A 143,776-nucleotide genomic window follows, 5' to 3' on the forward strand; every position below is an offset into this window, starting at 1 on the left:
ATTTATCTACTTGTAAGCATTGATGGTCTGTGACGCTATACTGCCTAGAATACGTTTTCATTGCTCTTAGTGAAATTCCACATATCAGAGATATCTGCACTAGGTGCAGAGCTTATGATATTTTTCCTGCTAATCACTAATTTTTAGAGGGCAGCGCCGCTTACTGTCTCATTTCTATTCATCCACTATATAATTGTACCCTTAGGGGTACCTATTAGAGATAGGCAGCAGCCCTTACTTTTATCCTAAGCGCGGACACACTCTCTTATACACCTATATCCGCGCTTGCTGCAGACACGATATCTTTTTTGGGGGGGTTCGTTGGGTAGGGGTACTCGGGAGGACATAAAAATGCCTCTCATGCAGCCGACTGCATTTGGTTGGGGATGTGAATGGGGGAAGTACGGGTGCTGCAGAAGCGGTGGGTTCCCAATTAGGATTGGCGAATGCAGCAGGAAGGGCATTATGGGCACGACGGGCCTGTGTTTGTCTTTTTGGTGGCAGCGGGACACTACTTGTGCTTGCCACCTCACCAGCTTGAACTGCACTTATGGGACTCGCCACGTCACCAAGTGTTACTGCAGTGCTGGTTTGACTACGACCGGGGTGTACTAGGCCGCTGGTGCTTGCCAGTTCACCAAAACGCTACCAAAAAAACTTTTAGCGATCGCAGGGATCAGGCCTGACTCTGCGAACGCTGCAGTTATGCGTTTAGTGTTTTGTAAGTGACAGTGATCGATCGATACTGCACTTGGGTGGGCTGGGCCGGGCGGAGGGGCAAAACGCAGGTGCTAGCAGGTATCTGGGCCTGATCCCGCTAACACTGCGTTTTTGGGAACCCTAAACTGCTGGTGACGCTAGTATAGATCTGATCGGATCAGATATTGATCAGTTCAGATACTATACCACTAAGGGAGGTGTACGGTGCGTGCGTGGGGGTTAGCGGTACTGGCGCTAACCTGACGCTGCCTGGGGCTGGTGCTTGCCAGTTCACCAAAACGCTACCAAAAAAACTGTTAGCGATCGCAGGGATCAGGCCTGACTCTGCGAACGCTGCAGTTATGCGTTTAGTGTTTTGTAAGTGTCAGTGATCGATCGATACTGCACTTGGGTGGGCTGGGCTAGGCTGGGCGGAGGGGCAAAACGCAGGTGCTAGCAGGTATCTGGGCTGATCCCGCTAACACTGCGTTTTTGGGAACTCTAAACTGCTGGGGACGCTAGTATAGATCTGATCGGATCAGATATTGATGCGATCAGATACTATACCACTAAGGGAGGCGTATGCTGCGTGCGTGGGTGTTAGCGGTACTGGCGCTAATCTGACGCTGCCTGGGGCGACGCATATCACCGCCGGGCGATCAGGGGGCTAAACCTTTATTCGGTAATAAACGGCGGGTGCCCTGACACTATAAAAAATAAACGAACTAACCAGCGTCACCCGTAACGGTTATACGGTGATCAGTGGTGAAAGGGTTAACTAGGGGGCAATCAAGGGGTTAAAACATTTATTAGGTAGTATATGGGGGTCCCCGACGCTATAAAACGCTGACGGCGAACCTAAATATTTACCTCCCTAACTAGCGTCACCAGCGACACTAATACAGCGATCAGAAAAATGATCGCTTAGCGACACTGGTGAGGGGGGGTGATCAAGGGGTTAAAACTTTATTAGGGGGGGTTAGGGGGGTACCCTAGACCTACAGGGGGGTAATACTAACTGTCCTACCACTGCTAACTGTCACAAACTGACACTATGCAGTAATCAGGAAAAAAAAAAAAAAACCTGCTTGGTGTCAGTTTGTGACAGGGGGGGTGATTGGGGGGGGATCGGGGGGCGATCGGGGGGGGGATCGGGGGTGTTTAGTGTGCCTGGCATGTTCTACTGTGTGTGTTTGTGTTGTGCACTTACTTACATGTCATCTCCCCTCGGCGCTGGAACGGAAACTGCCGAGCCGAGGAGAGATGACATCACATCCTCTGCCTCTGTGTACTATACAGAGGCAGGGGATGTTTCTCATTGGCTGGGAGCGATCGCGAGGGGGGGGCCACGATCGGATGGCCTCCCCCTCGTCTCTCAATGCTCCCAGCCAAATGCCGACCGCAGCTGGCACCGGGGGGGGGGTCCGATCGGACCCCCCACCCGCGGGAAGGCAATCACGTACTAGGTACGTGATTTTGCCTGCCCGTGCCGCTCTGCTCACGTATATAGGCGTGAGGCGGTCGGCAAGTGGTTAACGTTTACTGTGTTTTATTGTTAACCATTTTTATGTCTTCAGGTACGCCATTCACGACTTGAATGAGTGGTTATACCAGAATGATGCCTGCAGGTTTAGGTATCATCTTGGTATCATTCTTTTCAGCCAGTGGTCGGCTTTCATGTAAAAGCAATCCTATCGGCTAATTAGCCTCTAGACTGCTTTTACAAGCAGTGGGAGGGAATGCCCCCCCACCGTCTTCCGTGTTTTTCTCTGGCTCTCCTGTCTCAACAAGGAACCTGATAATGCAGCCAGTGATTCAGCCAGCTGACCATAGAGCTGATCAGAGACCAGAGTGGCTCCAAACATCTCTATGGCCTAAGAAACCGGAAGCTACGAGCATTTCATGACTTAGATTTCACGGGATGTAAACAGCACCATTGGGAAATTGGGAAAGCATTTTATCACACCGATCTTGGTGTGGTCAGATGCTTTGAGGGCAGAGGAGAGATCTAAGGTCTAATAGACCCCAATTTTTTTCAAAAAAGAGTACCTGTCACTACCTATTGCTATCATAGGGGATATTTACATTCCCTGAGATAACAATAAAAATGATAAAAAAAAAAAATGAAAGGAACAGTTTAAAAATAAGATAAAAAAGCAAAAAAATAATAAAGAAAAAAAAAAGCACCCCTGTCCCCCCTTGCTCTCGCGCTAAGGCGAACGCAAGCGTTGGTTTGGCATCAAATGTAAACAGCAATTGCACCATGCATGTGAGGTATCACCACGAAGGTCAGATCGAGGGCAGTATTTTAGCAGTAGACCTCCTCTGTAAATCTAAAGTGGTAACCTGTAAAGGCTTTTAAAAACGTATTTAATTTGTTGCCACTGCACGTTTGTGCGCAATTTTAAAGCATGTCATGTTTGGTATCCATGTACTCGGCCTAAGATCATCTTTTTTATTTCATCAAACATTTGGGCAATATAGTGTGTTGTAGTGCATTAAAATTTAAAAAAGTGTGTTTTTTCCCCAAAAAATGTGTTTGAAAAATCACTGCGCAAATACTGTGTGAAAAAAAAAAAATTAAACACCCACCATTTTAATCTGTAGGGCATTTGCTTTAAAAAAATATATAATGTTTAGGGGTTCAAAGTAATTTTCTTGCAAAAAAAAATAATTTTTTCATGTAAACAAAAACTGTCAGAAAGGGCTTTGTCTTCAAGTAGTTAGAAGAGTGGGTGATGTGTGACATAAGCTTCTAAATGTTGTGCATAAAATGCCAGGACAGTTCAAAACCCCCCCAAATGACCCCATTTTGGAAAGTAGACACCCCAAGCTATTTGCTGAGAGGCATGTCGAGTCCATGGAATATTTTATATTGTGACACAAGTTGCGGGAAAGAGACAATTTTTTTTTTTTTGCACAAAGTTGTCACTAAATGATATATTGCTCAAACATGCCATGGGAATATGTGAAATTACACCCCAAAATACATTCTGTTGCTTCTCCTGAGTACGGGATACCACATGTGTGAGACTTTTTGGGAGCCTAGCCACCTAAGGGACCCCGAAAACCAAGCACCGCCTTCAGGCTTTCTAAGGGCGTAAATTTTTGATTTCACTCTTTACTGCCTATCACAGTTTCGGAGGCAATGGAATGCCCAGGTGGCACACCCCCCCCCCCAAATGACCCTATTTTGGAAAGTAGACACCCCAAGCTATTTGCTGAGAGGTATAGTGAGTATTTTGCAAACCTCACTTTTTTCACAAAGTTTTGAAAATTGAAAAAAGAAAAAAAAAATGTTTTTTCTTGTCTTTCTTCATTTTAAAAAACAAATGAGAGCTGCAAAATACTCACCATGCCTCTCAGCAAATAGCTTGGGGTGTCTACTTTCCGAAATGGGGTCATTTGGGGGGGGTTTGTGCCACCTGGGCATTCCATGGCCTCCGAAACTGTGATAAGCAGTGAAGAGTGAAATAAAAAATGTACACCCTTAGAAATCCTGAAGGCAGAGATTGGTTTTCGGGGTCCCATACACGGCTAGGCTCCCAAAAAGTCTCACACATGTGGTATCTCCATACTCAGGAGAAGCAGCTAAATGTATTTTGGGGTGCAATTCCACATATGCCCATGCCCTGTGTGAGCAATATATCATTTAGTGACAACTTTGTGCAAACAAAAAAAAAATTTGTCACTTTCCCGCAACTTGTGTCAAAATATAAAATATTCCATGGACTCAACATGCCTCTCAGCAAATAGCTTGGGGTGTCTACTTTCCAAAATGGGGTCATTTGGGGGGGGGAGTTGTGCCATCTGGGCATTTTATGGCCTTCAAAACAGGAGAAGCAGCTGAATGTATTTTGGGGTGCAATTCCACATATTCCCATGGCCTGTGTGAGCAATATATCATTTAGTGACAACTTTTTGTATTTTTTTTTTTTGTCATTATTCAATCACTTGGGACAAAAAAAATTAATATTCAATGAGCTCAACATGCCTCTCAGCAATTTCCTTGGGGTGTCTACTTTCCAAAATGGGGTCATTTGGGGGGGTTTGTACTGCCCTGCCATTTTAGCACCTCAAGAAATGACATAGGCAGTCATAAACTAAAAGCTGTGTAAATTCCAGAAAATGTACCCTAGCTTGTAGACGCTGTAACTTTTGCGCAAATCAATAAATATACACTTATTGAAATTTTTTTACCAAAGACATGTGGCCGAATACATTTTGGCCTAAATGTATGACTAAAATTGAGTTTATTGGATTTTTTTTATAACAAAAAGTAGAAAATATCTATTTTTTTCAAAACTTTCGGTCTTTTTCCGTTTATAGCGCAAAAAATAAAAACGGCAGAGGTGATCAAATACTATCAAAAGAAAGCTCTATTTGTGGGAAGAAAAGGACGAAAATTTTGTTTGGGTACAGCATTGCATGACCGCACAATTAGCAGTTAAAGCAACGCAGTGCCAAATTGTAAAAAGTGCTCTGGACAGGAAGGGGGTAAATCCTTCCGGGGCTGAAGTGGTTAAGGGATGGTTTTCATTCCCCAGAAACCCAAGGAGTTGTACGTGGCTGGGAGGAGTTGTTACGGATCATGTGATCCTTAGTGACCAGAGGACTTAGAATCGAATGCCTCTGCAAACTTACGCTGCATGGCCTCCCTGATTCTGCAAAATCCTGCAAAAGGACCCTAGGATTCGTGGTATCAAGGAGAGGGATCATTACTGGTTGGCAACTCTTCTTGATCCACGTTACAAGGCTAAGGTTGCAGAACTCATCCTGTCTTCGCAGAGGGAGCAGAGGATAGGCCATGAAGAAAGGTTTGTGCAATGCATTTCCAGACCCTGGGAGGTTACCATTTCCTGGTGCTGAACAACGTGTTGCTGAGGCTTCATTCACTCAGAGGAAGAGCGGTGGAGAAGGTGGCCAGCTGACTGATGCCTTTAGACAATTTTTCAGTCCTCAGCGCCAAGGTCTGATCAGTTCAAGCAACCATCGCCAGCATCTGCATTACATGTTGCAGGAATATCTAGGGGCAAGAGCAAACTTGGAGACCTTTCCAACAGACCATCCACTGGGTTACTGGGTCTTGAGGATGGACCACTGGCCAGAACTTGCTCAATATGCAATTGAGCTACTGGCCTGTCCTTCATCCAGCATTCTTTCTGAACGCACATTCAGTGCTGCTGGAGGGTTTGGAACAGATCATAGAGTGCGCCTGTCCCACAGACTCCGTTGATAGGCTCACATTCATAAAAATGAATCAGTCTTGGATCAGCAGCAGCTATCAAGCACCTGATGCTGATGTAACTGATTGATTTTTATATGGATGTGGGATCCCTTGAAGACTGCCTATGCTGAGTGAATATCTTTTTTTTTTAACATTATAGTTTTTATTTAGAGAAAATAAAAAGGTTCAGTACCAATCAGGTTTGCATCATTCACAACAAATTGTCCAATTATAAGAAGGCTTAGTATGGCTTAAGACATGTATAGACATCTAATAAAGGAAAATAACAACTCAAAGATAAGTCTACCCATTCTATATACTGTATCTCTGTCAAGCCAGTACCGCTTTAAATCTTCTGGGTCTGTAGCTAGGATATCTCCAGATGTTTATTCTATGTTACAGGAAATGTTGGTTAGCAAGTAAATCTCCTGACTTATGTGCTGTCTTAACATAGGGGAGTTACGAAAGGAGGATAAGAAAAAAGACTTAACCACATAAACAGCCCTTTCTTAATCAATCATGTTCCAGAGTTTGTTTGATGAGTTATTCATACAGTACCGGTCCTGGTAATGTGTCCAGCTGTGTAGTCTTCATAGGCTGACGAATATTTAAAAATCGTCCATGGTTGTCATGTCTTGTGGAATCTTTCTGTCTGTGCATTGGACTGTGATAATGTGTCTTCCATTTCATAAATTTCTGCAACTTTGTGGATCCAATCTGTTATCGATGGGACCCTAGTGGAATTCCAGTGAATCAGAATAAGTGATTTTGCTGCATTCAATAAATGTTTTGTAAGAGAGTGCTTGTATTTCTTTAGGGGCCATGTTGTAATGTGCAACAAGCAACACGCCGCGTCAAGTGTCAGGGTGGTGTCTGTAATCAATGATATTAGCTCTTTTACTTTGTCCCAATAAGGAGCAATTAAGGAGCATTGGCACCAGATATGGAATAGGGAGACGATTTCTGACGAGCATCGCCAACATAAATTTGATATCTGAGGATTCCACTTATTCAGTTTCGCTGGAGTTAAATACCAATGAGTCATTTATTTGTATGCATTTTAGTGCTGATGGAACACTTATGTGATAAGATATATGCATTTTTCCATTGTTTGGATGAGATGTTTACCTGCATCGTCTCGGACCACCTCCTCCTGAGTCTGTCATCTGTTGGTCTTTTAGCCTCTTGTAGCCAAGCGTAAATGAAGAAGGTTGCTCAGTTTCAGATGTTTGATGGCGCCTCTGATTTCTGTTGAGTCAATCGGACATTCTAGAGCGTTAGCCTCCAGGTCGTCGAGGGAAGGGAGTCCACTTTTATTCAGAAAGTCTCTTATGAACTGAGTCCTGTCTCCTATCATGTCTGGTTGTCTGTGCTGTTGGGGGAGGTTATAAAGATCGGTATAAAATGAGTGAAAGTGTTTTGCAATTGCCACTGTTGTGACATCTAACGAGCCGTGTGTTCGTCTGATACCCATAATGGTGTTGCTATTCTTATGATCTCGAAGTGTTCTGGCTAAAGCTCTACCTGTCTTGTTACCTGACTCATAGTATAGCTTTTTTTTGAAAAATAGGAATCGTTTGGTCCTATTATCAAGAATTTGCTGCAACTCTTTCCTAGTAGCTAACAACTCTGTGGCAGATTTTACCGACAGGGAGTGTTTGTGCAAGGATTCAAGATTGTAAATGCGGTCAGACAGTGTTTTAATTTCTTTCTTTCTTTGCTTTTTACGTTGAGAACCCATTCTAATCAATTCACCCCTCACTGTGCATTTATGGGCCTCCCAAATTATTAAAGGGTCTGTCTCTGGGGTGTTATTGTGGGTGAAATAATCTTTGAGGGTGTCTGTCAACTTGGGCAAGAGAGATGGGTCAGATAGAATGGAGGAGTTCAGTCTCCAAGTCTGGGGTTTTGGCGGTGAGTTAGTCAAGTCCAAAGTCAAAGCTATGGGGGCATGATCCAAAATGGACTGTACCCCTATATGGGCTTCTGTGAGGGCAGGAAGATCAGCTTGTGTGATAAAGAGATAGACCAGACGGGTGTATTTCTTGTGTGGGTTCAAGTAAAAGGTGAAATCTCGACCATCGCGGTTGAGAAATCTCCAGGAGTCCACCAACTGAAGGGAATGCAGTAGTGTCTTAATGTGTTTAAGTATCTTGTATCTGATGCTATTGGTGCCATTTGAGGTGTCTATCAAAGGATTCAGAGGGTTATTGAAGTCTCCTCCCAATATTAAGCAACCAGTAGCGAAGCCTGGTAATTGGTGCACTACAGTTTGACAAAAAGTTAAGTGGCCCTTATTTGGGAAATAGACAGTGGCTATAGTGATGGGTGTGCCTGCGTATGTCCCTTTTATGAAAAAAAATCTGCCTTCCGGGTCTACCATTTGTTCCAACAATTCAAAGGGAGCGTCTTTACTCACCAAGATAGAGACCCCCTTTGACTTGGTGCAATCATTCGTAGCTTGAAACGCTCTGGTGAAAGTCGAGTCGGTAAGTCTAGGCACCTGATGAGTCTTAAAGTGTGTCTCTCGCAGCAACACGAAATGTGGCTTACCTCGTTTGATTTCCCTCAGTAGGGTGGTGCGCTTCGCTGGAATGTTTAACCCGTTAACATTGTGAGAAATCACTGTCGGTCTGCAACCCAGCGAAGTGTATGCCATGATGAAGACTCAGGAGTGGTTTAGTCCGAGGATGTCTGAAATGCAAACTGAAATGCTGATTAGACTTCTTGCAATAAGTGATCAATGTGGTTAAGTATAACTTATAAGAGAAAGAAAAGAGGTTAAATAAAATTAAAGAGAATTATGTTCTATCTCTAGATAGAGCCCTATCTAGAATTCGGTAGTGGAGTCGAGATTCGGAATATATCCCGAGATCTCGTCCACTTTGCGGGGAAGAAGGAGGCGGCCACCCAGAGAGTGAATATAAAGAGAACCAGTAAACAATTGTACCTCCAAAAATAACACACACAGCCTTAATGGCAACTTATACTAAATTCTTGAGGTAATCAACCCGTTTGATCGACATCTCCGCCATCCCTGTAATCTGTGAGAGACCGAGACGTCCACCTCCACTACAAAGCAAATCTCTGTCCCCCTGTATAACCGCCCCCGCCCTTGCCCCATCTAGTCTACACAAGATTTCCTGTGTATAAATGGTCCTCCCCTCTGTCACAAGGAGAGGAAGGAGGAGCATCAACACCGCAGAAGGTCCCTGTGGTTGGGGGGTAATCTCCCATCCAACTTCTCAAATACAACTAGTAGTGACAAAATATTGGGCCCAGAGTCTGATCATATTAAAAGAGTGCAGCGACCATGGATGTTCTCTCGCTCAGTTTTGCAACGTGAACACTCTACTTCACCAGCAGATACCGAAGTATTCAGCTTTATAACCAGACCAGGGCATATAATTATGATCAAAGTCATCAACCTCTGCATGACATATCTGCCAATGTTTTTTGGTCTAAGTCTAACCTATGACATGTCTTAGGTTTGGGAGGGAGTCCAAGCGGAAAAAAAAATATAGAAAAACAGAAAAAATGTGTAACTGAGCAACCAAAAGGTAAGAATAAAGAGCCTGGATCGAATATCAAAGTACCCACAGTTCTCTTGATCTCAAACATAAAGTAAAGTTCCAAGCTATACGGGTAAGTGGTAAGTTTCACTGAGCTTTATCCTTCTGCTTGATCCCGCTCCTGAACAGACCGCAGATTTGGTGTGCCTGCTTTGGATCCTCCTGCCTTGCCATGTTTCATCTTTTTGGGGAGTCTCTTTTCCAGTGTGGAAAATGGGGAGCGGGTTGGGCTCCTATCATGTGGCGGCAGGACAAAGTCCGCGTACCAGTCAGGAAGTTCCACAGTGTCCAAACCTAATCCAGCGCAACAGTCCGGCAAATCCGATGGAGTACACAGAATATGTTAAGTGCCATATAAGTGCCACGTGTATTTGAGATCTCTGTCTCTGAGCTTCTCAAGTAGAGGCCACAGGGCCCTGCGATTTTTTAGGGTAATCTGTGACAAATCTTGAAATGGGCATTATGTTTTCACCATTAAAGATAATCCTGTTTTTTCTTCTAGCTTTACGTATTATGTCCTCTTTTAGTTGAAAGCTCTGCAGGCAGCAGATTATATCTCTCGGTGGTGCCGTCTCTGGACCCCTAGGCCTGAGAGCTCTGTGTATTCGTACAAATTCAATCTCTGCATCTTCCTGTCGGTCTAATAAACTGTTGAACATTCTCTGGAGGGCAGGGTCACTCTCAACAGATTCCGGGACCCCTCTCACCCTCCTTCCTCAGTTGTCGAGGTCCTCAAAGTGTCTGTTCATATCAATGAAATGTTGTGCATGGGAGACTGTAACCTTGTCCAGCCTATGGAGTTCTTTATCCCTCTGCCTCCCTGCGTGTTCTGTTGCTGCTAGTTTCTCTGTGAGAACTACAAGGTTCGTTTTTAAATCCGTAATTGCAGCAGAGAATGTGGATTTTATATCTGCTGTGAAGCAGGACATGTCAGCATAAGTCAGGGGCTTGTTTGATCGAGCTTTCCCCCTACCTGAGTCCTCCTGTGCTGATTCTGAGTCACCGCTGAATTCCTCCTCATGGTGCTCACTACGCTGAGTCAGCGCCATCTTGAGACCGGACTTGCTGCGGCCCGCTGCGGATTGTAATCTAAACAGTTCTGAGATGTTCCAAGCAGCGGATGGCGGCTGTCCACAGCGAGGACGTGTCTGGGGAGTGCTGTACAGCTTTCTACCCGGCATTGACGGCTCTGTGGACGGGTGTCAGGCTTAAAGGCTGTGTGCTTTATCGGAGCTCCTCTAGAATGCTGCCGTCTAAGCCGTGCACCAAGCCACGCCCCGAGTGACTATCTTATTCCTCCTCAATCTTGATGATGCTAGCTTCCAACAATATTTTTGGTTTAGGGCACCACCACCACTGCCTAAAGCCCAATTTTTAAGCCCCTGTTTAACAGGGGCATGTAATTACAATTTTTGATCAAATATTTTACAGCAGGGCCCGTTCCTGCGCTCAACCAGGGTATCTGTGAGGGGGTTACAGTGTTGTGGCACCACCACCACCAAAGGCCCAATTTTTTTGCCCCTGTTTAACAGGGGCATGTGTAACGACACCCTGAGTACGAAAGGGGTTAAAGTCGTTTAGGACATTCCATACCCAAACACAAAGGCAGCTACAAATAATTCTCCCCCAAGTACGAGACAAGGCTCTGTCTTGAGGTTCAAGCAGGAAAATCAGACTCTTTATTTTAGCACATGTTATACAGATCCCACTTCAAAACATTTCCCCCCACCCTTGGAAGGCAGGGTGGGTTAAACTGTCCAATGACAATGGACACACAGGTCAGGTGTGTTTAACTTCTCATCAGTAAAACAGTCTTAGCAGGGGGGCTGCTGGAGGAATCCCCCCTCTCTCTTTCCTTACGGCAAGACACTTAGACATCCTATAATAGTTTAGGCAGACAGCCACAATAGACAATATAACACAACATAATGAGACAGCACACATTATATATACATATATACAGCATTGAGTCTGACAAGCACAGATCATAGTGGGGTTCTCATTCACCCTGTGCCCCTATTAGTGACTCCCGTCACAATGGCATATCCAGGGTCCCCAGAGTCTGTGTGTTTTGGGGGACATGGACCTGAATCTAAAGTAATGCCACCTCAAGGGTCCCCAGGCATACAGCTCACAACGAGCACTGTTCCCCCAAATGCCAGGGCCCATAATCGGTAGCCAAGAGGCTAGCATTCAGTCCCCTCCAAAAGCCTCTGTCCCAGCTAGGTCTGTCACAGCATGTAATTACAATTTTTGATCAAATATTTCACAGCAGGACCCATTCCTGCACCCAACAAGAGTATCTGTGAGGGGTTACAGTGTTGTGGCACAACCACCACCACCAAAGGCCCAATTTTTCTGCCCCTGTTTAACAGGGGCATGTAATTACAATTTTTGATATAATATTTAACCGCAGTGCCGGTTCCTGCGCCCACCAAGAGTAACTGTGAGGGCTTACAGTGTTGTGGCACCACCACCACCAAAGGCCCAAATTTTTCTGCCTCTGTTTAACAGGGGCATGTAATTACATTTTTTGAAATAATATTTAACAGCAATATCAGGGCCAAACTTCAGTGTTCTCTGCCCAGCACCAACAGCAGTATCTGTGGAGTTGCAAAGAACTTCCCAAGCTGAGGCGCTGGTCACCGGACAGAGGGTCCAAGACCTCTGCCCCACACCTGTGGCAGTTCCAAAGGTTCATGGTGAGAAGGTGGCAATCACTTCCCAGTGGATTTCAGGGATGCAGGGAGGAGAAGCAGCCATTTTCCCTCCCCAACAAGGGTTTGTGCACCTGGGAGGCAATACCAGGGAGTTCTAACAGCAGACGGCGCCCCAGAATGAAGACACCAACCCAGCTGAAGCGCTGGCAACTGGGCAGAGTGCTACCAACCTCTGCCCAGCATCGGCAACAACTACAGAGTTCCAGGGAGCTGGGGCAGTTACCCCCACAACAGTTAGCCAGAGCAGATGGTGTGGGGTTTCCAGCAGAAGGGCTGGCAACAGGGCAGAGTGCTGCTGGCCTCTGCCCTCAACTAACAGAGGAGGAATTTCCTGTAAGGGTGGATGGGGCTTCAGTCCTCACCTGTATACCCCAGGGATGCTGGGCAGTCAGCCCAGATCCCCAACAGCATGATGGAGTGAGCTCAGTCACCCTGTCTTCTCTCCAGCGGCTGAAAGGACTCCAGGGAGAAGGGCCAGTCCAGGCCTCTCCCCAGCGGCTGGCATGTTCTCTGAGAGAGGCAGAGGTTGGCTGGGTGAGTAATACTCTGTTTGGAACAATTTGTTTGGGGTAATGTGTGGATACCAGCATTAGAGGACTGGAACTACTGACTAACTTTGGAGTCAAGCCGTCTGGGGGTCTCCTCCTTTGTTAGTCTCCTGCCGAAAGGGGAGAAATGTGACAGACCTAGCCGGGACAGAGGCTTTTCGAGGGGACTGAATGCCAGCCTTTTGCCTACCGATTATGGGCCCTGGCATTTGGGGGAACAGTGCTCGTTGTGAGCTGTATGCCTGGGGACCCTTAAGGTGGCGTTACTTTAGATTCAGGTCCATGTCCCCCAAGACACAGACTCTGGGGACCCTGGATATGCCATTGTGACAGGAGTCACTAATAGGGGCACAAGGTGAATGGGAACCCCACTATATAATGTGTGCTGTCTCATTATGTTGTGTACTACTTGCTGTGATGGTTGGGGTGTGACTGTATTCTATTGTCTATTGTGGCTGTCTACTTCAACTATTATGGGATGTGTATGTGTCTTGCTGTGAGGAAAGAGGGAGGGGGGATTCCTCCAGCAGCCCCCCTGTTAAGACTGTTTACTGAGGAGAAGTTAAACACACCTGACCTGTCTGTCCATTGTCATTGGACAGTTTAACCCGACCTTTTTTCCAAGGGTGGGGGGAAGTGTTTTGAAGTGGAATCTGTATAACATGTGTTTGAATAAAGATTCTTTCCTGCTTGAACCTCAAGACAGAGCCTTGTTTTGTACTTGGGGGAGAATTATTTGTATGGGTTCCTTGTTCGGCTGATGGAAGTGTTTGGTAGCTGCTTTTGTGTTTGGGTATGGAATGTCCTAAACGACTTTAACCCCTTTCATACTCGGGGTGTCGTTACAGTCATTAAAGACAAACCCACTTTCATAGAATTGTTTATGGACATATGTTTGCCACCCTTAATAACACCCACTAGTAATACACATCTCTTAAAAGTATATATATCTGAAGATTATTGTAAAATCTGTCTGTGAACATATTCTGGACGTATTGCCAGACTGTCTATGATTATCTTTCTAGTTCTCATGTTCAGTATCATCTTTTCTATGATAACAGGGACCAATCCTATTTAATTTGTTTATAAAGGACCTGGAGGATGGGATAAACAGTTCAATCTCTGTATTTGCAGGTGATACTAAGCTAAGCAGGGCAATTGCTTCTCAGCAGGATGTGGAAACCTTGCAAAAAGATCTGAACATATTAAAGGGGTGGGCAGCTATATGGCAAATGAGGTTCAATGTAGAAAAATGTAAAAATGCATTTGGGTGGCAAAAATATGAATGCAATATACACTGGGGGGAGAACCTCTGGGGGAATCTAGGATGGTAAAGGTCCTGGGGGTCCTAGTAGATCAGGGGTGTCCAAACTTTTTTCCAAGAGGGCCAGAATTGATGAATAGAACATGCTTGAGGGCCGACCATTTTGCCTGACATTCTTAAACCATTAAAATTTGGTCTAAGTGTGTCCGTCCGAGCACTAATACACGGCCCAACAAGAATTCTCTTGCCTTTGTGCTGTGTGTGGTGAATAGATGAGCTCGGGCGTGTTATTTGGATATACCGGATTTAATCGGCTTATAACACGCACCTTCACTTTAAAAATGAAGTTTCAGGAAAAAAAATCTTAAATTTTAAATAAAGAACTGTGAAGCAAAATAAGGGTCAGTGCCCATCAATGCAGCCTAATCAGTGCCCATCTGCGGCCCCCACTCCATTGCCATGAATGCGGCCCCCACCGTATGGACATGAATGCAGCCCCCACCGTATTGACATGAATGCAGCCCCCACCGTATTGACATGAATGCAGCCCCCACCGTATTGACATGAATGCAGCCCCCACCGTATTGACATGAATGCAGCCCCCACCATATTGACATGAATGCAGCCCCCACCATATTGACATGAATGCAACCCCCACCGTATTGACATGAATGCAACCCCCACCGTATTGACATGAATGCAACCCCCACCGTATTGACATGAATGCAACCCCCACCGTATTGACATAAATGCAGCCCCCACCACATTCACATGAATGCAGCCCCCACCGTATTGACATGAATGCAGCCCCCACCGTATTGACATGAATGCAGCCCCCACCGTATTGACATGAATGCAGCCCCCACCACATTGACATGAATGCAGCCCCCACCACATTGACATGAATGCAGCCCCCACCGTATTGACATGAATGCAGCCCCCACCGTATTGACATGAATGCAGCCCCCACCACATTCACACGAATGCAGCCCCCACCACATTCACACGAATGCAGCCCCCACCACATTCACACGAATGCAGCCCCCACCACATTCACACGAATGCAGCCCCCACCACATTGACATGAATGCAGCCCCCACATTGACATGAATGCAGCCCCCACCACATTCACATGAATGCAGCCCCCACCACATTCACATGAATGCAGCCCCCACCACATTCACATGAATGCAGCCCCCACCACATTCACATGAATGCAGCCCCCACATTCACATGAATGCAGCCCCCACCACATTGACATAAATACGGCAGCCCCCACCACAGTGACATGAATGCAGACTCACCATTGCCGTCAGTGCAGCCTGATTCATGTCCATCTGCAGCCTTGGAGGAGACAGGGAGGGGGCGGGACGAGCGCCAACAGATATACAGGAGAAATTCCTGTTTACATGGCGGCCTCTTTAATTGAAAGTCCCGCCTCCTATGATGGACAAAACAATTGTCCAATGGCAGCGCAGGAGACGGGACTTCCTTTTACACAGGACGCCGTGTAAACAGGAAATTCTCCTGTATCCTGTACGGCGCTTGTCCCGCCCCCTCCAAGGCAGCCAGCATATCTATCTTTTATGGCCCCCAGCGCTCGGGGATTCGTTGGGGGCCACAAAAGATATATATGTCAAAATTACCAGGCGGGCCGTCCGAAACCGGACCGCGGGCCGCGATTGGCCCGCGGGCCGGACTTTGGACATGCCTGTAGTAGATGATAGGCTCAGCAATAGCATGCAATGCCAAGCTGCTGCTAACAAAGCAAACAGAATATTGGCATGCATTAAAAGGGGAATCAACTCCAGAGATAAAACAATAATTCTCCCACTCTACAAGATCTGGCCCGGCCGCACCTAGAGTATGCTATCCAGTTCTGGGCACTAGTCCTCAGGAAGGATGTACTGGGAATGGAGCGAGTAAAATCAAGGGCAACAAAGCTAATAAAGGGTCTGGAGGTTCTTAGTTACTGTATTTATTGGCGCATAACACTCACTTTTTCACCATGAAAATCGGGTGCAAATAGCGTGTGCGTGTTATACGCCAATACTTCAATTTCAGCTGCCTCTGAGGCAACGGGGGGGGGGGGGACGAGCGCCATCAGATTACATACAGTGAGAATTTCCTGTTTACTTGGTGGCCTCTGTAATAGGAAGTCAATAGATGGCAATGGCGAGGCTGCTGCATTTATGGCAATGGCGAGGCTGTATTGATGTGGACTAATAAGGCTGCATTGATGGCACTTGTGAGGCTGCAGGTGGGCATTAATCAGGCTGCATTGGTGGCAATGGTGAGGCTGCAGATGGGCATTGACCCTTATTTTGCTTCAAAGTTCCTTATTTAAAATTTAAGTTTTTTCCTGAAACTTCCCTCTTAAAATAAATGTGCGTGTTATACGCCTGTGCGTGTTATATGCCGATAAATACGGTATGAGGAAAGGTTGCGAGCACTGAACTTATTCTCTCTGAAGAAGAGACGCTTGAGAGGGGATATGATCTCAATATACAAATACCGTACTGGTGACCCCACAATAGGAATAAAACTTTTTCGCAGAAGAGAGTTTAACAAGACTCGTGGCCACTCATTAAAATTAGAAGAAAAGAGATTTAAACTTAAACTACGTAGAGGGTTCTTTACTGTAAGAGCGGCAAGGATGTGGAATTCCCTTCCACAATCGGTGGTCTCAGCGGGGAGCATTAATAACTTCAAGAAACTATTAGATAATCACCTGAATGACCGCAACATACAGGGATATACAATGTAATACTGGCATATAATCACACACATAGGTTGGACTTGATGGACTTGTGTCTTTTTTCAACCTCACCTACTATGTAACTATGTAACAGTGTTGCCACACATGAAACTGTCAGCACAAAGCAAATTTTAAAGTGTAAGTTCCCCTTTACAGAAATATCTGTAAGCTGAACTTACACAGGACCCCCCCCCCATCCCGCTAACCTGTTGCACGGCGATCTCCCGTTCTGAACCCTGGTATAGCCACCTCAGGGGTCCGGGGCTTAGAAATCCCCTCAGCATTCATGCTGACAGGACGGGATATGCAGGTTCTGATTGGTCTGCGCAGACCAATTAGAATGCTCTGAAACGTCCCTCCTGATAGGGGTACGTTATGGAGATTCAGCTGCAGGGATTTCTAAGCCATGGACCCCTGAAGCGACTATACCGGGACTCAGAATGGGAGATCACCACAATCCAGGTCAGCGGGATTGGGGGGGGGGGTGAGGAGGGGGTCCTGTGTAAGTTCACCTTACAGATTTTTCTGTAAAGGTGAACTTAACTTAGAGTAAGTCTTTAAAGGGTAAGCCACAGTAAAGCAGAAAGTAAGTATATAATTAGGGACAGTCTTTACTGACCCTTACAGTTACAATGCAATTTAAGGCAAGAAGGGCCCTGCTCATGAAAGCTTACAATCTAATGGGATGGGGACGTGATACAAAATGTACTAACTGTATGGGGATGAGTTTTTTCAAGAAAATAATGCAGCGTACATGCGGTCGGACTTTTTGACCAGACTGGTCCGATGGACCGAGTCCAGCGGACAATCCGATCGTGTGTGGGCTTCATCGGACCTTCAGCGGACTTTTCCAGTTGAAAATCTGACGGACTTTAGATTTGGAACACGCTTCAAATCTTTACGTTGTAACTCCGCCGGACCCAGAAATCCGCTTGTCTGTATGCTAGTCCAATGGACAAAAACCAACGATAGGGCAGCTATTGGCTACTGGCTATCAACTTCCTTATTTTAGTCCGATGTACGTCATCATGTACGAATCCGTCGGACTTTGGTGTGATCGTGTGTAGGCAAGTCCGTTCATTAAAAAGTCAGTCGGAAGTCCGTCAAAAGTCTGTTGAAAGTCCATCGGAAAGTCCGTCGGACCAGTCCGGTCGAAAAGTCCACCCATGTGTACGCGGCTTAAGATCCAGTTGCTACAGTATCTGAGCAGAGCCACTGTTAAAAATCATGGGGCCCCGTACAGCCTACCTGACAGCCCCCCTCCCCCCCATGAAAATATTAAAATGATATCTTTACTAATAATACATGAAAATCATTATTAGTGGACACAAACATTCCGTCATACATAAAAAACATAAATTCTGTCTGGAATCCAAAATTCTCCCAAACAATATTGCACATATTCCCCCAACTCTCAGTTCAAATCCCCCCTCCCAGCACTAATCTTTGCCCCCAACCCCAGCTCAAATCCCATCCCAATTCCCTTCCTAGCACAAATTCCTCACCCAAAAAAACAAAAAAAACAAAAAATCGACCCACTAGCACATATCCTCTTTCTTCCCAAACTTTCTATCCTAGCACAAATCTTCTCATCCAAATCCCCCATGTCAGCACAAATCCCTCCTATTAGCCCATATTCCTTCACCCCCTCCTGGCACAAAATCCCCCCCATCTCCTCTCCAATTTTATTTCTCCAATCCCCTTCCTAGGACAAATTCCCACAAATCCTCCCTCCTAGCATATGCCCCTCTTCCTTCCTCCCTACCCAAATCCCCCACCCCCCTCCTAGCACAAACGTTCCCCCCTTCTGGCTTAAACCCCCCCAACCCTCCTCCTAGCACAAACACCCCCCCTCATTCTTCCTTCTATCACATATCCCCCTTCCCCAAATCTCCATTACACTTCCCAGCACAGATATTCACCCATCTCCCTCTCCCAACTTACAGGGGGAGCCAGTGCAAAGCCAGGAGGAGATGCGCTGTGTTGTGCTTTTGCCTCATGTCAGTAGAGTGCTCATCTATACATTACATGAGACAGGATCGCTCTTAGATAGCATTGGACTATACACACACACCGCCCCTATTTCCTCCAAGAGCTGCTCATCTCCCGGCAGCAGAAAATAAGGATAGGGGGAGGTGTGTGTCTGTGTATAGCATACCTTTCAACCGTCCCGGATTCGCAGAGACTGTCCCGGAATTTGATGTAAGTCCCGGCATCCCAGCGAATCAAAGCAACGTCCCAGAGTGGAGCCCAATGCCGGGAAAAGTCACGGTTCTTGGCTCCATTGACTTCTCTGACAGGAGTGCACTGGCGCAGGCACCAGCAGGGATTTTTTTCAGCTGGCGCTGCTCACTTCTTCCTGCCGGAGGCGGCACCTTCATAAGCCTGTGATCAATCAGGGATGTCGGTGCCTTCCTGTGACGGGACTCTGCGACCCAGGAGTGTACTGACCACATCAGGCACTGGGCCAATAGGGAGAGTGTAGTGGCAGCTGGTATGGGGAGCGGGACAGTGAATGCCAACAGGTGTGGGCAGGACGACCACATCCGGCTCAAGGATGGCGCAGGCAAGGTGAGCAGCGAGGGCGGCAGGGAATGAATGGCCCTGGAGGGAGAAGAGCTCTGAGGAGTGAGGACCTCCAAGGAACGGAGAACAGGCTGACCGAAGCCAGATTAGGAGTGGGAGGTGTAGGCAGCCAGGGACAGCTGTATCTCACAGCAAACAGATCCTCTGGAAGGAGCAGAGCACCTCCGTAACCTCCTGTCCTCACCCAGCTACAAGAAAGGGCCCTGCCCACTGCTAGCATGGAAGGTACTGTACCAGGCATCACACACATCTTCCCACAGACAGGTTTTGTTTAACCATTCCACTTAAGCCCCTCACACTGGCAAGAGTTTGGCCACACACATTTTGCCGATACGCGTGCCGCAAGTCATCCCTTACCTCAAGTGTCTCTTATGCCGCGTACACACGAGCGGACTTTACGGCAGACTTTGCACGGCGGACTTTTCGACGTACTTTACGACGGACTTTCTAAATGAACGGACTTGCCTACACACAATCCACCAAGGTCCGTCGAATTCGTACGTGATGATGTACGACCGGACTAAAACAAGGAAGTTCATAGACAGTAGCCAATAGCTGCCCTAGCATGGCTTTATGTCCGTCGAACTAGCATACAGACGGCGGACTTTTCGACCGGACTCAATTTCGACGGATTAATTTAAAACATGTTTCAAATCTAAGGCCGTCCAACTTTTGAGAAACAAAGTCCGCTGGAGCCCACACACGATCGAATTGTCCGTCCGCCGGGCAAAGTTTGCCGTAAAGTCCACTCGTGTGTACGCGGCATTATTCAAAAGTTCAAAAGTTGGGAGGTATAATACAGTCCAATGCAATCTAAGAGTGATCCTGTCTCATGTACTGTATAGATGAGCGCTCTTCTGATACGAGGCGAGAACACAACACAGCGCATCTCCTCCTGGCTGTTTATTCTCTGCCTCTTCTTCTCTCAGTGCTCCAGCCTCCCTTCTCCTTGTCCCGGTCCTAAGTGCAGGCTGGGGTGGTCGGGGGAAGGCGCTCAGCGGGCGTCGGTCAGACACAACATCCAAGGGAGGCCTGGGGGGCAGAACTAAAATCTGGCACAGCCCAACCCAGCACCCCCCTAAATTCGGCCATGTGTGTCTCTCACCCATTAGCTGAAAGCCGGCGGGAGGGAGAGGCGGAGAAACCATCTTTCAGATGCTGCAGAGAGCCACACAGGGCATTGTTCTGTCATCGTTCGATTCTCTGCTCCACTGATCCTCCTGCTGTCCGCCCCCCCCCCGTGTACCCGGGCCCCCTACAGGAGGTACTCCCCTATCAGCGGCCCTATATATGAGGACTACAAAACATTTCCCTCTATGTCATGGAGAAGAGGAGATGTAGAGGTGTTCTGTAGTCCCAATCTGGAATGACAACAGTGCTCCTCCATTAATTCATTGTGGTGAGTAAACCTGTAGTACACCTTAGGTTTATTAACCACTTGCTGCCCGCCCACCGTCATATGACGGCGGGACGGTGCAGCTGTTATCCTGTGCCGCCGTCACATGACGTGACGGCCTTCCAGGCCCCCCAGGGGGCGCGCACGTGCCCGCTGCGTCTCTCGGGTCCCGGTGCGCGTGCCTGGCGGCCGCGATGTCCTCCGCGCACCCGCGATTGCCCGGTAACTGAGCAGGACCGTGGACCTGGGTGGGAGGAGACCGATGGTGTGTTCCTTGTACAGAGGAACACCGATCGGTCTATTCCCCTTGTGAGTCCCCTCCCCCCACAGTTAGAATCACTCCTTAGGAACATAATTAACCCCTACAGTGCCCCTCCTGGTTAACCCCTTCATTGCCAGTCACATTTATACAGTAATCAATGCATTTTTATAGCACGGATGGCTGTATAAATGTGAATGGTCCCAAAAATGTGTCAAAAGTGTCCGATGTGTTTGCCGCAATATCGCAGTCAAGATAAAAATCGCAGATCGCCGCTATTACTAGTAAAAAAAAAATAAAAATAAAAATGCTATAAATCTATCCCCTTATTTTGTAGACGCTATAACTTTTGCGCAAACCAATAAATATACGCTTATTGCGATATTTTTTACCAAAAATATGTAGAAGAATACGTATCGGCCTAAACTGAGGAAAAAATGTGTTATTTATTATAGCAAAAAGTAAAAAATATTGTGTTTTTTTCAAACTTGTCACTCTTGTTTTGTTTATAGCGCAAGAAATAAAAACCGCAGGGGTGATCAAATACCACCAAAAGAAAGCTCTATTAGTGGGGAAAAAAATGATAAACATTTCTTTTGGGTACAGTGTTGCATGACCGCCCAATTGTTATTCAAAGTGCGACAGCGCTGAAAATTGGCTTGGGCAGGAAGAGGGTGAAAATGCCCTGTATGGAAATGGTTAATCTGTGTATGTTTGTATGTTTCAACAGCAACATCTACGAGCCAAGTATTGAATGGTGTGCAATACAAAACATGTGACATTTCAAGCTCCAGCTCCTGTGAGACCTACACCAACATGAACTGCTTCGGACAAGAGGCCCAGTGTGTGAGCTATGTACGGACAACCACATATGGTAATTTCATACACGTTTGATAACACCTTACATATTGCAGTTTCATGATGCAAATGTGTCTTGTCCTAGTATATTGACCTCAGACATCACTCAGCCCCTACTTTCCCATGTGACAGTGTTGGTGCTTGGTGATTGGCCCAGTGCTGTCACATAGAGGTGGGCAGAGATTCCTGAACCTTGTGTAAGCTCCAACTAGAATTAATTTCAAGCTTACACAGGACCAGAGGAGGACTTGGTCGTTGAGCGTTTTCTAGGCAGAACAAATGATATACACTATGGGGTTGATTTACTAAAGGCAAATAGACTGTGCACTTTGTAAAGTGCAGTTGCCCTCAGCAAGTGCAGTTGCTCCAGAACTTAGTAAATGAGGTAAAGATTCCCTTTGAAAAGAATACCCAATCACATGCAAGGAAAATAAAAAAAATTAAAGTTACGCTTACCGGTAACGTCTTTTCCAGTAGTCTTTCAGGACAGCCACCTTGAGAGACCTTGGCTCCTCCTCTTCCTGGGAAACACTGCGCCAGCCCCCATAAATTTACACCTCCCTTTGCCAGCCTCAGTTTTTTCTAGAGCACCTCCGGTTAGCTGGGGAGACACAAGAACACGTTAATAACATACTATCATATATTACTAATGTGCCCTCTTTTAGGTCTTCCTCAAGACCTCCCAAAAATTCGGGTGGGTACTAGGGCTGTCCTGAAAGACTACTGGAAAAGACGTTACTGGTAAGTGTAACTTTAATTTTCCCTCCCCGTCTTTCAGGACAGCCACCTTGAGAGGATAGACGAGCACTTACCACTTAGGGTGGAACAACAGCTTGAAATACCTTTCGCCCAAAGGATTGCTCACTTGCTGATACCAGATCCACTCTGTAGTGTTTCACAAATTTGGTGAAACTGGACCATACGGCTGCCTTGCAAATCTGCTCTGGCGTTGCTCCTGCTCTTTCCACCTCTGAAGCTGCCATAGCTCTGGTAGTGTGTGCTTTAATTCCCACAGGGGCTTCTCTACCCGCTAGCTTGTAGGCCTGACTAATAGCTATTCTGAGCCATCTGGCAATGATGCATCTAGACGCCTTCTGTCCCTTTCTTGCTCCGCAAAAACAAATAAAGAGAGTGTCTGACTTTCTAAAACACTTCATCAGCTCTAAATAACGTAGGATACATTTCCTGACGTCTAAAGTATGAAACCTAAACTCCCTTTCACTTTCACAGGGATTAGGACAAAAAGTTGGCAAAATTACCTCCTGGCTTCTATGGTATTTCGAAGCCACCTTCAGTAAAAAAGCCGGATCAGTCTTAAAAACGACTATCCGAAAACACAGCACAAAAGGGGGGTCTATTTGAAAGAGCCTCTATTTCACTGACCCTCCTGGCTGTGGTTACAGCCACCAAAAAAACAGCCTTATACGTTAGGTCCTTTAGAGTACACTCCTCTAAAGGCTCGAACGGGGGTTCTGTCAAAACCTGTAAGACCTAAGTGGAACCACTTCAAAACCTAAGTGGAAAGGTCCCACTTAGGGAAGGAAGGACCCTGCACTGGTCTCTGTCTTGAAAGGGCTCTGAAAAACCTGACCACCCAGGAGTTGGTGACCAGGGATTTCTCTAGGTAGGCACTAAGCGCTGACACTTGGCTTTTAAGGGTACTGATGGCTAACCCCTTATCAGCCCCGCATTGCAGAAACTCCAGGACAGCTATAGGACTCTGCACTTTAAAAGAGTTTTCTTGGCACCAAACTCTAAAGCGCCCCCAAACCTTTTGGTAGATTCTTGCTTCTTAGAATCTCTTCTTCAGAAGCCAGGCGGCTAAGTTCCAGCGGCCTACCTGGGGACAGAGAACTGGGCCCTGCGATAGGAGATCCTTTCTGGTCAGAAGGAGCCAGGGAGGTTCTGCTGCAAACCGACTGAGGATTGAGAACCAAGCTCTCTTGGGCCAGTAGGGAGCCACTTTACCCCCAGCGCGTTCTCCCACCTGCTAAGAGAGAAGAAATATGGGGTCTTTGTATTGCTTCTTGAGGCAAATAGGTCTACTTCTGGGGGCCCCATCTCTTGACTATGAGGTCGAAAATCTGCTGATTGAGTACCCAGTCGGCCTCTCTCAGCTGTGTCCGGCTGAAAAAATCGGCCACTATATTTTCCTCTCCCTTCAGGAACACTGCTCAAAGGGACAGCGCATTGGCTTCCACCCAGGATCTCTGTGGCTAGGCTTAACAGAACCCTGCTTCTCATGCCACCTTGCTTGTTTATATAAGCAATGACCGAAGAGTTGTCGGACCATACCTGGATATGTTGTCCCAGTAGGTCTTCTCTGAAAGCTCTGAGTGCCAATCCCACTGCTTTTAGTTCTTTCCAATTGGAGGACCTTTTGAGCTCCTCCTTTTTCCATGTTCCCTGCGCCAACCGAGGTCCCAGATGTGCCCCCAGCCTCTGCCACTTGCGTCTGTAGTAATTACTCTGGATACTGGAATGATCCACAGGCGCCCTTGTGACAGATTTATCTGCTTCCTCCACCACCAGAGGGACCTTTTGGTCCGAAGAGGGATTGAAAGCAGGGTGTCTAAAGGCTCCTGGCTGTGGTCCCACACCTTTAGAATCAGTGCCTGCAGGGGATGGAAGTGAAGGCCTGCCCACTGGACTGCCAGAATAGCAGAAGTTAGTAGGCCTAGGGTTGACATGGCCACCCGTATTGATACCTGCTGATTGCTCTGAAGGCACGCTACTGCTTGGTCTAGCTTCAGAATTTTCTCTGGTGGGAGAAAAACTTTCAGCTGAGTAGAATCCAGCAGGTATCCTAGATAGGAAATCTGTTGAGCGGGAATAAGGCTGGATTTTTCCAGATTTAGAAGCCATCCTAGCCCTCTCAGGGTTGTCTTTGTTAGTTCCAGATCCCTGATTAGTTGCTCTGAGGATGGTGCGAAAAGAAGTAGATCGTCTAGGTTTGCAATAATTGATACCCCCCTGATTCGCAAAAAAGCTATGGCCTCTGCCATGACCTTCGTAAATACTCGGGGTGACGAGGATAGGCCAAATGGCAGCACCTGAAACTGCAGATAAATAGTTTCGTCTTCTACCTTTACTGCCAGGCGCAGGAACTTTTGAAAGGCCTCCGCAATGGGGATGTGGAGGTAAGCATCTTTCAAATCCAGTGACACCATGTAACAGTTCTGGGGTAGTAACGCCCTGACTGTGAATATGGATTCCATCCGGAATCTTTTGTAAATAATCACTTTGTTCAGAGGTTTCAGGTTTAGAATTAACCTGTAACTCCCCGAGGGCTTTCTCACCACGAACACGTGTGAATAAAAGCCTGTCCCTTCTTCTTCTTTTGGAACGCTGCACACTACATTCTATTGTTCTAGTTCCTTTAATGCCCCTAGGAGGGCTTCTGCTTTTGCCGTACACCTGAGGAGAAGCGTTATTAAGCTCTGTAAATTCTAGACAGTACCCCCTTCGTATGATCCCCAGGATGAATTGGTTGGGGGAGATTACTTCCCATTGTGGAAGGAAGGCTCCCAATCTTCCCCCGACTGTGATCCCTGAGTCACTGGGTCTTACTCTGCTGCTCAGGAGGGCGAAAAGTCGCTCCTCCTTTGCCCTTACCCCTTTGGCTCCAAGTTTTTTTCTCCTGTGTCTTGGGAGGCCTTTTTTTTGTGGACGAAACCCCCTCTTGAGTTGATTCAGGGGTTTTGGTTTCACTGGGAACGCCTTCTTTTTATCGGCGGTACGGTCTAACACAGTCTCTAGACCTGGGCCAAAGAGCAGATCACCGGTCAGCGGAATGCCACAAAGTTTAATTTTTGAGGCATTGTCGCCTGGCCATGTTTTGAGCCAGAGGGCTCTTCTGGCTGAGTTGGAAAGTGCAGCAGTCCAGGCTGACATGCGCACTGACTCAGCCGAAGCATCTGCTATATATGCTATGTCTCTTAGAATTGTTGGAAAGGACGACAAAATAGTCTCCTTTGCCGTACCTGCCTCTATATGAGCCTGGATTTGTGTAAGCCAGTGCTCGAGGTTTCGGGCCACCACCGTGACTGCCATCTCTGGTTTCAGGTCTTTTTTAACATGGAATCAATTCTCTTGTCCATGGTATCTGTCAGAGCTCCAAGATCCTCGAAGGCCAGATCTGTGTGTCTGGACACTTGCGAGAATGCTGCGTCCAATCTGGGGTTCTTGTTCCAGATTGAGGCAGGATCGTCTGAAAAAGGGAATCTTCTTTTTATGGACCCAGAAAAGAAGGGTTTCCGTTCGGGATCCTGCCATTCTTTTTTGACCATATCTATTAGGACCTCATGAACAGGAAATACTTTTCTTTTCTGTTCCTTTAAGCCCCTATACATCTGGTCATGGAGAGATAGGGTTTTTTTGTCCTCCTGGATACCCAGGGTGGTGTAGATAGCCCCTAGGATATCCTCTACCTCATCAAGGGACAACTTGTACCTTGAGGGCCTTCTGCACTCCCCGTCCCTACTCTCCCCCTCCGATTCATCCTGAGAACCGGATGTAGCACTGTCTGGTTCCTCCCTAGCTACCTCTCTGGAAGTGCCCGCCACTCCTTCTGCTAAAGTAGTGGCCCCAGGATGGGAAGATGCAGAGTCCTGTGCCAAAAGCGGGGTTGTATTCTGCAATGCAGGTGAGGGTTTAAGGGGAACCTGTAACCCTTCAAACAGGGTTTTAAAAGATTGGAAAGTTGAGGATAATTCCTTGACTAATGCTGCTAACCCTGACTCCTGTTCAGATGCTCTTTCATTAACTAATGCATCAATACAGTCCCTACATAGGACCTTTTTCCAAGCCTCCCCTAGGGTATCCCTACAGGAGGCACATTTTCTCTTAGAGCTATGTGGGGTTTTTTTCTCAGAAGATTTCTGAAAAACATGTAAAAAACAAAGACCAGTCAATATCCCCACCAAACCTCACACAGAAATACAACCATGGGGAGAGTCAAGTTCCTCCTCAAAAATGAGTGACCTGGTCTCCCCCTTCCTCTGCCCACCTAGAGGGGTACCTTCCCCTCCCCCCCTACAGGAACCCTAAGGGGGGAGGGAGAGCCTAGGTAGAGGGGGAACCCTTCCACAGGGTACCCTTACCTTAGGCTGGCTGGAGCTGGCATCGCTGAGCGCCGTCTGAGCATCCGCTTCTGACATGCTGGTGGGCGGCCTGTGGAGTCTTCACACTGCCTGTGCAGTGAAAAAACTCCTATCCAGCCTGTGCCCGGCCCTCTTTCAGCGCCACGCGATCCGGAACCGGAAGCCGCAGGTCAAAGGACGCACATACGCCCCCCCCCCACCGGAAATGACGTCACCTGCTGTCCGGCCCGCTCGGCTCCACTGCGGCCTGTACGCTGTACAGGGGGGACAGAGATGCCTCCTGCAAACAGCCCTGTAGCTGTGATAGAGGGCCCCCCAGACTTCCACCAGCGCTCGGCGAAGTGGGGGAGGCGGACGATATGCGGCTGGTAAGTAGCTGCACTGATATGCGGCACCGATGGGCACTGATAGGCTACACTGGGGAAATGATTGTTGAGTAGCTGTGATTGGACACAACTGATCATGTGGTAAAGAGCCACTGTGATTGGCTGTTTTTCTCTGACATGTGATCAGCTGTGTCCAAAGCAGCGGGCGTGCACGGTTCTGTGAGGGCATCAATGGATGCCAGTGGGGCCGCCCCCCTAATCCATGCGCCCGAGCCCTAATCTCCATGCAGGGTGCTGGATGCATGGATTTCAATGGTTTTTTTTAAGCACATGATTAGAGCCTGAGGCTCTAATTGGCTTTAAAAAGGGTGGGCTCGGGCCACAGAGCACTGCATCCTGAGCCCACCCACTTGTGTGACATTGGCAAATTAATATTCACTAATGTCTTACTGCTTCTTCTCCCGTCCGGGAGTCCTAAAGACCTGATTGGCCGGGAGGGGGAGCGATTGCCGGGACTCGGAAGGAGAAGCAGGGGGGAAGCCGCCTAAGCCGCCACCTGGTATGTGTGGGGCTGGTGGGTGACGGTGAGTGAAGCGGCGATCGACCGATCAAAAGAAGGAGGGTGGGGGGGATTGACTGGGTAAGGTTTGTTTGCCACACCCCCTCCCCCAAAGAAAATGAGCACCAGCTGCCACTGTTGGATGCCCTCCAGAACTGGACAATTGCGCTGTAGCCGTCATTTGGCTATAGCTTGGTCACCTGCGGGGGCGGCGCCGCCCCCCCTAAAAAATGCCGCCCGAGGCAAGTGCTGTGTTTGTCCCACAGCAGATACGCCCCTGGCTGGGTGTATAGACATACATTAGGCATGGCCCACTGCTGTCACCACCAACAAACCCACCCTGAGAAATGCCACGCAGCCATCGTTGGAGTGTATATAGATGGGAAGCGGTTGCAGCGAGACTGCAGGAGATCAGCAAGACAGATATAACAAATGTTCAAATAATGAAGTAAAAAACATTTTATTATAATTAAAGTCAATTGTATAGGATACACTTCAACAAAACTGATGTCATTCATCTTAGGGTTACATCTATTTTAATGAAAGTCAGGAGTTAAATGTCACTTGTGTTAAAATTCTCTTTCTGCAGGAAGCATCTCTTCTACTGAAAAGTTTAGAGGATGCGGTACTAAATCCCTGTGTGATGCTCAAACCGTTTCCTCTACTATGAATTATATGACTGTTGTAAATGACTTTACTTGTGAATACACCATCAATCCCAGCACTACTACTCCAAGCACTACTACTCCAAGCACTACTACTCCGAGAAATGGGGGAAACGGCATTACTGCTCTGAGGAACAGGGGAGTCATTTTCCTGCTCTTTTCCACACTTGCCGCCATCCTTATCCTCCACCAGTTTAATTTGAATCCCTAAACATCTTGGGATGCCTGCTTGTGAAAACAGGAACAGTCATTGGAGGATGAATTCAGGGGAACAATAAATGTATATTGTTAGGACTGAAAGTTCAAAGTCAAACTGGCATTAAATATCTTGTTCATGTATGACATGTTCTGTATGGGTGTAACACTTCCATGTATCACAGTACTCCTCCCTCCTGACAATGCATTTATTTGCCTTTTCTCTCCGGAAGGGTGCGCCATAGTTGTTCGGGAATGCTTAACTTTAAGCAGAAATCTTGACCTTTAAAATACTTACATATTCACATGCTTGTGCTTTCCTATAGTTGTTATTACAATAAATAAATAAAGATTTTCAGACTAGTCACTAGAGGGAACTCTATATTCAATCTGGCCTAGACCGGGCCTTTTCTGGAACTTTTTGTTCACAAGTTTGAATTTGTATTTTTTGCTATTAAATTACTTAGAACCTACAAACATTATGTATATAGATTTTTTTTTATCAGAGACCCTAGAGAATAAAATGGCTATCATTGCAATGTTTTATGTCACCCCCACGCAGCAGTCTTTCAAACGCAATGTTTTGGGAAAAAAATACGCTTTTTTTAAATTTAAAATAATGTTAGCCCGATTTTTTTATATAATGTGAAAGATGATGTTATGCCGAATAAATAGATACCTAACATGTCATGCTTTAAAATTGTGCACGCTCGTGGAATGGCGACAAACTACGGTACTTGTTATGTAGAAAAGAACTTCTGCTATTCAAATATACCTTATACTGTGAAATATTATTAAGGTGAACAAAGAACAGCTGCTACCATTTAATAAGTGAACTCACATTCATAAATAATAAATACACAAAATATTGGTGAGCTTATTCAATGTAAAACTGTAAAGCATTAATACTTGGTACTTGAAAATCTCTATAGGCGACACTTTCACATTTTTTACAAGTTACCAGTTTAGAGTTACAGAGAAGGTCGAGTGCTAGAATTATTGTTCTTGCTCTAATGATCGTGGTGACACCTCACATGTGTGGTTTGAACACCGTTTACATATGTGGGCGTGATTTACTCTTTATTTTTACACAGTCCCTTTAATTAATTTTTTTATCACATTTATTTCAGGTGTTAAGGACTGTAAACATCTATTGTAATAGAAATAGGTATGACAGTTCCTCTTTATTGGGAGATCTATGGTCCTTTTCTGGAACTTTTTGTTCAAATTAGTATTTTTTGCTAGAAAATTGCTTAGAGCCCACAAACATTATACCCTGTTTCCCCGAAAATAAGACCTAGCGTGATTGTCAGTGATGGCTGCAATATAAGCCCTACCCCCCAAATAAGCCCTACCCTGTTTTCCTGGAAATAAGCCCTATCCTGAAAATAAGACCTACAAGGACTTTAACTAGGGCTTATTTGGGGGGTAGGGCTTATATTGCAGCCATCATCGACAATCACGCTAGGTCTTATTTTCGGGAAACAGGGTATATCTATCTATCTATCTATCTATCTATCTATCTATCTATCTATCTATCTATCTGAGGTCAGGTTTTAAATGTCCAGAAAAAAATAAAAAATAAATATATATATATATATATATATAATATATAAAATATAATAATCAAAAATATTGCATTCAAATCATGACCCATATACAATAAAAGTAATTTTCAATGATCTATAAAAATAAATGCAGGTCAAAGTGCGAGTTTAAACCTTTAGGTTGTAAAGAATTAATTAAAAAAATGTGGAAGTACAATGGAAAAATAGATTGGATACTTTTCAACCTAGAGGTTTAAACTCAGACTTTGAACTGCCTTTATTTTTATAGATCATTAAAATGAGGTTTATTGTATATGGATCATGATTTGAATGCATTATTTTTGATTATTATAATTTTTATATATATAATTTTTTAGATATATATTTTTTATTTTATTTTTTCTGGACATTTGTTAATGGATTTGTATGTTTTAATACTAGGATAAATGGAACTTTTTCTGTGTGATTGGAGCGTGATTTAATCACGTTGAGCCATCTCTCTGGAGTTCAGGATGAAAATAATTATGATAATTTGTATTGATTAATTGATCAATTGATTCCTAATGGATTGCTGGTGTGAAATGTAACAATATAAAATGAAGTGAGAATAATGTCAGTATACATCTTGTTCCCATCTGAAGAAGGGCGTAAGCTTTGTAGCCCGAAACTGTTATTTGGAACAACATGAAAAGTATGTCATTTATTACATGTGAAATTAATAAATTTTAAGTGCAGCAGTCCCTGGACTTTTTCTTTTACAGTACCTGACCGCGAGATTGTGTTTCCAGCGCGATCCCATCGCGCTGGTTCTCGGCGACAGGGTACTGTTGCATGTCACGCTGGCTCGCTGATCAGGAAAGGAAAACTTTTTTTCCTTTTGCGATGAGCGATAGGCAGTGCTGACAGCTGTCTGGTATAAATAATGAGGGGGAAAGCCATGCCAAATTTTAAATGAAAGAAATCCATACCAGACCCTTATCCGAGCACGCAGCCCGGCCGGTCAGGAAAGGGGGTGGGGATGAGCGAGCGCCCCTCCTCCTGAACCGTACCAGGCGGCATGCCCTCAAAATGGGGGGGTGGGTGCTTTGGGGGAGGGGGGCGCCCTGCGGCCCCCCCACCCCAAAGCACCTTGTCCCCATGTTGATGAGGACAAGGGCCTCTTCACGACAATCCTTGGCCGTTGGTTGTCGGGGTCTGCGGGCAGAGGGCTTATCGGAATCCGGGAGCCCCCTTTAATAAGGGGGCCCCCAGATCCTGGCCCCCCACCCAACGTGAATGAGTATGGGGTATATGGTACCTAGGGAAAAAAATTGTCAATAAAAAAAGCACACTACACAGGTTTTAAAAGTAATTTATTAGGCAGCTCCGGGGGTCTTCTTCCGACTTTGGGGTCTTCTTCCGACTTCTCCGCTCTCTACGGCCTCTTCTCCCGGTGTTCGGCCTCTTCTCCCGGGCCCCTCCGCTATCTTCTTCCAGCTCTTTTGCTAGTGGGGGCCCGGTCTTCTGCGCTGTCTTGTCCCCTGGTCTCTTCTTCCGACGTTGACATGACGTTCTCTCCTGCTGGAATGCTGTGTGCGAGCTGCGCAGCCATTTATATAGGCGGTGACCCCGCCCCTTGTGACGTCACAGTCACAAGAAAGAAAAGAAAACAATTTTTTTTTCTTTTTTTCAAATTTCAAAACTTTGTGACAAAAAGCGAGGTCTGCAAAATACTCACCATACCTCTCAGCAAATAGCTTGGGGTGTCTACTTTCCAAAATGGGGTCATTTAAGGGGGGGGGGGGGGGGGGGGGGGGGGGGGGTTTGCCATCTGGGCATTCCATGGCCTCAGAAATTGTGATAGGTAGTGAGGAGTGAAAACAAAAATTTACACCCTTAGAAAGCCTGAAGGCGGTGCTTGGTTTTCGGGGTCCCGTGCGCGGCTAGGCTCCCAAAAAGTCCCACACATGTGGTATCCCCATACTCAGGAGAAGCAACAGAATTTATTTTGGGGTGTAATTTCACATATTTCCATGGCATGTTTGAGCAATATATCATTTAGTGACAACTTTGTGCAAAAAAAAAAAAAAAAAAATTTGTCTTTTTCCCGCAACTTGTGTCACAATATAAAATATTCCATGGACTCGACATGCCTCTCAGCAAATAGCTTGGGGTGTCTACTTTCCAAAATGGGGTCATTTGGGGGGGTTTTGAACTGTCATTTTATGCACAACATTTAGAAGCTTATGTCACACATCACCCACTCTTCTAACCACTTGAAGACAAAGCCCTTTGACACTTTTTGTTTACATGAAAAAATAATATTTTTTTGCAAGAAAATTACTTTGAACCCCCAAACATTATATATTTTTTTTTAAAGCAAAGGCCCTACAGATTAAAATAGTGGGTGTTTCATTTTTTTTTTTTCACACAATATTTGCACAGCGATTTTTCAAACGCATTTTTTGGGGAAAAAACACACTTTTTTTAATTTTAATGCACTAAAACACACTATATTGCCCAAATGTTTGATGAAATAAAAAAGATAATCTTAGGCCGAGTACATGGATACCAAACATGACATGCTTTAAAATTGCGCCCAAACGTGCAGTGGTGACAAACTACATACATTTTTAAAAGCCTTTAAAAGCCTTTACAGGTTACCACTTTAGATTTACAGAGGAGGTCTACTGCTAGAATTACTGCCCTCGTTCGATCTGACCTTTGCAGTAATACCTCACATCCATGGTGCAATTGCTGTTTACATTTGACGCCAGACCAACGCTTGCGTTCGCCTTTGCGCGAGAGCAGGGGGGGATAGTGGTGCTTTTTTTTTTTTTCTTTATTATTTTTTTTGCTTTTTATCTTATTTTTAAACTGTTCCTTTCATTTTTTTTTTATATAATTTTTATTGTTATGTCAGGGAATGTAAATATCCCCTATGATAGCAATAGGTAGTGACAGGTACTCTTTTTTGAAAAAAATGGGGTCTATTAGACCCAGGATCTCTCCTCTGCCCTCAAAGCATCTGAAAACACCAAGATCAGTGTGATAAAATGTTTTCCCAATGGTGTTGTTTACATCCGGCGAAATCTAAGTCTTGAAATGCTCGTAGCTTCCGGTTTCTTAGGCTATAGAGATGTTTGGAGCCATTCTGGTCTCTGATCAGCTCTATGGTCAGCTGGCCGAATCACCGGCTGCATTCTCAGGTTCCCTGTTGAGACAGGAGAGCCAGAGAAAAACATGGAAGACGGTGGGGGGGATTCCCTCCCACTGCTTGTAAAAGCAGTCTAGAGGCTAATTAGCTGCTAGGATTGCTTTTACATAAAAGCCGACCGCTGGCTGAAAAGAATGATACCAAGATGATACCTAAACCTGCAGGCATCATTCTGGTATAACCACTCAAAGTCCAGCAACATACCAGTACGTTGCTGGTCCTTGTTGGGCATATATTGTAATTTTTTTTCATGAAGCCTGTGGGGGGAATGAAAAAAAAGATTGATTGGTGGGTATGCCCACCATTAGAATACCTCCCTTCATCCACCCACTTCTAATGATGGGCATACATTCACCATTTATATATGCTGAACATGGGGGCATCCGCCCCAAAAGTTAGGAGCAAATCGCTCCTCCGCCCCTGCTGCCCCCATGCTTTGGCATATATCACCTCCGACAGCGCTGGAGTCACGGCTTTATGTATCGTGTGAGCAAACGCTGTTGCTATCAAGATAAATAAATCTGCGCTGCAGCTGAATGGCGTACCTGAAAACAAAAAAATGGTTAACAATAAAACACAGTAAACAGTAAAGTATAAAAAATTGCATACCTGAAAAGCAAACATGATAAAACATAATAACAATAAAACATTGCAGAATAGAATACAGTAAAAAAAAGAGCAGAACAATATAGAGAGAATAGAGAGAGAGAACAATAAAACAACAACTATTTTTGTTTTTTTTATTATATATATTTTTTTGTGTTTATTTTTTTTTTTTTTTACACTTTTTTTTGTAACTGTAACTTTTATAACTGTAACCAGTTCCAGGTTCAGGTCTCTCAAAATGCGATGGCATCTTGGGAGACCCTGTGAAAGTGTGCCTAGTCTGTGGAATGCTGTACCCTACGCTAATACTCAACTAGTGAATGGTAGCATTCAAAACATTCACCAATGCAAAGACCAGGATTGTCAGGACAGGAGGGACAATAATAGCGCTTATATCTACGCTTGCTGCAGACACGACATCTTTTTTGGGGGGGGTTCGCTGGGTAGGGGTACTCGGGAGGACATAAAGAAAATGCCTCTCATGCAGCCGACTGCATTTGGTTGGGGATGTGAATGGGGGAAGTACGGGTGCTGCAGAAGTGGTGGGTTCCCAATTAGGATTGGCGAATGCAGCAGGAAGGGCATTATGGGCACGATGGGCCTGTGTTTGTCTTCTTCTTGGTGGCAGCGGGACACTACTTGTGCTTGCCACCTCACCAGCTTGAACTGCACTTATGGGACTCGCCACGTCACCAAGTGTTACTGCAGTGCTGGTTTGACTACGACCGGGGTGTACTAGGCTGCAGGTGCTTGCCAGTTCATCAAAACGCTACCAAAAAAAACTGTTAGCGATCGCAGGGATCAGGCCTGACTCTGCGAACGCTGCAGTTATGCGTTTAGTGTTTTGTAAGTGACAGTGATCGATCGATACTGCACTTGGATGGGCTGGGCTGGGCGGAGGGGCAAAATGCAGGTGCTAGCAGGTATCTGGGCTGATCCCGCTAACACTGCATTTTTGGGAACCCTAAACTGCTGGGGATGCTAGTATAGATCTGATCGGATCAGATATTGATCCGTTCAGATACTATACCACTAAGGGAGGTGTACGGTGCGTGCGTGGGTGTTAGCGGTACTGGCACTTACCTGATGCTGCCTGGGGCAACGCAGACCCTATCTGACCCTAAAACCTAACTTGTATCACCCGCCGGGTGATCAGGGGGCTAAACCTTTATTCGGTAATAAACGGCGGGTGCCCTGACACTATAAAAAATAAACTAACTAACCAGCGTCACCCGTAACAGTTATACGGTGATCAGTGGTGAAAGGGTTAACTAGGGGGCAATCAAGGGGTTAAAACCTTTATTAGGTAGTATATGGGGGTCCCTGATGCTATAAAACGCTGACAGCAAACCTATATATTTACCTCCCTAACTAGCGTCACCTGTGACACTAATACAGCGATCAGAAAATTGATCGCTTAGTGGCACTGGCGATGGGGGGGTGATCAAGGGGTTAAAACTTTATTGGGGGGGGGGGTTAGGGGGGTATCCTAGACCTAAAAGGGGCTAACACTAACTGCCCTACCACACTAACTGTCACAAACTGACACCAATGCAGTAATCAGAAAAAAAACATGCTATTGGTGTCACTGTGACGGGGGGGGGGGTTGATCAGGGGGTGATGGGGGGCGAATAGTGTGCCTAGTGTGTTTTACTGTAAGTGTAGTGTTGGTGCACTTACTCAGATATCTTCTATCCTCGGCGCTGGAACGGAAAATACCGACCCGAGGAGAGATGACATCACTTCCTCTGCCGCTGTTTACATTACAGCAGCAGAGGAAGATTCTCATTCGTTGGGAGCGATCGCGAGGGGGTGACCACGAATGAGTGGTCTCCCCTTCAGCCTGGATTGCTCCCCTAACGAAGCCGACCGCCTCGGGCACCGGGGGAAGCAGATCACGTACCAGGTACGTGATTTTGCCTGCCCGTGCCATTCTGCCGCAGTATCTGCGTTAGGCAGTCGGCAAGTGGTTAAATTGCGCACACTCGTGGAATGGCGACAAACAACGGTACTTAAAAATCTCTATAGGCAACGCTTACATCTTTTTTTTATAGGTTACCTGTTTAGAGTTATGCCGTGTACACACGGGCGGACTTTTCGGCATCAAAGGTCTGAGATCTTTCCGATTAAATTTCGACGGACTTTCTAACGAACGGACTTGCCTACACACGATCACATCAAAGTCCGACGGATTCGAACGTAATGACGTATGACCGGACTAAAATAAGGAAGTTCATGGCCAGTAGCCAATAGCTGCCCTAGCGTCGGTTTTAGTCCGTCGGACTATCATACAGACGAACTGATTTTTCGACTGGACTCGAATCCGTCGGAAAGATTTGAAACACGTTTCAAATCTAAAGTCTGTCTGATTTTCGACCGAAAAAGTCAGCTGAAGGTCCGATGAAGCCCAAACACGGTCGGATTGTCCAGCGGATTCGTTCCGTCGGACCAGTCCAGTCGAAAAGTCCACCCGTGTGCACACGGCATTACAGAGGAAGTCTAGTGCTAGAATTATTGCATCTCTCAAAGGTCGCATGAAAGTCGCATCTTAATGTTATCATTGTGACAGTTGTGCAGCAGTCAAAGCCAAAGTTGCTTTTAAGTCACACCCATCCAAAGTTGCATCAAAGTCGCAATGGAAATCGCACAACTGGGTTCACACTGGAGAATGCAGCGGCTCACAACAGGAGTCTAGTGCGCCTCCATTCATCGTTTCAGGTCCAATTTCAGCCTGAATTTTTGGACCCGGTTGCCCTCCTCTGCATTTCTCCAGTTCCCCGATATCCTTTTTAAAAACTGGTGCTCAAAACTGAACTACATATTCCAGATGAGGTCTTACTAATTATCTGTACAGGGGCAAAATAATATCTCACTCTGGAGTCCATATCTCTCTTAATACAAGAAAGGACTTTGCACGCTTTGGAAACCGCAGCTTGGCATTGCATGCTATTACTAAGCTTATGATCTACCAAAACCCCCAGATCTTTCTCCACCATGGATTCCCCCAGTTGTACTCCCCCTAGTATGTATGATGCATGCATATTCTTATCCCCCAAGTGCATAACTTTACATTTATCAACATTAAAAAATGGGAAAAGGTCCCCCGAGCGGGGTTTTTAGGCAGCTAACTATAGATGTGAGCAAGGCAGTAAATAAAATATTAAAATGCTTTATTGAAGGGTAATGAATGAATGTAACAACATATAAATATAAGTTAGGAGCTCCAGTGGGAAAATACCCATACCAAATACATACAATAGCAAACATAGGTTATACACAGCATATGATAAGGCTATTGCATAACAATCCTGACGCGTTTTGACCCATGAATTTTGGGGTCTCTTCAGAGGATGAGTTTGCTACAGAAAAAAGAAAAATTTATAACAATATGTCCAGCTTATTTAAAAGAATTACAGCATAGGCAAGTTTGTTTAGCAACATGTTTAGTAACACTTTGCACATAATTACCACTGAGTTTGGATGTACCCCTCGATCAGAGCCTCCCCACATAGCAGCCCAACCATCCAGTGTGCCCGCACGCAGCAGCACCCCGGAAGAAGGGGGAACAGGAATCCACTTGATATGGCTTGCAAGGAGTCACACGTATACTTGCCCCCCCACCAACACGCCACTGGGGGGTGGGGCCGGAACCTACGAAAATTGTCAGAGCGTTAGCTCATGAATATACCCATATAGGTTAATGGTTAGATTTAACTGTTGGGCGGTCAGAAAGTGTTGTAATAATCTATTACAGCTTGAATTGATCATATGAAGGATAATAAAATGAGTAAAGTGACTATATTGGTATAACTAATATAAAATATGTCAGGGATGACCTTGTCTTTTAATGCTGACAATGGCAGTGATAGGAAGAGAAGTGATAGATGTGCACAGTGAATAATGACATGTAAAATATATGTGAAAAAAGGAATGTGCATGAAAATGATGCGAGTGAGTGTTTTAAACAGCAAAAAAAACAAACAAAAAAAACAAAAAAAAACAAAAAAAAAAAACAAATGAGTGTATGTGTGATGTGTGAATTTGAGGAAAAAGTGCATGATATTGCCAAGTATCTAAGTCTATGTGAAAAAAGGAATGTGCATAAAAATGATGCGAGTGAGTGTTTAAACAGCAGAGAAACAAAAAAAAAAAAAATGAATAAATAAAAACCAACACAAAACAAATGAGTGTATGTGTGATGTGTGAATTTAAGGAAAAAGTGCATGATATTGCCAAGTATCTAAGTCTACGGCATCCAGAGCTGGTGTGCACATAAAAAAAAATTAAATATAAGTAAAATATTATTCTATGGGGTCTGACAAAGCATTGATAATCAGATGTATCATAAGTTCTTACTCACTCCTACTGTTGAGGAAAAAGAGTCTGGCCATCTAAGGAGGAAGTGGAGGGATCACACCCAAATCCACCCTCATTAAATAGTGTCCTTAATTAGTACTGAAATTGACAACAGGTATCGTTTCTTCCGCCCCTTAACCCCGGAGTGTAGAGGGAGGCTGTGGCCGCCATTGGCAGGCCTCGTGTGGCTCCCTCGGCGTCCATCAAGGCGAAGCCCCGACATCTGTCGTCACCTTCGCCGTAAAATACGTGACATCATGAGGCCGCACGCACACGCGATGCGGGCACACTGGATGGCTGGGCTGCTATGTGGGGAGGCTCTGATCGAGGGGTACATCTCTGCTGTTTAAACACTCACTCGCATCATTTTTATGCACATTCCTTTTTTCACATAGACTTAGATACTTGGCAATATCATGCACTTTTTCCTCAAATTCACACATCACACATACACTCATTTGTTTTTTTTTTTTTGTTTTTTTTTTTTGTTTTTGTTTTTTTTGCTGTTTAAAACACTCACTCGCATCATTTTCATGCACATTCCTTTTTTCACATATATTTTACATGTCATTATTCACTGTGCACATCTCTCACTTCTCTTCCTATCACTGCCATTGTCAGCATTTAAAGACAAGGTCATCCCTGACATATTTTATATTAGTTATACCAATATAGTCACTTTACTCATTTTATTATCCTTCTATGTGGGGAGGCTCTGATCGAGGGGTACATCCAAACTCAGTGGTAATTATGTGTAAAGTGTTACTAAACATGTTGCTAAACAAACTTGCCTATGCTGTAATTCTTTTAAATAAGCTGGACATATTGTTATAAATTTTTTTTTTTTCTGTAGCAAACTCATCCTCTGAAGAGACCCCAAAATTCATGGGTCGAAACGCGTCAGCATTGTTATGCAATAGCCTTATCATATGCTGTGTATAACCTATGTTTGCTATTGTATGTATTTGGTATGGGTATTTTCCCACTGGAGCTCCTAACTTATATTTATATGTTGTTACATTCATTCATTACCCTTCAATAAAGCATTTTAATATTTTATTTACTGCCTTGCTCACATCTATAGTTAGCTGCCTAAAAACCCCGCTCGGGGGACCTTTTCCCATTTTTCTTGTCCTTATTGGGGTGAGCAGCATTGACTCCTTAATGTGTCTTCCCTCTTTGCTACATTTATCAACATTAAACCTAATTTTCCACATAGTTGCCCAATGAAACAGTGCATTGAGGTCGGCTTGTAAGTTGGAGACATCCTGTAAGGACATTATTCCACTATGCACTGAAATTGTGCTTTTAATCCCAGACCCAATATCATTTATAAAGATCTTAAAAAGTAAGGGTCCCAACACTGAACCTTGCAGTACACCACTGATAACCTTAGACCATTCAGAGTAAGAATCATTAACCACTATGCTCTGAATTCTGTCTTTTAGACAGTTTTCTATCCATTTACAAACTGATCTTTCCAAGCCTGTAGACTTTGGGGAACTGTGTCAAATGCTTTGGCAAAATCCAAGTATACCACGTCCACAGCCACCTCTCTGTCCAAGGCTTTACTTACCTCCTCATAAAAAGAAATCAGGTTTGTCTGACAACTTCTGTCTTACATAAACCCACGCTATCTGTTGCTTAAAATATATTTTTTCTTCCATCAAGAACTCATCTATTTGGTCTTTTATCAAAGTGGAAGTCCACCCTGACACCTAAATTCTCCCCTGCAATCATTAATATGAGCTAAGATAAGTTCAGTCTTTTACGCCTCAAAACAGAGGCGGCTCTCTAATTAGGCAAATTAGGCGATCGCCTAAGGTCCCGCAGTCAGAGCCTGTGATCAATCACTGATGCCGTCAAGGTCTCATCCTGGTCCGGTGGTAGCAAGTGCGGGGAGCGGGACAGTAGAGGCCTCTAGGTGGCGGCAGCGGCTGGATGATAGTACCCGGCTCCAAGGCATGAGGGGGGCATGTCCATGTGGGACCTGCAGCTGAGCTGCTCCTTCTGCCTGTGCCGCTCACCCGACCTCTCCGCACCTGCCTCCTATTTGGTTCTGCAGTCGGGGCCGGGGGGGGGGGTCGCTGAAGCTATCCAGCTGAGCTGCAGTGCCCCATGATTGTGAGGAGGAAGGAGCTCTTATGCTGCCTGGCCAACCAGAGAGAAGGTGAGTGTCCGTGCAGCCTCCCTGTGTGTCTGAATAGGAGGAGCGGTGGGGAGACTGCACATAGTCGAATTGATTTTTCCATATTACTCCATGCAGCCGCTGAAAGTCTGCAGGAAGGAGAGGGGGAGAAGTGATCATTCAGCGGCTGCATGGAAGAATATGGAAAAATCAATTCCACTATGTGCAGTCTCCCCACCGCTCCTCCTATCTAACTTTTTCTGCATCCCCGTGCTCTCCGGCCCCTCCGTGTACTCCCTGGCTCCGCCCCTCCTGCTCTCCAGCCCATCCTTGTCCTCCCTAGCTCCACCCCTCCTACTCTCCAGCCCATCCTTGTCCTCCCTAGCTCCGCCCCATTTCGTCAGCACCCCTCTGCTCTCCACTCCAATTCTTTCTCCCCCCTCTCAAGCCCCCCCAGCGCTCTCCAGCGACCACCCCTCCAGTGCTCTCCACCTTACCCAGCACTCTCCGGCCCCCAGCACTCTCCGGCCCCCACCCCCCCAGCACTCTCCGGCTCCCACCCCCCCCCAGCACTCTCCGGCCCCCAGCACTCTCCGGCCCCCACCCCCCCAGCACTCTCCGGCCCCCACCCCCCCCCAGCACTCTCCGGCCCCCCCCAGCACTCTCCGGCCCCCCCCCCAGCACTCTCCGGCCCCCACCCCCCCAGCACTCTCCGGCCCCCACCCCCCCCAGCACTCTCCGGTCCCCACCCCGCCAGCACTCTCCGGCCCCCACCCCCCCCAGCACTCTCCGGCCCCCACCCCGCCAGCACTCTCCGGCCCCCACACCGCCAGCACTCTCCGGCCCCCACCCCGCCAGCACTCTCCGGCCCCCACCCCCCCAGCACTTTCCGCCTCTACCCCCAGCACTCTCCGGCCCCCACCCCCCAGCACTCTCCTGCCCCCACCCCCCCAGCACTTTCCGCCTCTACCCCCAGCACTCTCCGGCCCCCACCCCCCAGCACTCTCCGCCCCCAGCACTCTCCAGCTCCTCCCTGCTCTTTGCCCCCCCCAGTGCCCTCACCCCCCCTCTCTCTCTTACCCCCTGTGTCTCTCTCTCTCTCCCCCCTCTTTGTCTTACCCCCTCTCTTTTTCTCTTACCCCCTCTCACCACACTCCTCTCCGGCTCTCTCCCCCCTCTCACTCTCACCCCTCTCTCTCCCTCCCTCCCTCTCGTTCTCTCTCTCTCTCCCCCGGGTGTCCTAGAAGTGGTGCTGATGAACTATGTGCTAGATCTGTCCATCTTTTTGCAGTCATTTTTATTGCTTGAATTTTTTTTCCCCATTATGGGCGTGATTGGGGCCTCACTTGTAAGTTTCGCCTAAGGCCTCACAAAGCCTAGAGCTGCCTCTACCTCAAAATTAAAAAAATCCTACCTTATATATAATACCTTTATTTTGCAGCATCCAGTGCCGTCCAATGAATTCAATTCTTCCTTCTGAGCCTAAAAGCATCCAGTGGGCGTGGTTACTGAAAGCTAGTGACATCACTTCCAGGTAGGGGCACTGTTCCTGTGTAGCCAATGGTAGTATACAGGATGGGAGGAGCTGATCATAGGTTCCCGCCCAGTGTTCTCTCATTGTACATCCTAATTCATGACAAAATGAACACATAAAAAGCCCCATCCACGCCCTATCCACGGGGGGGGGGGGGGGGGTTCAGTGCACATATACAGTATAGCTGTGCACAGAAGGGAGCTTGACACAGAGTGGGGGGAACTGTCAGTGTAGCTGGAAGTGCTCTGGGGTCTCAGCTCCCAGTCTACAATGATCACAATACAGGCAACCACTCTAAGGCTCCGTTTCCACTAGTGCAACTTGTTATGCTAATTTGGACACATAAAGCCACAGCCCATTGATTTCGATGACACCCATTCCCATCTTTGCGACTTTAAAAATCAGCGACTTTGAAAATCTACCTACACTACTTTGATGCGACTTGTGATGCGACTTTGATCCAGAGAGTGTGAAGTCGCATCAAAGTTGCACTCTAGCCTTGGGCTACGTTTCCATTAGTGCAACTCCAAAGCTGTGCAATTTAGAGTGCGACTTTGAGTGCAGCTTTGTTAGTGTAGTGCGACCTCTGCACAGTGTTCAGCTAAAGCTACAAGTTAATGTAGTGCGACCTCTGCACACTGTTCAGCTAAAGCTACAAGTTAGTGTAGTGCGACCTCTGCACAGTGTTCAGCTAAAGCTACAACTTAATGTAGTGCACAGTGTTCAGCTAAAGCTACAAATTAGTGTACTGCGTCCTCTGCACAGTGTTCAGCTAAAGCTACAAGTTAGCGTAGTGCACAGTGTTCAGCTAAAGCTACAAGTTAGTGTAGTGCAACCTCTGCACGGTGTTCAGCTAAAGCCACAAGTTAGTGTAGTGCAACCTCTGCACAGTGTTCAGCTAAAGCTACAAGTTAGTGTAGTGCGTCCTCTGCACAGTGTTCAGCTAAAGCTACCTGTAGAAGGTTGGTGGTGTTTTCCTGATCCTATCACTACCGCAGGCAGCTACATTATTTACACGTTAGTGTAGTGCACAGTGTTCAGCTAAAGCTACAAGTTAGTGTAGTGCGTCCTCTGCACAGTGTTCTTCAGCTAAAGCTACCTGTAGAAGGTTGGTGGTGTTCTCATACTACAGGCAGGCAGTTGATTTTGCTAGCTGCAGTATATATATATATATATATATATATATATATATATATATATATATATATATATATATATATATATATATATATGTATATATATATATATATATATATATATATATATATATATATATATATGTATGTATATATATATATATATATATATATATATGTATGTATATATATATATATATATATATATGTGTATATATATATATATATATATATATATATATATATATATATATATATATATATATATATATATATATATCTCCCAGCTTAGTACAGCTACATCTCACTGCAGGCCATTAGTATGTCTGGAAGGCCAACAAGGAGAGGCAGACAGTCACAAGCCAATAAAAGAGGGCAAGAAGGCTCTGTGTCTAGAGGCAACAGTGCTGGTTGTGGACACGGTGCATCCTCATCAGCACGTGGCCATGGGACACGCTTGGCCTTTTTTTCGGCAGCTGGCTGTGCTGAGCATGCGGAAGACTTGGTCGAGTGGATGACCAAGCCGTCCTCATCCTCTCTCACCCATGCTCAGGGTACTTTGTCTGGCAAAGCAGCTGCCAACGCGGCCTCTTCCCTCGGCTCAATGGCATCAGTGACTCCTTCCCTAGCCCCACCATCTCCTCCTGAGGAGTCCCTCGAACTGTTTGACCACAGTGTTGGGTACATGCTCCAGGAGGATGCCCAGCATTTAGAAGGCTCTGATGATGATACTGAGCTAGATGAAGGCAGTAACGTGAGCACGGACAGAGGGGGTGCCCAAGAAGGACAGCAATCTGGCAGTCATGTTCCCCCTGCTGCAGCATACTGCCAGGTTTGCTCCAGTGATGAGGAGGGAGGGGACGATGAGGTCACTGACAGAACGTGGGTGCCTGGTAGGAGAGAGGAAGAGGAGGAGGCACATCACCACCGAGGCAGGATGCCCTCCAGGGGCCAGCTTAAGGGCAGCACACTGACTGCATCACACCGCAAAGCTTCGCATGTGCAGGGCGGTGGTGTCTCTGCGCGTTGTTCCAAAAGTTCTTTGGTGTGGGCCTTTTTTGAGACGAGTACATCAGATCGCACCGCTGCTATTTGCAACATATGTCTCAAGCGTATCTTGCGTGGCCAAAACATCTCCTGCTTGCGCACCACATCGTTGACCAGACATTTGTTGACCTGCCATGCAGTTCGTTGGCAAGCGTACCTAAAAGACCCACACCAAAGAACAAAGAGGACCTCTCCTTGCTCCTCATCAGCTGGGATCTCCAACCCCACTATACCTTCAGTCCTCTCTGAGACCTGCACTTAGAGGAACGAAGGTGTAGAATTAGGTGTGTCACAGCCAAGTACTTGTGGGCAATCTGCTTCCGGTACACTGACGTCAGATTGTACCAGGCGAATTTCCCTGCCCCAGCTGCTGCACCGCCAAAAGAAGTTCGCTCCCAGCCATCCACATGCCCAGCGGTTAAATAGTAGCTTGGCAAAATTGCTAGCACTTCAACTGATACCTTTTCAGTTGGTAGACTCTGCCCCCTTCCGTGAGTTTGTGGAATGTGCGGTTCCTCAGTGGCAGGAACCCAAACCCACTTTTTATCATGGAAGGCGATTCCAACTCTCTACCGGCATGTGGAAGGAAATGTCCATGCCTCGCTGGACAGGGCGGTCAGCGGTAAGGTGCATATTACTGCTGACTCATGGTCCAGCAGGCATGGACAGGGACGTTACCTAAGTTTCACAGCGCATTGGGTGACTCTGCTGGCAGCTGACAAGGATGCAGGACAAGGTGCAGTAGTGTTGGAGGTTGTTCCGCCACCACGCCTCCAAAATGCCACTACTAATGATTGTGACACACCTCTCTCCTCCACCCCCTCCTCTTCTTCTTCCTCCATGGCCTCTTCCTGTGCTTTGTCCTCAGAACCAGCAGTGCTCCATAGGCATTCAAGGGGCTACGCAAATACGCAGGCCAAAAGATGCCACGCGGTGCTTGAGCTGGTGTGCTTGGGGGACAGGAGCCACACTGGGGCAGAGGTTCTGTCAGCTCTGCAGTGGCAGGTTCAGAGGTGGTTGACGCCACGCCAACTTAAGGCAGGAATGGTGGTTTGCGACAATGGAACTAACCTCCTCTCTGCCCTCCAACAGGGACAACTGACCCATGTGCCCTGTTTGGCTCACGTCCTTAACTTGGTGGTGCAGCGGTTATTGGGCAGGTACCCGGGCTTACAGGATGTCCTGAGGCAGGCCAGGAAAGTCTGTGTGCATTTCCGCCAGTCATATAATGCCAGTGCTCGGCTGGCAGACCTTCAAAAGGAATTTAACCTGCCCAAGAACCGCCTAATCTGTGACATGCCCACCAGGTGGAACTCAACGTTGGCCATGCTGCAGCGACTGCACATGCAGCAGAGGGCCATCAATGAGTACCTGTGTGACTATGGCACCAGGACAGGGTTAGGGGAGCTTGGTTTTTTTCCCCATGCCAGTGGGCCATGATCAGGGATGCATGCACTGTCCTGTCACCATTTGAGGAGGCCACAAGGATGGTGAGCAGTGACAGTGCATGCATCAGTGACACAGTCCCCCTTGTTCAACTGTTGGAGCACACGCTGCGTGGAATAATGGACAGGGCACTTGAGGCAGAACAGAGGCAGGAAGAGGTGGACTTCCTTAGCTCTCAAGGCCCCCTTTATATAGACAGTGTTCCTGTGTGCCCGCCGATTACACAGGAAGAGGACGAGGAGGAGGAGGATTGTTTCAGCATGGAGGTGGTGCCTGGCACTCAGCATCAGCAGCAGTCTTTAAGGGATCATTTACAATCCCAAGAAACACATGGACTTGTACGTGGCTGGGAGGAGGTGGCTGCGGACCATGTTGTCCTTAGTGACCCAGAGGACTCCGGACCGAATGCCTCAGCAAACCTACGCTGCATGGCCTCCCTGATCCTGCAAAGCCTGCGGAAGGATCCTCGTATTCGTGGTATCAAGGAGAAGGACCAATATTGGCTGGCAACCCTCCTTGATCCACGTTACAAGCGTAAGGTTGCAGACCTTATCTTGCCATCGCAGAGGGAGCAGAGGATGAAACATCTTTCGGAGGCCTTGCAGAAAGGTCTGTGCAACACGTTCCCAGAGACTGGGAGGTTACAAACTTCTGTTTCTGGACAACGTGTTGCTGAGGCTTCGGTCAGTCAAAGAAGGAGCGGTGGAGAAGGTGTCCATCTGACTGATGCGTTCAGACAATTTTTTCACCCCCCAAGTGACCACGCTATAGCCAAATGACAGCCACAGTACAGTTGTCCAGTTCTGGAGGGCATCCAACAGTGGCGGTTGATGCTCAATTTCTTTAGGGGGGTGCGGCAAACAAACCTTACCCATCAATCCCCCCACCCTCCTTCTCTTGATCGGTCGATCGCCCGTTCGATCGCCGCTTCACTCACCGCCACCCACCAGCCCCACACTTACCAGGTCGCGGCTTAGGCGGCTTCCTCCCTGCATCTCCTCCCGAGTCCCGGCGGTCGCTCCCCCTCCCGGCCAATCGGGTCTTAGGACTCCCGGATGGGAGAAGAAGCAGTAAGACATTAGTGAATATTAATTCGCCAATGTCACACAAGTGGGTGGGCTCAGGGTACAGTGCTCTGTGGCCCGAGCCCACCCTTTTTGAAGCCAATTAGAGCCTCAGGCTCTAATCATGTGCTTAAAAAAACCCATTGAAATCCATGCGTCTGGCACCCTGCATGGAGATTAGGGCTCGGGCACATGGATTAGGGGGGCAGCCCCCACTGGCATCCATTAATGCTCTCACAGAACCGTCCCCGTCCGCTGCTTTGGACACAGCTAATCACATGTCAGGGAGAAACAGCCAATCACAGTGGCTCTTTACCACCTGATCAGTTGTGTCCAATCACAGCTACTCAACATTAATTTCCCCGGTGTAGCCTATCAGTGCCGCATATCAGTGCAGCTTCATCAGTGCCGCCTCATCCTATGTCCCGCTGACCCCATCCTGTGTCCCGCTGACCTCATCCTCTGCTCCATTAACCACAATTGTGGCACTTGGATGAATCATGTCTCAGAGTCTGATGAGGAAGCCACAGCTGTTCCTTGTGAATGGCTGCAGCTTCCACATCAGACCCTGAGGCAAGAACGGTATACTGCAGCTGGGGTTAGACAAATTTAGATGGGGGGGCACCCAATTTTAGTCTTGCCTAGGGCAGCACAAAACCAAAATACACCACTGCACCCAGCTCCATAAAGACATGATTTGATGGGTTTGGTGTGTCAGTTTTCGTCGACAAAACTGAGCAAGGGAGGTTTTTATTTCTGAGTAGGTGAACTCCAGCTTTGCGGCCTACCACCTCGGAGCCTAAAACAGTGCCTACCCAAAACTTCTTCATGCGATAGAAGTCTGGGGCTAATAAATGTGATTCCTGAAGTAATGCTATATCAGTTTTGAGCCGTTTGAGATGCCTAAGAATTTTCATTCTCTTTTGGGGGGATCTGAGACCTTTTACATTCCAGGAGACTATTTTCATATTGGGGGGGGGGGGGCTTAAGGGGGATATGTGCTGATGAATTTGGTTCATCACTGTGTAGGTGATGTGTTACAATACCAGCTATGTCAGGAAGCATAATAGTGTAGTACTGGTCGTGATGTGGGTTAGGGGTGCAGGAGGGTTGGTATGAGCCCTGAGGAAAAGGAGACGGCGGGGAGGGGGGGATGTCATAGAGGGGGAACAACATACAAGAGAGTATCACAATTAAACATGGAAACTTCACTTTTTTCCGCATGGAGTCACTGTGTAGGTCAAGATTGAATACAGACTTCCCTCTAGTGACTAGTCTGAAAATCTTAATATTTATTGTAATAACAACTATAGGAAAGCACAAGCATGTGAATATGTAAGTATTTTAAAGGTCAAGATTTCTGCTTAAAGTTAATTATTCCCAAACAACTATGGCACATCCTTCCCGGAGAGAAAAGGCAATTAAATGCATTGTCAGGAGGGAGGAGTACTGTGATACATGGAAGTGTTACATCCATACACAACATGTCATACATGAACAAGATATTTAATGCCAGTTTGACTTTGAACTTTCAGTCCTAGCAATATACATTTATTGTTCCCCTGAATTCATCCTCCAATGGCCATTCCTGTTTTCACAAGCAGGCGTCCCGGGATGTTTAGGGATCCTTATTAAACTGGTGGAGGATAAGGATGGCGGTGAGTGTGGAAAAGAGCAGGAAAATGACTTCCCCGTTGCTCGGAGCAGTAATGCCGTTTCCCCCATTTCTCGGAGCAGTAATGCCATTTCCCCTCTTGCGCGTAGTAGTGGTGCGCGTAGTAGTAGTGCGCGTAGTAGTAGCGCTGGGATTGATGGTGGTGCTTTCACAAGTAAAGTCATTTACAACAGTCATATAATTCATAGTAGAGGAAACGGTTTGAGCATCACACAGGGATTTAGTACCACATCCTCGAATCATTTCAGTGGAAGAGGTGCCTCCTGCAGGAAGAGAATTTTAACACAAGTGACATTTAACTCCTGACTTTCATTAAAATAGATGTAACCCTAAGATGAATGACTCCAGTTTTGTTGAAGCGTATCCTATACAATTGACTTTAATTAAAATAAAATTATTTTTACTTCTTTATTTGAACATTTGTTATATCTGTCTTGCTGATCTCCTGCAGTCTCGCTGCAACCGCTTCCCATCTATATACACTCCAACGATGGCTGCGTGGCATTTCTCAGGGTGGGTTTGTTGATGGTGACAGCAGTGGACCATGCCTAATGTATGTCTATACACCCAGCCAGGGGCTTATCTGCTGTGGGACAAACACAGCGCTTGCCTCGGGCGGCATTTTTTAGGGGGCGGCGCCGCCCCCCCCCCCCAGGTGACCACGCTATAGCCAAATGACAGCCACAGTACAGTTGTCCAGTTCTGGAGGGCATCCAACAGTGGTGGCTGATGCTCAATTTCTTTGGGGGGGGGTGCGGCAAACAAACCTTACCCATCAATCCCCCCACCCTCCTTCTCTTGATCAGTCGATCGCCCGTTCGATCGCAGCTTCACTCACCGCCACCCACCAGCCCCACACATACCAGGTCGCGGCTTAGGCGGCTTCCCCGCTGCATCTCCTCCCGAGTCCCGGCGGTCGCTCCCCATCCCGGACAATCGGGTCTTAGGACTCCCGGATGGGAGAAGAAGCAATAAGACATTAGTGAATATTAATTCGCCAATGTCACACAAGTGGGTGGGCTCAGGGTGCAGTGCTCTGTGGCCGAGCCCACCCTTTTTGAAGCCAATTAGAGCCTCAGGCTCTAATCATGTGCCTAAAAAAAACCCATTGAAATCCATGCGTCCGGCACCCTGCATCGAGATTAGGGCTCGGGCGCATGGATTAGGGGGGCGGCCCCCCACGGATTAGGGGGGCGGCCCCCCACTGGCATCCATTAATGCTCTCACAGAACCGTCCCCGCCCGCTGCTTTGAACACAGCTAATCACATGTCAGGGAAAAACAGCCAATCACAGTGGCTCTTTACCACCTGATCAGTTGTGTCCAATCACAGCTCTCAACATTCATTTCCCCAGTCTAGCCTATCAGTGCCGCATATCAGTGCTGCTTCATCAGTGCCGCCTCATTCTCTGACCTGCTGACCCCATCCTATGTCCTGCTGACCCCATCCTCTGCTCCATTGACCACATATGTGGCACTTGGATGAACCATGTCTCAGAGTCTGATGGGGAAGCCACAGCTGTTCTTTGTGAATGGCTGCAGCTTCCACATCAGACCCTGAGGCAAGAACGATATACTGCAGCTGGGGTTAGACAAATTTAGATGGGGGGGCACCCAATTTTAGTCTTGTCTAGGGCAGCACAAAACCAAAATACACCACTGCACCCAGCTCCATAAAGACATGATTTGATGGGTTTGGTGTGTCCTGCACAGAGCCCTGACCTCACCACTATTGAATAGCTTTGGGATAAGTTGGAACATTGATAGCGAGCCAGGTCTTCCCATCCAACATCAGTACCTGACCTCACAAATGCTCTTTTGCCTGGATGGGCACAAATTCCCACTGGCACACTCCAAAATTGTGTGGAAAATCTTCCTAGAAGGAGTGGAGGCTGTAACAGCTAGAGATGAGTCAGGCACAGACGTTAGACAAGAAGGTCTGGCTCACAGTCTCCGCTCTAATTCATCTCAAAGGTGTTCTATTGGGTTGAGGTCAGGACTCTGTGCAGGCCAGTCAAGTTCCTCCACCCCAAACTCGCTCATCCATGTCTTTATGGACCTTGTGTTGTACACTGGTGAGTAGTCATGTTGAAACAGGAAGGGGCCATCCCCAATAATTGTCCAAAATATCTTGTCCAAAATATCCAAAGAATGTTTGACCATTCTTCCAGAAGCGAATTTGTGAGGTCAGGCACTGATGTTGGATGAGATGGCCTGGCTCACAGTCTCCGCTCTAATTCATCCCAAAGGTGTTCTATCGGGTTGAGGTCAGGACTCTCTGCAGACCAGTCAAGTTCCTCCACCCCAAACTTGCTCATCCATGTCTTTATGGACCTTGCTTTGTGCACTGGTGCGCAGTCATGTTGGAACAGGAAGGGGCCATCCCCAAACTGTTCCCACAAAGTTGGGAGCATGAAATTGTCCAAAATGTCTTGCTATGCCGACGCCTTAAGAGTTTCCTTCACTGGAACTAAGGGGCCAAGCCTAACCCCCGAAAAACAACCCAATATAATAATCCCCCCTCCACCAAATGATTTGGACCAGTGCACAAAGCAAGGTCCATAAAGACATGGATGAGAGCTTTTGGGGTGGAGGAACTTGTCTGGCCCGCATAGAGAGAATGCTTGACCATTCTTTCATTTATGAGGTCAGGAACTGATGTTGGATGAGAAGGCCTGGCTCTCAGTCTCCGCTTTAATTCATCACAAAGGTTTTCTATTGGGTTGAGGTCAGGACTCTGTGCAGGCCAAGTCAATTTCCTCCACCCCAAACTCACTCATCCATGTCTTTATGGACCTTGCTTTGTGCACTGGTGAGTATCCATGTTGAAACAGGAAGGGGCCATCCCCAAAAATTGTCCAAAATATCTTGGTATGCTGATGCCTTAAGAGTTCCTTTCACTGGAACTAAGGGGCCAAGCCCCACCCCTGAAAAACAACCCCACACCATAATTCCCCCTTCACCGAATGATTTGGACCAGTGCACAAAGCAAGGTCAATGAAGACATGGATGAGCGAGTTTGGGGTGGAGGAACTTGCCCGGCCTGCACAGAGTCTTGACCTCAACCCGATAGAACATCTTTGGGATGAATTAGAGCAGAGACTGCAAGCCAGGCCTTCTCATCTAACATCAACACCTGACCAAACATTCCCATTGACAAACTCCTAAACCTTGTGGACATCCTTCTCAGCTGTTATAGCTGCAAAGGGTGGGCCAACTGAATATTGAACCCTACGGACTAAGACTGGGATGCCATTTAAATTCATGTGCGTGTAAAGGCAGGCGTCCCAATACTTTTGGTAGTACTGGGGTTAATTTACTAAAGGCAAATAGACGGTGCACTTTGCAAAGGGCAGTTGCACTCTGCAGGAGCACTTGCTCCAGAGCTTGGTAAATGAGCAGAAGCTCTGCTGACTTTCATCACCCAATCAAGTGCAAGCAAAAATGCAGTTTTTTTTATTTTCCTTGCATGTGATTGGGTATTCTTTGCAAAGGGAATCTTTACCTCATTTACTAAGTTCTGGAGCAACTGCACTTGCTGAGGGCAACTGCACTTTACAAAGTGCACAGTCTATTTGCCTTTATTAAATCAACCCCATAGTGTATATCATTTGTTCTGCCTAGGAAACGCTCAACGGCCAAGTCCTCCTCTGGTCCTGTGTAAGCTTGAAGTTAATTCTGGTTGGAGCTTACACAAGGTTCAGGAATCTCTGCCCACCTCTATGTGACAGCACTGGGCCAATCACCAAGCACCAACACTGTCACATGGGAAGGTAGGGGCTGAGTGATGTCTGAGGTCAATATATTAGGACAAGACACATTTGCATCATGAAACTGCAATATGTAAGGTGTTATCAAACGTGTATGAAATTACCAGATGTGGTTGTCCGTGCATTGCTCACACACCGGGCCTCTTGTCCTGTGCAGGTCATGGTGGTGTAAGTCCCACAGGTGCTGGAGCTTGAAGAGTAACATGTTTTGCATTGCACACCATTTGATACTTGGCTTGTAGATGTTGCTGTTCAAATATACAAACATACAGAGATTAACCACTTCGTGCCCAGGCCAATTCTGACATTTCTCTCCTAATTGTAAAATTCATCACTTTTTTTGCTAGAAAATTACATAGAACCCCCAAACATTATATTTATTTTTTTAGCAAAGACCCTAGAGAATACAATGGCGGTCATTGCAACTTTCTATCTTGCGCGGTATTTGCGCAGCAATTTTTCGAACGCGTTTTTTTGGGGAAAAAAAACAGTTTCATGCTTTAAAAAAAAAACAAAACAGTAAAGTTAGCCCTTTTTTTTGTGCATAATGTGAAAGATGAAGTTATGCCGAGTAGACAAAAAAGAGGATTATCCCTCATGTGGGGTTTTTTAGCAGCCAACGGAGTTAAGAAAAAATGTATACTAAAATAATAAGGTAGTAAATAGTTTTTATTTCCACAAAGTATCAAAAAATGTATTACTCTGGACATGAACAGTCAAAACATGAGCTGTAGTGCAAAAGTAATAAACAATAAAAACAGCGCCAATGACATGACAGTATGCAATAAAAATGCACGATGAAAAATGCACCATAGAAACAATAATACATAAGTCTTGTACATGAGTCTATTTTCTATCTGTTTCTATTGTTTCTTTGGTGCAATTGTCATTGTGCATTTTTATTGCATACTGTCATGTCATTGGCGCTGTTTTTATTGTTTATTACTTTTGAACTACAGCTCATGTTTTGACTGTTCATGTCCAGAGTAATACATTTTTTGATACTTTGTGGAAATAAAAACTATTTACTACATTATTAGTTTAGTATACATTTTTTCTTAACTCCGTTGGCTGCTAAAAAACCCCACATGGGGGATAATCCTCTTTTTTGACAATTTTATCGGGGTGCGCAGCTATTTTTTTGTCTTTGCTCACATGAGTGTTCTCTTCTTTTTAATTGCCGAGTAAATAGATACCTAACATGTCACACTTCAAAATTGCACACACTCGTGGAATGGCGCCAAACTTTGGTACTTAAAAATCCCCATAGGCGACGCTTTAAAATTTTTTACTGGTTACATGTTTTGAGTTACAGAGGAGGTCTAGGGCTAGAATTATTTCTCTCGCTCTAACCTTCGCGGCAATACCTCACATGTGTGGTTTGAACACCGTTTTCATATGTGGGCGGGACTTATGTATGTGTTCGTTTCTGCGTGCGAGCACACGGGGACAGGGGCACTTTAAATTTTTTTTTTATTTTATTGTTAATTTGACTTTTATTTTTTTAGTTTGACATTTAAAAAAAAAAAAAAAAACTTTGATCACTTTTATTCCTATTACAAGGAATGTAAACATCGGTCCTTTTTACAGTGAGATGTGGGGTCAATAAGAACCCACATCTCACCTCTAGGCTGGGAAGCCTAAAATTAAAAAAAAGAAAAAAACGATCACCGCTTCCCAGTTAAAGCGGCGCTGTTTTTTTGAATGCAGAGGCCGGGCGTGACATCATAACATCGCGCCCGGCCTCCGAACGATCATAGAGACTCCGGTGACCATCTGGTCCACCGGAAATCTCTATGATCACCATCCGGGGCTGGCGGATCCTGTGTCCGACTCACCGATGGAAGCGGTGAGTCGGTACAAGCACCGGAGGGCGGCCCCTCCTGCCGCCCGTAAGAACGATCAAGCGGCAGAACAGCTGCTATGATCATTCTTATGGTGTAGGGAATCACCGGCTGAAAAAGCCAATATCTGAATGATGTCTGTAGCTACAGGCATCATTCAGATATAGCCCCGCAAAGTCAAGGACGTCCCAGGATGCCCTCCCGGCGCAAAGTGTTTAATAAACCTAAGGTGTACTACATGTTTACTCACCACAATGAGTTAATGGAGGACTACTGTTGTCATTCTAGAATGGGACTTCAGAACACCTTTACATCTCTTCTCCCTGACATAGAGGGAGATGTTTTGTAGTCCTCATATATAGGGACGCTGATAGAGGGGGTACCTCCTGTAGGGGGCCCAGGTACACAGGGGGGGCCCTCACAGCAGGAGGATCAGTAGAGCAGAGAATCGAACGATGACAGAACAATGCCCTGTGTGGGTCTCTGCAGCATCTGAAAGACGGTTTCTCCCCCTCTCCCTCCCACCGGCTTTCAGCTGATGGGTGAGAGACACACATGACCAAATTTAGGGGGGTGCTGGGGTGGGCTGTGCCCGATTTTAGTTCTGCCCCCAGGGCTACTTTGGATGTTGTGTCTGGCCGACGCCCGCTGAGCGCCTTCCCCCGACCACCCCAGCCTGCACTTAGGACCGGGACAAGGAGACGGGAGGCTGGAGCACTGAGAGAAGAAGAGGCAGAGAATAAACAGCCAGGAGGAGATGCGCTATGTTGTGTTCTCGCCTCGTATCAGAAGAGTGCTCATCTATACAGTACATGAGACAGGATCACTCTTAGGTTGCATTGGACTGTACCATACCTCTAAACTTTTGAACTTTTGAATAAGAGACACTTGAGGTAAGGGATGACTTGTGGCACGCGTATCGGCAAAATTTGTGTGGCCAAACTCTTGCCAGTGTGAGGGGCAGTGGTTAAACAAAACCTGTCTGTGGGAAGATGTGTGTGATGCCTGGTACAGTACCTTCCATGCTAGCAGTGGGCAGGACCCTTTCTTGTAGCTGGGTGAGGACACGAGGTTACGGAGGTGCTCTGCTCCTTCCAGAGGATCTGTTTGCTGTGAGATACAGCTGTCCCTGACTGCCTACATCTCCCACTTCTTCTCCAGCTTCGGTCAGCCTCTTCTCCGGTCCTGGGAGGTCTTCAGACCTCTTCTCCCTCCAGGGCCATCCATTCCTTGCCGCCCTCGCTGCTCACCTTGCCCGCGCCATCCTTGAGCCGGATGTGGTCGTCCTGTCCACACCTGTTGGCATTCACTGTCCCACTCCCTGTACCAGCTGCCACTACACTCTCCCTATTGGCCCAGTGCCCGATGTGGTCAGTACGCCCCTGGGTCACAGAGTCCCAGCACAGGAAGGTGGAGCCGACATTCCTGATTGATCACAGGCTTATGAAGGTGCCGCCTCTGGAAGGAAGAAGTGAGCAGCGCCGGCTGAAAAAAATCCTTGCTGGTGCCAGCGCCAGTGCATGCCTGTCAGAGAAGTCAATGGAGCCAAGTGCTGTGACTTTTCCCGGCATTGGTCTCCACTCTGGGACGTTGCTTTGATTCGCCGGGATGCCGGGACTTACATCAAATCCCGGGATGGTCTCAGCGAATCCGGGATGGTTGAAAGGTATGCTGTACACACACACCTCCCCCTATCCTTATTTTCTGCTGCCAGGAGATGAGCAGCCTTTGGATGAGAGAGGGGTGGTGTGTGTGTACAGTCCAATGCTATCTAATAGCGATCCTGTCTCATGTACAGTATAGACGAGCACTCTTCTGACATGAGGCAAGAGCACCACACAGCGCATCTCCTCCTGGCTTTGCACTGGCTTCCCCATGTAAGTTGGGGGAGGGGGATGGGTGAATATCTGTGCTGGGAAGTGTAATGGAAGTTTGGGGAAGGGGGATATGTGCTAGAAGGAAGAATGGGGGGGGTGTTTGTGCTAGGAGGAGGGTTGGGGGGTTTAGGCCAGAAGGGGGGGAACGTTTGTGCTAGGAGGGGGGTGGGGGATTTGGGTAGGGAGGAAGGAAGAGAGGGATATGCTAGGAGGGAGGATTTGTGGGAATTTGTCCTAGGAGGGGGATTGGAGAAAGAAAATTGGAGAGGTGATGGGGGGATTTTGTGCCAGGAGGGGGTGAGGGAATATGGGCTAATAGGAGGGATTTGTGATGACATGGGGGATTTGGAGGAGAAGATTTGTGCTAGGATAGAAAGTTTGGGAAGAAAGAGGATATGTGCTAGTGGGTCAATTTTTTTGGGGTGAGGAATTTGTGCTAGGAAGGGAATTGAGATGGGATTTGAGCTGGGGTTGGGGTAAAGATTAGTGCTGGGAGGGGGGATTTGAACTGGGAGTTGGGGGAATATGTGCAATATTGTTTGGGGAGAATTTTGGATTCCAGACAGAATTTATGTTTTTTATGTATAACGGAATGTTTGTGTCCACTAATAATGATTTTCATGTATTATTAGTAAAGATATCATTTTAATATTTTCATGGGGGGAGGGGGGCTGTCAGGTAGACTGCACGGGCCCCATGATTTCTAACAGTGGCTCTGCTCAGATACTGTAGCAACTGGATCTTATTTTCTTGAAAAAACTCATCCCCACACAGTTAGTACTTTTTGTATCACTTCCCCATCCCTTTAGATTGTAAGCTTTCATGAGCAGCACCCTTCTTGCCTTAAATTGCATTGTAACTGTAAGGGTCAGTAAAGACCCCCCTTAATTATATACTTACTTTCTGCTTTACTGTGGCTTACACTTTAAAGACTTACTCTAAGTTAAGTTCACCTTTACAGAAAAATCTGTAAGGTGAACTTACACAGGACCCCCTCCCCGACCCCCCAATCCCGCTGACCTGGATTGTGGTGATCTCCCATTCTAAGCCCTGGTATAGTCGCTTCAGGGGTCCGGGGCTTAGAAATTCCTGCTGCTGAATCTCCATAACGTACCCCTATCAGGAGGGACGTTTCGGAGCATTCAAATTGGTCTGCGCAGACTAATCAGAACCCGCGTAGCCCGTCCTGTCAGCATGAATGCTGAGGGGGTTTCTAAGCCCCGGACCCCTGAGGCGGCTATACCGGGGTTCAGAACAGGAAATCGCCGTGCCAACAGGTTAGCAGGTTGGGAGGAGGTCCTGTGTAAGTTCAGCTTACAGATATTTCTGAAAAGGGGAACTTACACTTTAAAATTTGCTTTGTGCTGACAGTTTCATGTGTGGCAACACTGTTACATAGTTACATAGTTACATAGTAGGTGAGGTTGAAAAAAGACACAAGTCCATCAAGACCAACCTATGTGTGATTATGTGTCAGTATTACATTGTATATCCCTATATGTTGCGGTCATTCAGGTGCTTATCAAATAGTTTCTTGCAGCTATCGATGCTCCCCGCTGAGACCACCGCCTGTGGAAGAGAATTCCACATCCTTGCTGCTCTTACATTAAAGAACCCTCTACGTAGTTTAAGGTTAAATCTCTTTTTTTTAATTTTAATGAGTGGCCACGAGTCTTGTTAAACTCTCTTCTGCGAAAAGTTTTACTCCTATTGTGGTTTCAACAGTACGGTATATGTATATTGAAATCATATCCCCTCTCAAGCGTCTCTTCTCCAGAGAGAATAAGTTCAGTGCTCGCAACCTTTCCTCATAACTAAGATCCTCCAGACCCTTTATTAGCTTTGTTGCCCTTCTTTGTATTCGCTCCATTTCCAGTACATCCTTCCTGAGGACTGGTGCCCAGAACTGGACAGCATACTCCAGGTGCGGCCGGAACAGATATTGTAGAGTGGGAGAATTATCGTTTTATCTCTGGAGTTTATCCCCTTTTTAATGCATGCCAATATTCTGTTTACTTTGTTAGCAGCAGCTTGGCATTGCATGCCATTGCTGAGCCTATCATCTACTAGGACCCCTAGGTCCTTTACCATCCTAGATTCCCCCAGAGGTTCTCCCCCCAGTGTATAAATTGCATTCATATTTTTGCCACCCAAATGCATTATTTTACATTTTTCTACATTGAACTGCATTTGCCATGTAGTTGCCCACCCCATTAATTTGTTCAGATCTTTTTGCAAGGTTTCCACATCCTGCAGAGAAGATATTGCCCTGCTTAGCTTAGTATCGCCTGCAAATACAGAGATTGAACTGTTTATCCCATCCTCCAGGTCGTTTATAAACAAATTAAATAGGATTGGTCCCTGTTATCATAGAAAAGATGATACTGAACATGAGAACTAGAAAGATAATCATAGACAGTCTGGCAATACGCCCAGAATATGTTCACAGACTAGAGAAAGTGTGTTGAGAATGAACTAACTTTAAGATTGTACAATAATCTTCAGATATATATACTTTTAAGAGATGTGTATTACTAGTGGGTGGCAAACATATGTCCATAAACAATTCTATGAAAGTGGGTTTGTCTTTAATGACTGTAACAACACCCCGAGTATGAAAGGGGTTAAAGTCGTTTAGGACATTCTATACCCAAACACAAAAGCAGCTACTAAACACTTCCATCAGCCGAACAAGGAACCCATACAAATAATTCTCCCCCAAGTACGAGACAAGGCTCTGCCTTGAGGTTCAAGCAGGAAAGAATCTTTATTCAAACACATGTTATACAGATTCCACTTCAAAACACTTCCCCCCACTCTTGGAAAACAGGTTGGGTTAAACTGTCCAATGACAATGGACACAAAGGTCGGGTGTGTTTAACTTCTCATCAGTAAACAGTCTTAACAGGGGGGCTGCTGGAGGAATCCCCCATTCCTCTTTCCTCACAGCAAGACACTTACACATCCCATAATAGTTGAAGTAGACAGCCACAATAGACAATAGAATACAGTCACACCCCAACCATCACAGCAAATAGTACACAACATAATGAGACAGCACACATTATATATACATATATATCGTATTGAGTCTGACAAGCACAGATCATAGTGGGGTTCTCATTCACCTTGTGCCCCTATTAGTGACTTCCGTCACAATGGCATATCCAGGGTTCCCAGAGTCTGTGTCTTGGGGGACATGGACCTGAATTTAAAGTAACGCCACCTCAAGGGTCCCCAGGCATACAGCTCACAACTAGCACCGTTCCCCCAAATGCCAGGGCCCATAATCAGTAGGCAAGAGGCTGGCATTCAGTCCCCTCCAAAAGCCTCTGTCCCGGCTAGGTCTTTCACATTTCTCCGCTTTTGGGAGAAGACTAACACAGGAGGAGACCCCCAGACGGCTTGACTCCAAAGTTAGTCAGTAGTTCCAGTCCTCTAATGCTGGTATCCACACAGTACCCCAAACAAATTATTTCAAACGGAGTATTACTCACCCAGCCAACCTCTGCCTCTCTCAGAGAACATGCCAGCCGCTGGGGAGAGGCCTGGACTGGCCCTTCTCCCTGGAGTCCTTTCAGCCACTGGGGAGAAGACAGGGTGACTGAGCACACTCCATCATGCTGTTGGAGATCTGGGCTGAATGCCCAGCATCCCTGGGGTATACAGGTGGGGACTGAAGCCCCATCCACCCTTACAGGAAATTCGTCCTCTGTTAGTTGAGGGCAGAGGCCAGTTGGTGCTGAGCAGAGCACACTGAAGTTTGGCCCTGATATTGCTGTTAAATATTATTTCAAAAATTGTAATTATATGTTTGTGTTAACCAATTGCCGACCGCCTCACGCAGATATACTGCGGCAGAATGGCACGGGCAGGCAAAATCACGTACCTGGTACGTGATTGCTTGCCGCGGGCGGGGGGTCCAATCGGACCCCCCGGTGCCCGAGGCGGTCGGCTTCTGACTGGGAGCGTTCAGAGATGAGGGGGAGGCCATCCATTCGTGGCCCCCCCCCTCGCGATTGCTCCCAGCCAATGAGATTCTTCCCCTGCCACTGTATAGTACACAGAGGCAGAGGAAATTATGTCATCTCTCCTCGGCTTGGTATTTTCCGTTCCGGCGCAGAGCAGAGAAGACATCCGAGTGAGTGCACAACACACACACAGTAGAACATGCCAGGCACACTTTACACCCCTCTTTACCCCCCGATCACCCCCCAATCACCCCCCCCCCCCACTGTCACACTGACACCAAGCAGTTTTTTTTTCTGATTACTGCATTGGTGTCAGTTTGTGACAGTTAGTGCGGTAGGGCAGTTAGTGTTAGCCCCCTTTAGGTCTAGGGTACCCCCCTAACCCCCCCAATAAAGTTTTAACCCCTTGATCACCCCCCGTCGCCAGTGTCACTAAGCGATCTTTTTTCTGATCGCTGTATTAGTGTCACTGGTGACGCTAGTTAGGGAGGTAAATATATAGGTTCGCCGTCAGCGTTTTATAGCGTCAGGGACCCCCATATACTACCTAATAAAGGTCTTAACCCCTTGAATGCCCCCTAGTTAACCCTTTCACCAGTGATCACTGTATAACTATTACGGGTGACGCTGGTTAGTTTGTTTATTTTTTATAGTGTCAAGGCACCCGCCGTTTATTACCGAATAAAGGTTTAGCCCCCTGATCGCCCGACGGTGATATGCGTCGCCCCAGGCAGCGTCAGGTTAGCGCCAGTACCGCTAACACCCACGCACGCACCATACACCTCCCTTAGTGGTATAGTATCTGAACGGATCAATATATGATCAGATCTATACTAGCGTTCCCAGCAGTTTAGGGTTCCCAAAAACGCACTGTTAGCGGGATCAGCCCAGATACCTGCTAGCACCTGCGTTTTGCCCCTCCGCCCGGCCCAGCCCAGCCCACCCAAGTGCAGTATCGATCGATCACTGTCACTTACAAAACACTAAACACATAACTGCAGCGTTCGCAGAGTCAGGCCTGATCCCTGCGATCGCTAACAGTTTTTTTGGTAGCGTTTTGGTGAACTGGCAAGCACCAGCCCCAGGCAGTGTCAGGTTAGTGCCAGTACCGCTAACACCCACGCACGCACCGTACACCTCCCTTAATGGTATAGTATCTGAACGGATCAATATCTGATCCGATCAGATCTGTACTAGCGTCCCCAGCAGTTTAGGGTTCCCAAAAACGCAGTGTTAGCGGGATCAGCCCAGATACCTGCTAGCACCTGCTTTTTGCCCCTCCGCCCGGCCCAGCCCAGCCCACCCAAGTGCAGTATCGATTAATCACTGACACTTACAAAACACTAAACCCATAACTGCAGCGTTCGCAGAGTCAGGCCTGATCCCTTTTTTTGGAACGTTTTGGTGAACTGGCAAGCACCAGCGGCCTAGTACACCCCGGTCGTAGTCAAACCAGCACTGCATTAACACTTGGTGACGTGGCGAGTCCCATAAGTGCAGTTTAGGCTGGTGAGGTGGCAAGCACAAGTAGTGTTCCGCTGCCACCAAGAAGAAGACAAACAGGCCCGTCGTGCCCATAATGCCCTTCCTGCTGCATTCGCCAATCCTAATAATTGGGAACCCACCACTTCTGCAGCACCTGTACTTCCCCCATTCACATCCCCAACCAAATGCAGTCGGCTGCATGAGAGGCATTTTCTTTATGTCCTCCCGAGTACCCCTACCCAACGAACCCCCCCAAAAAAGATGTCGTGTCTGCAGCAAGCGCGGATATAGGCGTGACACCCGCTATTATTGTCCCTCCTGTCCTGACAATCCTGGTCTTTACATTGGTGAATGTTTGGAACGCTACCATTCACTAGTTGAGTATTAGCATAGGGTACAGCATTGCACAGACTAGGACACACTTTCACAGGGTCTCCCAAGATGCCATCGCATTTTGAGAGACCCGAACCCGGAACCGGTTACAGTTATAAAAGTTACAGTTACAAAAAAAAGTGTAAAAAAAAAAAAAAACACACAAAAAAAAAAAAAATAGTTGTCGTTTTATTGTTCTCTCTCTCTCTCTCTCTCTCTCTCTCTCTCTTCTCTCTCTATTGTTCTGCTCTTTTTTACTGTATTCTATTCTGCAATGTTTTATTGTTATTATGTTTTATCATGTTTGCATTTCAAGTATGCAATTTTTTTTATACTTTACTGTTTACTGTGCTTTATTGCTAACCATTTTTTTGTCTTCAGGTACGCCATTCACGACTTTGAGTGGTTATACCAGAATGATGCCTGCAGGTTTAGGTATCATCTTGGTATCATTCTTTTCAGCCAGCGGTCGGCTTTCATGTAAAAGCAATCCTAGCAGCTAATTAGCCTCTAGACTGCTTTTACAAGCAGCGGGAGGGAATGCCCCCCCCCACCGTCTTCCATGTTTTTCTCTGGCTCTCCTGTCTCAACAGGGAACCTGAGAATGCAGCCGGTGATTCAGCCAGCTGACAATAGAGCTGATCAGAGACCAGAGTGGCTCCAAACATCTCTATGGCATAAGAAACCGGAAGCTACGAGCATTTTATGACTTAGATTTCTCCGGATGTAAACAGCGCCATTGGGAAATTGGGAAAGCATTTTATCACACCAATCTTGGTGTGGTCACAAGCTTTGAGGGCAGAGGAGAGATCTAGAGTCTAATAGACCCCAATTTTTTCAAAAAAGAGTACCTGTCACTACCTATTGCTATCATAGGGGATATGTACATCCCTGAGATAACAATAAAAATGATTTAAAAAAAATGAAAGGAACAGTTTAAAAATAAGATAAAAAAGCAAAAAAAAAAGAAAGAAAAAAAAAAATAAATAAATAAAAGCACCCCTGTCCCCCCCTGCTCTCGCGCTAAGGCGAACGCATGCGTCGGTCTGGTGTCAAATGTAAGCAGCAATTGCACCATGCATGTGAGGTGTCACCATGAAGGTCAGATCGAGGGCAGTAATTTTAGCAGTAGACCTCCTCTGTAAATCTAAAGTGGTAACCTGTAAAGGCTTTTAAAGGCTTTTAAAAATGTATTTATTTTATTGCCACTGCACGTTTGTGCGCAATTTTAAAGCATGTCATGTTTGGTATCCATGTACTCGGCCTAAGATCATCTTTTTTATTTCATCAAACATTTGGGCAATATAGTGTGTTTTAGTGCATTAAAATTTAAAAAAGTGTGTTTTTTCCCCCAAATATGTTTGGAAAATCGCTGCGCAAATACTGTGTGAAAAAAAAATGAAACACCCACCATTTTAATCTGTAGGGCATTTGCTTTAAAAAATATATAATGTTTGGGGGTTCAAAGTAATTTTCTTGCAAAAAAAAAAAAATTTTCATGTAAACAAAAAGTGTCAGAAAGGGCTTTGTCTTCAAGTGGTTAGAAGAGTGGGTGATGTGTGACATAAGCTTGTAAATGTTGTGCATAAAATGCCAGGACAGTTCAAAACTCCCCCAAATGACCCCATTTTGGAAAGTAGACACCCCAAGCTATTTGTTGAGAGGCATGTTGAGTACATGGAATATTTTATATTGTGACACAAGCTGCGGGACATACATTATACCCCAACATACATTCTGTTGCTTCCCCTGAGTATGGGGATACAACATGTGTGAGACTTTTTGGGAGCCTAGCCGCGTATGGGACCCCGAAAACCAAGCACCGCCTTCAGGCTTTCTAAGGGCGTAAATTTTTGATTTCACTTTTCACTGCCTATCACAGTTTTGGAGGCCATGGAATGCCCAGGTGGCACAAACCCCCCCAAATGACCCCATTTTGGAAAGTAGACACCCCAAGCTATTTGCTGAGAGGTATAGTGAGTATTTTGCAGACCTCACTTTTTGTCACAAAGTTTTGAAAATTGAAAAAAGAAAAAAAAATGTTTTCTTGTCTTTCTTCATTTTCAAAAACAAATGAGAGCTGCAAAATACTCACCATGCCTCTCAGCAAATAGCTTGGGGTGTCTACTTTCCAAAATGGGGACATTTGGGGGAGGTTTGTGCCACCTGGGCATTCTATGGCCTCCGAAACTGTGATAGGCAGTGAAGCGTGAAATCAAAAATTTACACCCTTAGAAATCCTGAAGGCGGTGTTTGGTTTTCGGGGCCCGTACGCGGCTAGGCTCCCAAAAAGTCCCACACATGTGGTATCCCCATACTCAGGAGAAGCAGCTAAATGTATTTTGGGGTGCAATTCCACATATGCCCATGGCCTGTGTGAGCAATATATCATTTAGTGACAACTTTGTGCAAAAAAAAAAAAATTGTCACTTTCCCGCAACTTGTGTCAAAATATAAAATATTCCATGGACTCAACATGCCTCAAAGCAAATAGCTAGGGGTGTCTACTTTCCAAAATGGGGTCATTTGGGGGGGGGGGTTGTGCCATCTGGGCATTTTATGGCCTTCAAAGTTGTGATAGGTAGTGAGGAGTAAAATCAAAAATTTACGCCCTTAGAAATCCTGACGGCGGTGATTGGTTTTCGGGGCCCCGTACGCGGCTAGGCTCCCAAAAAGTCCCACACATGTGGTATCCCCGTAGTCAGGAGAAGCAGCTGAATATATTTTGGGGTGCAATTCCACATATGCCCATGGCCTGTGTGAGCAATATATCATTTAGTGACAACTTTTTGTATTTTTTTTTGTCATTATTCAATCACTTGGGACAAAAAAAATAATATTCAATGGGCTCAACATGCCTCTCAGCAATTTCCTTGGGGTGTCTACTTTCCAAAATGGGGTCATTTGGGGGGTTTTGTACCGCCCTGCCATTTTAGCACCTCAAGAAATGACATAGGCAGTCATAAACTAAAAGCTGTGTAAGTTCCAGAAAATGTACCCTAGTTTGTAGACGCTATAACTTTTGCGCAAACCAATAAATATACGCTTGACATTTGACATTTTTTTACCAAAGAAATGTGGCCGAATACATTTTGGCCTAAATGTATGACTAAAATTGAGTTTATTGGATTTTTTTTATAACAAAAAGTAGAAAATATCATTTTTTTTTCAAAATTTTCGGTCTTTTTCGTTTATAGCACAAAAAATAAAAACCGCAGAGGTGATCAAATACCATCAAAAGAAAGCTCTATTTGTGGGAAGGAAAGGATGCAAATTTTGTTTGGGTACAGCATTGCATGACCACGCAATTAGCAGTTAAAGCGACGCAGTGCCAAATTGTAAAAAGTGCTCTGGTCAGGAAGGGGGTAAATCCTTCCGGGGCTGAAGTGGTTAAACAGGGGCAGAAAAATTGGGCCTTTGGTGGTGGTGGTGGTGGTGCCACAACACTGTAAGCCCTCACAGTTACTCTTGGTGGGCGCAGGAACGGGCCCTGCTGTGAAATATTGGATCAAAAATTGTAATTACATGCCCCTGTTAAACAGGGGCAGAAAAATTGGGCCTTTGGTGGTGGTGGTGCCACAACACTGTAAGCCCTCACAGTTACTCTTGGTGGGCACAGGAACCGGCACTGTGGTTAAATATTATATCAAAAATTTTAATTACATGCCCCTGTTAAACAGGGGCAGAAAAATTGGGCCTTTGGTGGTGGTGGTGGTGCCACAACACTGTAGCCCCTCACAGATACTCTTGTTGGTCACATGAATGGGCCCTGCTGTGAAATATTTGATCAAAAATTGTAATTACATGCTGTGACAGACCTAGCTGGGACAGAGGCTTTTGGAGGGGACTGAATGCTAGCCTCTTGGCTACCGATTATGGGCCCTGGCATTTAGGGGAACAGTGCTCGTTGTGAGCTGTTTGCCTGGGGACCCTTGAGGTGGCGTTACTTTAGATTCAGATTCAGACACACAGACTCTGGGGACCCTGGATATGCCATTGTGACGGGAGTCACTAATAGGGGAACAGGCTGAATGAGAACCCCACTATGATTTGTGCTTGTCAGACTCAATGCTGTATATATGTATAAATAATGTGTGCTGTCTCATTATGTTGTGTTATATTTGATGTGATGGGTTGGGGTATGACTGTATTCTATTGTCTATTGTGGCTGTCTGCCTCAACTATTATGGGATGTCTAAGTGTCTTGCTGTGAGGAAAGAGGGAGGGGGGATTCCTCCAGCAGCCCCCTGCTAAGACTGTTTACTTATGAGAAGTTAAACACACCTGACCTGTGTGTCCATTGTCATTGGACAGTTTGACCCGCCCTTTTTTCCAAGGGTGGGGGGAAGTGTTTTGAAGTGGGATCCGTATAACATGTGGTGGTGGTGCCACAACATTGTAACCCCTCACAGATACTCTTGGGCGTAGAAACGGGCCCTGCTGTTAAATATTTGATCAAAAATTGTAATTACATGCCCCTGTTAAACAGGGGCAGAAAAATTGGGCCTTTGGTGGTGGTGGTGGTGCCACAACACTGTAACCCCTCACAGATACTCTGGTTGGGCGCAGGAACAGGCCCTGCTGTGAAATGTTTAATCAAAAATTGTAGTTACATGCCCCTGTTAAACAGGGGCTTAAAAATTGGGCTTTAGGCAGTGGTGGTGGTGCCCTAAACCAAAAATATTGTTGGAAGCTAGCATCATTAAGATTGAGGAGGAATAAGGTCACTCAGCATAGGCAGTCTTCAAGGGATCCCACATTCATATAAAAATCAATCAGTTACATCACACATTTTATGAATGTGAGCCTATCAACAGAGTCTGTGGACAGGCGCACTCTATGATCCGTTACAAACCCTCCAGCAGCACTGAATGTGCCTTCAGAAAGAACGCTGGATGCAGGACAGGCCAGTAGCTCAATTGCATATTGAGCAAGTTCTGGTCAGTGGTCCATCCTCAAGACCCAGTAACCCAGTGGATGGTCTGTTGGAAAGGTCTCCAAGTCTGCTCTTGCCCCTAGATATTCCTGCACCATATAATGCAGATGCTGGCGATGGTTGCTTGAACTGATCAGACCTTGGTGCTGAGGACTGAAAAATTGTCTAAAGGCATCGGTCAGCTGGCCACCTTCTCCACCGCTCTTCCTCTGAGTGAACGAAGCCTCAGCAACAGGTTGTCCAGCACCAGGAAATGGTAACCTCCCAGGGTCTGGAAATGCATTGCACACACCTTTCTTCATGGCCTCCTGAAGATGTTTTATCCTCTGCTCCCTCTGCAAAGGCAAGATGAGTTCTGCAACCTTACCCTTGTAACGTGGATCAAGAAGAGTTGCCAGCCAGTTCTGATCCCTCTCCTTGATACCATGAATCCTAGGGTCCTTTTGCAGGCTTTTGCAGAATCAGGGAGGCCATGTAGCGTAAGTTTGCAGAGGCATTTGATTCTGAGTCCTCTGGGTCACTAATGCCGCGTACACACGGTCGGACTTTCCGGCATACTTGGTCCGGTGGACCAGAGTGTGCCGGACAATCCGCCCGTGTGTAGGCGCCGGCGGACTTTTCCGGCGGACTTTTTCCCAAAAGCCCGCCGGACCTAGATTTGAAAAAAGTTTTAAATCTTTCCGCCGGACTCAGTTTCGGGCGGAAAGTCCGCTCGTGTGTGTGCTGGTCCGACGGAAAGCCTGCTCGTGTGTATGCTGGTCCGACGGACCAGATACGACACGAGGGCAGGGTATTGCATCTCCCGCTCGCTGCAATAGGAAAAACAAATTTTCCTATTGCGGCGAGCGCGGGTCATACCAGGCCCTTAGGTCTGGTATGGATTATAAAGGGAACCCCCTACGCCGAAAAAACGGCGTGGGGTCCCCCCTAAAATCCATACCAGACCCCGATCCGAGCACGCAGCCTGGCCGGTCAGGAAAGGGGGTGGGGACGAGCGAGCGCCCCCCCCTCCTGAACCGTACCAGGCCGCATGCCCTCAACATGGGGGGGTGGGTGCTTTGGGGGAGGGGGGCGCCCTGCGGGGCCCCCCACCCCAAAGCACCTTGTCCCCATGTTGATGAGGACAAGGGCCTCTTCCCGACAACCCTGGCCGTTGGTTGTCGGGGTCTGCGGGCGGGGGCTTATCGGAATCTGGGAGCCCCCTTTAATAAGGGGGCCCCCAGATCCCAGCCCCCCACCCTATGTGAATGAGTATGGGGTACATGGTACCCCTACCCATTCACCTAGGGAAAAAGTGTAATAAAACACACTACACAGGTTTTTAAAATATTTTATTAAACAGCTCCGGGGGGGGGGGGGGAGATCTTCCTCCGGCTTCGGGGGTCTTCTTCCGGCTTCGGGGGTCCCTGCGCTTCATCTTCTCCCGGCGTCTGGTTGGTTCTTCTCCCGGTGTTCCAGTTCTTCGGCCGGCTCCTCTGCTGTCTTCAGGTAGCTCTCTTGCCAGCAGAGGTCCGGACTCCTGGGCTTCTGGGCTTCTGGGCTTCTTCTCTTCTCTTCTCTTCTCTTCTCCAGATGTTGACACGACGCTCTCTCCGGCTGGACTGCTCTCCGAGGGCTGCGTTGTGACTTATATAGGCGGAGACCCCGCCCCCTTTTGATGTCACAGTCCCTGGGCATGCTGGGACTGTGACGTTTTAGGGGGCGTGGTCAACATCACCCAGTGACCACGCCCCCTAAAACGTCACAGTCCCAGCATGCCCAGGGACTGTGACATCAAAAGGGGGCGGGGTCTCCGCCTATATAAGTCACAACGCAGCCCTCGGAGAGCAGTCCAGCCGGAGAGAGCGTCGTGTCAACATCTGGAGAAGAGAAGAGAAGAGAAGAAGCCCAGAAGCCCAGAAGCCCAGGAGTCCGGACCTCTGCTGGCAAGAGAGCTACCTGAAGACAGCAGAGGAGCCGGCCGAAGAACTGGAACACCGGGAGAAGAACCAACCGGACGCCGGGAGAAGATGAAGCGCAGGGACCCCCGAAGCCGGAAGAAGACCCCCAAAGCCGGAGGAAGATCTCCCCCCCCGGAGCTGTTTAATAAAATATTTTAAAAACCTGTGTAGTGTGTTTTTTTACACTTTTTCCCTAGGTGAATGGGTAGGGGTACCATGTACCCCATACTCATTCACATAGAGTGGGGGGCCGGGATCTGGGGGCCCCCTTATTAAAGGGGGCTCCCAGATTCCGATAAGCCCCCGCCCGCAGACCCCGACAACCAACGGCCAGGGTTGTCGGGAAGAGGCCCTTGTCCTCATCAACATGGGGACAAGGTGCTTTGGGGTGGGGGGCCCCGCAGGGCGCTCCCCTCCCCCAAAGCACCCACCCCCATGTTGAGGGCATGCGGCCTGGTACGGTTCAGGAGGGGGGGGGGCGCTCGCTCGTCCCCACCCCCTTTCCTGACCGGCCAGGCTGCGTGCTCGGATCGGGGTCTGGTATGGATTTTAGGGGGGACCCCACGCCGTTTTTTCGGCGTAGGGGGTTCCCTTTATAATCCATACCAGACCTAAGGGCCTGGTATGCCCCGCGACAGGGCTCGCAAGGTGTCAATCTCGCCGATAAAAGCGGCAAGATTGACATCCTTTTCTAGTCCCGTCGCACCTGAGTCACGTTCAAAATGAACGGACTTGTCCGTGTGTGGGCAAGTCCGTTCATTCTGAAAGTCCGCCGTAACTCCGGCGAAAGTCCGTCGGAAAGACGGGCGGACTTAGCCCGCCGGAAAGTCCAATCGTGTGTGGGCAAGTCCGTCCGTTTTAAAGTCCGGCGCACCTGGCGGACAAAGTCCGTCGGAAAGTGTGCCGGACCAAGTAGGATAGAAAGTCCGACCATGTGTACGCGGCATAAGGATCACATGATCCATAACAACCTCCTCCCAGCCACGTACAACTCCTTGGGTTTCTGGGGAATGAAAACCATCCCTTGAAGACTCCTGCTGAGTGTTATCCTCCACGTCCATGCTTACACAATCCTTCTCTTCCTCTTCTTCCTGTGTGTTTGGCGGGCCCGCAGGAATACTATCTGGATAAAGGGGGCCTTGAGAGGTAAGGAAGTCCTCCTCTTCCTCCCACTGTTCTGCCTTAAGTGTCCTGTCCATTATTTCACGAAGTGTGTGCTCCAACAGGAAGACAAGATGGACAGTATCACTGATGCATGCATCGTCACTGCTCACCATCCTCATGGCCTCCTCAAATGGTGACAGGACAGTGCATGCATCCTTGATCATTAGCCACTGGCGTGGTGAAAAAAAGCCAAGCTCCCCTGACCCTGTCCTGGTGCCATACTCACACAGGTACTCATTGATGGCCCGCTTCTGCATGTGCAGCTGCTGCAGCATTGCCAACATTGTGTTCCACCTGGTGGACATGTCACAAATAAGGTGATTAATATAGTAGAAGGGTATGGCGCTGTTCCTTTATCTGATTAATGGTTTCCTACCTGCATGTTATGTATTTCTAAGATTAAACAAGACATACAGGTATCAAATGGTGATATCCTCAAAGATATTTCACAATGTTGAACAGAGTATAAAAATATAAATTAATAATAGTGTCAAACTCCATACATAGTGTTGCTGTGTAAATCTTATATTTCAAATGGCACTTAGTGAACGTGCATAAAGTGAATCAGGTTTAAGGGAAACCAAAACAAAACGGGGGAAGGGGGGGGGAGGAACGGAGGGGGAAAAAAAGGGGGGTGTGGGAGGTCAAACGGTGGTGGAAAGAACTGATAAGTATCCAAAAGACAATCTTGGTAAAGTGCAAGCGTGCTATCAAGTTCATAAAGAGTCCTTATTGTGCAGTAAACGTTCTGTCAGATTCATAAAAAGTCCTTATTTGTGCAATAACTTGGTGCATATGGTGTTTGTGATTATAATCCTTCTGCTGTTCAAGAATCCGTACTCTAAATGTGCAGCCACTCACCAGCTCACTGGTGGAGTGGCTGCAGGTTGCATTCCCTTTGAATGTCAGCCAGCCGAGCACTGGCATTGTATGACTGGCAGAAATGACCACAGACTTTTCTGGCCTGCCTCAGGAGATCCTGTAAGCCTGGGTACCTGCTCAAGAACCGCTGCACCACCAAATTCAGGATGTGTGCCAAACATGGGACATGGGTCAAGTGTCCCTGTCGGAGGGCGGAGAGAAGGTTGGTGCCATTGTCGCATACAACCATTCCTGGCTGAAGCTGGCATGGCGTCAACCACCTCTTAGCCTGCCCCTGCAGAGCTGACAGAATCTCTGCCCCAGTGGGGCTCCGGTCCCCTAAGCAGACCAACTCAAGCACCGCATGGCATCTTTTTGCCTGAATGCTTGCGTAGGCTCTTGAACGCTTACGGAGCACCACTGGTTCCGAGGACAATGTTGCAGAAGAGGCCAAAGGGGAAGAATAAGAGGAGGGGGTGGAGGAGAGAGCTGTGGCAGAATCACCACTAGCATTTTGGAGGAGTGGTGGCGGAACAAGCTCCAACAATACTGAACCCTGTTCTGCATCCTTCCCAGCTGCCAGCAGAGTTACGCAGTGCGCCGTGAAGGAAAGGTAACATCCCTGCCCATGCCTGCTAGACCATGAGTCAGCAGTAATATGCACCTTACTGCTAACTGCCCTGTCCAACGAGGCCAAAACATTGCCTTCCACATGCCGGTAGAGAGCCAAAAAGAAATGGCGTTTTGGAACCTTGGTACAGCACATTCCACAAATTCACGAAAGGGGGCAGAGTCTACCAGCTGAAAAGGCAGCAGTTGCAGTGCTAGCAATTTGGCCAAGCTGGCATACAGACGCTGAGCATGTGGATGACTGCAACCACATGCCCTCAACATTGGGAGGGTGCTTTGGGGTCCCCCCTAAAGCAAATTGTCTCCATGTTGATGAGGACAAGGCCCTCATCCCCACAACCCTTGGCCGGTGGTTGTGGGGGTCTGTGGGTGGGGGGGCTTATCGGAATCTGGAAGCCCCCTTTAACAAGGGGACCCCCATATCCCGGCCCTCCCCCCTGTGTGAAATGGTAAGGAGGTACAAAAGTACCCCTACCATTTCACAAAAAAACTGTCAAAAATGTTGAAAATGACAAGAGACAGTTATTGACAATTCCTTTATTTAAATGCTTCTTCTTTCCATCTTCTTTCTTCTAACTTCTTTCTTCCTTCATCCTTCGGTTTCTTCCTCCATCTTCTTCTTCTTCTGGCTCTTCTGGTTCTTCTGGTTCTTCCTCCAGTGTTCTCGTCCAGCATCTTCCTCCGCGGCGTCTCCTTCTCTTTATCTTCTTTTCTTCATCTTCTTCTCCGGGCCGCTTTGCATCCATGATGGCATGGAGGGAGGCTCCCGCTGTGTGACGCTTTTCCTCTTCTGACGGTTCTTAAATAACGGAGGGCGGGGCCACCCGGTGACCCCGCCCCCCTCTGATGCACAGGGACTTGATGGGGACTTCCTTGTGGCATTCCCCGTAATGTCAGAGGGGGGTGGGGTCACCCGCCCTCTGTTATTTAAGAACCGTCAGAAGAGGAGAAGCGTCACACAGCAGGAGCCTCCCATCCAATCGTGGATGCGGAGCGGCTCGAGAAAAGAAGATGAAGAGAAGAAGGCGCCGCTGAGGAAGATGCCGGACGAGAACACCGGAGGAAGAACCAGAAAATCCAGAAGAACCAGAAGAAGAAGAAGATGGAGGAAGAAACCGAAGGAAGCTAGAAGATAGAAGAAAGAAGATAGAAGAAAGAAGAAGCATTTAAATAAAGGAATTGTCAAAAACTGTCTCTTGTCATTTTTAACATTTTTGACACTTTTTTTGTGAAATGATAGGGGTACTTTTGTACCCCCTTACCATTTCACACAGGGGGGAGGGCCGGTATCTGGGGGTCCCCTTGTTAAAGGGGGCTTTCAGATTCCCATAAGCCCCCCGCCCACAGACCCCCACAACCACCGGGCAAGGGTTGTGGTGATGAGGCCTTTGTCCCCATCAACATGAGGACAAGGTGTTTTGGGGGGCTACCCCAAAGCACCCTCCCAATGTTGAGGGCATGTGGCCTGGTACGGTTCAGGAGAGGGGGGGCAATCTCTCGCCCCCCCCCTCTTTTCCTGCGGCCTGCCAGCTTGCGTGCTCGGATAATTGTCTGGTATAGATTTTCAGGGGGACCCCACGCCATTTTTAAAAAAAAATTTTGGCCGGTGTTCCCCTTAATATCCATACCAGACCTGAAGGGCCTGGTATGGAATTTAGAGGGACCCCCACGTCATTATTTTTTTAAATTTTGGTTCGGGGTTCCCCTGTGGGGAATTCCCTTGCCGTTTTTATCAATGAACTGTTATGTGTATTGTCGGACCGGCAATTCATTAATAGCTGCGATGAAAATGGCATGGGAATTCCCCACAGGGGAACCCCGAACCAAAATTTTTTTAAAAAATGACGTGGGGGTCCCCCTAAATTTCATACCAGGCCCTTTAGGTCTGATATGGATATTAAGGGGAACCCCGCGCCAAAATTTTTTTAAAAAATGGTGTGGGGTACCCCCAAAAATCCATACCATACCCTTATCCGAGCACATAACCTGGCAGGCCACAGGAAAAGAGGGGGGGTCGAAAGAGCGCCCCCCCTCCTGAACCGTACCAGGCCACATGCCCTCAACATTGGTAGGGTGCTTTGGGGTAGCCCCCCAAAACACTCTGTCCCCATGTTGATGGGGACAAGGGCCTCATCCCCACAACCCTTGCCCGGCTTATCAGAATCTGGAAGCCCCCTTTAACAAGGGGACCCCTAGATCCCGGCCCTTCCCCCTGCGTGAAATGGTAAGGGGGTACAAAAGTACCCCTACCATTTCACAAAAAAAGTGTCAAAAATGTTAAAAATGACAAGAGACAGTTTTTGACAACTCCTTTATTTAAATGCTTCTTCTTTTTTTTATCTTCTTTCTTCTATCTTCCTTCGGTTTCTTCCTCCATCTTCTTCTTCTTCTTGTTCTTCTGGATCTTCTGGCTCTTCCTCTGGTGTTCTCGTGCGGCATCTTCCTCAGCGGCGCCTTCTTCTCTTCATCTTCTTTTCTCGGGCCGCTCCGCATCCACCATTGGATGGGAGGCTTCCGCTGTGTGACACTTCTCCTCTTCTGACAGTTCTTAAATAACAGAGGGCTGTTGACCCCGCCCCCCTCTGACGTCACAGGGAATGCCACAGGGAAGTCCCCGTCAAGTCCCCGTGCGTCAGAGGGGGGCAGGGTCACCGGGAGGCCCCGCCCTCCGTTATTTAAGAACCGTCAGAAGAGGAGAAGCGTCACACAGTGGGAGCCTCCCTCCATGCCATCATGAATGCGGAGCAGCCCGGAGAAGAAGATGAAGAAAAGAAGATAAAGAGAAGGAGACGCCGCGGAGGAAGATGCTGAACAAAAACACCGGAGGAAGAACCAGAAGAACTAGAAGAACCAGAAGAAGAAGAAGATGGAGGAAGAAACCGAAGGATGAAGGAAGAAAGAAGTTAGAAGAAAGAAGATGGAAAGAAGAAGCATTTAAATAAAGGAATTGTCAAAAACTGTCTCTTGTCATTTTTAACATATTTGACAGTTTTTTTGTGAAATGGTAGGGGTACTCCCTTACCATTTCACACAGGGGAGAGGGCCGGGATCTGGGAGTCCCCTTGTTAAAGGGGGCTTCCAGATTCCGATAAGCCCCCCACCCGCAGACCCCCACAAACACCGGCCAAGGGTTGTGGGGATGAGGCCCTTGTCCTCATCAACATGGGGACAAGGTGCTTTAGGGGGGACCCCAAAGCACCCTCCCAATGCTGAGGGCATGTGGCCTGGTACGGTTCAGGGGGGGCGCTGTCTCATCCCCCCCTCTTTTCCTGTGCCTGCCAGGTTGTGTGCTCGGATAAGGGTCTGGTATGGATTTTCGGGGGGACCCCACGCCAATTTTTTTTAAATTTTGGCGCGGGGTTCCTCTTAAAATCCATACCAGACCTGAAGGGTCTGGTATGAATTTTGAGGGGGACCCCTACATAATTTTTTTTTTAATTTTGGTGCGGGGTTCCCCTTAATATCCATACCAGACCTGAAGGGCCTGGTATTGAAATTAGGGGGACCCCCCACGTCATTTTTTTTTTAAATTTTGGTTCGGGGATCCCCTGCGGGGACTTCCCATGCCATTTTTATCAATTAACTTTTATGTGTATTGTTGGACCGGCAATTCATTATAACTGCGAGTAGTTTTAAATGACTTTTTTCCTTTGAAATTTTGCTGTGGTACTGTTCTAAACACAGGAAACATGCGCCCTTTTACAGGCATACTATAGACACCCCCCAGGTACGAAATTTAAAGGAATATTACACTTTTATTGTTTGACTTTAAGCATTATTAAAATCACTGCTCCCGAAAAAACGGCCGTTTTTAAAACTTTTTTTTACATTGATCCTTGTCCCCTGGGGCAGGACCCAGGTCCCCAAACACTTTTTATGACAATACCATGCATATAAGCCTTTAAAATTAGCACTTTTGATTTCTCCCATAGACTTTTAAAGGGTGTTCCGCGGCATTCGAATTTGCTGCGAACACCCCAAACTGTTCGCTGTTCTGCGATCTGGCGAACAGCCGATGTTCGAGTCGAACATGAGTTCTACTCGAACTCAAAGCTCATCCCTACTCATAACTAAGATCCTCCAGACCCTTTATTAGCTTTGTTGCCCTTTGTTGTACTCGCTCAATTTCCAGTACATCCTTGCTGAGGACTGGTGCCCAGAACTGGACAGCATACTCTAGGTGCGGCCGGACCAGAGTTTTGTAGAGTGGGAGAATTATCGTTTTATCTCTGGAGTTGTTCCCCTTTTTAATGCATGCCAATATTCTGTTTGCTTTGTTAGCAGCAGCTTGGCATTGCATGCCATTGCTGAGCCTATCATCTACTAGGACCCCCAGGTCCTTTTCCATCCTAGATTCCCCCAGAGGTTTTCCCCCCAAAAGTAATAGGGTGGCAGTAGGGTGGCTGCCCTTAAGCTGCCCCCTAGAGGACATCCTGCCTCGTTGGAGTTGTGCCTCCTCCTCCTCCTCTCTTCTATCAGGCACCCAAGTAGAGTCAGTGACCTCATCATCCCCTCCCTCCTCATCACTGGAGCAAACTTGGCAGTATGCTGCAGCTGGGGGAACATGACTGCCAGTTTCTTGTCCTTCTTGGGCACCCCCTCTCTCTAGGCTCACGTTACTCCCTTCCTCAACCTGGGAACCAACATCTGAGCCTTCTAATTGCTGCGCATCCTCCAGCAGCATGTACCCGACACTGTGGTCAAATAGTTCGGGGGACTCCTTCATGCATGATGGTGGGGCTACAGAAGGAGTGACTGTGGACAAGGAGCAGGTGGAATAGGCCGCTTTGGCAGCTGCATTGGAAGGCAAACTACTCTGAGCCTGGGTGACAGAGGATGAGGAGGATGGGGACGGCTTTGTTATCCACTCCACCAACTCTTCTGCAAGTTCTGGCTCAATAACACGGCCAGCAGCAGAAAAGAAGGACAAGCGTGCCCCATGGCCACCTGCAGAGGATGCACCATGTCCACGACCAGCACTGTTGACTGTAGACACAGCCTGCTTGCCCTCTTTTAGTGGCCTGTGAGCATCTGCCTCTCCTTGGTGGCCTTCCAGACATGATGTATATTTTGTTATGCAACACCACACTGCACTGTACTGTGTACTGTGTACACCACCAGAAAAGTAGTAGCAACTGCACTATGGTTGCACTGTATTGTGTACTGCGTACACCACCAGAAAAGTAGTAGCAACTGCACTACGGCTGCACTGTATTGGGTACTGTGTACACCACCAGAAGTGTAGTAGCAACTGCACTACAGCTGCACTGTTTTGTGTAATGGGTGCACCACCAGAAAAGTAGTAGCAACTGCAGTACGGCTGCACTGTACTGTGTACAGTGTACACCACCAGAAAAGTAGTAGCAACTGTGCTACGGCTGCACTGTATTGTGTACTGTGTACACCACTAAAAGTTGTAGAAACAGTACACCACGGAATGCACTGTAGATATATATATATATATATATATATATACACTAGACTGTCTGTATATATTGTATATATCTCTATCTATCTATCTATCTATCTATCTATCTATCTATCTATCTATCTATCTATCTATCTATCTATCTATCTATCTATCTATCTATCTATCTATCTATCTATCTATCTATCTATCTATCTATCTATCTATATATATCAAATACACTGCCTGAAGTAGATTAGAAATAGTACACCACGTAATGCACAGTAGAATGCAGATCTAGGCTACACTGACTGACTGACTATATATATACTAGACTGCAGTGGTGGCCCATCCATAGGGGGCACTCGGGCACCGCCCCCCCCCCCCCAATCTATAAAAAAAAAAAAAAAAGAGTGACCAGGCGCCGGACATGTGGCAGTCTATGGGAAGCTTCGCAGCCTGCAATCAGCTGATTGCAGGCTGGGAAGCCGATTTGCCCACGTTTAGGGAGTGTCTGGGGCGCAAGAGATGTACCCGCAAGCTCCAGTGATTTGCCTGCAGCAGCTCCTGTTCTTTTATTTTAATGGCCAAGACCGGGGGACGGTGGGCGGTGCCTTACATGGCATCTCGTCACTTCCGGTCTCTTGGCTCACTGTATGTGGCGTGAGTGGAGGAGTGGACTGAGATGGAGCCGGGCGCGTGGTGTGTGGAAGAAGCAGGCCTGACTGACTCGGACTCCTGCTGGTCTGTCTTCTAGTAAGGTATGTAGTGTCAGGCTCGTTGTGTCTCTCTCTCTTTTTGACTCAGTCGCTGAGTCTGTATGTGGCCGCGGCACGTGAGCTTCCCCTCTGCTCTGCACACAGTCACACTAAACCCTGGAGGCCTGACTGGACCCTTTGTTAGTTTGTTCCCTTCCCTGCACTTCTTTGCAGTGCTCTGCCCCTCTCATTCTCTCCAGTCTCCACTCACTTAGTGAGTGACTGGGGGGTCTGTGCTGATGATGGGGGTGGTGCAGACTGTGGGGGTTGTAATTGTGCAGATGGGGGTGGTAATTGTGTAGACGGGGGGTTATTGTGCAGACGGGGTTGGAAATTGTGCAGACGGGGGGTCTGCACAATTACCACCCCCCACCTGCACAATTACACCCCCCCATCTGCACAATTACCCCCACCCGTCTGCACAATTACCCCCCCATCTGCACAATTACCCCCCTCCCGTCTGCACAATTACCCCCCCTTCCGATCTGCACAATTACCACCCCGTCTGCACAATTACCCCCCGTCTGCACAATTACCCCCCCCAGGTAATTGTGCAGGGGGTAATTGTGCAGACGGGGGATGGTAATTGTGCAGATGGGGGGTGGTAATTGTGCAGATGGGGGTGGTAATTGTGCAGATGGGAGGTAATTGTGCAGATGGGGGGGTAATTGTGCAGACTGGGGGGGTGGTAATTGTGCAGACTGGGGGGGTGGTAATTGTGCAGACGGGGGTGGTAATTATGCAGATGGGGGTTGGTAATTGTGCAGACTGGGGAGTAATTGTGCAGACTGGGTGGTAATTGTGCAGACTGGGTGGAAATTGTGCAGACTGGGTGGTAATTGTGCAGATGGGGGGGGTAATTGTGCAGACTGGGGGGGGTGGTAATTGTGTGTAGACGGGGGGTGGTAATTGTGCAGATGGGGGAGGGGGGTAATTGTGGAGACTAGGGGGTGGTAATTGTGCAGACTGGGGGGGTGGTAATTGTGCAGAGTGGGTGGTAATTGTGCAGACTGGGGGGGTAATTGTGCAGACTGGGGGTGTAATTGTGCAGACTGGGGGAGTAATTGTGCAGACAGGGGTGGTAATTGTGCAGACGGGGGGTAATTGTGCAGATGGGGGGGTGGTAATTGTGCAGACCGGGGGTGGTAATTGTGCAGACGGGGGTGGTAATTGTGCAGACGGGGGGTAATTGTGGAGACTGAGGGGGTAATAGTGCAGACTGGGGGGGGGTAATTGTGCAGACGGGGAGGAAGGGGGATTGTGCAAACTGGGGGGTGGGGGGTAATTGTGCAGACTAGGGAGGGGGTAATTCTGCAGGATTTGTGAGAAATGCTTTATACCAGGATTTGAGGTCTGATGGGGCAGGAATTAGAACTGATCTGAGGGGTGAAGGGACAGGAATTGGGATGATGGGCACAGTGGCTGCGTTTGATGGGGTTTTTTCACAATTTTTCAGTTTGTTTGTGCCCCCCAAAAATTTTGTGCACCAGCTGCCACTGCTAGACTGACTGTATATATATATCAAATACACTGCCTGAAATAGTACACCACGGAATGCACTGTAGAATGTAGGTATAGGCTACACTGACTGGATGCAGAGTATATATATATATATATATATATATATATATATATATATATATATATATATATATATATATATATATATATATATATATATATGTGTATATACTTTCTATCCCTGTTCCTTACCCCCCCGCTTCGGTCTCTTATCTAGCCTTATGTTTAGACGTTGCCCATTAGGTTGTCTGTTGATCGTCTGTCATCCACATGCACAAATATTTAAACATAAGCTAGTCATACAGCTTTTTACAGTCATGAGTACATGTGGAAGACTTCTTTTAGTTAACATCTTAGAGCAACCTACAGGAGTTCTATTTCATGGAGCCCGTTCGAGTATGGCTATTGTGCATTCTCTCCGGACATCCATTCCTTTTTGCTTTTGGTTTTTGAATAGGTATCCCTTTTATTCATTGAACTGTTGATGTTCTGACTTCTTGATACAATATTTAAACAAATATTCATATGAGTATTTTGGGACTCCTAATCTGTAACCATTCTATAAGCACAGTTTTATGTGTCATCTTTGTGCAAAATGTTCTTATTGGTTGAAATGTATACTTTAAAGGGGTTGTAAAGGTAAACATTTTTTCACCTTAATGCATTCTATGCATTAAGGTGAAAAAACTTTTGACAATACCGCCGCCCCCAGCCCCCCCGTTTTACTTACCTGACGCCTCGAATCTCCGATGCTCGTTCTCGTTATCTCCATTGCAGCTCAGCCTGGTCGCTGATTGGCTGCAGTGGATGGATTGAAAGCAGCGCAGCCATTGGCTCGCGCTGCTGTCAATCACATCCGATGACGCGGCGCGCCGGGGGGCGGGGCCGATTGATACAGCGAGCGGCTATAGCCGCCGGCTGTATCACGGGAGCGCGCCCGCAAGCACTCACCACCATGCGAGGGAGCTCGCATTAAGGTGGTTAATGCTTGCGGGGAGGAGCTGAAACAGCCGCCGAGGGACCCCAGAAGACCAGGTTCGGGGCCACTCTGTGCAGAACGAGCTGCACAGTGAAGGTAAGTATAACATGTTTGTTATTTAAAAAAAAAAAAATCTTACCTTTACAACCCCTTTAATTTGTTTTTTCGTTTATTTGTATACTACCGGTAATTGGGTTATGAGTGCCCTGTATTGAATATAGGATTATCTGACACATTGGCCTTTTTACGTTTTTTTGATTATGGACTAGAACATTGTGAACGACGAGTACTTAGCATTATACACTAAAATCATCTATTTAGGTATAATTGCCTATGATGTCCTGGACACTGAGATTTCAGCACTTGTTTCTTGGCATTGCTTGTCTTGTATCCATAATACATATTAAAGTGCCAATTAATACTATTCCATATGATCTAATTATTTAGGTAACTATATTATACCACCATCATGATACTATTGTCTCTTTTTGATGGTTCTATATATATATTACCTGATATTGTCTTCCTCTGTCTTTTATTCCAATGCTCATGCAGTACACATATTTACGCGGGACAATATCTTAGTATGAACACTTTATTTATGGGATTTATTGTTCCATTTTTTTGGTCATTTTAGCTTTGTGTCCATATTTAACCTCCCTGGCGGTATGATTATTTCGGATTTTAGGTGCTGAAAGCGGCACAATTATTTTGCATGGAAATTTGGCGTTTTATATTGTAGGTCTGTAATTCTTAACAATAACACACTTAAATCTGTCCAAACAAGAGTCTAGTAAATATCCCGGGTATGATAAAGTCTGAAACACAAAAACATAAATTATAATATAATAAATAATTAAAAAAAATAAAAATAAATAGTAATAAAATAAATTTCCCCACGATTCACTATCGCTCAATTCTGCAAGTGTTCTAATTTATTACCGCTGTTTTCTAGCTGGTCTAAAGCCACTTTTGACGTAAAGGGACACTTTTTGGTTGCTATGGACAATCTCCAGTTTCCAGGCAGAAAGAACAGTATATATAACATAAAACTGCATGCAGGGCATTGGACAAAGCACTGGGGACAAAAGGGATGTGAAATAATTTCATACAGTACTGTAATCTGTAAGATTACAGTACTGTATGTATTATGATTTTTACTTTTTTTTAAATTTGCCGCCAGGCTCCGCCCCCGTGCGTCGCGATGCTCGCAGGGAATGGAGCCTGGCAAGGAGAGGCTTCGGAGGAAGACGGAGCCCACGGACACTGCGGGGGACATCACAGGATCCCGGGGACAAGATAAGTAAGGAGGCACCAGGATCCTGCGATGTAATCCCGAGTGTGGCTCGGGGTTACCGCTAATGGTCCTGAATTTTAACCCCGAGCCACACTCGGGAAAACCGCCAGGGATTCTACTACGTACATTCACACAGAACAATGTAACACTATTGATAATTTATTAATTTATTCATAGTACACATCTATTCATAGTTTGCATTTTTGATGTTCTTTTCCCAATTTTGTAGTAATCTTTTTATTTCCCTTCCCCCCAGTTTTTTTTTGGGCTTTAGGGCATTTATTTCACTCCCCATTCACTATCACAAGTATCACCATATCAACCTTTCTATTTACTATAACAGTTTTTTGAAACTGTAGTTACTACATATACAGTGATGATCCTCCTTTGCAGTAAAATTTTAGTCTACCTAGTCTTGTCATATATATATATCTATATATATCTATATATATCTATATCTATATATATATATATATATATATATATATAGATATAGATATATATAGATATATATAGATATATATATATAATTTTTTTTTATTTTTTTTTTTTATTTTTTTCTTACTTTTTCTTTTTTCATTGACTTATTTATGTTCTGTGTCTTTGTATTTATTTTATTCAATTTAATTTATGTATAGTCTTGACTAGGTCGTCTTTATTTATTTCATTTCATTTACTTTCTTTTTTCTTTTCACTTTTCATTTTACGACATTCTGTTGCTTATACACCATATCATTATGAGAATTCCCTCAATTCACAACTTATTACTCAGCAACATGTGTGAAGATCTCAGGTGGCCAGTTCCCAGCTGTTCTGAGTTCCTATATAATTATATGGTCACATGTTTTATTACATAGCATATATATGTGGTTTGCATTCTCATATTTGTCAGCTATGAGTAAGCACTTGGTATAAGTGTAAAACGCGTCAGCTGTCTTTCTGTACCACTCTGCTTTGGTGTCATGTATACTTGGTGATCCTGGTTCACAAATAAAGGCATAAGAAAATTCTGTCGGTGTGCGGCTGCCCAGAATTTCTCCGTCTATCTTCATATATATAAATATATATATATTAGACTGACTGTATATACTGTATATATCAAATACACTGCCACTAACTGAATAAACTGCCTGCTTAATCTAAATCACATTATCTCTCTGTCCACGCCAAAAACAATACACAGGGCCGCCGTGTAGGCAGCCTTATATAGTGTGGGGCGTGGACTTAGTCCCCCTGAGCAATGATTGGCCAAAGGCACCCTGCCTTTGGCCAATTATGGCTCTCTTAGCAGGGGGTGCTGGGGTTAGCCAAAGTATGCAGGTCAGGTGCATGCTTTGGCCAATCATCATACAGCAATGCACTGCGTTCTCGCAGTGCATTATGGGGCGTTCCGCGGGTGCTCAAATTTCCCACGAACGCCCCATAATGTTCGTTCTTCGGCGAACGGGCAAACACCCGATGTTCAACCCGAACATCAAGCTCATCCCTAATAGGGAGTACATCTTTAAGATAGAAAGGTACTATTAACTTGTTGTATGGTAGTTGTAGTTTCCTTTCAGTAACGGTACTATCTACCTATTTTTTTTGTAATGTGCTGAATGTTGGCGCTATAGCAATCATGATTCCTATATAATAATAATAATAATAGCATGTCTTTCAGTGCGTGCAGTGTTTCCTGCAAGCCCCTATGTCTCTACATGGCCCCTTTCTCACTAAGTCAACGTAGGGCCATCACCGTGAAACACAGTGCACAGTGATGGACACGTTATTGTTCGATAGCAGCAGCACTAATAGATCTGTGACAGATCAAAGAAGGAACTAGTTGCACTGCAGACAGCACAATTCACATTACATCAGCGATGGCCTGTCCATTGGGGGTGCACAGACACCGCCCCCCGCCCGGCCCCCTGATCTACATACAGGGCACCGGACGCATGGATTCCAATGGCGGGGGTGTTTTTTTTTTTAAGCACGTGATTAGAGCCAGAGGCTTCAAAAAGGGTGGGCTCGGGCGCAGAGCACTGCACCCCCCCACCCAGTTGTGTGACAATAGCAAATTAATATTCACTATCGCCACACTGATCCTCCTCCCGGCCAATCAGGAAGCAAGTCTTGAGACCCGTCACCCGATTGGCTGAAAGGACATGTGATCCCATTGGAGGCCTGGGAGGAGGAGGGAAGAACTGCCGCCGTGATGCAAAAGAGGAGGAGAGGACACAGGAGCTGCTGCCCGATGCCTGTAGGAGCCCGCAAACCTGCCCGTAGGGGCCTGCTGCCCATAGGAGCCCACCACCCGCCCATAGGAGCCCGTAACCCAGCTGCTGCCTGCCGCCTGTAGGAGCCCGCAACCTAGATGGGGTAAATGCCGGGGTGGTTGTTTGCCCCCCCCCCCAAAAAAAACACCAGCCGTCATTGCATTACACGGGTGCTGTTTATAAAATAGGAGAGTTCAGATTTAGTATTGGGACTCCTTACTTTACACGCAAATGAAATTTAATGGCATCCCAGTCTTAGTCTGTAGGGTTCAATATTGAGTTGGCCCACCCTTTGCAGCTATAACAGCTTCATCTCTTCTGGGAAGGCTGTCCACAAGGTTTAGGAGTGTGTCTATGGGAATGTTTGACCATTCTTCCAGAAGCGCATTTGTGAGGTCAGGCACTGATGTTGGAGGCCAGTCAAGTTCCTCCACCCCAGAGCTCATCCATGTCTTTATGGACCTGGATTTGTGCACTGGTGCGCAGTAATGTATGAACAGGAAGGAGCCATCCCCAAACTGTTCCCACAACGTTAGGAGCATGATATTGTCCAAAACGTCTTGGTATGCTAATGCCTTAAGAGTTCCCTTCACTGAAACTAGGGGGCCCACATGTACATCTACACATACACACACACACACACACACATTTTTTTTTCTTCATGGGGATCTACAAGATGTCATTGTGGATTCAGCCAGTACCCAGAACTCAAGTGCTTGATAAGGCAATATCCAATGAAAAAATCCTTGTTCTGTACCATGACAACGGAGTAGGAAGGGTAGATTTACTTACTATCTGATATTGATGGGGTACAGCCATTTCCATCACAGCAACTTATACCCATCGAGTACTTGGTGCCAGCCACAGTCATGGAACCAGCAATGTTACATTTGCTTACAGGAGCCCAAGATCGCACGACTTGGTATGACTTCACTCCATCTGAAAAATACATTAAGGTTCTCTAAAACATTGACAGAAACAACGCAAGCCTTATGGTCTTCCAAAGTTGCTTAAAGTAGTATTAAAGGTTTGACTTTAAAAAACAAACATGTTATACTTACCTGCTCTGTGCAGTGGTTTTGCACGGAGCAGCCCGGATCCTTCTCTTCTTCTCAAGTCCCCCGCTGGAGCTCCTAGCTCCTCCCCCTTGACCAGTGCCGCAGTAGCAAGCCGCTTGATACAGGGGTACTGCTAGGTGCTCACTCTCAAGCCCTGCTCTGTGCGTCCATGAGACCCGTAGAGCCGAGGCTCAGCCCCGCTACCCGCTCTCTCCTCATTGGCTCACTGGCTGTGATTGACAGCAGTGGCAGCCAATGGCTGCCACTGCTGTCTCAGCCAATGAGGAGCGGGAGTCCTGGGACAGCCGAGGCTCTCGTGCACATAATCAAGAGGGGATTCACGTAAGTAGTAGAGGGGCTGCTGCACACAGAAGGCTTTTTTTTTTTTGCATGAATGCATGAAGAATGCATGAAGGTAAAAAACCTTCAGCCTTTACAATCACTTTAAAGTGGGCCCTATAGTGGACCTAGTATAAGATATACAGTGCCTTGCAAAAGTATTCACTCCCTTGGCTTTTTACCTATTTGGTTACATTACAGCCTTTAGTTCAATGTTTTTTTAATCTGAATTATATGTGATGGATCAGAACACAATAGTCTACGTTGGTGAAGTAAAATTAGAAAAATATATACATAAAACTATTTTTCAGAAATAAAAAACTGATAATTGGCATGTGCGTATGTATTCACCCCCTTTGTTATGAAGCCCATAAAAATCTCTGGTGCAACCAATTACCTTCAGAAGTCACATAATTAGTGAAATGATGTCCATCTGTGTGCAATCTAAGTGTCACATGATCTGTCATTACATATATACACCTTTTTGAAAAGGCTCCAGAGGCTGCAACACCTAAGCAAGAGGCACCACTAACCAAACACTGCCATGAAGACCAAGGAACTCTCCAAACAAGTAAGGGACAATGTTGTTGAGAAGTACAAGTCAGGGTTAGGTTATAAAAAAAATCCAAATCTTTGATGATCCCTAGGAGCACCATCAAATCTATCTGGTAAAACTGGTCAGAGTTGAGGGAAAGATGGATGGTGCTAAATACAGGGATATTCTCGAGCAAAACCTGTACCACTCTGTGTGTGATTTGAGGCTAGGATGGAGGTTCACCTTCCAGCAAGACAATGAACCCAAACACACTGCTAAAGCAACACTTGAGTGGTTTAAGGGGAAACATGTAAATGTGTTGGAATGGCCTATTGAAAGCCCAGACCTCAATCCAATAGAAAATCTGTGGTCAGACTTAAAGATTGCTGTTCACAAGCGCAAACCATCCAACTTGAAGGAGCTGGAGCAGTTTTGCAAGGAGGAATGGGCAAAAATCCCAGTGGTAAGATGTGGCAAGCTCATAGAGACTTATCCAAAGGGACTTGGAGCTGTGATAGTTGCAAAAGGTGGCTCTACAAAGTATTGACTTTAGGGGGGTGAATAGTTATGCACATTGACTTTTTCTGTTTTTTTTTTTCCTATTTGTTGTTTGAAACAAAAAAAAAGCATCTTCAAAGTTGTGGGCATGTTCTGTAAATTAAATGATGCAAATCCTCAAACAAACCATGTTAATTCCAGATTGTGAGGCAACAAAACACGAAAAATGCCAAGGGGGTGAATACTTTTGCAAAGCACTGTACTGTATGTTTTATGGTAAGTGCATGCATGCCTAATAATGTGTAAGTATAACATTTCCAGATACAGAGATCACAGTCTACCCCCCCAACAATGCTTTCATCAACTTTTCTGTAAATAAGGATGGCACCGTCTTTATTCAGGCATCATCCACGGCCAACATCTACATCCTGGACTCCCACCGCCACTGGACAGCCATTTTTTACTGAGAAGCCAATGTGTGCCTGCCCCTGCTGGTGTGTTGGCAGTTCCCGCAATGCACATTAAAGTGTAACTAAACCCAGGACCCTGCATTTATTATACCTGGTCTCCCACATAGTGGCAGCTGGTGGTCACCCGCGTCTCCCGCCACCCCCCTGGCCGGCCTTGCACATACCCCACCTAGGTCCTCTAGCTCCTCTGGGCGTCGGGGCAATGGCTTCCCCTGCGTTTACTCTTCCAGTGCATCATGCCGTGTGTCTCCTCCCTCCTCCTCCTAGGCGGCCAATCAGATCGCCTCTCCATTCAGCCAATCGGTGACAGGTCTCAGGACCCACTTTCTGATTGGCCGGGAGGGGATTTAGGAAGACAATAGTGAATATTCATTCGCTATTGTTACACAAATGGGTCTGCTCGGGGCACAGAGCACTGCGCCCCAAGCCCACACTTTTTTCAAGCCTATTAGAGCTTGAAAAAAAAAGACCCTACTGGAATACATGCGTCCGGCATGTAGATAAGGGGGCCGGACGCATGAATAGGGGGGCGGCGCCCCTGTGCCCTGCATTACAGGCCGTCACTGCTCCTATAGTACACAGAACATGGACATGCAATTATTTTAGTAAATATAAACTGCTAAATACCTTTTCTCATCAGCAGTATGTAACAGTCTTGTGACTTCTATCAGTGTCTGGTTAAAGCTTGTAGGAGGAGTTTTCAATTTACTCTGACTGTCCTATGAGGCTGCAGGACCCCTGACCCTCTGTCTGGACAGTGCAGATTGGCCCTGTGCCGATAACATGTACCCTCCCAAGAAAAAAAAAAAAACTCTGTACTATCAGGAGATGGATTGGGGAGTGTGGAAGAAGGGGAGGATCAGAGAAGACAGGATCAAACAACCTTTTTGCACACTGCAGAGGATTAGCCCCTTAGGTTCCATAGTGAGTATAACAAGCATGATTTACTGCATATAGAGACTGATTTCACTGTTGTGGGTTCAGTGACACTTTAAGGCACCGGACACCGGAAAAGTGTGAACGGAGCTTTAGATAATAACCCCCAATAAAGTGTTTACTGCTTTTTATTTTTTAGGTTGTGATAAGTTATTTGTTATCGTGTGATAAATGTATAAAACATACAATAAAAGCCAAGAAAGACTTTTTTTTTTTTTTTTTTGAGTAGAAAACAAACATTAGAGCTATTATTATGCAGCTGACAAAATAATATTCTGAGATTTATATTTAGCCCCTCCTGATTTTTAGATGTTTGTACAGAAGGAAGAAAATTTACAGATGAGAGCGAACCAAAAGAATATAAAAATGTTTCTTACTTGCGGTGGATATCTGGTAGGCGGACGCACATTTGGAATTTGCAGGGATTACACTTAATGAGGAGGTGCATGTTAGGGAATTCTCGGATCTGCAGACGACACATGAAGTGCCTAAAATACAAAACAATCACATTAGAGATGAACCTGAAAACTGATAAGCTCAGCTCTCTGTCACTCTGCTCTCTCCTCCTTTCAGCATGTCCTTTGCACTGCAGTCAATTTGATTGGCTCCTTATTTATTCTCCCTCCCCCAGTATAAGGCTGATAACCAGTACAATTTAAGTGCTTACACTGCTTTTATTTGAAGAAAAAAAACAGTAAAGAGTGTTATTAAACCCAGGACTCTGCATTCACTATATCTGGTCTCCAGCAATACACAGAACACGGAAATACAATTATTTTAGAAAATATAAACTGCTAAATACTTTTTCTCATCAGCAGTATATAGCAGTCTTGTCACTTCTACCAGTGTCTGGTTAAAGCTTGTAGGAGGAGTTTTCATTCTCCTCTGACTGTTCTATGAGGCTGCAGGACCCCTGACCCTCTGTCTGGACAGTTCTGATTGGCCCTGTGCTGGTCACATGTACTCTCCCAAGGAAAAGAAAAACTCTAGCAATTCACACCAAACTGAGCATGTCCCCCAAGGCTCTGTTCCAGCGTCGGGGTTGCCACCTGTCCGGGATTCACCAGACTGTGATATCAGACTGCCCGAAACCCGGACACATTATTCAGACCAGATTATGGCTTCCAGATACATCTAGATGAGAGGTGCTGACTGCCAAGGGGTGAGTGAGCTCACCATCCATCCCTGTCTGTGACTGAAGTCTCCCCTCTCCCCCCTTCTCTCTCCTGCCTCTGAGTGAGTACACTAAGGTAATTCAGGGTTCTCAGAGCACCCTTTACATCAGAGTTCCCCTTTACACCAGAGGCCACAATGTCCCCCCTTACATCAGAGTCCTCTCCGTACATCAGAGTCCCCAGAGTTCTCTCTTACATCAGAGTCTGCAGAGTCTCACCTTACAGTAAAAGGGGAACTTTGCCAATTCAGATATAAAAGGGGAACTCTGTGGCCTCTGATGTAAAGGGGAACTCTTCTTATTAACTTCATACAATTCGAAATGTTATTTAATAGCAAAATATATGTATAGTTTATAAAAAAATAAAAAAATTGCTGTGTGCCGCTAAAGTGTTTGACTAGGATTGCCACTAAGGTGGTAACTCTAGCGCCACCCCCCAAATCCATGCGCTCGCCCCCTAATTTACATGCAGGGCTCCGGACGCATGGATTCCAATGGGGTTTGTTTTTTATTTTTTTTGTTTTTTTCTTAAAAGCACATGATTAGAGCTGGAGGCTCTAATTGGCTGATATTCGCGATTGTCTTTCTGATTCTCCTCCCGGCCAATCCAGGCTCAGGTCCTGAGATTGGCTGAGAGGAGAAGCGATCCTATTGGCCGCCGAGGAGGAGGAGGAGGAGGAAGGAGCTGCAGGAGAAGCCGCGCCGGCGTGAAGCCAAGGAAGGAGGAGAAGCAGAGGCCCGCTGCCCGGAGGAAGCCCGCGACCTAGATGGGGTAAGTACGGGACCCCAAAAAATATACCACCAGCCACCACTACTCTGTTCTATCAGCAGATGGATTGGGGAGGATCAGAGAAGGCAGGATCAAACAGCCTTTTTACACAATGCAGAGGATTAACCCCTTAGGTTCCACAATGAGTATAACAAGCATGTGAATCTGCATATACAGACAAATTGTATTGTTGTGGGTTTAGTAACACTTTAATGATTTAATAATATGTTTGGGGTACCAAGGCATTTAGAAGAAAAAGTCATTTAGAGTGTGATAGTTGACATTTCCCTGCCGGCTTTTTTTCTCTCCTTTTTTTATTAACAACATGTGGATCTCTGGGATCCTCCAAGATACATATGAGACCTTTGGGCCAGGTTCACCTACACTATATTACCAGAAGTATTGGGACGCCTGCCTTTACACGCACATGAACTTTAATGACATCCCAGTCTTAGTCCGTAGGGTTCAATATTGAGTTGGCCCACCCTTTGCAGTTTTAACAGCTTCAACTCTTCTGGGAAGGCCGTCCACAAGGTTTAGGAGTGTGTCTATGGGAATGTTTGACCACTCTTCTAGAAGTGTGTCCCAATACTTTTGGTAATATAGTGTATGTGTGAATTTGATTTTTTTCTTATCATGTCCAATTCGCATGACTCTCAATGGAGCCGGTTCACACATGTCCGGGGCGGCCGCGATGTGAATTCCAAAAGGGTCCTGTGCGTGTTTTGGGTCCAGTTCAGGTGCAAATTCAGGCAAAAACTTGGATCTGAATCGCACCTGAACCAGTGAACAGAAACGCACCGGACCCCAGGCTGGAAACCGCAGCCACACAACTGTGAACCCGGCCTACGTGTCATGTATGTATTTTTTGGGGAATTCTTAGGCAAACAAACCAATAGCCACCCCCCCTCCTGGTCAGTCGGTCCTCCCCATCGCTCGCTTGTCCGTCTGCCCCACCAGCCCTGCACTTACCCCTGTGGGAGGAGGGAAGTGGGACCGGAGACCAGGGGAGCCGAGCCAAAGTGTCAGGAATGGCTGGATGACGTGGGAGGAAAGAGAATGGAAGCCCGTGCTTCTCCTCTCAGCCAATCGGGTCTCAGGACCCGCTTCCTGATTAGTCTCGGAGGAGAATCAGGAAGACAATAGTGAATATTAATTTGCTATTGTCACACAAGTGGGTGGGCTCAGAGTGCAGTGCAAACAACCATTCCTGGCACTTACCCCAACTAGCTTGCGGGCTCCTATTGGCGGCAGGCAGCGGACAGATTGCGGGCTCCTATGGGCGGATTGCGGGCTCCTATATAGCTCCCAACTGTCCCTGATTTGGAGGGACTGTCCCTGATTTGGAGCAATGTCCCTCTGTCCCTCATTCCACCTCATTTGTCCCTCATTTTGTTCTGATCTATATAGTTGTATATAAAATCCACTTTTTATCTGTCAAAAAGTGTTTCCCAGTGCTAAACCTTTCATCCAAATTCTAAATTGCTGCATTTGTACATTTTAAAAGCCAATATAAAGGAATAGTAGTCCTTGTGGATTTAATTAACCTTCTTTTTTTTTTTGGTTCATTTAAATTTTTTAGGGGGGTGTGGCAGGGGGCGTGTCTTATGCTTACATACATTTGTTAATAGATGTCCCTCATTCCCATCTCAAAATGTTGGGAGGTATGGGCATCTATGAGCTGGTTGCTGGCTCCTACAGACGGTGGGCAGTGTCTCCTGTGTCCTCTCCTCCTCTTTTGCATCAAGGCCGCTTCTGCTGTGCGGCTCCTCCTTCCTCCTCCTCCTAGGCATCCAATAGGGTCACCTGTCCTTTCAGCCAGTCGGTTGAGGGGTCACAAGACCTGCTTCCTGATTGCCTAAGAGGAGGATCAGTGTGTTCAATCTCTATTGTCACACAACTGGGTGGGCTCAGGGCGCAGTGCACTGCGCCCCCGAGCTTACCCTTTTTGAAGCCAATTAGAGCCTCCAGCTCTAATCACATGCTTCGAAGAAAAAAAAACAACGTATTGGAATCCATGCGTCCATGTAGATTAGGGGCCGGGCACATGGATTGGGGGGGCTGTGCCCCTGCACCCCTTATGGACGGACCACCACTGACTGCACTTAATGATTAGCGTGTGCCCAGGCACACCTGGCACACCCTCTGCGCACGCCTATCAAGGTGACTGAGGCTGGGGTATGTCCTGAAGGGGCTGCCTGAATGATTTGCAAAACGTCTATAATGTTTCTCAAGGCCAGTTGAATGCAACCAACTACTACTAGATATACCATGACCTCCACACATGGGAACCTTCATAGGCACAACGGAATATTCTTTTTCTTACCTGTTGCAGTGCTGCTGGTTGCAGGGAAACAAAAAAATTGTATTTCTACTTTGTCAGTTGCAGAAACATAGGAATAATCTGCCACATCACAGAGGGTTGAAGTTGCGCAGCCCATCACAGTTCCTGAAGAAAACAAACAAATCTCAGAAATTTAGAAACACTTTTCAGGTAACAGGTAAAATCACCATTAATGAAGAATTCCAGGTATGGATGTATTTTTATACTTACTTGACATGTGCACTGCCGAAAATATTGTTTGTTTTCATTTCATTTGTCTTTTTGTTTTTTGTTTTTTAGTTTTTTGCGTCATTAGTTATGATCGTAATTCTTAAATTCGAAAAAAAACGGGAATTCGAAAAAATAAAAAAAAATAAATAAATCTGAAATTCAGAAATTCCATAAAAATCGGAGATTTCAGAAATTCAAAAACCCGAAAATTCGAAAATCTAAAATAATAACTAACTATAATAACTTAACTATTACTAACTATTCAATTATAGGTATTGGAAATTCCTTTCAAATTTGTCTGTTAGTGAACGTAACAAAGACAAATTTATCCGAAGTTACGAATTATCCGAAATAACGAATGCCGCATCGGAACAAATGGAACTGAACAAATTAATAATAATAAAACATCTTTATTATTATTATTGTAATTTATTATTATTAATTCGTTACGTTCCATTCGTTTAGGCATTCGTTATTTCGGATAATTTGTATTCATTACGTTCACTAACAGCCAAATTTGAAAGGAAATTCCAATACCTATAATTTAATAGGTAGTAACTGTAATTATTCCAGAATTTTTTCGAATTTTCGGGGTTTCGAACTTCTGAATTTCCATTTTTTTTTTTTTGCGAATTTTCGCATTTCCGATTTTTCCGAATTTCCGTTTTTTTCAAATTTCCGATTTTTTTCGAATTCCTGAATTTCCGATTTTTTTTTTTTAAATTTCCATTTTTTATCGAATTTCGCAACTTACAAATTTTTTAGAATTTAGGAATTTCCGTTTTTTTTTTTTTGAATTTCAGATTTTTTTGGAATTTACCAATTTCCGATTTTTTTTTTTTAGAATTCCCGAATTTTATTCGAATTTACAAATTTTTGAATATTCGAATTTACGAAAAGTTTGTTAAATGGGTTTTCGTTAATTCGGGTACAGTATATTTCCAATGTTTCAAAATTAACTAATTTGTTGAAATTCGTTTAAAAAAACTAATTCGGAAGGAAACGAATTGCACATATTTATTAATTACATTGATCCAGCTTGGAGCAATGCAGCTATATATATACTATGAAAATTATATAAAATTACCGCGCTTCCCTACACCCCCCAAGCTGCAGTCCTAATCCTCAGGTAAAAGAATCAAATAAGTATAACAATAAAAAGAACTGCGCTAAAAAAGTTTAAATAAATGGATACACAAAATACATCAGAAATTGTATAGCATTCCCCTATTGATCAATTCTGTGAACCCAAGTAGCAACACAATACAAATGAGATAGCTTGATAAATCAGAAAATATCATGAAGCACTTATTCCAAATTAGACAAGTGACAAAAATCAAAGAGTCTGTGACTATAAAAATGGCTCAGAAAATCAACAGTCCTTAGTGCAAAAAAATCCACCGATAGTGATTGAAGACCTTTAGTGAAAAAGCATCTCGTGAACAAAGTCCACCACCTATAACAATATGTGCTTACCAGAGGTAAGCTATAAAGGAGCTTATGTTCGAAATCCACTCCGTGGGGACACCAACATCAATCTCGGCATGGAAGGAGGATCACCCGGAACCCACCAACAGAAGGGTCAGATATTCAGCAATGGACACCCAGGGAAATAAAAAGTATATCCTCCATAGTGTGAATCCGTTTTGAAACAGTTTATTGGAAAGGTAAAAATAGTGCACTTACTACAAATAGCGAGTAAACAGCGTATAGTAACAATCAGCCGGCCGGCCTGCATACACCCGTTCACTGCGAGATGGAAACGATGACGTCAGCGCGTCTGCCTTCCGACGTACGTTTCGTCCTATTGGACGTTGTCATAGGAACGGGCGACGCACTGACTCATCGCTCCTTATATACATTCATAGAACCACCCCTCGTTCTGACGCTCTGGTGGCCACATCCTGGTTCCAAACCAGGAAGTACTCAAGATGAAAACCAAGCCTCACTTTGATGACAAACGAATAATGTTAGTCAGCCCTATCTTCCAGCGAACAGGAGGCTAATGTACATAAAACAAATAGTCACTTCCACATTTAAAAAGTGAGGTTTCTTCATCGCTAGAGGGGCTAAAAGCATATATAAGTATTCCTTAAAAGATGTAAGACATGAACGCACTACCTGGGCTTCATGAGATAATGCAATTAAGAAGATAACCACCCAATAGGGTACTAGTCTAGATTCTGCCTATAAACAGTTTAAAGAAACGCCATCTAGTGGAGAATATTGGATTATACATGCCAATAAATGGCATATATATTTCACTTGGGAATTAATAAAAAAATTTTAATATTATGACATCCTCAGAGCCATATAACACTCTGCGGTGAGAACAAAATTATATTATTCCCCTATTAAGATATGATCAATATTTTGTATACTTTTAAATATCTTAATAGGGGAATAATATAATTTTGTTCTCACCGCAGAGTGTTATATGGCTCTGGGGATGTCATAATATTAAAATTTTTTTATTAATTCCCAAGTGAAATATATATGCCATTTATTGGCATGTATAATCCAATATTCTCCACTAGATGGCGTTTCTTTAAACTGTTTATAGGCAGAATCTAGACTAGTACCCTATTGGGTGGTTATCTTCTTAATTGCATTATCTCATGAAGCCCAGGTAGTGCGTTCATGTCTTACATCTTTTAAGGAATACTTATATATGCTTTTAGCCCCTCTAGCGATGAAGAAACCTCACTTTTTAAATGTGGAAGTGACTATTTGTTTTATGTACATTAGCCTCCTGTTCGCTGGAAGATAGGGCTGACTAACGTTATTCGTCATCAAAGTGAGGCTTGGTTTTCATCTTGAGTACTTCCTGGTTTGGAACCAGGATGTGGCCACCAGAGCGTCAGAACGAGGGGTGGTTCTATGAATGTATATAAGGAGCGATGAGTCAGTGCGTCGCCCGTTCCTATGACAACGTCCAATAGGACGAAACGTACGTCGGAAGGCAGACGCGCTGACGTCATCGTTTCCATCTCGCAGTGAACGGGTGTATGCAGGCCGGCCGGCTGATTGTTACTATACGCTGTTTACTCGCTATTTGTAGTAAGTGCACTATTTTTACCTTTCCAATAAACTGTTTCAAAACGGATTCACACTATGGAGGATATACTTTTTATTTCCCTGGGTGTCCATTGCTGAATATCTGACCCTTCTGTTGGTGGGTTCCGGGTGATCCTCCTTCCATGCCGAGATTGATGTTGGTGTCCCCACGGAGTGGATTTCGAACATAAGCTCCTTTTATAGCTTACCTCTGGTAAGCACATATTGTTATAGGTGGTGGATTTTGTTCACGAGATGCTTTTTCACTAAAGGTCTTCAATCACTATCGGTGGATTTTTTTGCACTAAGGACTGTTGATTTTCTGAGCCATTTTTATAGTCACAGACTCTTTGATTTTTGTCACTTGTCTAATTTGGAATAAGTGCTTCACGATATTTTCTGATTTATCAAGCTATCTCATTTGTATTGTGTTGCTACTTGGGTTCACAGAATTGATCAATAGGGGAATGCTATACAATTTCTGATGTATTTTGTGTATCCATTTATTTAAACTTTTTTAGCGCAGTTCTTTTTATTGTTATATATATATACTATACCTGTAGGATCCTGCTAGAAGCTGAAATCACTGTAGTAGACCGCTCTACTACAGTGATCTCCACTAACTTCCAGGTCCTGGGCTGATTGGCTGCTCTGCTGCATTCTGAAAGCAGGAGGCGACTCACTCGGCATGGGCACCAATCAGAGAACACTTTGCATTTTCTCAAGGGATCAAAAGTCAGTCAGGACCGCCACATGTTATCTCCAGGGTCAGAGGAACTCCAGGCATAGCCGTAAAAAACAATGTTTATTTATCCAAATGGTATAGTCAATATATTGCACATTAACCACTTCAATACCGGGCACTTTGCCCCCTTCCTGCCCAGGACAATTTTCAGCTTTCAGCGATGTCACACTTTGAATGACAATTACGCGGTCATGCAACACTGTAACCACGTGAAATTTTTATCATTTTCTTCACACAAATAGAACTTTCTTTTGGTGGAATTTGATCTACACTGGGGTTTTTATTTTTTGCTAAACAAACTAAAAACGTTTTGAAATGGGCACTGATAGGCGGAACTGATGGGCACTAATAGATGGCACTGATAGGCGGCACTGATGAGGAGCTACTGACAGGCATTACTGAAGGGGCACTGATTGGCACATTTATGGGCATTTTGATGGGCACTGATTGGAACTTTGATGGGCATTGACAGGCATTCTTTATTGGGCACAGGCTGGCAGCTGATAGGCAGAGATTGGCAGGTGATGGGAACCTCTGATGAGGGCTGCACTAATAAACAATGTGCTGATTAGACCCTTCCCTCTGACAGGGAGAGCCGAGGAACTGGGGAAAGCCGTTTACCGGCACTTCCTGGTTCACACGATGATCAGCTGTGATTGGTCACAACTGATCACGTGGTAAGAAGCCTCCATCAAAGGCTCCTTACCACGATCGGAAATGTGGTGTGTCAAAGTGACACACAGCACCTCCGATCGCCGCGCTGCATGCCCCCGCGGGCGCATGGCGGCTTGTTATCCCGACCATGTCATATGACGTCCGGTCAGGATAAGAGAACCAGTTTGCCGCCGTCATATTGCTATATGGCGGGCGGCAAGTAGTTCAAGGGGTTGTAAAAGGTTTGTTTTTTTGTTATTTTTTTTTAAAATAACAAACATGTTATACTTACCTGCTCTGTGTAGGGGTTTTGCCATAGACTCTAATAGGCTTAAAAAAGTGAACTCGGAGGCGTGTTAGAAAAGCGTCTGTTACCTGTCACCTGATTGGCTGAAAGGTCAGGTGCTGCGATTGGATGTCTATCAGGAGGAGGGGAGGAGACACATGGAGGACACAGCTCACCGTGCCTGACCTGCTGCAAGGTCCCACACCTCGCCGCCGTCACCCGCTGCCTGACCCGCCACCAAGACAGGGTAAGTCCTGGGCAGACAGCGAGCGGGCGGGGGAGTCACAGTGGCAACCTTTGATGGGCACAGTGGCGGCATTTGATGGGGCATAGTGGCACTTTTTGATGGGCACAGTGAGGCTGCAATTGATGTTTTTTTTCAGAATTTTTCAGTTTGTTTGCGCCCCCCCCCAAAAAAATTTTGAGCAACAGCCGCCACTGATCTAACTAATCCTGGAGGTCACCTTTGTGACTGCTGATGAACAGAGGGAATTCTGGTGTCTGTCAGGGCTCAGACTGCAGATAACCAGGGACCAGAGGTGACGCAGGAGGTGACCCGGATGTAACGTCACAGGCTGCCAGAAACACTCCAAGAGAAAACCGTTGGAAGGGTGTGAATTCTGACTTTAAAGTGAGGATCTTTCCACAGCCTGGACCTGTTGAGCGATGTCAGCTGACAACGGGCTATAGCTGGCTGTCGGTTAAAAATGGGTCACAAAAGTGCAGAATGAACTGCGCTCATCTCCAGGAGAAGTACAACCAAGCAGTATGCCGTCCCTTCAGAGCGGATGCACCGGTGACATCACTTGCTGCTTTCCATGTGAATATCTCCTAAACACCACAAGTTTAGGAGATATTCACTGTACCTACAGATAAGTGTTATTATAGGCTTACTTGTAGGTACAAGTTCAAAAGCTGGGTTTACTACAGTTTAAATCTGAATAAAAGCCAACCATTTTGACCAGGTGCAAAGGGCACCATCCTGTGGTAGACAGTGGACAATATATATATTTTTTATATTCTCTGAAAACATTTCATAAAATTTCTTAGGACAAAGTTTTTTAAGGTTTAAATAAATCACTGAAGTTACTGCCCACCACAATATGTTGCCCCTTGCACCTGCTCAACTTGCACAGTAAGGTTAGCTAAAGTCCAGTCTTGGGTCTCATTCATACATCCTACATGACCATGGTGCAGCAAGTATACTCCAAATACCTGCACCCGGGATCTCAGATGTTCCAATATCTGCTCAGCCTGTACACCTGAGTGATGGGCTGAAAAGAGCCAAGGCTGTCTGCTGCTGTAAACATGTATCCACCTGTATCTTCACATCCAGTGGTGACCTGCAGGTAGGGATATGTTTTTGCCCTTTGGATAAAATCTCTCTGCATTCAGGGTCAGAAATTTGGCCCTAACAGCAGGTAACCACTGTGACCCACGGTTTGTTAGTGTGTCGCTCAGGCTTAATCGATGTGGGGATTAATGTAGAGGATACCGAATGTGCTGCAGGAGTGCCGGTGAGGGATGAAGCTCATTTCAGCTCCTGTAGCCAATGAAGGGAAGAGAGAAATAAAAAATCCCTGGTGCCGCACATTCACAGAGTCCTATGGTAATGTAGTAGTGATGGGAGAGACTACTTTAGCCCGGGTTACCACCAGGCCACACCCCAATGTGTTTTGCTTTGTCCCCCGGAGCTTAAACACGGGGACCACTGGATGTGCAGATACATGTTAACAGCAGTGGCTCTTTTCAGCCCATCACTCAGGCTGAGCAGCTGACAAAACTTGGAACATCTGGCTGTAGGTATTCATGGTATATTTGCCATTCCATGGCCATTTAGAACATATGAATGAGATCTAAAGCCTGGTTCACACGGTAAGATTATTTTTTTTAGTTCAACCCAGCGGGCTGAATGAAAAAAACTAGAGAGCTTAGGAGGAGCTTGCTGTACTAATGAGTACACTATCACACCACAACTGCGTGCATTGCGTTCATTTCAGTTGAATGGGGATCATTTTTGCTGCGCTGCATTACAAAGCCTTATGGCTTTTCTTATCATTATATCTACCTGTTTTCTCTTGGAGTGTTTCCGCCAACCTGTGAGCTCATATTCGGGGTCACCCCGGGTCCCTGGCTATCTGTAGTCTGAGCCCTAGCAGACACCGGAATTGCCTCTGCCCATCAGCAGTCACAGAGGTGACATTCAGGATTAGTTCCCCATACCACAAGTCTGGGTCTGAATACACCCCTGACTCCGCTGTATGAGGGTATGTGATCGCTTTGTTACAATTTGGCAAGCTGGCAATACTTTTTAACTTTTTATGTGCAATATATTGACTGTACCATTTGGATAAATAAACTGTGTTTTTTACCGCTATGCCTGGTGTTCTTGTGACCTTGGTGGTAACATGTCCTGCTCCTGAATGACTTTGTTTTGTGGATTCCTCATGCACATTTATATGAGTAGTGAGCTGCCTGTTGTGGATATACTCATAAACCATCATTCAATGTGTGACCCTAGTGCCCCTGCTATGTGTTTGCTTTTCTCAGTGAATGCAAACTGTTTTCAGAATGGACGAGGTGGAGCTCATATCATCACCATCCCACCTCTGCACTCCATCAAATCAGAGAAGACTATGCAGGGCAACAACTCGGCACTGGAGCTAATGGAGGGAGTGGTACTACAGTGATTTCCAGCTTCCACAGGGATGGTATATGCATAGTTACATTGGTCCAAGCTGGGGGGGGGGGATCGCGGATGGAAAAGGGGGTCCTAACAGGTAACAAATTCATCAATAGCATTTAATGCCAAGCTGCAGCAAGCAAAGCCAACAGACTACTAGCAAATACATTAAAAAGGGATATACGCAAGAGATAAAACTATATTTCTACCACTCTATAAAACTCTGGTCCGGCCACATCTTGAGTATGCCATCCAGTTCTGGTCACCAGTCCTTAGGAAGGATGTGTTGGAACGGGAGAGAATGCAAAGAAGGGCAACAAAGCTAAAAAGGGGAAGGAGGATCTTAGTTATGAGGAATGGCTACACATAATACATGTATTTTCCCTGGAGAAGAGAGGTGACATGATCACAATATACAAATATTTAAATGAAGATACTAACATAGGGAAAAAAATATTCCGTATCCGGTCGCTTAATAAGACACGTGGCCTCTCAGTGAAGTTGGATGAGAAGCAATTTAACCTTAGACTGTGTAGGGGCTTTTATAACAGCCAGAGCGGTAAAGATGTGGAACTCCCTTCCACAATCGGAGGTGTCAGCAGGAAGTGTCGATCAATACACTGTTATGCCGCGTACACACGATCGGACATTCCAACAACAAAACCGTGGATTTTTTTCCTACGGATGTTGGCTCAAACTTGTCTTGCATACACACCGTCACACAAATGTTGTCGGAAATTCCGAACTTCAAGAACACGGTGACCTACAAGACGTACGACGAGCCGAGAAAAATGAAGTTCAATAGCCAGTGTGGCTCTTCTGCTTGATTCCAAGAATGCGTGGAGCTTTGTGCATCGGAATTGTGTACACACGATCGGAATTTCCGACAACAAATTTTGTTGTCGGAAAATTTGAGAACCAGCTCACAAACATTTGTTGTCGGAAATTCCGACAGTGTGTACGCGGCATTAGAGAACTGGATGCCTGTGTCACCAACATATACACACAGTATATGAAATGCTACTTGATTGCATCAGAGAATTGGGTGCCTATAATGAGTAGCATCCGGTGTTCAGTATACATTTGTCTACGGAGGCAGACTGATCCGATGGTCATACAGCTGAAGGACAGAAGCTTTTCCAAATTAAAGATGGCAGCCTCGTGCATCTCTATCACTGCAAAGCACCAATAGGGTTAAAGACTAATTTTGATGTGGTTGGGAATGTATTTTCATGTCAAATGCTTTTTAATTAAAGTAAATAATTACATACAAACATAAAATAATGTTGAAATACCTAATGTGGAAGGTTGAAAAATGCAAGTTTGCTCACTGCCAGTACATTGTATATTCGTCTGTTGATCACACAAGGACTGTGATGCGCATGATGGGCAAACAAGTCCATTGACCTGGAAACTGGTAGCTGGCACTGTTAGAACATGATAGTGTTAGTTTAAAAAAAAAACATAAGTATGATACAAAAGTATTCTTCAAAGACAATTTTGAAGTGTTATTAATTAGCAGAACATTATTTTATGGCTCTATGTAAGCTCAGCAGGTTTTGGGTTGGGTTAACCCTTAGTGCCGGTTCACACAGGGGCGGCACGACTTGCAGGTCGCCTCAGCGAGGCGACCTGCAAACGACTTCTGAGGCGACTTGCAAAACGACTTCTGTATAGAAGTCTATGCAAGTCGCCCCAAGTCGCCCCCAAAGTAGTACAGGAACCTTTTTCTAAGTCGGAGCGACTTGCGTCGCTCCTATTAGAACGGTTCCGTAGCACAGAACGGGAGGCGACTTGTCAGGCGACTAGGTCACCTGACAAGTCGCCCCTATGTGAACCGAGCCTAAAACATCAGTTTTTGTATTGTTGAAATGTTGTCAAAATGCATTAGGGTCAAAATTTGGGTGGTTTTTAAGGGTGTAATGGCTTTAAATGGCTCATGAGGGTTAGAGAAGTCCCATTCAACTAACCAGGACCTCTTCTTGTTTGCAAAAAGGCCCCTTGTTAGCTGGGAACATGAGAGTAGATAATAATGAACCATAACAGTAACACTAACCTTTTATTTACAAACAAAGTCATGTGATCATTATGCCAGGGCTAACGAGGCAATTCCATGGCCATGGTGTCATGTTATGTGTCAAGGCAAATTCTGACTGTCCAAACACATGGGTGGTGTGGATTTGTGAAACCACACTGCTCTAATTACGTAAACCAATATCCATAGTGCCATGAAAACTGAGAGATGCGGTATTTGTGTCGTTTCTGAATAAACCTTACATTGATGAAGGTGTAACAAAGGTGTGATTTGATTAAGGTGACTCATATTTGAATCTATAAATGTTGGGGAATGTTCCCAACATCCAATGGACCTTGGATAAGTGGGGAAACATCTTCAACATTACAGAACAGCTCCACAGAATATAACTAACTACTACTAGCTAAACATGTAGGAAAAGGTTTTACTGACGGTATCAGACATTCTCTTGTATCATCTTAGTCACCAGACAATATACCAGATATGGGTCCTAAATCTGAGTTTCTTACTATCCTCCAAAGTTCTTCACACAGACATAAAATGTACAAGATGGGACTAGAGATCGAAAAGAATGTTCTTTATTCCTATTTCTGTTTGGAATCACACTTGCATTTTTAGCAGAGCCCCAGTGCAATGTATTAAAGTGGTGTTCCGGCCGAAATTATACTTTTTAAATACAAATACCCCTATAATACACAAGCTTAATGTATTCTAGTAAAGTTAGTCTGTAAACTAAGGTCTGTTTTGTTAGTTTATAGCAGTAGTTTGTTATTTTATAAACTTACAGCAGGCCGTGGCCATCTTAAGTCTGGGCATCTGAAGCCAGACTGTATTTCTTCCTGGATCTCATCCTTGCAGATCACGCACATGCTCAGTGCAGCACAAGCAGTGTAATAGGTTTCAGGTCAGGTTTCCTTAGCAACGGCAGTGTCAGAGGAAGTTGCCGCCCCTTCCCAGAAGGCATTGCAAACAGGAAATGATGCAATGGGCCGCGGCCAGGGAGGAGGAAGTGAAAAATGAATACAGCAGATATACAGTAGGTGCTGAGAAAAAAAATTTAAAAATATCCAATTCGTTTACAGTGCACAGTTTAGTGAGGGATGCTGAAGAATTGTAAAAGTGGGTGGAACTCCACTTTAACCAGCAGAAAAAGTTATTACCAGGTGAGTAAATGGTCAATGGTGGACACCTGACTGTCACACCTATATGAGTTTGTAGGACATTTCATTCAAAAACCATGGCTGTTAATATGGAGTTTCACATTTTGTGGCCTCCAGTCTTCTGGGACGACTTTCCACAATATTTTTTGAGTGTGTCTGTACGAATTTGTACCCATTCAGCCAAAAGAGGATGACCAGGTACTTGGAAAGGAAAACCTGGCTTGCTATGGGCATTTAAATTCATCGCAAAGGTGTTCAGTAGGATTGAGGTCAGGGCTCTGTTCAGGTCTGCGTTAAAAACAGGCTGCCCAACGTAGACTGTTGGACAGGTGAATTCGGTTGGTCAGCAAACTGGTTGGTGAGAATGTTCTATTTTTGTACTTTTATGCATTTGCCCTTCCTTGTGCTCCTTGCTGTGAAGGCCAGTTATAGGTTGGGGCAGGGGCCATTTGTTGGTTAATAGATCCATATGATATAACGCTGCACTCCTCTACTTGTTTACATTTTGATGTTATTGAACTTCTCCCAAGGTCGAGAAGGTCCTGACAAGCCTTAGGAGAAAACTCAATGACTTGGAACTAACAAAGCTACTGTAAATAATGACAGTAGACCGAGATGTCATATTGTAACACCGGTTTCTATAGTATGAAGAGTTTAGGATTTCAATCAAGAGCACAGAAATTCTAAACTGCTTGGGTCAATGTGCTGAAACAGAAGGAAAGAGAAAATATGTTTTTCAGATACAAAAATGTCAAATGAGAGCAGAGCAAGGAGGGTCAAAGCTGAACTGCCTGAGGCATCTGCTGAAAGAAAAAGTCGATCCAGGGCTGAGCCAACCCAGAGGCAGGAGAGGCAATGGAGAGCGTGCAGCTGGGGGGGCATCTCCTTCCCAAGGCCGGTGCTCCAGCTAGGCAAACTAGGCAGCCGACTAGGGTGCACTGATGCCTAGGACGCAGCCAAGGACTGCTGGTTTGCCTTGCTGTCCTGGGTTTCCGGCATCAGCCACAGAAGGGGCAGTCGACTGCATTTGTTTTCTCTAGTGCTGACTGTAGCCCTGTCACAGCAGAGTAATCTGTCCTCTTCCACTCCTAGCACAACTTTACTTCCACTGGGAATGCTGCCAGTGCGTGCTGGGAGTTCGATCCCTTCTCCACATAGCAAGCTCTGCATGCCGCCCTGTGGCTACACTGATAGGTCTGACTGGCGCCCATATCTGTGGAGGAGGTGCAGGAGGGGAGAGCCAGTTTGGGCTCAATAGAGTCAACTCAACAAACCACATACAGGACACACACCGAGCAGGCACCTTAACACATAAACTGCTGGGGGGAGCACAGTGTTCCTGCATTATTGTCATGCACTCTAAACTGATTTACTATCCCAGGGGCTTTCCATTCAAATGTCACCCTACAATAGGAGGGGCCCCTAGACTGGAGGTAGCAGTCTCTCTATAGAGGGGCCCCTAGACTGGAGTTAGTAGTCTTCCTATAGAGGGCCCCCCACCGGCCCCTGAACTGGAGGTGAAAGTTTCCTTATGGAGAGGCCCCTGGACTGGAGGTAGCAGTCTCTCTATAGAGATCCTCCATAGAGAGACTGCTACCTTCAGTTCAGGTGCCCCTTCATAGAGAGATTGCCACCTCCATTCCAGGGGCCCCTCTATAGAGAGATTGCAACCTCCAGTTCACCTCTAGCAACCAATCAGGGAATGGTAATGATGCTCAGCAACCTCAAGCAACCGATGAGTGAGTGGTAATAATGTGCAGTGACCTCTAGCAACCAATTAGTGAGCAGTAAAGATGTGCAGTAACCTCGAGCAACCAATCAGTGACCAGTAATGATGTGCAGTAACCTCTAGCAGCCAATCAGTAAACAGAAATGATTTGATGTAACGTCTAGCATTCAGTTAGGGAGCAGTAATGATATGCTGTAACCTCTGGCAGCCAATCGCAATTGCTGCCTGATCTGCTGCAGTAAACAGATTTTGAGTCTAGCCGCTATTTATTGTATGTCCCAGAGCAGGTGAAAAGCATAATTGCATGGGTGGGGGGGGGGGGGGGGGCGAGAGAAAAATGGGACTATTGGAGCCTTATAAGTGTATCCTGATTCATATATTTATACAAAAGATAATTTATAAATATATAAAAATATACATATATGAATTTTGAATGCATTTGAACAAGCTCAGAAGTTTTATTTTATTTTTTTGGGGATGGGGGAGTGCAAGTAGCTAGTCTTGCCTGGGGGTGCAAAATAGTCTAGCACTGATCCTGCTCCTGCCTCTGCTCTCTGGCTGTCACCTGGGCTATACAAGCCCGATCCATCAGAATACAGATCAGCCCTGCTTATTGTTTTCACTGGGAGATAAGCTCTTCCGGTGATTGCATTGGGGGAGCAGATCTCCTGATGGAGCCTACAGTGCTACATGCATACATGCAGGGCCACTGATAAGGGGGGGCCACCAGTTCTTCTGTAGGGGGCTTGGGTACACAGGGGGGCCCAAATAGCAGGGTGAATCATGTGGTCAGGCAGAGGAGCAATATACAGAAGGATGCCCTGTGCGGCTCTCTGCAGCAGCTGAAAGCCATTTTCACCCCCTTCAGCCAGCTTTCACCTGCTGCAGGGAGAGACACAGATACAGGATATCAGCCCTGTAATTGCTTCCCCAGCACTGATCCCCCTCCCTGTTCTGCCTGCTTCTGAACCCCACCCACCGTGTGTGTCCCCTGTCACTGTGCCCTCCCCCCCGGTCCTGCGGCACTGCAGGCTTCCCTGTCCTGTAAAAAAATAACAAATTGTACAAAAAAATTATGATTAAACAATAATTCTAATAAATTGTAAAAATAAAATAATTTTAAAAAGTTTTTACATTTAAAAAAATATATATAATTTTTTTTTTTTAATGTAAAAAACAATTAAGAAAGGGCTAATTCACACAGGTTTTCTGTTATGTTTGTGTCTGCTAATAATGATTAGATAGACTGTACGGAGCCTGATTTCTAACCACGGCCCTGGCTATATTGCAAATACCAAAAGCTGAGACCTACTCTTTATCTCTTCAATAGTTTTATTTGTCTATAGTTGTAGTCATTCTTCATAAATTATTCATTGTAAATTGTAAACCTATTATAAACACATGAATAAAGTTAAAAAACCTTTTTAACCCCAATTGCTTTTTTATTAACACCATCATTACCTTTTTGCTTTAGCTTTTATTTTTCTTCTTTTTTTTTTTTTTTTTTTTTTTTTTTTACAGTTCATACAAAAACTCAAAAAAATTACATTATTTAATTTGTAGCTCAACATTAAAAAAAAATTCTATTTTTTCCAGAAACAGAAACATAACTTCAGGGGCTTTATTAAATGGTAAAGCACAAAATAAAATTTCACTGTGGGTGACTTCTAAAATACCTTAGTTCCCAGATGGAAAAATAGATTTTGCACATTGCATAATACGGCTATGCTACAATAATCTAACCACGACGTAACATCTCCCACCCCTCCATCCTATTTGGTTTCTTTTGGACCAAAACAGTATTTGGGCTGTCATTTCTGCATTGGCTCAGCCAACATGCACAAGACATGCAAACATGGACAACTAGCTGTGGTTAGAGAGATTTCCCCTGAAATCCTGTCTTGCTGGCAGTGAATTATGTATTAACCACTTCTGGACAGCCCACCGCATATATATACTGCAGCAGAGCGGACCGGCTGCGCAAAACCACGTACCTGTTTGTGATTTTGTGCATGATGTCTGGGGTGCACTGCCGGCCACCCACGATAGTTCAGAGGATAGGCAGAACGGCGATCTGCCTATGTAAACAACGCAGACCGCCATTTTGTCAGGGAGGAAAATGGAGATCTTGTGTTTCTGCTAAGCAGAAACATGGATCAATGTCTTCCTCCAGTCACAGCACCCCCCCCCCCCACACACAGTTAGAAAGCACCCCCTAGGAGCACACCTAAGCCTTTGATCGCCCCTGATGTTAACCCCTTTCCTGCCAATGTCATTTTTACAGTGACAGTGCTTTTTTTTTTTTTTTAGCACTGATCACTGTATTGGTTTTACTGGTCCCCCAAAAAGTGTCACTTAGTGTCTGACTTGTCCACCACAATGTCACAGTCCGGCTAAAATTCGCTGACCGCCACATTACTAGTAAATAAATAATATAAAAAATAAAAAGTCCACAAAAATATCCCATAGTTGTAGACGCTATAACTTTTGCGCACACCAATCAATATAAGCTTATTGGGTTTTTTTTACCAAAAACATATAGCAGAATACATATTGGCCTACATTTATGAAGAAAATAGATTTTTTTACGTTTTTTTTATTGGATGTGTTTTATAGCAATAAGTAAAAAATATAAATATTTTTTTCAAAATTGTCGGTCTTTTTTTGTTTATAGCGCAAAAAATTAAAACCGCAGAGGTGAGCAAATACCACCAAAAGAAACCTTTAATTATGGGAAAAAAAGAACAATTTTATTTGTGTACAGTGTCGCACAACAGATTTTATCTTCCTAGGCTCCAAGATCACGGCAGACGGTGACTGTAGCCATGAAATTAAGAGACGCTTGCTTCTTGGGAGGAAAGCAATGGCAAACCTAGACAACATTATAAAAAGCAGACATCACCCTACCGACAAAGTGCCATATAGTCAAAGCTATGCTATTCCCAGTAGTGACCTATGGCTGTGAAAGTTGTATCATAGGGAAGGCTGAACGCCAAACAATCAATGCTTTTGAACTAGGGTGTTGGAGAAGAAATAAAAGTCCCTTGGACAGCAAGAATATCAAACCAGTCAATCTTGAAGGAAATCAACCCTGAATATTCACTGGAGGGAGAGATCCTGAAGCTGAAACTCAAATACTTTGGCCACCTAATGCGAAGAGAGGACTCATTGGAAAAGACCCTGATGCTGGGAAACAAGGAAGGAAAAAGGAGAAGAGGAAGACAGAAAACAAGATGGATAGATAGCATCATCGAAACAATGAACATGAAGTTTCATGTTGGGCATTTTATGCACAACATTTAGAAGCTTATGTCACACATCACCCACTCTTCTAACCACTTAAAGACAAATTCCTTTCTGACACTTTTTGTTTACATGAAAAAAATGTTTTATTTTGCAAGAAAATTGGGTGTTGGGTGTTTCATTTTTTTTTTTAAACACAGTATTTGCGCAGCGATTTTTCAAATGCATTTTTTTGGAAAAAACACACTTTTTAAAAATTTAATGCACTAAAACACACTATATTGCCCAAATGTTTGATGAAATAAAAAAGATGTTCTTAGGCCGCGTACATGGATACCAAACACGACTTTAAAATTGCGCACAAACATGCAATGGCGACAAACTACATACATTTTTAAAAGCCTTTAAAAGCCTTTACAGGTTACCACTTTAGATTTACAGAGGAGATCTACTGCTAAAATTACTGCCCTCGATCTGACCTTCGCGGTGATACCTCACATGCATGGTGCAATTGCTGTTTACATTTGATGCCAGACTGACACTTGCGTTCGCCTTTGCGCGAGAGCAGGGGGGATCAGGGGTGTTTTTTTTGTTTTGTTTTTTTAATTAATTATTTTTTTTTTTTTTTGCTTTCTTATTTTTAAACTGTTCCTTTCATTTTTTTTAATCATTTTTATTTTTATCTCAGGGAATGTAAATATCCCCTATGATAGCAATAGGTAGTGACATGTATGCTTTTCTAAAAATATTGGGTATTAGACCCTAGATCTCTCCTCTGCCCTCAAAGCATCTGACCACACCAAGATCTGTGTGATAAAATGCTTTCCCAATTTCTCAATGGCGCTGTTTACATCCGGCGAAATCTAAGTCATGAAATGCTCATAGCTTCCGGTTTCTTAGGCCATAGAGATGATTGAAGCCATTCTGGTCTCTGATCAGCTCTATGGTCAGCTGGCGGAACCACCGGCTGCATTCTCAGGTTCCCTGTTGGGACAGGAGAGCCAGAGAAAACCATGGAAGATGGTGGGGGGGACATTCCCTCCCACTGCTTGTAAAAGCAGTCTAGAGGCTAATTAGCTGCTAGGATTGCTTTTACATGAAAACCGATTGCTGGCTGAAAAGAATGATACCAAGATGATACCTAAACCCGCAGGCATCATTCTGGTATAACCACTGAAAGCCCAGCAACATACCAGTACGTTGCTGGTCCTTGTTTGGCATATATTGTAATCCACAGGCTGCATGAAAAAAAGAGATTGATTGGTGGGTATGCCACCATTAGAATACCTCCCTTTATCCACCCACTTCTAATGATGGGCATACATGCACCATTTTGTTTTTAACTGTGGTGGTGAAATCACCACCTACAGCGCTGGAGTCATGGCTTTATGTATCGCGGGAGCAAACGCTGTTGCTGTCAAGATAAATAAATCCGTGCTGCAACTGAATGGCGTACCTGCTAAGCAAATGATGGTTAACAATAAAACAAATAACATTACAGTATAATAGTAAGACATACCATACCTGCAAAGCAAATACAAAAAAAAATAGTGAAAAATAAAACATTTTTTAACGCAATCTGTGCCTAAAATATATATATGCCGAAGCTTGGGGGCATATGCCTGCAAAAGTTAGGAGCAAATCGCGCCTCTATCCCTGCTGCTCTCATGCTTCGCCATGTATGCTCTTTTTTTTAACTGTGGTGGTAAAATCACCTCCTACAGGGCTGGAGTCACGGCTTTATGTATCGTGGGAGCAAACGCTGTTGCTGTCAAGATAAATAAATCCGCGCTGCAACTGAATGGCTTACCTGCTAAGTAAATGATGGTTAACAATGAAACAAAGTAACATTACAGTATAACAGTAAGACATACCATACCTGCAAAGCAAATACAAAAAAAATAGTAAAAAATAAAACATTTAACGCAATCTCTGCCTAAAATATATATATGCCTAAGCATAGGGGCATCCGCCCGCAAAAGCTGGAGCAAATCCCTCCTCCACCCCTGCTCCCCCCATGCTTCGCCATGTATGCTCCTTTTTTTTATCTGTGGTGGTGAAATCACCTCCTACAGCATCGGAGTCACGGCTTTATGTATCGTGGGAGCAAATGCTGTTGCTGTCAGGATAAATAAATCCGTGCTGCAGCTGAATGGCGTACCTGAAAACAAAAAAATGGTTAACAATAAAACACAGTAAACAGTAAAGTATAAAAAAATTACAAACCTGAAAAGCAAACATGATAAAACATAATAACAGTAAAACATTTCAGAATAGAATACAGTAAAAAAGAGCAGAACAATAGAAAGAGAATAGAGACAGAGAGAACAATAAAACAACTATTTTTGTTTTTTTTATTTTATATATATATGTTTTTTTACTTTTTTTTGTAACTGTAACTGTTGTAACTGTAACGGTTCCAGGTTTGGTTCTCTCAAAATGCGATGGCATCTTGGGAGACCCTGTGAAAGTGTGCCTAGTCTGTGCAGTGCTGTACCCTACGCTATTACTCAACTAGTGTATGGTAGCGTTCAAAACATTCACCAATGCAAAGACCAGGATTGTCAGGACAGGGGGGACAATAATAGTGGGTGTCACGCCTAGATCCGCGCTTGCTGGAGACACGACATCTTTGGGGAGCTCATTGGGTAGGGGTACTCGGGAGGACATAAGAAAAATGCCTCTCATGCAGCCGGCTTACTGCATTTGGATTGGGAAGGTGAGGTGGAGCACCGTCTGGAAACAGAAGGGCTCTGACGATCTCTTCCTGGAATTTAAGGAAGGATCCAGTCCATCCTGAAGCTCTCTATAGCACATGAGCGTTCAGCAAAGCCAATTTAAATAAATAAACAGACACTTGTACCAGAAAGGGGTTTCTCCACAACACCAGTCGCTGTAGAAATTTGGACCGTCGTGTCTGCATGAAGGGAGGTAAGAATGAAAACATTCTTATTATCCCTCCACTTCATAGCGAGCAAATTATTACACTTGAAGCAGGCTCTCTCCCCCAGCCTAAGACGGGAATCTACAAGCCTCTGGGGTAAGCCGTGGCGATTAGGTCGCATGGTGCCACATGCTCCAATCTGATGATCAAACAAGTGACTTAAAAGTGACTCACTTGTGTAATAATTGTCCACGTACAAGTGGTACCCCTTTCCGAATAAGGGTGACACCAGGTCCCACACAATCTTGCCAGCGCTCCCTATGTAATCTGGACAGTTCGGCGGCTCTACGTGACTATCTTTTCCCTCGTAAACCATAAAACTACTTGTATAGCCTATGGCCCTGTCACGGAGCTTATACATCTTAACCCCATATCTGGCATGCTTGCTGGGAAGATGCTGTTTGAATGACAAGCGGCCAGAAAACGACAGAGTTCATTGTTGTTGAAATGCATGAACCGTAAGATCTGCTCATATCGTGCCCTGGCCATGGAGGCAGAGAACAAGGGCATATGGTGAATTGGGTCAGTGGACCAATATGACCGCAACTCACTCTTTTTAGTTATGCCCATGAGGAGGGATAGGCCCAGAAAGGTCTTAAATTCGGAAACCGTGACCTAAAATCAACTGTTTCCACCTGAATGCTGGGTTGGCCAGTGAATGGGGGAAGTACAGGTGCTGCAGAAGTGGTGGGTTCCCAGTTAGGGTTGGCGAATGCAGCAGGAAGGGCACTATGGGCATGATGGGCCTGTGTTTGTCGTCTTCTTGTTGGCAGCGGGACACTACTTGTGCTTGCCACCTCACCAGCTTGAACTGCACTTATGGGACTCGCCACGTCACCACGTGTTACTGTAGTGCTGGTTTGACTATGACCAGGGTGTACTAGGCCACTGGTGCTTGCCAGTTTACCAGAAGGATGAGCGGCACTAGTACTTCTCTGCTCCATACGAGAGCCCTGCGGTTCTTGCACCTCAACAACAGCAGAAGAAGATTGGGGTTTGGTACGCCTGACCTTGGCAGGGACCACAACTCCGTCGTCATCAGTGCTATCTGGCATTCTGAGCCTGAATCTGACAGATGAGTGACTTCCTCTTCACTATCTGTCATGTTTAGAAACGTGTAGGCCTCTTCACTACTGTACCTTCGATTTGCCATTTTGGGCTCTACATTTACTGGTACAGTAGTGAGACTCACAGGTAAAAAAGCTCCTAGGCTGTCAGCAACTGTTTCAAACGCTACCAAAAAAAACTGTTAGCGATCGCAGGGATCAGGCTTGACTCTGCGAACGCTGCAGTTATGTGTGTTTAGTGTTTTGTAAGTGACAGTGATCGATCGATACTGAACTTGGGTGGGCTGGGTGGAGGGGCAAAACACAGGTGCTAGCAGGTATCTGGGCTGATCCCGCTAACACTGGGTTTTTGGGAACCCTAAACTGCTGGGGACGCCAGTATAGATCTGATCAGATCAGATATTGATCTGTTCAGTTACTAAGGGAGGTGTATACTGCATGTGTGGGTGTTAGCGGTACTGGCACTAACCTGAGGCTGCCTGGGGCAACGCAGACCCTAACTGACCCTAAAACCTAACTGATATCACCCGCTGGGCGATCAGGGGGTTAAACCTTTATTGGGTAATAAATGGCGGCAGTGGTGGCCCATCCATAGGGGGCGCTCCCTCCTGTAGTCACAAAAAAAAAAATTTTAAACGGCTCCTTTAAGAAGAAAAAAAAAAGTCCTTTAACTAAGTGCACTGTGTTCAGGCACTGGACACAGTGCACTATAGGAAGGGCTGCGTCAATGCAATCACGAGATTGCAGATGCTGCGCTTCATTGGCGCTGTTTGGAGCTGCTTTGCGGCGAGATCGATTGCGCCGACCAGCATCCGCCCGGCCGGGTACTTTGTTCTCAGTGTGAGAACAAAGTCACTTCTGGCGGGCTACAAAAATATGGCCGCTGTGAGGACTAATCCCCTTGTGTTTAGTGGAGAGGGAAGGCCCCTCCCCTCTCCACTGAACACACGGAGAAAACCAGGAATGGACGGGCTGCCACTGCGTGATGTATCGCCTATCCCTTCAATGCCAAGCAACCTACCGCCATGGCAGGAGGCAGCAGAAGGTGGGTACCCTACGGGGGGGGGCACCTGATCACTGCTGACATTCATGGATGGGGGCAAGAGGTTCTGCAGCAGGAGTTGGGCCTGGGACCGGGCCCTGACTGGCTGATCCATCATCCACCAGTAACAGTGAGTTGCAGTGCCTTTATTCTAATTTACAGGAACAAGCTCCAGTAAGGACGGCCACCTTTGCATATCTGACAGTCACAGTTCTGATATCAGCCGATCACAAATCAGCTGATATCAGAACTGTGACAGTCAGATATGCAAAGGTGGCCATCCTTACTGGAACTTGTACTCAGAGTCTGTATGTCACGCTGCTGCTCTTCTCCCCCCTTCAGGTAGAATGCATCAGATGTCTCTTCTGCACATGCAGTAACTCATGGCATGGCAGCTGCCAGCTACTGTGTGGGACTCTGTGATAAGAAGATGGGTGAGTTTCACAGCAACAGATTGTTTTAAAATGTGTCTAACTCAAAACGTGCATTCAGGCTGGGAGGAAGTGTGTTCTGTGTATGTACTGTGTATGTACTGTGTGTTCTGTGTATGTACTGTGTGTTCTGTGTATGTACTGTGTATGTTCTGTGTATGTACTGTGTGTTCTGTGTATGTACTGTGTATGTACTGTGTGTTCTGTGTATGTACTGTGTGTTCCGTGTATGTAATGTGTATGTACTGTGTGTTCTGTATGTACTGTGTATGTACTGTGTGTTCTGTGTGTTCTGTATGTACTGTGTGTTCTGTGTATGTATTGTGTGTTCTGTGTATGTACTGTGTGTTCTGTATGTACTGTGTGTATGTACTGTGTGTTCTGTATGTACTGTGTGTATGTACTGTGTGTTCTGTATGTACTGTGTGTACTGTATGTACTGTGTGTATGTACTGTGTGTACTGTGTGTATGTACTGTGTGTTCTGTGTATGTACTGTGTGTTCTGTGTATGTACTGTGTGTTCTGTATGTACTGTGTATGTTCTGTATGTACTATGTGTTCTGTGTGTTCTGTGTATGTACTGTGTGTTCTGTGTGTTGTGTTCTGTGTATGTACTGTGTGTTCTGTATGTACTGTGTATGTACTGTATGTACTGTGTGTTCTGTGTGTACTGTGTGTTCTGTATGTTCTGTATGTACTGTGTGGTCTGTATGTTCTGTATGTACTGTGTGGTCTGTATGTTCTGTATGTACTGTGTGTTCTGTGCATGTACTGTGTGTTCTGTGCATGTACTGTGTTCTGTGTGTACTGTGAGTTCTGTGTGTTCTGTGTGTGTTCTGTGTATGCACTGTGTGTACTATGTGTTCTGTGTATGTACTGTGTGTTCTGTGTATGTATTGTGTGTTCTGTGTATGTACTGTGTATGTATTGTGTGTTCTATGTATGTATTGTGTGTTCTGTGTATGTATTGTGTGTTCTTGGTTCTCTGTATGCATTGTGTGCTCTGTATGTACTGTGCGCTCTGTGTATAGTGTGTTCGGATATTGGGAGCCCTGACAGCGGAGGATGGACAGGTAAGGACCTGGAGGGGTTTGCGCCCCCCCCCCAATTTTTTAACACCAGTCGCCACTGAAGGGCGGGTATAAAAAACAAACTAACCAGTGTCACCTGTTACACTTATACAGTGATCACTGGTGAAAGGGTTAACTAGGGGGAAATCAGGGGGTTAAAACCTTTATTAGGTAGTATATGGGGGTACCTGACGCTATAAAAAGCTGACAGTAAACCTAAATACCTACCTGGCTAACTAGCGTCACCTGTGACACTAATACAGCGATCAGAAAAAGGAATGTTTAGTGACACTGGGGACGGGGGTGATCAAGGGGTTAAACCTTTATTAGGGGGGGTTAGGGGGATACCCTAGACCTAAAGGGGCCTACCACTAACTGGCCTAACACTTACAACAGTCACAAATGACACCAATGCAGTAATCAGTAAAAAAATAAAAACTGCTATTGGTGTCACTGTGACAGGGGGTGGCAGGGGGTGCAGGGGGGGTGATGGGGGGGGGGGGTTATGTACCTATGTGTGCTAGTGTCAGTGTAGTGTTGGTGCAGACTCACTGTAGATGTCTTCTCTCCTCGGAAGCCGGAACGAAAAGGCTCCACGAGGATAGATAACATAACTTCCTCTGCTTCTGTTACAGAAGCAGAGGAAGCTTCTCATTCGTCATGAGCGATCCCGAGGGGGTGGCCATGAATCTGTGGCCTCCCCCTCAGCACAGATCGCTCCTGGAACAATGCCGACTGCCTCGGGTACCGGGGGGGTGTGATGCTCCCCCCGCCCGCGGGAGGGGAGTAACATACCCATACGTTACTCTGCCTGCCCGTGCCATTCTGCCGCAGTATATCTGCGTGAGGCGGTTGGCAAGTGGTTAAAAGTCAGCAGCTACACTATTTGTAGCTGCTGCCTTTTTTTCAGGCAGAACTCCACTTTAAAGTGGTTGTTAAGCCACTCTAACCTGTATACACCATCAGCATTGCCTCCTATTGTAGTATCCCCCTCTGTGTGTGATTTATAAAAATAAATGCTGCAAATACCTCATTTCACTGCCAAGATTGCGATCACATGACCGGCCAGCTTTCTCCTTTCCTCCTCTGAGAGATGAAGTGGGCGGGGCTGAGATTCCCCTGCTGATGTCAGTCTGGAGGGGAGAAGGAGGGGAGGAGAGAGCTGGCTGGTCATGTGATCGCAATCTCGGCTCTTAAATGAGGTATTTACAGCATTTCTATTTATAAATCATTCACAGAGGGGGATACTGCAATAGGAGGCAGTGCTGATGATGTATACAGGTTAGTGTTATGAGAGCAGCAGGAGGGGGGAGGGGCGGCTTACACACAGACAGAGAGGGGAGGGGGGAGGAGGACACAGGAGCAGAGAGGAGAACAGATAGCAGGCTGCTGATGAAACTGACCACAGTGTTAGGGCTCAGTAGCCAGGATACACTGTGGTCAGTTTATAGAGAGGTGGGGAGAAACTGGCAGGATCAGCCAGGTGTTTTAGGTGTTACAGGGGGCCAAATGACACAGGACAAGCACTGTGTCATATAACATGCTTTAAAGGAGCAGGATCCATTTTTTTGGGGTTAACAAACGCTTTAAGCAAACTCCAGGAGGCAGAGGAGGACAGAAAAGCCTGGCACGCTATGGTCCATGAGGTCATGAAGAGTCGGACACAACTAAATAACTGAACAACAACAAGAACAATTAAAGTATTTACAGATACCTGGAAACTTGGGGATAGACTGCACCCAATTATTTTGATTTTATTTATACTATTTATGAAATGAAATGTATATGAAATATTTTTTTATTAATTTTGAAGAATTGATACACTTTTATGTTTAGAGATGAAATTGATTTCACATTGGGGATATATTGGGGTTTGTATTTAGGGAAATGTAAATATCAGTGTTAATTTTGGCAGCAAATTTCGATTTAGTTTTAGTCTTAATCTTAGGACTAAAATGGCATTTTAGTTTTAGTCCCATTTTAGTCTTCTGCAATTGTTTTAGGTTTAGTCGTATTTAGTCGACTAAATCTCCAGTACATTGTAGTCGACTAAAACTCATTTTAGTCGTCTAAAATCGAATGGGTGTAATTAAATTGTAATGCATTAGTTAACATTTCTCTACAATTTCCAAACTCATTATATACTGCTGGAGTGAAAAATCTAATATGTTATTATTTATGGTATTGCGGTATGAACATGCACTACAGACCAGTGTTAATATTGAAGTAAAATTTCAATTTAGTTTTAGTCTTATGTCCCGTAGACACGAGCGGAAATTCTGCCAGCAAAAGTCCTATGTGAGCTTTTGGTAAGATATTCCGACCGTGTGTATGCTCCATCGGACTTTCGCTGGCGGAATTCCAGCCAGCAAAAGATTGAAAGCAGGTTCTCTATTTTTCGGTCGGAAAAAGTTCCTATCCGAAAATGCGTTAGTCTGTATGCAATTCGGACGCGCAAACAAACGACGCATGTTCGGAAACAATTTGACGCATGCTCGGAAGCATTGAACATCATTTTCTTGGCTCATCGTAGTGTTGTACGTCACCGCGTTCTTGACGGTCGAAAGTTCAGAGAACTTTTGTGTGACCATGTGTATGCAAGGCAAGCTTGAGCGGAATTCCGTCGGAAAAATCATCCAAGATTTTTCTGACGGAAATTCCGCTCGTGTGTACGGGGCATTAGTCTTTTGATTAAAATGGCATTTTAGTTTTAGTCCCATTCTAGTCTTTTGACTAAAATGCCATTTTAGTTTTAGTGGTATTTTAGTCATGTCAATTGTTTTCGTTTTAGTCGTATTTTAGAGAAAAGGGAGTATTGGCGAGGGGGGTGGGACTTTAAATGAAGCACTGGGCAGCAAAAAGGTAGTACTAGGATGAATAAAAAGGAATTTTATTAATAAGCTAATCTGAAAGCATACATATTATTGTTGACAATGATATTGAACATATACTGATTGGATCATTTGACACAATTCATGTAAAAACGATAACAATGGTAATACAAGTAGCAAAGGTAATACAAGTGGCAAACTGATGATGATATCACATAATATGAACATATTAATTCCTTCATTCATCTCAGATCACAAGGGTAAATACGATAGTTCATATTATGTGATATCATCATCAGTTTGCCACTTGTATTACCATTGTTATCGTTTTTACATGAATTGTGTCAAATGATCCAATCAGTATATGTTCAGTATCATTGTCAACAATAATATGTATGCTTTCAGATTAGCTTATTAATAAAATTCCTTTTTATTCATCCTAGTACTACCTTTTTGCTGTCCGGTGCTTCATTTAAAGTCCCACCCCCCTCACCAATACTCCCTTTTCTCTAGATGCATATGGGATGGATATTTTTGACCTTACCAGATCATGATATCATTTAAAGTCCCTAGGGATGGAAACACATGACCTTACCAGGCCATGGATTCCTGAAAATACCTATCCCCTTAAACCTTTACCTTAGTCGTATTTTAGTCTACTAAAATAGTATTCATTTAGTCGACTAAAATGTTTTAGTCGACGAAATTAACACTGGTAAATATGTGACTATAAAATTATTAATATTGTGAATATGTTAATATTTTGTGAATGAGAACATAAAAATATTAATAATAAAATAAAGGAACTTACATTGGGATTGAAATGGGATGCAGTTATCGGTGTTGCAGCATGAAATCCCCATCTTTATTCTGCCGCCGGTAAAGCTGATGCTGCCCACTTTATTACACTTGCTATTCGACACACATGACTTTAAAAAGCTTGTAGTGATGGTTTCCCCTGCACAATAATTATCACAGTAGCATTATATAGCTGCAATATATAAATCTAGAAAAAAAACAGCCCCCCCCAGACCTTAGCAGCACTCAGTCCCCAATATACTAGAACAACCAAAAAGACAATAAGCCCATGGGACTTTTAGGAGTGGTGCTAAGTAAAATGGTACAACAAATTAAAAAATATATAAAAATGATTTCAATTTACATAAAAAACATACACATATCCACATTTTCATGTAGAAATAAAAACACTGTTTCACCAAAGTGCATTCTAAATGCCAATGTGGTTAGTAAATCATTGTTCATTTGCAGAAGCGGTAAGCATTTTATAAAAGATATAATGAACAAAAATGTAAATTGTATTGGACAGTACATTCGTTTCTGTAAATGGGGTCCAATGATATACGCATGATATACTGACATGGGAGTTAATAAGGTAGAGATCAGAGGCGGCCCGTCCACTAGGGTTGCACGGGCACCGCCCTCCCTATCCATGCGTCCTGCCCCCCAAATCTAAACGCAGGGTCCCCGGATGAATGGATTCCAATGGGAGAGGGGGTGTTTGTTTTTAAGCATGTGATTAGAGCCAGAGGCTCTAATAGGCTTTAAAAAAGGGTGGGCTTGGGGCGCAGAGCACATGAATATTCGCTATTGTCACATGGATCCTCCTCCCAGCCAATCAGAAAGTGGGTGCTGAGACCCTTCACCCGATTGGCTGAAGGACAGGTGATCCTATTGGCCACCTAGGAGGAGGAGGGAGGAGATGCACGGCGTAAGCCGCCGTGATGCAGAGAAGGAGGAACCGCCGCCCGTCGCCTGTCACACCTAGATAAGCTAAGTGCCTGGACGACCGAACCAACCGCGAGACCGCGCGGGGGGGGGGGTGTTGTGGTTGTGCGGGTGACCCGACCGACAGCGGGTGGTGGGAAGAAGGGGGTGCCGTCAGGCAACCAGGGGGGGGGTGGGTTGTGTGCCACTGGCTGACCGGAGGGGGTGGTTGTTTGCTGCCCCCCCAATATAAATAAAATTTAAAAAATCACCAGCCGCCACTGGTAGAGTGGCCAGAGGCCTACTGCAATGAAGGAATAACTGGGTTCCAAAAATAAAAAACAAGAAGAAAGAGGAAATAATGAAAGAATAAGAAAGGAAAAGGAGAGAAAACAAAAAAGAAAATAAAATAAAAAATATAAAAAAATTATAATTAATGCCAGTAAAACAAAAATAAGATAAATAAGATAAAATAGAATAGATTAATTGAAATAAAAAATAAAATATAAATGAAAATATTATGAAATTGAACATACAAATGTAAGAATAAAAAGGCAAAACACACAAAAAAAGAAAAAAAAAATGTTTTAAAATCTTCTGTTATTTACCTGTAAAAGCCTCTATTGCGTAGATATCCACAAGGCCTGAGACTGCTGTTGGGTGCTATCATCTTGCATGTGCTCTCAGCAGCCCCAACAGACTCAGAGCAGTTACTCAAGTGATACTATAGGCTATAGCTACATAAAAAGGTGAGGGGGAGGGGCAAAGGAGCTAGGCCAGCAAAGATAATAATTAGACACTCCCAGAAGAGGAATGGCTATGATGTGCAAAGAGAGAGGGAGCTGTGCTAGGGAACTGACTCTTCCTGGAGTGGTTACATTCTCTATGAAGTTCTGAGACATATGGCAAGTGATCAAAATTAATTGGAAAGGAAAAACATTGTAAGTAATCATTCAAAATACCTTATTTTTATGTGTTTTTACCTGCAACATTTTAGGTCAGTAACAGGGGCTCTATAATAGAAACCTGTCATCACATAAATATGGATGCTGCAATTTCTGATTATTCTGCTAAGCCTTCACACCAAGAACACAAGCTCAGGGTCTTCTGCTTGGGGGACATGATTATCTTAAGAGCACCAAGCCCCAATGCCGGACTTTATTGACAACACAACTGACCCATTGTGTGCCCCTATCTTGTTAGCAGGTGGAATTCTCAAGCATCAAGCAAAAACTAAAATCTGTTTTGGGTGGACTGACCCTTTAAGACATGATCATTTTTTTTTACACAGTGGACTAGACATACTAGAGAACTTAAAGAGGTGTTCTGTAGCTGCTGATTTTTAATATATGGGCACTTACCTGTCCAGGGAGCCCGTGATGTCAACACAACAGCCGATTTTCGGATTGGCTGTCGGGTACCGGTGCAGTCATTCATCATAAGGGAAACTGGTAGTGAAGCCTTTTAGCTTGAAAGCCTGTTCCATACTGTGTATGCGCAAAGTGTGTTACACTTTCTAACTGGCCCGGCGGCGGAGGAAGGAGGAGGGGAACGAACCTCCGAGGGATGGCGCCATGGCTTTGTCTCCAGGAAGTGGGGACGGGTGCCTGTCAAAAACAGGTACCTGTTCCACCCTCCCCCTTGAAAGGTGCCAAATGTGGCACCGGAGGGGGAGAGGAAGAAGATAAGCAGAGGTTCCAATTTTGGGTGGAACTACACTTTAAGACACCATAAAACAAGCATGACCAAGACAATACAGCCTTGAAATATCACACATAGAGTATTAGAGTAGACATATTAGAAGTCCTGAATCCACCACAAGACAAACATGGTCGAGGCAATACAGACTTCAAGGATCAGGGAAACCTCACAAACCCAACGGAGAAAATCACTTTCGCTCTACTTAGAATTATTTGCTTTGGTTGCATTCCTCACATGGGTGTGTGCAGCCTATTGCATTAGGGTGTGCACCCCAAAGCTCAAACACACATAGTTATATTTTTTTTAGGAGCCCCATTGGGGGGCTTTGGTGAAATATCGGTGGTCTAAACAGACCCCTGATGTCTCACTTTTGAGACAGAGAAAGGGACTGGGGACAGAGATTCCTCTGTCCCTTTTTCTGCAGCCAAGCAGCAGGGGGAATTAGGGTGTGCCCAGGCACATCTGGCACACCCTGTGCGCACGCCTATGAGTCCTCATTAAAAAATGAAAATAGAAATTGATTGTACTCCAGAAATATTTTGAAAGGCTTACCTATAATGGTCATTTCATAGGCCAAGCCGCAACTGTAATTAGGCATACATGTCTCAAAAGGTCCAGTGCAACTTATTCCACTACATTTGATGCATGAAAGAGAATGACCTGAAAAATATATTAGAATATAAGAGTGAATATTGATTGACAGACAGAACCCCTTGCATGAACACTAGCTTCCATTTATTGTAAAATTGTCTTTATTACAGGTATTTAAATGGCGCCATCAATTAACACAGCATTTTAAATATTGTACATTCACCAGTCCATGCCCTCAAATAGCTTACAATCTAAGGTTTCTCTCGCTCACATACTAGGAATAATTTATACGGGAGGCAATTAACCTACCAGCATGTCTTTGGAGTATGCAAGCAAAGGGAGAACATGTAAACTCCATGTAATTCTGGCTAGGATTCAACCCCATAACCCCAGGGATGCAAGGCAGAAGTGCCAACCACTAAACCCAAGAATAAAGATGTAATATATGGCCTGGTGATCCCACCAGCAACACACCTAACTATCTCATCGACTCTGACGGGAAGTGGACCTTCTCATTCCACAGAGATAGCATGGATGTAGTTCAAAATCTGTCCCCTGCTGGGATCAGATATACCTGGTGTTATGAGGACACAAAGCAGGCAGAGGAAGCTCAGCAGACCGTCCATCCTCCACCCAACGTGTTCTGTCCTGGTGTCACCTCCGTCACTACTGCTGGAAGTCAACGCTGAGCCTATTTTATGTGAAGTCTGGAGGGCGTGAATATTACCAATGGTATGAGGAAACTAAAATGTTATCCTTTCAATCAATGTCATAGATTATTATGGAAATATACAGCAAAACAAGTTAGAAGACAAGAACGTGTTCTATTTGGTAGGAATGAGAACTTAACAAAAAAAAAAAAGGCACATGCTTTATTTTTTTAATAATGCTTTAAAGGCATAGACCCTGATTTATCAACCTGTAAAATTACCGAAGTCTTCTTAAAGTATACATAAGGTATGCCACGTGGCCTCACAACCAATGGTATTTTAACCTTCCTTTAATTGTATTTATTGTATAATTTATTTAATTAGTATTATTTATTGTATCTAAATCCAAGAACAAATATGTAATACATTCCAGCTACTAGTCCTGAGATGTGGTGGATGCCATAATTTTCTTAAAGAATAAGTTCACTTTTACAAAAAAATAAATGCGCATTTTTTGCAGGTAAAAAAATATGCATTTATTATTTATTTTTGTTAGGGACCTGTAAAGCATTGCACCCAAAATCAGTAGACGGTGGGTGTAATGTGAAGGTCCTGCAGACTGGCTGTGTAGCTGTCTGCCTGTACCTCCACTACATTCTGCCAGGAACCTCAATGAACTACATCGAGCGACCAACAGTGCCATGTTATTCTTTAAAAAGATTGTAAACAATAACCTTGTAAAACAACCAGGGCCGCTGATAAGGCAGTACAGCCAGCCCTCCTGCACTGGGCCCGGGCCCCATCAGTTGAAAAGGGGGGCCCGGGCACCTGATGAGCAGGAGGGCCGGCCGTACTGTCTTATTGACACCGATCCCCTTCTGCCTCTCCCTGCAGCGCTGGCAGCTTCTCCTCCTCTCTCTCCCTCTGCAGGGGGATATTTCAGGATGGAGAGCGGGGAATGAGTCAGTAAATGTAATTTACTGACCCCTTCATTTTCTGAATGAGCAGTGAGCAATCTGTACCAATCACTCATATGTTCATTCATCACTGATGCATAGTAAATATGGGTTTACTATGCTTCAGTTTGTGAATGAGCAGGAAGCCTCAGAGTGCTTCCTAATAATTAATTGATACAGCTGGGGCTGTAGAGAAAGGGACTGATAAAAATCAACGCTATATTGCCAAAAGTATTGGGATGCCTGCCTTTACATGTACTTTAATGGCATCCCAGTCTTAGTCCGTAGGGTTCAATATTGAGTTGGCCCACCCTTTGCAGCTATAATAGCTTCAACTCTTCTGGGAAGGCTGTCCACAAGGTTTAGGAGTGTGTCTATGGGAATGTTCGACCATTCTTCCAGAAGCGCATTTGTGAGGTCAGGCGCTGATGTTGGACAAGAAGGCCTACTCCAAGTCTCCACTTATAATTCATCCCAAAAGTGTTCTATTGGGTTGAGGTCAGGACTCTGTGCAGGCTAGTCCAGTTCCTCCACCCCAAACTCACTCCTCCATGTTTTTATGGACCTTGCTTTGCTCACTGGTCCAAATCATTTGGTGGAGGGGGGATTATGGTGTGGGGTTGTTTTTCAGGGGTTGGGCTTGGCCCCTTAGTTCCAGTGAAGGGAACACTTAACGTATTAGCATACCAAGACATTTTGGACAATTTCATGCTCCCAACTTTGTGGGAACAGTTTGGGGATGGCCCCTTCCTGTTCCAACATGACTGCGCACCAGTGCACAAATCAAGGTCCACAAAGACATGGATGAGCGAGTTTGGGGTGGAGGAACTTGACTGGCCTGCATAGAGTCCTGACCTCAACCTGATAGAACACCTTTGGGATGAATTAGAAACTGCGAGCCGGGCATTCTCATCCAATATCAATGACTGACCTCACAAATGTGCTTCTAGAAGAATGGTCAAACATTCCCGTAGACACACTCCTAAACCTTGTGGACAGCCTTCCCAGAAGAGTTGAAGCTGTTATAGCTGCAAAAGGTGGGCCAACTCAATATTGAATCATTGAATTCTATGGACTAATGCCCTGTACACACGGTCGGTAGGGATGAGCCGAAAACCCCCTGGTTTGGTTCGTACCAGAACTTGCGAACAGACCAAAACTTTGCACGAACGTTAGAACCCCATTGAAGTCTATGGGACTCGAACGTTCGAAATCAAAAGTGCTCATTTTAAAGGCTTATTTGCATGGTATTGTCCTAAAAAGTGTTTGGGGACCTGGGTCCTGCCCCAGGGGACACGTATCAATGCAAAAAAAGTTTTAAAAACGTCCGTTTTTTCGGGAGCAGTGATTTTAATAATGCTTAAAGTCAAACAATAAAAGTGTAATATTCCTTTAAATTTCATACCTGGGGGGTGTCTATAGTATGCCTGTAAAGGGGCGCATGTTTCCCGTGTTTAGAACAGTCTGACAGCAAAATGACATTTCAAAGGAAAAAAAGTCATTTAAAACTACTCGCGGCTATTAATGAATTGCCGGTCCGACTATACACATAAAAGTTCATTGATAAAAACTGCATGGGATTTCCCCACAGGGCAACCCCGAACCAAAATTAAAAAAAAAAACTGGCGTGGGGGTCCCCCTAAATTCCATACCAGGCCCTTTGGGTCTGGTATGAATATTAAGGGGAACCCCGTGCCCTCAACATTGGGAGGGTACTTTGGGTTAGCCCACCAAAGCACCTTGTCCCCATGTTGATGAGGACAAGGGCCTCATCCCCACAACCCTTGGCCGGTGGTTGTGGGGGTCTGTGAGCGGGGGGCTTATCGGAATCTGGAAGCCTCCTTTAACAAGGGGACCCTCAGATCCCGCCCCCCCCTGCGTGAAATGGTAAGGGGGTACAAAAGTACCCCTACCATTTCACAAAAAAAAACTGTCAAAAATGTTAATGACAAGAGACAGTTTTTGACAATTCCTTTATTTAAAGTCTTCTTTTTTCCATCTTCTATCTTCTTTCTTCTTTCTTTCATCTTCCTTCGGTTTCTTCCTCCATCTTCTTCTTCCTCCGATCCTTCCCCTCAGGTCTGGTATGGATTTTAAGGGGAACCCTGCGCCAAAATTTTTTTAAAAAATTGGCGTGGGGTCCCCCAAAAATCCATACCAGATCCTTATCCGAGCACGCAACCTGGCAGGCCGCAGGAAAAGAGGGGGGGACGAGAGAGCGCCCCCCCTCCTGAACCGTACCAGGCCGCATGCCCTCAACATTGGGAGGGTGCTTTGGGGTAGCCCCCCAAAGCACCTTGTCACCATGTTTATGAGGACAAGGGCCTCATCCCCACAACCCTTGGCCGGTGGTTGTGAGGGTCTGCGGGCAGGGGGGCTTACCGGAATCAGTTTTTGACAGTTCCTTTATTTAAAGTCTTCTTTTTTCCATCTTCTTTCTTCTATCTTCCTTCGGTTTCTTCCTCCATCTTCTTCTTCCTCCGATCCTCTGCTTCTTTCTCCAGTGTTCTCGTCCGGCATCTCCCTCCGCAGCATCTCTTTTTATTCATCTTCAGGTCTTCATCTTCTTATCTTCATCTTCTTCTCTTCATCTTCTTTTCGGGCCGCTCCGCATCCACGATTGGATGGAAGGCTCCCGCTGTGTGACGCTTCTCTCTTCATCTTTTTCTCTTCATCTTCTTGTCTTCATCTTCTTTTTGGGCCACTCCGCATCCATGATTGGATGGGAGGCTCCTGCTGTGTGACGCTTCTCGTCTTCTGACTGTTCTTATATAACGGAGAGCGTGGCCACCCTGTAGCATTCCCCATGATGTCAGAGGGGGGCGGGGTTACCTTCCCCTCTGAGGTCACGGGGAATGCCACAGAGAAGTCCTCGTCAAGTCCCCGTGCGTCAGAGGGGGGCGGGGTCACCGGGTGGCCCCGCCCTCCGTTATATAAGAACCTGTCAGAAGACGAGAAGCGTCACACAGCGGGAGCCTCCCATCCAATCATGGATGCAGAGCGACCCGAAAAGAAGATGAAGACAAGAAGATGAAGACAAGAAGATGAAGAGAAAAAGATGAAGAGAGAAGCGTCACACAGCGGGAGCCTTCCATCCAATCATGCATGCGGAGCGGCCCGAAAAGAAGATGAAGAGAAGAAGATGAAGATGACGAGAAGAAGATGAAGAGAAGAAGATGGTGCGGAGGGAGATGCCAGACGAGAACACCGGAGAAAGAAGCAGAGGATCGGAAGAAGAAGAAGATGGAGGAAGAAACCGAAGGAAGACAGAAGAAAGAAGATGGAAAAAAGAAGACTTTAAATAAAGGAATTGTCAAAAACTGATTCCGGTAAGCCCCCCTGGCCGCAGACCCTCACAACCACCGGCCAAGGGTTGTGGGGATGAGGCCCTTGTCCTCATCAACATGGGGACAAGGTGCTTTGGGGGGCTACCCCAAAGCACCCTCCCAATGTTGAGGGCATGTGGCCTGGTACGGTTCAGGAGGGGGGGCGCTCTCTCGTCCCCCCCTCTTTTCCTGCGGCCTGCCAGGTTGCGTGCTCGGATAAGGATCTGGTATGGATTTTTGGGGGACCCCACGCCAATTTTTTAAAAAATTTTGCCGCAGGGTTCTCCTTAAAATCCATACCAGACCTGAAGGGCCTGGTATGGAATTTAGGGGGACACCACGCCAGTTTTTTTTTTAATTTTTGTTCGGGGTTCCCCTGTGGGGAAATCCCATGCAGTTTTTATCAATGAACTTTTATGTTTATTGTCGGACCGGCAATTCATTAATAGCGAGTAGTTTTACATGACTTTTTTCCTTTGAAATGTCATTTTGCTGTCAGACTGTTCTAAACACGGGAAACATGCGCCCCTTTACAGGCATACTATAGACACCCCCCAGGTACGAAATTTAAAGGAATATTACACTTTTATTGTTTGACTTTAAGCATTATTAAAATCACTGCTCCCGAAAAAACGGCCATTTTTAAAACTTTTTTTTGCATTGATACATGTCCCCTGGGGCAGGACCCGGGTCCCCAAACACTTTTTATGACAATACCATGCATATAAGCCTTTAAAATTAGCACTTTTGATTTCTCCCATAGACATTTAAAGGATGTTCCACGGCTTTTGAATTTGCCATGAACACCCCAAATTGTTCGCTGTTCGGCAAATTCGAACTCGAAGCTCATCCCTAACGGTCGGATTTTCCAACAGAAAACATGTGATAGGACCTTGTTGTTGTAAATTCCGACCGTGTGTGGGCCCCATCACACATTTTCCATTGGAATTTCCGACACACAAAGTTTGAGAGCAGGCTATAAAATTTTCCGACAACAAAATCCGATGTCGGAAATTCTGATTGTGTGTATACAAATCTGACGCACAAAGTGCCACGCATGCTCAGAATAAATTAAGAGACAAAAGCTATTGGCTACTGCCCCATTTATAGTCCCGGCGCACGTGTTTTACGTCACCACATTCAGAACGATCGGATTTTCCGACAACTTTGTGTGACCGTGTGTATGCAAGACAAGTTTGAGCCAACATCCGTCGGAAAAAATCCATGGATTTTGTTGTCGGAATATCCAATCAATGTCCGTGTGTACAGGGCATTAGACTGGGATGCCATTAAAGTTCATGTGCGTGTAAAGGCAGGCGCCCCAATGCTTTTGACAATATAATGTATGTCCTCGCCTCAGTCGCTGAGGGGGGCTGTCAGATAGGCTGTATGAGGCCCCGTGATTTCTAACAGCAGCCTGAAAACAACCCATTCAATTTAAATTAGAAATGAACGTAAACATGTTTTGTATAGATATAAAAAAAAGATTTGAAATACTTTTTTCCCCTTTTTATAAAGGATCACATTCCCTCTGTTCTCAGTTGCATAAGAGATGGGGGGAGAAGAAGCAGCAGTACACTGAGCTTCTCAGTTAATGGCTGTGCAGCGGGGGCATGTCAGGACAAGTCTGATCATTGGAGGAGAGCAGGCTGAGTTCCTAGCACAGCTAGAGAACTGACCACGCTGAGTTCTCCTGCTTAGTGTGGTCAGTTATTAATAGGAAAGCAAGAGGACTGGCAGGAACACCAGGGATTTCACACAAAAGAAACAATACAAAGAGAACAGGAGACTTTCTCATACAAGTACATGGTACAGCAAACATATCAGGAATATGAAGTTTTTGGGTAAGAAACACGTTAAGCTCATGATTAGGGATGAGCCAACTGTTCGGTTTGAACCTAATATTTACCTGTTTCCCTCCCTGTTCTTCGGGAGCCAAACTTTGTATATAAAGGCAGTATTTCTCTACCGCTTCTACAGATGACAGCTTTCCACTGTCAATTATTGCTAAGGAAGGGGTAGGTTCTGATATATGCCGCATCCTTAGCAACCACTGATGTGACTGGCACCATTGACTTACATGACCAGGAATCCCTGGCCACATAAACAAAGGGCCGGGGATAGCGGTGACATCACTGCCCAAATATGGCTACTGGTCATATTTGGGCAGGAACATTTACCAAATATGGCCATGGCCATGTTTAATCAATGATGTTACCACTTTCCTCACCTGTTCCTTTAATTAGCTGTCAGGGAGCTGTCATTTGGTGAGGAGTGGCATCAGGATCAGTCCTGTATGCCTGGTCCATTGGGTTTTTTTCTTTTGGCGATTCTTGGGGTGGTGGGCATCGTAATTGAGGGTGGATTAATTTAGGGTAGGGTAATTTTTGGGGGATTTTTTTTTTTCAAATAAAGGACTTGTCAGTCATTTAGGTGTTTATTTCTAGCTTACATTTTTTTGTGAATGAGTGAACTATGTACCCCTTACTCATTCACGTGGGATATCTTGAGGCCCCATATTTTTAAAGAGGGCTTACAGACTCTGATAATTCTGACAAACCAGGGTGATGGTAAAGAGGCCCTTGTCCTCTACAGCATGGGTACAAGGAGCTTTGCCAGGAGGGCCCATGTTGAGTCAGGGCTATGAAAATAGTGGATCGCCGCCTTCCCATCCATCTCGCACAAGGGGGGGATCGCTGCCTTCCCATACATCTCCTGCAAGGGGGGAGGTCATCACCTTTCCGTCCATCTCCCACAAGGGGGGGGGGGTCGCTACCTTCCTGTCCATCTCCTGCGAGGGGGGGTGTTGGCCTCCTTCCTGTCCATCTCCCACAAGGGGGGGTCGCTGCCTTCCCGTCCATCTCCTGCGGGGGGGGGTTGCTGCCTACCCATCCATCTCCCACATGGGGGGGTCATTGCCTTCCCGTTCATCTTCTGAGGGGGGGGGGGTCGCTGCCTTCCCATCCATCTACTACACGGGGGGTGGGGAGGTGTCGTTGGTTTGCCGCCCCCCAAAAATATTGAGCACCAGCCGCCATTAATAAAATTGTGGATTTGCTAGCCTGTGACCTTTTACACTTTGTGACTAAATCACAAAAAGTGTACCATCACCTGCTTAAGCAAAACATGCTTACCAGATTGTAAGCCAAATGCGCAGATGGCTTTAACCCAGCCTGGGCTATTGATTTTGCAAGAAGGAACACTACTGCAATAGTGCGATGTATAGTTGCGAGCCTCTTAGCATAGGTTGGCGTTGATTCCACAAATCATAATATTGTATCAGCCAAAAAAACAGAAAGATATACCATAGCGTAATATTGTCAAAAAATAAATGAATGTACAATATATACAATTGCACTCACAGTGTAAAAACCAAAGATTGCACAGACAGAAAACCACCCAGTGGATAAAACATGTTTAAGTGTACCGTCCCTACATAGAGGGCCTCTTTACCAGATGTCACTTTAAGAAAATAAATCCTCGGCTGGAAACAGACAAGCAGCTTGATTGATGGATGGAAAGACAAGTAATCCATATGGGCCGTAGGTGCAAGTTGGTAATACCCCAAGAGAGCATACAATACACCATAGCGTAATAACGTCAACACTTGTTTTATTATGATAGAAAAAAAAAAATTCACTTACAAACAAACGTTAAGATCCTGCATAGAAATATGAAGCTGGCCGGCTACAATACAAAAGCTCCCGTCCTCCTCAACGAGACGGCGTGGTGATGTCAGCACGTACCTCCTCAGACGCGTTTTGTCATAACTAACATTTTCAATGGGGAATGGGGAATGGGCAGCGTGCTGAATCACCACCTAATATACTACCACACCTCGGTCTGAGTAACGGATGTAGATCTCTAATCACCATCTTAATCGTGGGCAGCCCTAACAATAGAGCTGCCAATAAAAACATTATTAAAGAAACGTTCTTAAAAACGTTCAACCTATGACCAAAAAAACAATAATCTATCTCCACACCTATATAATAGACATGGACAAAGATGTTATAAAAGAAAAAGAAAAGAAAAACGTTTTATTTAATATTGAATGTACATCCCTATCATGCAAATGAACATTAAAAAAGGGGGTGATCTCACTAACATGGTCCAGATTGCTGTCTGGACCAAATAATTAAACTAAAAATAAAAAAAAAATGATAGATGAGATAAAACTAAAAATACAATTATATATGTATATAACTAATCTAATTATGTGACACATATTTGTAATATTGAAAACTGCAAACACGTGCACTTCAAAAAGTATTATGAGTATGAGAGTACACATCTAAATGTCATATTATTAAATTGGAAAAATTGTATTTATAAAAAATAGTGAGAATAAATAAGTAAATATTAATTAAATATTGATTATGCAGTGATAAATTACTTGATTACAAGCAATCCATCACCATGATATATAGTGACAAAATACTTGGATACATATTAAAGAAGGGAATATAGTGAAATTAATTAAATCATTGTAATAAATAATAAGAAAAATTAAGTTAATTTAATAATTCTACTGTAATAAATAATCAAAGTGAATTAAGGTGAAAAATAAGTGCTCTAAATAGATATGGAATAGCTTCCATCTCTCTTGGAAATATTTAAAATTAATAAATCAACAATAACAAATTATAATGTAATTAATATAATTAATATACAGTTAATATAAAAACCATATCGAAATTAAACAAAGATCATATGAATTATACATAGATCCCCACATACGTGACTCAGACCAGGTTTACATTGTTTGATAACTTAAGAATTATCGATGAAGGCATTCACATCGACATCAATGTTTACCCCATAGGGCACATAAGTTCTGGCTTTATGTATCCACGACATTTCAAGTTTTGAGATCTCTCTCACAAGGGAACTACCTCTCCAGTTGGGACTATACTTATCGATACCTAAGAAGAGGGTATTTGAAGGATCCTTCTTGTGTACCAACAAATAATGTTTAGACTCTGAATGGTTCTTAAATCCTGATTTAATGTTTGTGATATGCTTATTCAACCTGACCTGTAGTGGGCATTTAGTCCTCCCTATATACTGTAATCCACATGGACATTGGAGTAAATACACCATGCCCAATGTGGAATAGGCAATGAAGGGTTTAATGTCATGGCGTATTTGAGTGCTAGTAGACAAAAAAACGGTAGTTCTCCTGTGGGTACAACTATTGAGTGAACATACCCTACACCCTACATTTACGGCATTGGTAGTACCCTGTTAGTTGGTTGAAAAAAACTAACTTTTTTAATGGGGGGATTGAGAATATTGGGGGACACCCTATTCCTCAGAGAAGGTGATCCTTTAAAAACCACCTGCGGCCTCTCTGGCAGAATGTTCCCCAACACTCGATCATTACAAACAATATGCCACCTAGACACCATTTGCTTGATGTTTTTATGTTGCAATAAGTAAGTGGTCAAGAATGGAACTCCCTGAGAGAACTTATCTAAATTTTGAGTAGACCTGTCCACAAGAAGATCCTCTCTATTTATATGTTTGACAGAATCTAAAGCAGTCATTAGATTATCTTCTGTATAGCCTGTCTCCAAAAATCTCTGGGTAAGGATCTCAGACCTGTCCACAAGAAGATCCTCTCTATTTATATGTTTGACAGAATCTAAAGCAGTCATTAGATTATCTTCTGTATAGCCTGTCTCCAAAAATCTCTGGGTAAGGATCTCAGCCTGTTCTAAAAAGACATCCTCCTTGGAACAGTTTCTCTTAAGCCTCATATATTGACTCTTCTGAACTGATCCAAGCCAACTGTTTGTGGGGATAAATGAGTTCCTGTCCGTGGACTTGAAGTAGGTTGAGGTGGTAAATTTATCAACCTCAACTTTAATTTTGAAGTCCAAAAAATTAATCTCAGTCTGGCTCATCTCATATTTCAACTCTATACCCCTCTGATTATCATTGAGGAAAACCATAAAGCACTGAAGGGACGGAACATCACCATCCCATAGGAGGAGGATGTCATCTATGTATCTGATCCACAGGACCAACTGGGGTATGTCCTGGGCATAGATGACATCCTCCTCCCACCTGGCGATGAATAGGTTAGCAAGGCTAGGGGCATACTTAGCCCCCATAGAACCCCCCCTATTTTGTTTATAGGATTGATTTTTAAACTAAAAATAATTATGGGTTGCTGCAAATTCTAACAACTCCATCAAAAAAGAAATCTGAGCAGAATAAAGGCCGGAATCTCGAACAAGGAAACCTGAAACCGCCTCCAAGCCCAAATTATGTGGAATTATGCTATAGAGAGACGTGACATCTGCCGTCACCAGCAGTACACCTGGTTTCATGCTTATCCCAGACAGAATGTTTATAACATGCCTTGAGTCTTTAACAAACGATGGCATTTGCCGGACAAGGGGCTGTAGGTAAAAATCAATGTATCTGCCCACCCGGGACATCAACCAATCTATTCCACTTACAACGGGGCGTCCTGGGGGGCAGACAGGGTACTTATGGATCTTGGGTAAATAGTATATGGTAGGGGTCCTTGGTGCTTTTGGTATCAGAAATAAACTTTCTTTCTTACACAGGATGCCAACTGACAGTCCCCTAGATACAATTAGTGACAAGTCACGTAAATAATCAGATTTGGGGTCTGAGGGTAAGGGGGTATATGTATTAGTGTCACCCAATATTTTTACATCTCTGTCATGTAATCCTTTTTTGTCAAGGACTACAATACCCCCCCCATCCGCCAGTCTTATTACAAGATCCTTGTTTTGACACAAAGAGTCAAGACCCTCCTGCATGATTTTACTATTCCTGGCTTTATTGACTTTCAAGGATTCAAGGTCTCTTAGAATCACATCCCTAAAAACATTAAGGGATGGAGCCAAAACCCCTGGGGGGTTAAATAACGAGGCATTAGCCAGGCCAGAGTGGAGATAACCACTGTTTGACTGGTTACTAATGCTGGTAATTGGGTTGACAGTTAAATATCTTTTAATGTACAGTTTTCTCACAAATTTGTGTACATCCATATATGTCTGGAACTTGTCCAGACTCTTTAAGGGCACAAACTTCAATCCTTTATCCAAAACCATTTTTTCAGAATTTGTAAGGGTTTTAGTACTGATGTTAAAAATACCTTTTCCAGTTATGTTTTTGGCCTTTTCTATTGTTTGTAGGCGCTTCCCCCCTCTGACTCCTCGCTTCTTTCATCCGGCCTTTTTACGCTTTGATTTGGCCTGGAAAAACCCCAACTTCCTGGTCCACCCGTGACTGGACGTCCCCGATTAAGTGTATCAAAACGGGGTGGCAAATATGACAAATTTGGTTACCCGTCCCTAAATTGGGTATGCTGTGAATCATTATAACCGTAATCATCCTCAAAGGTATCTCTATCACTAAGAGGAAAAAAACTATTATATACCGTAACATTAGGTCCCCAACTAGAATCCTGATGTTCCCTATAGGAAGGGTCTTGGTTAGACTCATTATTGGCAGTATTTCTCCATCAATCTGAACCACCATTTTTATGGTCACGCCCCCAAATTTGATTAGGGAAGCCACGTCCCCTATATGAAGGAGGACCCTTATGCCATGGGGGGGGATCTGATATTGTGGCCCATATTCTGGTGTATAGCCAGATCTATTATGACCAAAGGATTGTTGTGACCCCTGTTGGGGAAATCCCCCCCTATTCCCGGTGAATCTATGAGGGGACTGATATGAATTCTGTCCTCCACCCCTCTGAGGTTTAATGTTCCCACCAGTTTTTTGAGGGGGATTGGGTACATGAGGCTTGTTCTGATGTGATATAGCCCCCACATTTCCTTCTACCACCTGTGATAACACATCCATCTCCATATTATTTTGACTGGACTGCTCATTCAACAGTTTCTTTTGCCACTCAAACACAATATTGTTATGGTAGTCTGATAAATCACGGTTATATTTTTTGTTTTTTGGTCTTTATCCTTCTTCTCCAGTATCTTCAAAAGATCCTGTGATTTCTCTCTATATTCCTCACTTTCTTTCATAGGAATAAGCTTATCCTTGATGGATTTGATCTCAATATCTAATTTAGCCAATTTAGCAGTTTTCCTATCTATCAGAAATCTGAGAAATATCACACCAGCTTGATCGAGGTAATTAAACCATTCTTCTAAATCAGTGTCTCCTTTTTGAGGGGAAATCTCTCATCTAAGACTCCTGGGAACCATTGAATTCTTGATATAGGTTTCCAAGTAGGCTATATCCCATTTGGTATGAGTTTCTGATATCAACAAATTCTTTAACCTCACAAACACACCTCCTAAGTCTGCCTCCTACTCTCTATAGAGTTTGAGGACACCATCAACATTTAACGATGCAAATCAAAAAAGCTGCAGTAATGATATCAGAAAATAAATAAAGAGTGAAAAACCTGCGCTAATAAAATAAATAAAACTAATTTGGATGAACCAATCCCAAAGCGGCAATTAATGTGAGATAAGCACAAATGTCAAATGAAAAAGAGAAAATCGTGCTAATAAAGTCCAAAAAATTAAATTGATATATGGTGTTTAGGGATGAGCTTCGTGTTCGAGTCGAACCCATGTTCGACTCGAACATCGTCTGTTCGCCCGTTCGCCGAATTGCGAACGATATGGGCCGTTCGCACCAAATTCGTGTGGCGCGTCACGGCCCATAATTCACTGCGGCATCGCAGTGCATTGCTGGCTGATGATTGGCAAAGCATGCACTATGACCCGCATGCTTGGCCAATCCCAGCGCAGTCTGAACAGAGAGCCGTAATTGGCCAAAGCCAAGGAGGCTTTGGCCAATTATGGCTCAGGGGATTTAGTACATGCCCCACACTATATAAGGCCGCCTGTACGGCGGCCCTGTGTAGTGTGTGTTCCGGCGTTCATTGAGAGAGAGAGAGAGACAGACAGTGACATTTGATTTGAGTTAGATAGATTAGGCAGGACAGTCAGTCAGTTTAGCGGCACTTATAGTGTATTGTGTATATATATACATCCCAGGTGTTGCATATATATATATACACTGTATTCAGTTTAGCTAGATCCGTTCCTGTTATCTTCCTACTGACAGGCAGGCTTGTCTTGTTACAGTATTTACAGCTACCTGAAGAAAATTGCTGGTGTTCTTTTGATCCTATTAGTACCACAGTCAGGCAGCTAGACTATTTACAGTTAGTGTAGTGCGTCCTGCTCACAGTGTTCAGCTAAAACTACAAGTTGGTGTAGTGAGATCTCTGCACAGTGTTCATCTCAAGCTACAAGTTAGTGCAGTGCGTCCTGCTCACGGTGTTTAGCTAAAACTATAAGTTAGTGCAGTGCGTCCTGCTCACAGTGTTCAGCTAAAAATACAAGTTAGTGCTGTGCGTCCTGCTCACAGTGTTCAGCTAAACCTACAAGTTGGTGCAGTGCGTCCTGCTCACAGTGTTCAGCTAAAACTACAAGTTAGTGCTGTGCGTCCTGCTCACAGTGTTCAGCTAAAACTACAAGTTGGTGTAGTGAGACCTCTGCACAGTGTTCATCTCAAGCTACAAGTTAGTGCAGTGCGTCCTGCTCACAGTGTTTAGCTAAAACTATAAGTTAGTGCTGTGCGTCCTGCTCACAGTGTTCAGCTAAACCTACAAGTTGGTGTAGTGAGACCTCTGCACAGTGTTCATCTAAAGCTACAAGTTAGTGCAGTGCGTCCTGCTCACAGTGTTCAGCTAAAAATACAAGTTAGTGCTGTGCGTCCTGCTCACAGTGTTCAGCTAAAAATACAATTTAGTGCTGTGCGTCCTGCTCGCAGTGTTCAGCTAAACCTACAAGTTGGTGCAGTGCGTCCTGCTCACAGTGTTCAGCTAAAACTACAAGTTAGTACTGTGCATCCTGCTCACAGTGTTCAGCTAAAACTACAAGTTGGTGTAGTGATACCTCTGCACAGTGTTCATCTCAAGCTACAAGTTAGTGCAGTGCGTCCTGCTCACAGTGTTTAGCTAAAACTATAAGTTAGTGCTGTGCGTCCTGCTCACAGTGTTCAGCTAAAACTACAAGTTGGTGTAGTGAGACCTCTGCACAGTGTTCATCTCAAGCTACAAGTTAGTGCAGTGCGTCCTGCTCACAGTGTTAAGCTAAAACTATAAGTTAGTGCTGTGCGTCCTGCTCACAGTGTTCAGCTAAAACTACAAGTTAGTGTGGTGCGTCCACCTCACAGTGTTCAGCTAAACCTACAAGTTATTTTTTGCAAGCTCTGCACAGTGTTCATCTAAAGCTACCTGTAGAAGGTTGGTGGTGTTCTCATACTACAGGCAGGCAGTTGATTTTGCTAGCTGCAGTATCAGTACATATATATATATATATATATATATATATATATATATATCCCAGCTTAGTGCAGCTACAGGCCATTAGTATGTCTGGAAGGCCAAGAAGGAAAGGCAGACAGTCACAAGCCAATAAGAGAGGGCAAGCAGGCTCTGTGTCTAGTGCTGGTCGTGGAGACGGTGCATCCTCATCAGCACGTGGCCGTGGGACACGCTTGGCCTTTTTTTCGGCAGCTGGCCGTGTTGAGCCGCAACATGCGGAAGACTTGGTCGAGTGGATGACCAAGCCGTCCTCATCCTCCTCATCCTCTCTCACCCATGCCCAGGGTGCTTTGTCTGGCAAAGCAGCGGCCTCTTCCCTCGGCTCAATGTCATCAGTGACTCCTTCCCTAGCCCCACCATGTCCTTCTGAGGAGTCCCTCGAACTGTTTGACCACAGTGCTGGGTACATGCTCCAGGAGGATGCCCAGCGTTTGGAAGGCTCTGATGATGATACTGAGCTCGATGAAGGCAGTAACATGAGCACGGACAGAGGGGGTGCCCAAGAAGGACAGCAATCTGGCAGTCATGCTCCCCCTGCTGCAGCATACTGCCAGGTTTGCTCCAGTGATGATGAGGTCACTGACTCAACGTGGGTGCCTGATAGGAGAGAGGAGGAGGAGGAGGAGAGAGGAGGAGGAGGCGGCACATCACCGAAGCAGGATGCCCTCCAGGGGCCAGCCTAAGGGCAGCACATTGACTGCATCACACCCCAAAGCTCCACATGTGCAGGGCGCTGCAGTCTCTGCGCGTTATTCAAAAAGTTCTTTGGTGTGGGCCTTTTTTGAGACGAGTGCATCAGATCGCACCGCTGCTATTTGCAACATATGTCTCAAGGGTATCTCGCGTGGCCAAAACATCTCCCGCTTGGGTACCACATGCTTGACCAGTCATATGTTGACCTGCCATGCAGTTCGTTGGCAAGCGTATCTAAAAGACCCACACCAAAGAACAAAGAGGACCTCTCCTTGCTCCTCATCAGCTGAGATTTCCAACCCCACTAGACCTTCAGTCCTCTCTGAGACCTGCACTGGGAGGAATGAAGGTGTAGAATTAGGTGTGTCACAGCCAAGTACTTGTGGGCAATCTGCTTTTGGTACACCGACGTCAGATTGTACCAGGCAAATTTCCCTGCCCCAGCTGCTGCCCTGCCGAAAGAAGTTTGCTCCCAGCCATCCACATGCCCAGCGGTTGAATGCTAGCTTGGCAAAATTGCTAGCACTTCAACTGCTGCCTTTTCAGTTGGTAGACTCTGCCCCCTTCCGTGAGTTTGTGGAATGTGTGGTTCCTCAGTGGCAGGTACCCAAACGCCACTTTTTCTCACGGAAGGCGATTCCGGCTCTCTACCAGCATGTGGAAGGCAATGTCCATGCCTCGCTGGACAGGGCGGTCAGCGGTAAGGTGCATATTACCGCTGACTCATGGTCCAGCAGGCATGGACAGGGACGTTACCTAAGTTTCACGGCGCATTGGGTGAATCTGCTGGCAGCTGGGAAGGATGCAGGACAAGGTGCAGTAGTGTTGGAGGTTGTTCCACCACCACGCCTCCAAAATGCTAATGATTGTGACGCACCTCTCTCCTCCACCCCCTCCTCTTCTTCTTCCTCCATGGCCTCTTCCTGTGCTTTGTCCTCGGAACCAGCGGTGCTCCGTAGCCGTTCAAGGGGCTACGCAAGTACGCAGGCCAAAAGATGCCATGCGGTACTTGAGCTGGTGTGCTTGGGGGACAGGAGCCACACTGGGGCAGAGGTTCTGTCAGCTCTGCAGGGGCAGGTTCAGAGGTGGTTGACGCCACGCCAACTTAAGGCAGGAATGGTGGTTTGCGACAATGGCACCAACCTCCTCTCTGCCCTCCGACAGGGACAAATGACCCATGTGCCCTGTTTGGCTCACGTCCTTAACTTGGTGGTGCAGCGGTTCTTGGGCAGGTACCCGGGCTTACAGGATGTCCTGAGGCAGGCCGGGAAAGTCTGTGTGCATTTCCGCCGGTCATATAATGCCAGTGCTCGGCTGACGGACCTCCAAAAGGAGTTTAACCTGCCCAAGAACCGCCTAATCTGTGACATGCCCACCAGGTGGAACTCAACGTTGGCCATGCTGCAGCGGCTGCACACGCAGCAGAGGGCCATCAATGAGTACCTGTGCGACTATGGCACCAGGACAGGGTCAGGGGAGCTTGTTTTTTTTTCCCCAGGCCAGTGGGCCATGATCAGGGATGCATGCACTGTCCTGTCACCATTTGAGGAGGCCACGAGGATGGTGAGCAGTGACAGTGCATGCATCAGTGACACTGTCCCCCTTGTCCACCTGTTGGAGCACACGCTGCGTGGAATAATGGACAGGGCACTTGAGGCAGAACAGAGGCAGGAAGAGGAGGACTTCCTTAGCTCTCAAGGCCCCCTTTATCCAGACAGTGTTCCTGCGTGCCCACCGATCACACAGGAAGAAGACGAGGAGGAGGAGGAAGATTGTGTCAGTATGGAGGTGGAGCCTGGCACTCAGCATCAGCAGCAGTCTTTAAGGGATCAGTCCCAAGAAACACATGGACTTGTACGTGGCTGGGAGGAGGTGGCTGCGGACCATGTCGTCCTTAGTGACCCAGAGGACTCCGGACCGAATGCCTCAGCAAACCTACGCTGCATGGCCTCCCTGATCCTGCAAAGCCTGCGTAAGCATCCTCGTATTCGTGGTATCAAGGAGAAGGACCAATACTGGCTGGCAACCCTCCTTGATCCACGTTACAAGGGTAAGGTTGCGGACCTTATCTTGCCATCGCAGAGGGAACAGAGGATGAAACATCTTCGGGAGGCTTTGCAGAAAGGTCTGTGCAACGTGTTCCCAGAGACTGGGAGGTTACAAACTCCTGTTTCTGGACAACGTGTTGCTGAGGCTTCAGTCAGTCAAAGAAGGAGCGGTGGAGAAGGTGGCCGTCTGACCGATGCGTTCAGACAATTTTTTGGTCCGCAGCTCCAAGGTATGATCGGTTCCAGCAACCATCGCCAGCGTCTGTTTTACATGGTGCAGGAATACCTAGGGGCAAGATCAGACTTGGACACCTTTCCCACCGAAAATCCTCTGGGTTACTGGGTCTTGAGGATGGATCACTGGCCAGAGCTTGCACAGTATGCAATTGAGCTACTGGCCTGTCCTGCATCCAGCGTTCTTTCGGAACGCACATTCAGTGCTGCTGGAGGCGTGGTAACCGATCACAGGGTGCGTCTGTCCACCGACTCGGTCGATCGACTGACCTTCATAAAAATGAATCAGTCTTGGATCACCACCAGCTACCAAGTACCTGATGCTGATGTAACCGAATATTTTTTTTTTGAAATCTCAGATCCCTTCAAAGACTGCCTATGCTGATGCTGAGTGACTATCCCTGAGTAATTATCCTCTTCCTCCTCAATCATCATTCTGATAGCTTGTAAGAACATTTTTGGTTCTGGGCGCCACCACCAGTGCCTAAGGCACAATTTTTCTGCCCCTGATTAACAGGGGCGTGTAATTACAATTTTTGATGCAATACTTTGCAGCAGGGCTAGTTCCTGCGTTCCAACTGGAGTGTCTGTGAGGGGTTGCAGTGTTGTGGCACCAGCACCAGTGCCTAAGGCCCAATTTTTCTGCCCCTGTTTAACAGGGGCGTGTAATTACAATTTTTGATGCAATACTTTGCAGCAGGGCTCGTTCCTGCGTTCCAACTAGAGTGTCTGTGAGGGGTTGCAGTGTTGTGGCACCAGCACCAGTGCCTAAGGCCCAATTTTTCTGCCCCTGTTTAACAGGGGCGTGTAATTACAATTTTTGATGCAATACTTTGCAGCAGGGCTCGTTCCTGCGTTCCAACTAGAGTGTCTGTGAGGGGTTGCAGTGTTGTGGCACCAGCACCACCACCACCACCACCAAAGGCCCAATTTTTCTGCCCCTGTTCAACAGGGGCATGTAATTACAATTCTTGATCTAATATTTCACAGCAGGGCCCATTTCTGCACCCACCAAGAGCGAGTGAGGACTTACAGTGTTGTGGCACCACCACCACCACCACCAAAGGCCCAGTTTTTCAGCCCCTGTTCAACAGGGGCATGTAATTACAATTCTTGATCTAATATTTCACAGCAGGGCCCTGTGAAGGCTTACAGTGTTGTGGCCACAACAACACCTAAGGCCCAAATTTCTGCTGAGTATATAGGGCAGGCCCCTACTTTCAAACATCTAACTTACAAACGACTCCTACTTGCAAACGGAAGGAGACAACAGGAAGTGAGATGAAATCTACCCCTAGGAAGGGAAATTCTCTCCTGTAAGAGTAAATATGGGAAAAACATTTCTCCTTTTCACTGATGCTTTCCAATCCTTGTTCCACAAAAAAAAACAAATTCTCAAAAAGCATTTGTCATTGGGACAAAAAGTGAGGTGAAATCTTCTAAAGAGGAGGAAAGACAGCAAAACAAATGTCACAGGGGTGATAACCCTTCCCTATGTTTTCCAAAAAGCTTAAAAAAGATTTTTTGGCTGGAGCTAAACACATCAAAAATGTACCAGTTCAAAATTACAAACAGATTCTACTTAACAACAAACCTACAGTCCCTGTCTTGTTTGCACCGTATATAGGGCCTGGTGGCCCCACACCTTTCCTTATTTTAATTTGGGTGCGGGGTTCCCCTTAATATCCATACAAGACCCAAAGGGCCTGGTAATGGACTGGGGGGTACCCATGTTGTTTGTCTCACTGATTTTCATCCATATTGCCAGGACCGGACATTACATTAAACCCGCAAGCAGTTTTAAATGAGATTTTTTCCTTTAAAAATGACATTTGGTGCAGGGACTGTTCTAAACACGGGAAACACGCGCCACTTTACAGGCATACTATAGACATCCCCCAGGTACAATATTTAAAGGAATATTTCACTTTTTTTTTTTTTTACTTTAAGCATCATTAAAATCACTGCTCCCGAAAAAACGGCCGTTTTTAAAAGTTTTTTTTGCATTGATACATGTCCCCTGGGGTAGGACCAGGTCCCCAAACCCTTTTTAGGACAATACCATGCAAATTGGCCTTTAAAATGAGCACTTTTGATTTCGAACGTTCGAGTCCCATAGACGACAATGGGGTTCTAACGTTCGTGCGAACTTTCGGTCCGTTCGCAGGTTCTGGTGCGAACCGAACCGGGGGGTGTTCGGCTCATCCCTAATGCTGTTCCAAATGCTTGACAAACTGAAGATATGTTCAATGTTCACCCAGTGACTAAATCACAAAAAGTGTATCATCACCTTGTGGAAAACATGCTTACCATATTGTAAGCCAAATGCGCAGATGGCTTAAACCCAGCCTGGGCTATTGATTTTGCAAGAAGGAACACTATTGCGATACTGCGATGTATAGTTGCGAGCCTCTTAGCATAGGTTGGCGTTGATTCCACAAATCATAATTTTGTATCAGCCAAAAAAACAGAAAGATATACCATAGTGTAATATTGTCAAAAAATAAATGAATGTACAATATATACAATTGCACACACAGTGTAAAAACCAAAGATTGCACAGACAGAAAACCACCCAGTGGATAAAATATGTTTAAGTGTACCGCCACCACATAGAGGGCCTCTTTACCAGATGCCAAACCAAAAAATCAGATGTCACTTTAAGCAAATAAATCATCGTCTGGAAACAGACAAGCAGCTTGATTGATGGATGGAAAGACAACTCTCAGCGGAGAACCAAGTAATCCATATGGGCCGTAGGTTGGGAATACCCCAAGAGAGGATACAATATATTATACACAATAGAGTAATAACGTCTTGTTTTATTATGATAGAAAAAAAATTTTTCATTTACAAACAAACGTTAAAATCCTGCATAGAAATATGAAGCTAGCTGGCTACAATACAAAAGCTCCCATCCTCCTCAAAGAGACGGCGTGGTGACGTCAGCACGTACCTCCTCAGATGCGTTTCGTCATAACTAACATTTTCAATGGGGATCGGGCAGCGTGCTGAATCACCACCTAATATACTAGGCATGTGCAATTCGTTTCGTTCTGAATTCGTTTTTTAACGAATTTCGACAAATTCGATAATTCGGGAATATCCGAATTAACCAAAACCCGTTTAACGAATTTTTTCCGAATATTCGTAAATTCGATAAAGTTGGACATTCGTAAATTTTGGCATTCGTACATTCGCAAATTTACGAATGTACATTCGTACATTCGTACATTAGTAAATTAGTGAATTCGTAAATTTGTAAATTCGAAAATTCGGAAATCTGAAATAATAGTTAACTAATAATAACTTAACTATTAGTAATTACTAGTAACTTTTAAATTATAGATATTGTAATTTCCTTTCAAATTTGGCTGTTAGTGAACGTAACACATACAAATTTATCCAAAGTTATAAATGATCCGAAAAAACGGAATGGAACGTAATGAATTAATAATAATAAATAACAATAATAATAATAACAATGTTTTATTATTATTATTATTTATTATTAATTTGTTCCATTCCATTTGTTTAGATGCAGCATTTGTTTTGGATAATTCGTAACTTCGGAAAAATTCGTATTTGTTACGTTCACTGACAGTCAAATTTGAAAGGAAATTACAATACCTATAATTTAATAGTTAGTTACTATTTCAGATTTTTTTTTTCTTTCAATAGTTTTTATTTATTTTCAGTGAAAAGCAATTACAGTCAGTAACAATAGTTTCGTCAAAACAGTTACACAATAGGGTCTAGATTACAGGTGTAAAGATAACTAGGAGACCAGTATCTCAGGTCTAAATAACAAGGGTAGGGTATAAAGGGACTTACAGTGTTAAACATATTCAAGGTTTATTAACAGTAAGTAGGATGTATACGCATTGGGCTGGGTCAACTCCCCCTAGATCCCCTATTGGGATCTAATTGTGTTGGGAGAGAGCTCAGCATATTCATTGTTACCAGGAGTATTAATAGGAGTTATCAGTGGAGAGGGAGTAAACCAGTGTTCAGATACCAGGAGGACCAAGGAGACCACTGAGTGGTGAAGGATTGGACATGTCCAGAACAGGTCATCATGATCTGTTCATATGAGACCCCACATATCTCCTCCAGGCTAGAAAGCCTGAGATAAAAAAAAAACTGAACGATCTTGGCTTTCTAGCCAAGTACAGGGCAGTATTTCCAACTGCCAGGCCGAGGGTGATGTCATAATGTTGCGCCCGGGCCTCCGAGAGTCATAGAGGTGACCGGGGACCATCTGTTCCTTGGAAATCTCTATGGTCAGGAGGGGCGTGGTCTCGGCATGGAAGAGTGAGGACGGACTTTCCCAGGGCTCCCGGGCCTCGGCTCCTTCACAGGCCACCAGCACAGCCATACCCAGCATTACAGCTTCTCAGTCCCTGGCTTCCCTGCCAGAGGAGAGACTCTACCGCTCTGTGGGTTCCGGAGCACTGATGGATCGGTTCCTGAAGCCGAAACAGCAAACGGCGTCCACACCGGATCCAGCCAAGATGGCGCCGAGCTCGGCTGCACAGACAGAGTCCGGATCGCCTGCAGCAAGAGAGGAGAAACAAGATCACGGTAATGATATGCTACCGTTTTCTCCCACTAGCGATCTCTCCCCCTGCTTCCCCCGCTCTCTGTCT

The 143,776-nt window shown here is 45.4% G+C and overlaps 1 protein-coding gene across 3 annotated transcripts; it reads right to left on the minus strand.

Moving 5' to 3' along the window:
• Positions 1–48,066: 48,066 nt before the first annotated feature.
• LOC141110420 (uncharacterized) lies at positions 48,067–121,579 on the minus strand. 3 transcript variants are annotated; one of them, XM_073601764.1, is made up of 10 exons: positions 121,438–121,579; positions 120,825–120,932; positions 117,658–117,804; positions 100,589–100,720; positions 91,641–91,763; positions 87,749–87,859; positions 84,328–84,474; positions 52,343–52,486; positions 48,587–48,732; positions 48,067–48,526 (listed from the first exon to the last, which is right to left on the minus strand). In XM_073601764.1, the coding sequence occupies exons 1-10, from the start codon at positions 121,487–121,489 to the stop codon at positions 48,413–48,415; spliced, it is 1,224 nt and encodes a 407-aa protein (XP_073457865.1). In that variant the 5' UTR covers positions 121,490–121,579; the 3' UTR covers positions 48,067–48,412. The 3 variants fall into 3 exon arrangements, with proteins under 3 accessions (XP_073457865.1, XP_073457864.1, XP_073457866.1); XM_073601763.1 differs by having other exon boundaries at positions 48,067–48,732; XM_073601765.1 differs by having other exon boundaries at positions 48,067–48,732; positions 121,338–121,465.
• Positions 121,580–143,776: the final 22,197 nt, after the last annotated feature.

The sequence above is a fragment of the Aquarana catesbeiana genome, linkage group LG10, assembly GCF_042186555.1.
Source record: "Aquarana catesbeiana isolate 2022-GZ linkage group LG10, ASM4218655v1, whole genome shotgun sequence".
NCBI lineage: Eukaryota > Metazoa > Chordata > Amphibia > Anura > Ranidae > Aquarana > Aquarana catesbeiana.

Excerpts from the sequence above, each read along its gene's own strand:
- LOC141110420 (XM_073601763.1), bottom strand. The coding sequence starts at position 121,489 with ATGGACGGTCTGCTGAGCTTCCTCTGCCTGCTTTGTGTCCTCATAACA. Across the intron at positions 91,764-100,588 it reads TTTTCAACCTTCCACATTAG|GAACTGTGATGGGCTGCGCA; the intron begins GTATTTCAACAT and ends TGTTTTCTTCAG. Across the intron at positions 84,475-87,748 it reads CTACCAGATATCCACCGCAA|ATGGAGTGAAGTCATACCAA; the intron begins GTAAGAAACATT and ends TGTATTTTTCAG.